At 32.9% G+C, this 144179-nt stretch overlaps 1 protein-coding gene across 2 annotated transcripts; it reads right to left on the bottom strand.

Moving 5' to 3' along the window:
• Positions 1-1440: 1440 nt before the first annotated feature.
• LOC123536855 (uncharacterized) lies at positions 1441-66955 on the bottom strand. Of its 2 annotated transcripts, XM_045320333.2 has the most exons (7): positions 66445-66955; positions 10329-10426; positions 8680-8828; positions 8157-8178; positions 4952-4990; positions 2536-2913; positions 1441-1655 (listed from the first exon to the last, which is right to left on the bottom strand). In XM_045320333.2, the coding sequence occupies exons 3-7, from the start codon at positions 8788-8790 to the stop codon at positions 1609-1611; spliced, it is 597 nt and encodes a 198-aa protein (XP_045176268.1). In that variant the 5' UTR covers positions 8791-8828; positions 10329-10426; positions 66445-66955; the 3' UTR covers positions 1441-1608. The 2 variants fall into 2 exon arrangements, with proteins under 2 accessions (XP_045176268.1, XP_045176267.1); XM_045320332.2 differs by lacking the exon at positions 10329-10426 and having other exon boundaries at positions 66445-66953.
• Positions 66956-144179: the final 77224 nt, after the last annotated feature.

Genomic DNA, 144179 nt, shown 5'->3' on the forward strand with positions numbered 1-144179 from the left:
AACATGGTACTATTTTATATTGATGTGTAGTTCATGGCCACTTGTTTTTTTTCTTTTGTTATAGATAATAAAGCCATTGAACATTGATGGTGATTTGCTTATTAAAAAGTGATCAACAGAAACGGGTATTTTAAAGCAGATATCTTTCGCCATAATACACGCTATCATTCATAAACACAAAGTGGTACACGCTATCATTCATAAACACAAAGTGTTGCACGCTATCATTCATAAACACAAAGTGTTTAATAACAATGAAATGAAAAAAATGATGAAAAAATGTTTAATGAGGCGGAATTGAACAATGTGGCTTCCATTTATGTCATTCATCTCACAAGCACCAAGCAAGCCACAATCTAGCTATTTAAAAAGCTAACATTGCAATGTTTCTCGGTTAAAACAATGCATTTTAATAATAAAATCGATTGTATTTAAGTATTCTCAATATCGCATCACTTGATGGATTCCCGGATTTCTCCGCATATAGAGTTCTACTTACACGAACTTGTTTGCAATGTTCACCGATTAAATTTTTGCCGCCTTTGTTTCAATGTTGAGCTTTACTGCATTCCTTCATTTTGTTACACACAATATAAGCCCGTTCATACAGTATCTGTGGTACTTTGATAGGGTCTTCAATCTTGGAATCTGACTTTTCCTGTTTCATCAAATATTCCGTAGAAGACTTTATTTGGAAATGTGTTTCGGTTTACATTATTATATGATTTATTTAACTATTAAGAGGTATAATTAGGGATCTGAAGTATAAAATATTTTAAGATGATATACGCATTTAAGATGATATACGCAATTAAGATGATATACGCAATATATATATGCTGAAAATTTACCTTCTACATATTTCATTAACAATTAGTAATATAAATACCAGGATAATTATCCTTTATTCTTTATTTTCTGGCAATAGTTAGCTCAGCAACGTAGTCTGTTTCAATCAAAAAGTCCCATTTTCTCGTGGTATGGCGGACCTGACATTATGAATTACAGTTACGTCCTTTAAGAAACAAACTATTTAAAAACATTGGGCGATCTTTGAAGTGCTTTTAACAGAACTTTTTCAAAGAAAGCAAACTGTAACAATTACACCTAAAAGTGATAACTGACAAAACTGCAGTGTAATCTAATGGTAAATCTCAACCTACAGTTGCTTAAGCCATTGACGGAACCTATTTTAATATAACTGAAACATTTGACTGAGAGGTTGAGAAGCCGAAATTCGATCAGGAGGACTTTTTCCAAAAACGCTTTGAAAAGTAATAAGCCGATATTCGATTAGTCTATGTGCATCTTGGTGTTCGGGGCTAAATTTTTGAGTTGGTTTTATTTAGTTCTTCCTCGGATTCTTCTTACTTCATTTCCTCTGTTTGTAAATATTGTAAGACACCGCTTGAAAAAAAAAACAACAAAGCTTGGTGAAATTCTGTAAAAAGTATATTCATATGTAAAGCAGAGCGACAGTTTGAAAAAGCCATTAAATGTATAAACAAAAAGAGTTTTTTTATATCATAAAGAAAACATGATTGTATATCTGTCTTTCGTCCATGGATTTAAATGAAATTACTATAGATGTACTGTACTGTAGAATGTTTATCCCCTCTTTGTGAGTTCTAAGCACTGGTCCAGAATACCCTTTTCTGAAAGAATAAAGAAAAACAGTTTATACAAGACTGTATGTGAATAATTCAAAGGCAAGCCAATTTTGTTCAAATTTTGTATTCCATTTCATAGATCTTATCAAACAATTATTGTAAAATCGGTCAATTAAAGCAAATTTATGGAAAAATAATGAACACGTAATAAATGGCAGCCACATTATTTCCATGGCAATATAATATAAACTTGAGTATTTTTTTTTTATAAAATTGCCGTTTGAACAAAGATTTTTTTTCAAACCTAAGGAATGTTTGTACATGACATATCAACACAATTAAATCATGGTAAACCCTTGAGTTAAAGGGTTTCAAGCGGGTAAATATTTGTAATGGACGTCAAAAAAATTAAAATGGCTGCTGCTACTGTCTGTAACTTCCGACTGTAAATTACTTGTTAGTAACGACCCGATATTTAAAATTCCCCTACTGTTTATATGTTATAGTATGCAAACGAATAAACAAATGTGCACAAATTTTATTTAAATTGCAACTGAAAGGAAAATAAAAAATAAAACAAGGCTTATATGAGCTGTACTTAATTCGACCGTTGTCGTTATAATCTTAAACGGTATCAACATTTGTTTACCTACCCTTTCCCTCCAAAAGTGAAATTAAAATTGCATAAATCAATTTAATCTGAAGAGATACATTTTCAGATTATTACTTTTAGTTTGTATATAATTCCAATGCAAAAAGCTCAACTTGCGATAATAAAACTATTTTAGAATCAAATGATCGTATGTTGGTTATCTTTTTGCTGCAACAAGAATTTCAGTTTTACGCCATTATTGACGAAATGCCACTTTCAAAATGGACTTAATCAATAAGCTCAATAGCTTTAATAAACGAAATGTTTAAATACCTTTCATGGCTATAAATTGCATAAATTCATCCATAAGGGAATCCGCAACATAATGCGCATGCGCATTTTCTTGGAATGCATTGGCGACTGCAGCACTGTCAAAGTTATAGGGATTGTATGTTTCATGACCGTTTTTCATTTGCTGAAAATCAAATGGTCCTTGGGAGCCAGGAATAACATTTGACATTTCGTCTTTCTCAAGGGGAGGTATGTTATTCTCTAGGGGAGGTAACTCTGTGAAATCATGAAAGTTGTTTAAGTCCAATCCATTATAGTCAAATCTGTCAAAGGTATTGTCCGCACCCGTCTCATGAAATACTGGATCGCTAAAAAGTTCATCTAGATCAAGTGCGTCAAAAGCACTTCTTTTGTTAGTATCTAGAAATATAAAATGCATACAATCGAATTGGTAACAAACATAAAACAAGAGGGTCATGATGACCCTGGATCGCTCACCAGAGTAATATGTTTCAAATGTCAAACTGATGATTTTTAGAAATTTTTTGGAAAATTTTCCGATGTACAATAAACTAACCCCTGGGGCGGGGCAAATTTTACCCCTAGGGTCATGATTTGAACAAAGTTTGTAGAAGTCGACTAGGCAACGTTACAATTCGAATATCTAAGATCTAGGCCTTCAAGTTTATTTTAAGCAAATTTATGAAGATTTCCCTATGTACAATAAAGTAACCCCTGGGGCTGGGTCAATTTGACCCTGAGGGGGTCAAGATTTGAGCAAATTTTGTAGAGGTCCACTAGGCAATGCTACATGTCGAATATCTAAGCTCTAGGCCTAGAAAATATTGAAGATTTTTTCTATGTACAATCAAGTAACCCCATGGGGCGGGGCCAATTTGACCCCGGGGGTCATGATTTGAAGAAATTTTGTAGAGGTCTACTAGGCAATGCTACATGTCAAATATCTAAGACCTAGGCCTTCTGGTTTATTTTTAGATTTTTTTTGAAGATTTTCCTATGTAAAATCAAGTGACCCCTGGGGCGGGGTCAATTTTGACCCTGGGGTCATGATTTGAATAGATATTGTAGAGGTCCACTAGGCAATGCTACATGTGAAATATCTAAGCTCTAGGTCTTCTGGTTTATTTTAAGAAAATTTTTGAAGATTTTCATATGTAAAATCAAACGACCCCTAGGGCGGGGTCAATTTTGACCCCGGGGATCAAGACTTGAACAACTTTAGTAGAGGTCCACTAGGCAATGCTACATGTCAAATATCTAAGCTCTAGGGCTTCTGCTTTCTGAGGAGAAAATTTTTTAAGGTTTTCCTATGTAAAATCAAGTGACCCCTGGGACGGGGTCAATTTTGACCCCGGGGTTCTGATTTGAATAGATTTTGTAGAGGTCCACTAGGCAATGCTACGTGTGAAATATCTAAGATCTAGGCCTTCTGCTTTATTTTGAGAATTTTTTTGAAGATTTTCCTATGTAACATCAAGTGACCCCTGGGGCGGTGTCAATTTTGACCCCGAGGTCATGATTTGAACAACTTTAGTAGAGGTCCATTAGGCAATGCTACAGGTCAAATATCTAAGGTCTAGGGCTTCTGGTTTTCGAGAAGAAGATTTTTTAAGATTTTTCTATGTAAAGTCAAGTGGCCCCTAGGGCGGGGTCAATTTTGATCCCGGGGTCATGATTTGAACAAATTTGGTAGAGGTCCACTAGGCAATGCTTCACACCAAATATCTAAGATCTAGGGCTTCTGCTTTTTGAGAAAAAGATTTTTAAAGTTTTTCCTTTCGGTTGCCATGGCAACCAGAGTTCTGCATGAAATTCAATTCTTTGAACAATTTTTAGAGAAGACCATCCAAGAAACATCCCTGTGAAGTTTCATCAAAATTGGCCTGTTGGTTTAGGAGGAGATGTTGTTTAAAGGAAAGTGTGGACGGACGGACAGACGGACGGACGACGTACGGACGGACGGACAGACGCCGGACGGTGAGCGATCACAACACCTCACCCTGAGCACTTTGTGCTCTGGTGAGCTAATAAAAGTGTCAATGCTACATTAAATATAGTTACGAAAATCTAAAATGCCTCTTTAAAATGTAAAACTTTTGTATCAGTCATACTAATAAAACCGAAGAATTATAGACATAGGTACGTTAAAAGACATCTATGATTGTCTTCTCCAGCGGAAGTTTCAAGAACAGTTCCTTTTGGGATCATTTAGAACGTATTTAAAAGTAATTCTCATAGTAAAATCTATTTTCACATTGCACTATATGCACGCTCACATAAACGACATGTTTGTCCTTGTATGATTATTCATTTAAGAAATGCAGACAACTAGATAAAAAAATATGGGGAATAAATAAATTGGCACTTCCCTATAATTATATTACTGCTTACAAAATTTTAAACGTTATTTTGTAAACATTTTTAGACTATAATTTACCTTTATGTGGTTTCATCCCCTGAAATCGATGGTGAAGAACTGTCAAAAGAAAAAAAAAAGGTAATAATACACTGGATGGACATTGTGATATATTCTATATATATTTTTTTATATAATTTCATAATTTTATTGTCAATTTCACATGTGAATATTATTCAGTTAAGATGAAAATATGGGTATATAAAGTGCAGTCACATTTAAAAGCCGTGTAATTATGTTGAGACTGAATTTCCTCAATTTCCTGCAATATCTTTTGTCTGCTATATTATAATCCGAACGCAGGTCTGTTTTAAATTAAAATTTTCTTTAACAAAACATAAACAGGTCTATCTGCTTTACTGTTAAATACAATGCTGAGAAACTGCATTATTCTCAAATAAAAAATATCATCTGTCTGTAAACAGGTGCTCATGCTGCAATTTTTGGTTGATGCCGAAACGATATTTAAGAAACACTTTTATTAGGAAACAAAAGTAAAGTTTAACAGATGGTTGTTGAGGTCTTGCGATAATTTGGACATGCACTCATTTGAAAACGAAACACTGACGACAAGACCTTTCATAAGAATCATTTGACAATAATGCAGTTTCATATATAGATATAATTAAATTAGTTGCGTAGGTTCTAATATAGGTTTCACAGAGAGTAGATAAAAAAACTAGATTAAAACTAAAAGGCAGACGACAATCCTTTTAATTGCCTTTAAGGATCTTGAACAATTCTTATGGAAAGATTTGTCGTAAATTTTCAGAGATAAGTCATTTTCTACATAATAATTATATTATCCGGAAGAGATTGAAATATCATTTCACTGCCGACTTCACTAGGTAGCGGAACGGAAAGCAGGGCAATATTTTTCTGAAATACTATTCAATCAATGACTCCGCTTGTATCATTATACAAACTATCGTAGACGTTTTGGTTTACAATAAGATGACTTAATTTCAATTATTATGGAGCGGAATTCATATAAGTTTTAAATAGCTTGTTTTCCAATCCATTCGATTAAAAATTTCTTTGTTTGTTTGTACTATTTTGATTGATGTATGTCTTTTTATTATCAAGCTTTGTTAATTTAAATATAGTACTCATGTTTGTATATACAATTTGTGGAAATAAATACAGTTTAAACTAATTATAATGAGTGTACACAAAGAATATGATACAGATATGCAGACGAATTTTTATTTAGATAGAGCTGTCACATTATTACAAATGATAAGCTTAGTTTAGATAATGTAAGTTAATATTTTAAGCTCACCCATATACGGAACAATAGTTAGTAATTATATCAAATATTTATCAACTTTATCTACATTTGTCAGGACCAAGGTTGAAAATAAAAGAAACATTTTGTCAGCTTTGAGCCAAATGATTGGATTTAGTCTAAAATGTTTGCACAAAAGATGTTGTTAAGTTGAAATGTACAGCTATGTGCAAGATCATTGTTTTCATGATTTTAATTTGACACAAATTATGCCCCTTCAAAATTCAAGTTATTCGAATAGAGGCAACTTCTATAACAAACTTCAATGAAACATAATCGACGGTAAATTTCATATCGCTTGAAATTTAAGATACTAATAAGAGGCTATGTAATTGCTCGTAGGAAAGACAATGCGCGAAAATATTTTTAAAAAATCTTTCTAAATATATAATAAAAATTACAAAGTTACAGAAAACAGTGGATGTAAAATATATTGTTGAATATTCGGGTCGGTGTGTTTATAATGAGAGATACAAAGAACAAATATAGAAAACCACAATCAACTGAAAATGGAAGGAAATAAATTGTAGAAATGAATTCTTCTCATTTTGCTAGAGTTAGGATGGTAAAGGGGGAGAAGCAGAAGTAGTAAAGGTGTATTTTAGGATAAAAGCAGAAAATATTTAGTTAGTTGAAATTTATTAAGAAGAAGAGTGAAAACAATAACTATTGGGATGTGAGTGATTGATGATAACAAGTTCAAACACTAGATTTTGTAGTGGAAAGGGGCTTGAAAAAAATGCAGAAGAATCACTAGTTTTTTCTTTATGTTTCTTTTTTTCTAGTAAGTTAAACTGTTTTGTCAAGACTGATTAGTGATTTATTGTACAAAAGCGGATTTTTTTTTCATTTGATAAACCATTTATTGCTGTTTAAAGTGAATTTTACCTTTGATACAGAAGATTGCAGGGCTAGACATCTTTGAAAATACTAAGTTACATGTGTTAAAAGTTCTTTATTTTGCCTTTACTCTTTAATTTACCTATTGTGGAAGAAAGGTAGGTTTTACTTCTGCCCCACGTTTTTTAATGTAGAGAGCAAAAGTTAAAACAGTCTTACAGACTCGATCATAATTATTCAGTGTTGGAGCTAAATTTCTGTTCGATTAAGTCCTTTTACTTGAGACTCCCCAGACAAAATGTTATCGACAATTTTATTTTGTGTTTTATAATTGTTAACCAATACTTTGAGGTTACTTTATCAAAATTATTGGTATAATGAATTATCTGCGATCGTTTTGTACAGTGGTTATCACTTTGAAATTTGTCTCTACTCGAGCTTGAGGAAATATCATAATTTATACAAAATTAATAAAAAAACCGACAAGGTAAAAATTGTTTAAAATTGCAACACAGTGCAAAACACCGTGAACTTAAAGACTGTATCAAGTTAATGCATTTTTGTAAATATTACTATTAGGATCTACTATCTTATAGCAGACATTATGCTCCAACGAAGAGCACATGGTAGTAGGTAAGACATAAATGAAACGGTGATAAAGACATCTGGGCGCTTACAATATCCCTCTCTGTTCCTCAGTTGGACCCTCAATTTGATTATCCGTTTGTAAATACCTATCGTAGATCTTGGCATGTACTGTCAATTGATTAAGGCTATAGCGTAAGATTACGGAGACTATTTTAGGGTTTCTCTGCTCCCAAAGGTGAATTAAAAAGTATCATCTAGGCAAAATTCTAACACTGTATTACGATCTTTAAGTCTCTTTTCCTAAGCTTTTATTTCTATATACATCAAGATATATGTATTAAGCTTTAAAACAGAACAAAGAAATTTTTATAACAGTATCATTTTCATAAACTGTCTTGAAATTTTGTCATAAATCAGGTAAGGAAATCCTCTTAAACGCTACAAGGCGGAAAAGTAGAAAATATACAAATATATCAACTGGTATTTACAAGCAATTCAAGAATGACTTACCATTTTCCAAAATTAACGATCTCTGGAAAAGACAATGATAATAGATTGTCACTAACACACCTGGAAATTTTTTGAGTCATTATGCTGAGAATTCTTAAATGTTGTTCCAGATATCATTAGAGAACATCGCTTCTAAACAGAGAAACTAAATTTTACTAACAAAATTATAAAACCCAGAACAAAAAACTGCGCAGTAATATTGTAGTGTCTTTGTTACAGAACTTTGTAAAATATCACATATACTCCAACTAACAATCCGTTTAAATCTCAAAATATTGCAAGAATGTAAAAGCGATTGGACAATTTGCATCATTCTATTTCAAATAATATAAGATATAGCCAATTAATAGACACTTACTGATACAAACAACATGTTTTAAAATCATTAATTACTCCCCATCAAAGTATATTGCCGTAATTTACAGAACGTTGTTAAGTAACCTTATGATAATATATTTAAACGTTTGAGTAATATATTTTGGCTCTAAGAATATTGATTAAAGAAACGTATCTAAAGATTTACCTTATTTCTTGCTTTCTCCAGTGATGATGGAGGTGATATTGAATACACCATGTACACCAAGGACAGCGAAAACAATAATTGTGTCGTGCAATTCTTCATAACTATGATCATCAGATATGTTTTTACCTTCACTTTGAATTTTCTGATTACTGAAAGACATAAAAGAAAACATGTTAGTCGAGAGACAAAACTAAGATGTTAAATGATTTATTCACACTGGCTCCAATCAAAGATAATTATGGTGGCTGATTTCTGCCAACTTCGCCTTTTCGCTTTGTCGCCCGCCAGTACGAGAAAATAGGGCCAATACGGAATTCAAGCATTTTGACTGGTTCAAAAGAGAGGGAAGAAAAGAACTATTATTTTATTAGTCCGATTTCTTTATTTCTAAAGCATCAACTTCAAATACTTATGCGGCATTATTGTTAATTTAACACATTTTAATGCACAGCAACCGAAAATTGCTATTATAGAACACTCACCAAAAACACACTTTGTGCGGTAAGATGCGCATAATGCCACTTTAACGTGCAGAACTGTCATAAAGTAACTCACTGAGTTCTTGTGTTACCCGCAATATTTGAAAGTTGCATAATACTGCCTTCGGCCTTGGGCTAAGACGACAACCCTTGGGCAAATAACAAGACCAACATGAAATCGCTTGATTACTAACATTATAATATAAAGTGTTTTTCCCGTTTCATTTCTGCCTTTAGGGATATGCCTGGCCGAGTGGTAAAGCAGAGTCACCATTTTTGACTCACCTGCTCCTCACTGCTTTTGTCTCGAAACCATGCATGTTGTGTAGACTGATTAAATGTGAGGAAGCTTTCTAGCTTACGTGAGGAATGTCTCTAGTTCTGTTTTGGTGATCAGATTTTACAGTCAATAGGTTAAATTCAGGGTAAGTCAAACATTTAATACTTCCAATTATTGTACGTTGTTACCGCTTTGTAGGGAAATGTGCGACTATTTTCTCAAGAATATGACCGGGCTTACAGTTTAGTTTCTTGTTCATATTTCCGTGATGACTTGTACAGGAAGTAAAAGAAAAAATGAATCTGTTTACGAGGGCAGACGAGACAAATTGAGTTTAGAATTCTTTAGACTACATTTAATTAATTTTATCAGAAACATGATGGATGAGTGTCAAACATTAATGTTTCTGATAGAACATCACGCGTTTGGGAATAAACAAAACGTTTTTCATTACTGCTAAGGGAAATAAAGGCTGTACGTTGAATGTAGACAAAAGGAGTGTAATTTATTTTTTCATACATTTCTTTTCCGGTTAAAATACTTTAGTAGAAACAGAAACATCTCATTATGGTTAATATTGAAGGATTCAAATAGTACCATAAAGATATTGAAAATATAAGCAGAGCTAGCGGCGCTGCCAACAGAGTTGCAGTACGGCTGCATGATTGAGTGAAAAGGAAAAAAGTCTTCCCTTTAGTAATCAGGGGCCTTTATAACATATTGGTAACTGCGTTGGTTTCTCCTTCAAGACTGAATATTTATTCAGACTTATTTTACTATCTCTAATAAACGCTTTAGTTTGTTTGTTATTGTTTTTACATAAACTGTACAAATCTTGTAAAAGAAATTACTGATGAATTGTTCAGTGTAGGATTTTGTGTGTTACTTACACTCTACTAGCAGTTTTTAATTTCAATAACGATTTTGGGTACTAAATTTGGAAGGCGTGCGGAACTCTTCCCCTATCCCCACTATTGTCCTTCACATCCTGTGAAAATAAAATCGTATTTACTTTGAATTCAAAACTGATTTAGGACATCAGTTTGTCACATATAGATTAATAGTTGATGCTACTAAACAAAAATGGGGTACATTATCACTTGTCGTATTCTGTATTGCTGATAGCCAGTCGCATAACAGTAACCTAATTAGTTGTGCAAATATTAGACCAACTGCCTGGGTAACATGAAGGAGCTCTGTATCCATTAGGTCTTGATTTATTTCATATCAAGTCTGAGAAATATCTTATTTTATAATTTTTTGAATTACCGGTATACCATGAGAAGTAATTATGAATCGAGTTTTGCTGATAGGAAATTGCGGAACACAGTTGTGCTTACAAAATTAAGGAACATTTTCCTTCACCAGTATTCACAAATATATAAATTGAATATAGTATTTTACAGAAAACCTGTTCCATATTTTGTTGCTTTTATATATAGCTACCTACTATATTAGGAGTATTTAGCTATTGTGTGAACATGGATTGATTGCCTATATACAACTCTTTCTGAATTTAGAGAACATAATTGAAAATAATCCGTTTGATTGAATTTGTGCTTCGAGAGATAAACCTATTTCTCAATTAACCGTTTCTTTAATCTTTCGGAATTACTTCCCGCTTTTAATTGAATTGATTTGGGTGGAATATTTTTAATCCGCGCAGTCTGGTCAGGATCCATGCTGTTCGCTTTCAAACCCTATTGCAATTAAAGAAACTATTAGCGAGCAGCATGGATCCTGACAAGACTGCGCGGATGTGCAGGCTGGTCTGGATCCATGCTGGTTGCAAACGCACTATGTTGGTTTTCTTATGGCGCGGCTCATTTATGGAAATCCTCCTGTCAATGTAACATAGGTAAGGTTAAGACATTGACATTTTTACTAAAAAGTCTGACTTGCTAGGGTACCGTGCCTAAAACATTATACAAAAGGTAATATATATATGTGGTTAACTACTTTTTCTGAAGACAAACTTCATTTTTCAACTATACATTACTTTATGTAAATGATAATAAGTTAACTGGACACCTTCACATCTAAATGTATTATGTCTATTTTCCAGTTAGCTTCTGGATATACGGGCACTAGTGATTCTTTACTCTTTTACCTTGAAATTGAGAAACATATTTTTCTAAAATGGGTATTACATTTCAGAGGTGAGATGACATTCGGTTAGATATATGGTAAACAGACTCCGAGTTGTCACTAAAACCGACCACAGGTTATTGGTCATTGTACCAGTTTTCGTCTAGTTCAAATTTACGTTTACATATACTAAAGCACTGTGTCTCTAACGCGAACTTATAATAGAGTAACATCAGTTTCTTTTTGAAACATCTTATATTTAGCTGTTTAAACACACTATAAGAGACGAATAGATACACCTGTTCGCTGCAGTGAATAGGATTTGTTTTGAAGATAATCTAGATTCAGTATCCGCTTGTCATTCAACCGAACTAACTGACTGAATTAGTTTTACGGATAAATTAATCTAAGGTTAACTAACTACCCTATTTGCCTGATTTTAGATTGAGATAACTGCAAATGTTTTGAAGTAAACATAGGAATTATTATAGCAATGGTGTCTTATCTGCTATTACGTCACATCAATAGTAATTGTTGATCCGGTTATATGCAAGACATGTAAATACTTTGTCCATAATTTTGATGATATAATATCTTCAATCTAGTGGACTAAACAGCTGTGATATCTGTGCTTATATTTGATCTTAGCACAGGATGCGCTCCAAAGACCCAAGACTGCTCCGCAAAATCATTTGTTACGGAAATTGTCGACTCTATGGCAAGCGAATATTCCATACCAACGAGGTCATATTTGTAATTTACTGCAATATTACAAAAAAAATATATGACTTTCGTCATATTATGGATCCAGTTTTTTTTATCTATTTATCCAGTTTTGAAGGTATGACTTTCATCAGCTGCAAACGTTTACTATTAATTTAATATCTAGTAATGCTTTAAAGTTTTTATATAGTTTGGGCAATAGAAATATTCTTTATATGAGATTTTGATGACAGTTTGACTTCTAACATTTCAAACAAGTTTATTGCTTTCAAATGTCAAATGTTTTTGTTTTGTATCAGATGTTGAAACAGCACGGACAGTATTTCTAACAATGTAAAATTAGATTCTAAATATATATCTAAAAATAAATGCTAATGCGCAGATGTTAATAAAGTAGTTTACATTTTTTGTTTATGTATTTTCAAATGATTTTAAACATAGAAAATCCTTATCAAATGAATTTAACTTAACTAATTAGCAGAGCTATATTCGCAATTAAATATCGTGTATAACAGTCTTTTATGTAAAGAAAAAAGCTTCTAGTGTTTCAGTTGTACTAAATATTGACATTTACTCAACTATACAGGTATAAGGCAACTACAACAATTAAACTCTAAACATTTTCGCACACATGTCAAGTCTTTGTCATTAATAATATTTTCCGATATGGATCTGGTTGTAATATGGCTTCAAAAAAACTAAATGCATAATACATGTCACTTGCTCAAACTATACAAAGTATGATAGACGTAATTGCAATAAAATATTACAGTACATGAATCTTAAATCATTTTATTACCAAATTTACTACAGACGAATGCCATCTCCGTAGAACTTTGAAGTCTGAAATCAGGCGTAAAAATTTAATAGAATTACATGTTGTGTGCTTTCTGAACAAAATAAGACGTTAACACTCTGAACGTATGTCTAGAAAGATCTGCTTCAACAAAAAGGTACATAACCAAGCAAAACTATTTTAACAACTTTGAAAGAGGACCACCCTAGGAACATCCAGGCCAAGTTTAATCAACTTACATCAAACGGTTTCAGAGGAGACGTTGTTTAATGGAAAGTGTGGACGGACGCCAGACGGTGAGCGATTAGAATAGCTCACCCCGAGCACTTCGTGCTCAGGTGAACTAAAAATAGGATAATGCAGCTGACTTCAGTCGATCAAAGTCCCCTGTTTCATGTTTTTTGATGCATTTCAGGTCGTACAGTACTAGTGTATATTTATCATTTAGTAGAGCGTAAATTACCTTATGCAACATTTCTTCACGTCATATGTTGCTTTTTTATCGATTTTGTGTAAAATAAGTGTGACTCCTCCTTCTTTCGATAAAATCAGTATACAATGAAAACTCTACACGACAGTCTGCACACTGTACATGTGTCGTGAGGTGCTGACAGACTACAAGCTTGCTCGGTTCATTCAGCAATGAAGCTGTTTTAAAAGTAAACATAATTATATAATAGATATCGATATACATATACACATATCCTTAAAATATTTACATTGTAACTCAGTTAAAAACATTTTGCTTTGCACATCGCCCCGTCTGAATTTCTATATAACCAGATCAGATCGCAATTTTTAAAACTCAAACATGATTAGTTAGATCATCTCCTAATAATTAAAAATATCAAATTAATACGTCCTGTAGATCAGATGTTTGATAGTGATTAAAATCATTCAAACTCAAAGTTATGTTTATGCTTGACATTACTGTTAGATTAGCTACATACGTATTTGCTTACTCTAATTCAGGACTTAATGCACTACCAATGCACTTTCTCAAAATAAATCATTAGTATTTAGATTGTAAAACAAAACTATTGATTAACAAAGCCAGTACACATGGATATTTGGCAAACCACATTTATTGTCTTTTTCTAAATTCGGTAATATCAATTTAAACACAAGGCTAAAATGACCCCAAGGCGCTCACCTGACCTTGACTAGAGGTTCATGAAAAGAAATATTAAAAGTATTTCTATAAGTAGCTCTAGTTAAAGGGACCAAATGCCCGCTTTAAAAGAAATCTTTTATGCTACAGAGCAAGTTTGTTTGTCAAAGATCCCTCAAGCGGTTCATGAGAAGTTGTTTAAAGTAAGTAATTTTATGTTTAGCTCTAGTGGTCACAAAATTAAAACAAATCCCCTCATTTGATCAAATATTGGTGAGGACCTTAAACTGATACCACAGACCAATTTAGATGGAAATATGTCATGTGGTTCATTGGGAAAAGTCGGTAAAAGTCCCTTTTCAACACTAATCACTAACGGTCCTGTATAGAGATCATGTGTTCATTTTCTAACAAAAAACACCACAACATTTATTTGAGCCTAAGTAAATGATCCTGGGTAAAATATTTGATTAAAACATGGGAAAACTCAGATACAATTTTACTATAGGCTTAGGTGACGAGGTGCTTTTCCTCTCTCGCAAACTGTACACATCATGGAAAAACATTAACATACACGAAATACAATAATATGCTACGGTTTAACTTATTTGAATTTACCCTGGTAACAAGGTAACGTACCTCCTTAACATTTTATTATTTTAGAGAGAATGTTGTAATGTCTGAGATAGTCTTACATGTTCATCGGTATCGTTTCTGTATAAATGCTATTTAACATCCTAATATGCTTTTCTCTGTCGAAACACTCTTTCGCTAGAATGACGTCACGTTAACATGCGGTGACGTCTATGTTTTTGTTGCGACCAAGAAAGAACGCTATTATATTTTATCTACTGTTTTAGATTAAGGGCATGTTAGAATCGAAATAATTTATAGCAAAACCTTGTTTTAACACTATTTATACACTCTGGCGGTAATACGTCGTACAAATAATTTCACTCGGACTGCGCCCTCGTGAATTTATTACGCACGACGTATAACCGCCCATCGTGCATAAATAAGTGTTAAAACACTCTTTTGCTATGAATAATTTCTTAAGTAATGCATTACAAACATTAAAAAGTTACCTGATGACCTATTTTTTGCAGTGATTTATTCTAAATTACAAAACAAATTAATAACTTTCATTCTTTTAAGGCTGGAACTAAGTGTGATTGTTTCAAAACATATATTACTAAGAATATGACGGTCAGTTTATAATTGCTAGTGTTATATAGTTAGGTTGGCAGGTTATTATAGAGTTTATATTGGCTACAAGTTGTTGAATAACACTAATATAAATGTTCTTATGGACAGAATTTCAAACAAATAGATGAAACTTATAACAACACTATCATTTATTAAGACACATTCATTATTTTTGTCATCATAACATCGCTGCATATGACAAGATGATAAAAAGAACAAAAAATGTGATCGGAACAATAAATCTTAGACTATTGATATAAATAGCATATATCAATGTGCGCGGATCGTATAAACTTCAATATTACTACAATGTAATTAGACAGAAATATTAATCTGAAAGTGATACTGTAATCAAAGCAAATCAAATTACTGCGAATTAAAGCGGCTAAGAGACAATGCATTTTTAGTTAAGTTATTACGCTCTCTTTTAGAAAATAGATCGTTTATAACAAATTGGAAAAGCAGATCTATTTTCTTTTTAAAGACCATTATAAAATCGTCTACGAATTATCGTACAGCTTTGTCAACGTAGACGGCCAAGAGGAAATTGCTACTAGAGGTTTTCTGAAAAAAAGTATGACACTAGCCGCACAACATTGTTAGAACTGACAAGAATCATGTGCAAAATAATCATTTGAAATGTCTGTTTCACAGCTTTAACATGATATCAAAGTAAATGCAAGTATATGTATCTACATGTTGGTCAAATTTTCAGCGGGACAATGTGGCTTTTGATTCGATATTATTATGGCTATGAATATAAGGAAAAGGCATTAAATACAAAAGTTTCATCGCGTTAGTCAGAATATCATTGACGTGAAAAAGGCATCGACTGAAAAGACAGTTTCTATCAGTTACACAAATATATTTTATTTGTGAAATAAAACAATTTTAAATGCAATAGCAAGAGATATTCTGCTAAAAGTGCAGATGGTTTTGCCGAGTATATTTAATCCAGAAATCTCTCTTCAACTATTCTAAAAGCATTATCCCTGTGCACTGTATTTGTTCAGTGACACAGCCAGTCATCTATTATCTCATCGTTATATAGTCTTCGTCAAAACAAAGATTCCGACTGTAAATTTAGTCCAATAAAACCATAGGATTCACTTTTTTATAAAATCCCTTAATTATCTATATAGGATACATCCTTTGATCAATTTCAACGGAAATTAAAAGATAACAAAAGTTGATATTTCGCGAGGACCACGTGTTTTCTATCGTGTTTGTTTTTACTTTCACAGCATCCAGTGTAAGCCAATACTGTTAAATTAATGTTAACTACCCTGCACTGAACACAATCGGGGTGAGAGCGGGAATCATAGCCCGGATCGCTAGCGTTGAGGTCCAGCCTGTTAATCACTTTATCCTGGGCTCAGCCGCCAGGAACACGCATAGCTGTACTGTCTAAATTTGAAAAGATGTTACAATTAGAATACGTTCTAATTTGTATGGCAAGTCGCTTCCTATTATCACATTAAGTTATAGCAATTATTTACCTTTACAAAATGTTTCGGTTGCTAGTTATTTCCGGATATTATTCAATTTAAATTCTTGACAAATATAAATAGTTCTCGCATAACAATATAACAAACGGTATTCCAATTTTTGAGAAATCATTCCATTAAACACATGTGCAATGTTCTATAACCGTACAACGCGATTATTGACTGTCCAAGTAGTTAATAATCAGTCAAATATACTAAAATAATGCAAAACAATATTCTTACAAGACATTTGATGGACACTTCCTTGTTCTACAGGCATAAATTAACGAACTATTCAACTAGAAATTTAATTTTCAAAACATAATATTAAAGGCAATGTGTTCACATAAAGCAATGTCCAAAGGTAAACACAGTTTCCAGCATCTTCCGCTCTTACAGACAATACATTGATTGAAAATGAGAATGTCCGTTTAATGTATATCAACTAGGAGAAGGAAGTTTTCTAATCCAATTACTTCAACAAAAGCTTTATCTTGTTAGAGCAATGAAGCTTATCATACTGAAAGCTATATAAGGATATATAAACTAAAAAGGGCATTGGTCTGCTCCTCAATAAAGGTACTTATATCACAAAGAGCATGATTTTATCAGACAAGCGACAGGAAATATAAAGCATATATAAAAGAAATGTAATTCGACTAATTTTCAAGGAAAATTCTATTGGTTGGCTGCTTTAATTGTTAGGTGAAGATGGTATTTCATGGATCAAGAAGTATAAACAAATTGAGGGAAAGAAAATATTAAAGAATAACAAGAAATAGCTTTTGTAATTTCGACAAAATTCCTGCAATATGAATCATTGCACAAACCACGTGCAAACGAGTGTACGTTCGTTAAGTAAGGTATTTTATGCTAATGTGTATGTTCTATATTCGTTTTCATCTATCAGTTACGTATGATATACTTATTACCGTCTCACTTGAAAAAAAAATGTATTGAAAATAAATCAAAGCAGGGAAGATGTGTATCATTATTCTATCAAAAATCAGGATATGTCCAATATCTGTGTAGCTTCATTTCTTATATATCTGTTGAGCATATCAGCCCTTCTTTGTTATGTGGATAAAATATCTTCATCGAAATGTATAGAACATTTACTGCGTTTAGAATAAAAATATGTCGACCCATTTTTTATGCACCTGGTTGCTTAACTCATTAATATCCAACTATCATGTCCATAATCAATGCAATTTCAGTCAAAGGTATGCACGCATTCACTATACACAAAATATGTTAAGATATTAACCTTTCGTCAGCTGTAAAATAGTTTTTAATAAAACAAAATGGTATGTTCTTAATAATTTCTAAAAAAACAATTCCAGGAAAGAAAACGGAAAAGAATGTTGCAGCTCTGAGTTTTCTTAAAGCGTACTTGATTTGTATTGAAGACGCAAGTTTCAATGAAATGTAACAACAATCACTGTAATGACCTATTACCATTTTTATATAGAGATTCATCTCATATTCATAAAAAAGACGTAATAGTGAGCCAGACTCCCTAAAGATGCTTTTTGCTCAGATCCGTAAAATGGATTAAGAGAATGTAAGTGGTTCACAGTGCGGGCAATTTTAACCACTCATAAATGTTATTCAATTAATAATTTCCATTTTCTTTTACAAAAAAAAAAAAAAAAAACATACTGTGGTTAAAGGGAAAGCGGTTAAAATCGCTGACTTCGAATTACTTGCTCCTTGCCATTGTTGTAATGGAAACCATCTATCTTGCTCCAAAGGTCGGTGGTAATACCAAGGCGCCGATCATTGCCTGCATAATGCCATGATGAGCATCTGATGTTTTCTTTACCATAAAAAGCTGAATAATCGATTATGACGTGACGTTATACCCAGCAAAATGTTCTAATACTATCAATGCAGTTTCTTGTTTAACAGTCAGTAAGTTAAGCCATTAGTATCTTCAGAGACAAAGTCATTGCTTAACTATTCGAACGAACATACGATCAAGAGAGGTATTTGACTTGTAATAAAATAATTCATATCGTGGCATCTGATAATCTATGTTTATTTTCTTAAATCCTTTTAACCGCCGTACTTGCCATTGATTAAACTGTGACTTTCCTTACATTAAAACAAAATAAAAATGATATAAAAAACTTGACTTAAATGACCTTTTCACTTAACAAACATAATATGTCTTTTCTTTTTATCATCAGCTAATCAAACAGCAATTCTACGTTTTGATACGAAATGATAAAAAACGTTACATGTAATGAAACCATAAAAATGATTACAATTGTTTGTCGATATCCCTTTTCATTGCGATTTTCATTATTTCGCTTGTATTTAACACCATTAACGGCGTGTGCGTGAGATTCTATACTCGAACGAGGTTAAGAATAATTAACTAATTACTTCTTCTATCTGCAAAGATCTTAATCAGATTCGGATTCATATATCTAAACTATTAGAAAATTCTTACGTAGCTCATAATTTCTTGTCAAATTCATCGAATGAACACGAACATGTAATCTGTCTCTTTGTCGATTTTAAACAGAAGCTATGTTTTACGTGATCCCTGTGAGATTTTCCAAACACGATTAAAATGTCTATCAAATAGTTTATGACAGATGTGGGATAACGTGAACGACTTCGAATTTAATATATTATGGTTTTTGAAGGGCTATGATTATACCATCTGGTACAATAAAGCCCAGAATAAGTTAATTTGATATTTTGCAGAACAGTTACTTATACATACACCAGCTTTTATTTTGTTGAATTTTTGTCCTTGAATTTCTTAGGCATTGACTACAAATTTTATAATTTGTATTTGTTTTTATACTTTCCGTGTGAAATAAACAGGTTCTCACCAAATGAAATTAATGCAAACCTGTAACCATGAAGAATAAATCGTGCTTTTTGAGACCGAGATAGTGACATTATGTAATGTGAGCCGATACACTGGTTAGCACAATAGTAATTGAATAAACTGTAAAAACGAATTCTTTTGTAATTAAATGTATATGGATGCGTATCAATAATTGTTTTACTTATATATTTAATTCTTGTAACTCTATGGATTAAGATGACAACCCAAAAATAAATTGCCCAGATTACATCAATTTTGTATCTTTAATCCTCAAAATGATATACAGAGAGCACAGCCATAATTTTTCATGATTTATGGCGAGTATCTTTGAAAGAACATTATGATAGGAGTGTTTGGTTTTGACCCTGAAAAATAAATGTAAATTTTTATGCATTTCTGTTAGATTTTGATGATAAGGCACAATGACCTGTATGGTATCCTTTATGATGTTGTCTATGTTAATTAAATAGATACAGGCTGTTTTTGAATTATCACTTCTTTATTGAGCAACAACTCCGATATCTAAATCTAGAACACATTAACAGCAAGTAAAACAAATAACTGCTAAACACTATCCTTCAACGCATTAGTAGGTGGTCATTCATTAACGTGTCTTGTTTATTGATAAGAAGAGATGCATTTGCCGGCCGAATCGCAGATAATACTTCGTCATAATGAAGTATATCCTAATATTTTTCCCTTTTTCGTTTTTTTTTAGCCCGTCCGCTTAGCTCAGTAGTGAGAGCGCAGATCTATGGACAGATCGCGGGGTCGTCAGTTCGATCCCAGGGAAGTGTATGTTCTCCGTAATAATTTTATAAAAGACATTGTACCTGAAATCATTCGTCATCCACCTCTGATTCATGTGGGGAAGTTGGCAGTTACTTGCGGAGAACAGGTTTATAATTGTACAGAATCCAGGAACATTGATTAGGTTAACTGCCGGCCGTACTGTTGGAAAATGGCATTAAAACCAAAAACAAAACTTTCCAGTTTGATATACTTATTGTGCATTATCCAAACTTTCATTACTTTAGCTGATAGTTAATTATTTTTTTAATATGTCTGTATTATTGCTAAACACGCATAATTAGTTTCAAACAGAAATTTGTGTAATTCAAGCGTTATAGTGTCCACAGGATGTCATCAAAATACTGAAGTATATGCTACCTTCATGATTACTTTGTAATCTTGTTTCAGCAGCCACTTAAGAAAGACATCTTGAACTATTAAAAATACCTATAAATGTCCAATCGAATTTTTGAAGTACAAATTATACTGATAAATAAACCAAAATATTTTCAAAAGACAATTAATAAACGTCAATAGTACACTATAAAATATGAAGTATTTGAGAGGGAATAACTTGCATTATGTTCACGTTCTCTACCCTTTCGTGCTTATAAATCATCACCTAAATTTTCCTAAAACAGCTGTGATTAGGGGAAACTGTGTGTATGTTCTGCATTTGCCGTGCCTGTTCTGTTCGACCCAGGCTAAATACATGCAAGCTGAATACAAGAATTCAGGTCAAGTAACTTTATAATAATCATATTTGTATTACAAAAGTTTTGTACGTGTTACGTAATAGAAAGAGCATTGAAACTCGAGGGAAAACGATTTGTACGAGGGGACGTAGCCCCCGAGTATAAATCGTTTACCTGAGAGTTTTAATGTTCTTTCTGTTTTGATTCATAGCCATCCATATATGGTAGTTCAGTAGGCGTTCCACATTGCAGTATACAGCAGTTCAGTGAGTACTTAAAATCCTTGCTTTATAAATGTGTAAAGCCCAAGTAAAATAAACCAATGTGAGAGCAGAAAGTCAATAAAATACACTTCGCTGTATACTGTTCCAGACACGCTGGCATACTTTCCTATCCAACAGTGCGGTAACTAGCGTGCGGGTATTAAATACCTGCACACTTTTAGTTACCGCACCCTGCAATCAGTGTATACGATTTACCTGCACCAAATTTGTTAAGAAAAAACACCGAGCTATGATACAATTAGTGTTTAGAAAACCACTGGTTATAATCATATAATCATAATTTAAAGTGACATGCCCAGCATTCATATTAGGTATTTTCATTTTGCATCAATGATTGGGAAAAGCTTTGAAGAGGTAAAAATCAATTGAATAATGTGTTCGTGATTTCGTGATGAAAACAATGGACATGAATTTATGAAATAAACCAAACAGAATAATTAATCTAAAAACTTTTATATAAGAGCGGAGAGACTTGTAAATGCACCAAGAACATAGTGTCATGCAAATACATATTTAGCTGCAAAGAAATATATAGCCAAGAAATTATAACATAAACTACACTGTTATAGATAACATGATAATAAGAGTACAAATATTATATTGTTTATATTGTTTATTAGCTCATTTAGAAAACACTGCAACGAATACATTGAAAAACTTCAAACTGACCATTAGATATAAAATTATTTCGTTCATGACACAACATTTCTTACATTTGAATGTACCGAAAAGAGAACTTTACAAAGCATTAAGTTAAACCTTACGTAGATTTAGGTGATTTCATCATTGTATATTTCAAATCCCGGTATATATTCAATACCTTGTTTTTCATCTTCCAAACATTTACATCAGGCATCATACATCAAAATAAATAAGGTATCCTAAGCTTGTCTTTTCAATGTTTATTGTTATATCTTACGTGCCAGAAAATTATGGTTTATGTGAGCTTTACTTGGCTTAACGTTACACCAACACCAAATATAGGTCATATGGCGATGGGTTGAGGAAGACCCTAGGTGTCCCTTCAGTCATTATTTCAACACAAGCCGTACCTGGGTCGAACCACCGATTTTCATTTAGCCATCTGGACAAAGGTTGTGAGCCCACAGCGATGAGGAACACATTTGTAAGTGATTCCAAGTCATCGGCCTTTACCACTAGACAGAGCCCCTTTATGCCGGTTATATAATGATGACTGATGTATCGGCCTTAACCACTAGGAAGAGCCCCTTTATGCTCGTTATAATGATGACTGACGTATCGCCAGGACATCCTGCAGTACCCGAAATGATATTAAAAATATTATTCCGTTACTGTCAAGTGTCACAGATATATTAATATCTTTGTCGTGTTGAGCGACCTGTGTAGTTTCCACTGATTCTATTTAATGAATAAAATTGAAAACTTAAGGAGTAATAACAAACTTTGGTAGACTCTTCTAACAGAACTTCAAGGGAGACTTATTATGCAAAATTCTCTGAACAAATCCTATAGACTTTTAAAGAAGTGTCTGAGTGAATTCAAAACATTTATAACAAAAGTTTTACGTACAAAAGGTGTTAAGAATGAACACAGAAAAAATGGAATGTGGAAGCTCCACAGGTCGCTCAAAACGACAAAAACATAAATGTTGCAGGCTCGGTTTGATTGAGCCTGTTCATGGACGGTAGTGGAAATGCATGCCACCGTCCACGCCTGTTTTTAAAGAAACCTGGTCTTGAACCCAATAACAATATGCTCTTGTCCCGTCTGAGGCGACTTCAACTCATTTCAAATGTTTTGGAAATGGTAGTTGATATCCATACGAGCATCATCGAAGTAAAAAACTTCTTGCGATACTGAGGACTGCATATAAAAAGTTTCATTCAACAGAGATAGCTGTAATGAAAGTCAAGATTGACTAACGAAATTCCAGAATGACATCATTCAGACTGTAGACCAAACTATAAGTATGTCACTTGAAGCATCAGCGGCTTTTTTATACACACACTGTTAGACTGACTTGAACACCATGTCGAAGTCACAGACAAAGCAGGGATGGTCGGAAGTAATGTATTTATGCACATACTATCAAATGCTTGGAACTTAGAAGGAGTAATCGACGCTTATGCTTATGAAGAATAGTGTAACTAGGGATCAATACTGGGTCTACATTGTTATATAATGTACACTTAACACGTTGGCGAAATATACAGATGCTATGGAATTCTTCATCTTTGCCACATCGACCTATCAGTTCAGTTGTACTTTTCCGTACAGCTGATAAATTCCGTGATTACGAGCATTAAAGAATGTATCGTTGATGGATCGTATTTGTTTAAACTCAACGCTGAGCATAAATCAAGGCAAATTGCTAGTATATCGAGGATGTGATATAAAATCAACAAAGCATGCAAGGAATCTCGGGCAGTATTAGACTTAAATTTGAAAATGTAACAATAGTTCAACTCTTTGTGCAGGTCTGTATATCCACAGCCAAACATAACAGGTCTGATCAGACAGTACCTTACCAGTGATGCAACCAACTGTATAATGAACAGTCTGGTTACCTTGCAATTAGACTACTGTTATTCGTTCTTTAATGGTATTTGTAGTACCATATAGGATAAACTACAATATATATGCATCACGGCAGCTCTCATTATACATTTGTACCTAGGAAATCCGGTCATAGCAGAATTACAACTATACTGAAGGCGCCCCGTGAGATATATAGTACAGTACAAAAAGTGCAAAACATTTAATGATAGAAGTTTCTGTACAGTTGGTACAAAATTGAACCACAGACACTTGGGGTCAGGACCCCCACCCAACCCACTCTAAACCGTCCCTGGTTAAGTTTAGCGAATATTTTTTAACATTTTAACATGTATTGGGCATAGGTGACGATCGTAAAACGTATTTTATAACAATTTCAGCGTGTTTTAAAATGCATTTTTTTACCATCAATGCTCTTAAAATAAGAAGACTTGTAACAGTGAACACTTGCTTGCCGCTTGAACCCCCGCTTCGTACTGTGCGTATCATAATTAATACGCTTACGACTATATTATACTGAATCATCACTTCCTATGATAAAAATCCAAGTTTTGTACCCTCGTACGATATGCGCAGTGCAAAGCAGGGATCAATTCGCAGGGAGGTGTGCCATACAAGAAAGATTGATCGATTTATGATAATTATTGATCTCTCGTCGGAACCTGAACGTCAGTTGTCGAGACAGGTGTCATTTGACAGAATGGTTACAGAATCGTCGTTTGATACCAGGTATTTAAATGTAGGTGTTAATTTGAAAGCTAAATCGACTATCGTTTTCTAGTGTCAATTTTACATCTTATTTTAAGAGCATTTATGGTAAAAAATGGATATTTGAAATTGTAATAAAATGCGTTTTAAGATCGTCACCTATGCTCAATACATGTTAAAATGCTAAAACATAATTCATTAAACTTAACCATGGGCAGAGGAGAGTGGGTGGGTGTTTCCTGACCCCAAGTGTCTGTGAAATGAACTGCCGTTAGCATTACACAAAAGTTAATCACTTGATGCATTCAAAAAAATCTTAAGACACTGTATTTTAGAGACTTCGTGGCATTGTTTTAATTTTTTGATAATTGTTTTATATGCGATAACAGCGAGTGTTAGTTTTTAAATTTTTGTGACTTTTTACATTACATCATTTAAATTGAAGTTTGTTAAATTAAATGTACAACGCCATTGAATATGTCATCGTATAGTAATAGGCGTTTAATCAAATTAATTCGTTTCAGTCTCAGTACAACATTGTTACCCGCACCTGAAAGATTCTATTCTAACCAGCCTACTCCAGCAACATGACTGAAGCCTATATGCACAATAGGACACTAAGATCAAAAGATTTACCGTCACTAAATCTACTTGCCGACAGTTTAGTTGTAATTTTTCAACCTGTTCATTTCCGCCAAGTTTGGCATAGAATGTACATATCTTTTGTTTTGTTGGGTTTACCGCCGAACCGACACAATTATAGGTCATATGGTGACCTTCCAGCAGCTGGATGGCTTCCTCACATGAACAATTCAACGCCCCGAGTGAGGCTCGAACCTACACCAGTGAGAGGCTAGTGGTTCAAAGTCAGCGACCTTAACCATTCGGCCACGAAGAATGTAAATTATGACATTGAAAATATGATAAAGTTGGTGAAAGTAAATGTTGGATATTTGTAAATATCTACGAAGCTTGTAAGTATTCTGCATTATTTCAAAAGCGTTGCAACGGTTTACTATCTTCTGCACAATATCTACGGTTATTTATGAAAATATCTTGCAAAAATCAATAAGTTTGAACCACTAGTTACCTTAGATTACACACTCTTTATGGATTTTTGCGAGAAATTATTTTTCGCCTAAAGTGTGTTGGTTAGTCTCTTTAAAAATTACAAATCAATAAATAGCCATGTTGTTGGAGCTGGGTTACTTAAAAAAATTGGTGATGTGCAAGTGATTTGTTAAGTTTGGCATGTGAATAAGAAACATGTTAGTTTTTCATATTATTATCGCAGTATTTGATATTAACGGTAGCAAATTGTGCAAATGTCATTAATTTTAAACTTGAAAAACCGCAGCTTAGCGTGTTTGTTATTTCGTGCTGTATTAATGCGGACTTGAATTCGTGAAATAAAGCACGTAGTATAACTAACGTAACTATAAGATAATTACGTGATGAAAAAGTCATAATCAGCTGCGAAGACAGTCACAAAAAATGAAAATGCTATTATTCACTCATTTACGAAACTCTGCAATGTAGTTATTGAAAAAAGTAAAAAATGATACATGTATTGTAATTTTGTTCATAATTAGATAAAATTCATTCAAGGAGTCCATCATTTGAACATTGATGCGTGCGTCGTAATGCGGTTTTATTTTGGGAGGCTGCATTCTTGTAACGTGGCTATACCTTCTGGATCCCTAACCTATTTTTTTGTTCTTGATTTTTCGATTACATCTTTAAGGATGCTTGTTGCAGTTGTACAAATTATCTTGACATGTAAAATACCAGAAATAAATTACTTTACAGGGTAAGTTAAATGTTCCATTTTCAGAGTACATAGAGATAACACGTAAAATTTTAGATTATGAAAAACAATTTTAAAGATAAGGCTGGTTGTTGATATGTAACATTTAAGACTGAATATAATACTTAAGTCTTGATTTGACAATTTTGAAGCATATTATTTAAGATTTTCTGAAGCTTCTAGTTTAATTTCCATGTAGCTGCTCTTGCAGATAGTCCTACCTATCAATCCATTGATAAATATTTAATCCCCAATTATAACTGGATTATTGCGGGAAGAACTTATCTCAATGCAAAAATGTTGTCAAATACACGTTTATTGTGTGGCGTCAGAAAATGTTTTTAGTCTTATAAAATAAATTCAGATCCGCTACTAAAACTGAAATTTAGATATAATGTTATTTGTACCATGTTACACATCACATATAAAAACAAGAGGACCATGATGGTCCTAAATAACCAACGTCTTCCCACATGACCCAGTTTTGAGTATGACGTCGTTTTTTCTATTATTTGACATAGTGACCTAGTTTTTGAGCTCATGTGACCCAGTTTTGAACTCGACCTAGATATTATCAAGATAAACATTCTGACCAATATTCATGAAGATCCATTGAAAAATATAGTCTCTAGAGAGGTCACAAGGTTTTTCTATTATTTGACCTATTGACCTAGTTTTCGAAGGTACATGACCCTGTTTCGAATTTTATCTAGATATCATCAAGGTGAACATTCTCACTAATTTTCATGAAGATCTCATGAAAAATATGGCCTCTAGAGAGGTCACAAGGTTTTTCTATTTTTATACCTACTGGCCTAGTTTTTGATTGCACGTAATCCAGTTTCGAAATTGACCTAGATATCATCAAGGTGAAAATTCAGATCAATTTTCATGAAGATCCATTGAAAAATATGGCCTCTAGAGAGGTCAATAGATTTAAATAACTTTAGACCTACTGACCTAGTTTTTGACCGCAGTTGACCCAGTTTCAAACTTGACCTAGATATCATGAAGATGAACATTCAGACCAACTTTCATACAGATCCCATGAAAAGTATGGCCTCAAGAGAGGTCACAAGGTTATTTATTATTTGACCTACTGACCTAGTTTTTTAAAGCACGTGACCCAGTTTCAAACATAACCTAGAAATCATCAAGGTGAACATTCTGACCAATTTTCATGAAGATCCATTCAAGGGTATGGCCTCTAGAGAGGTCACAAGGTTTTTCTATTTCAAGACCTACTGACCTAGTTTTTGATTGCAGTTGACCCAGTTTCAAACTTGACCTATATATCATCAAGATAAACATTCAGACCAACTTTCATACAGATCCCATGAAAAATATGATCTCTAGAGAGGTCACAACGTTTTTTCATTATTTGACCTACTGACCTACTTTTTGAAGGCACGTGACCCACTTTCAAACTTGACCTAGATATCATCAAGATGAATATTCTGACCAATCTTTATGGAGATCCATTCACAAGTATGGCCTCTAGAGAGGTCACAAGGTTTTTCTATTTTTAGACCTACTGACCTAGTTTTTGACCGCACATGACCGTGTTTCGAACTTGACCTAGATATCATTAAGATGAACATTCATATTAACTTTCATACAGATCCCATGAGAAATATGGCCCTTAGAGAGGTCACAAGGTTTTTCTATTATTTGATCTACTGACCTAGTTTTTGATGGCACGTAACTCATTTTCGAATTTTTCCTAGATATCATTAAGATGAACATTCAGACCAACTTTCATACAGATCCCATGAAAAATATGGCCTCTAGAGGGGTCACAAGCTTTTCCTTTTATTTGACCTACTGACCTAGTTTCTGATGGCACATAATCCATTTTCAAACTTGACCTAGATATTATCAAGGTGAACATTTTGACCAATTTTCATGAAGATCTCATAAAAAATATGGCCTCTAGAGAGGTCACAAGGTTTTTCTATTTTTAGACCTACTGACCTAGGTTTTGATCGCACATAACCCAGTTTCGAACTTGACCTAGATATTATCAAGATAAACATGCGAACCAACTTTCATACAGATCCCATGAAAAATATGGCCTTTAGAGAGGTCACAATGTTTTTCTATTATTTGACCTACTGACCTAGTTTTTGACGGCACGTAACCCAGTTTCGAACTTGACCTAGATATCAGCAAGTTGAACATTTGACCAATTTTCATGAAGATCTTTTGAAATATGTGGCCTCTAGAGAGGTCACAAGGTTTTTCTATTTTTAGATCTACTGACCTAGTTTTTGATGGCACGTGACCCAGTTTCGAACTTGACCTAGATATTATCAAGGTAAACATTCTGACCAATTTTCATGAAGATCTTGTGAAATATATGGCCTCTAGAGAAGTCACAAGGTTTTTCTATTTTTAGACCTACTGACCTAGTTTTTGACGGCACGTGACCCAGTTTCGAACTTGACCTAGATATCATCAAGATAAACATTTTGACCAATTTTCATGAAGATTCATTGAAAATTATGGCCTCTAGTGTGGTCACAATGTTTTTCTATTTTTAGACCTACTGACCTACTTTTTGGCCGCACATGATCCAGTTTCGAACTTGATCTAGAAATCAGCAAGTTGAACGTTTTGACCAATTTTCATGAAGATCTTTTGAAATATGTGGCCTCTAGAGAGGTCACAAGGTTTTTCTATTTTTAGATCTACTGACCTAGTTTTTGATGGCACGTGACCCAGTTTCGAACTTGACCTAGATATTATCAAGGTAAACATTCTGACCAATTTTCATGAAGATCTTGTGAAATATATGGCCTCTAGAGAAGTCACAAGGTTTTTCTATTTTTAGACCTACTGACCTAGTTTTTGACGGCACGTGACCCAGTTTCGAACTTGACCTAGATATCATCAAGATAAACATTTTGACCAATTTTCATGAAGATTCATTGAAAATTATGGCCTCTAGTATGGCCACAATGTTTTTCTATTTTTAGACCTACTGACCTACTTTTTGGCCGCACATGACCCAGTTTCGAACTTGATCTAGAAATCATCAAGGTAAACATTCTGACCAATTTTCTTGAAGATCCATTGAAAATTATGGCCTCTAGAATGGTCACAAGGTTTTTCTATTTTTAGACATACTGACCTACTTTTTGGCCGCAAGTGACCCAGTTTCGAACTTGACCTAGAATTTACCAAGATGAACATTCTGACTCATTTTCATAAAGATCCCATGAAAACTGTGACCTCTAGATATGTCACAAGGAAAAGTTTACGCACGGACGGACGCACGGACGCACAGACGATGGACGCTGCGCGATCACAAAAGCTCACCTTGTCACTTCGTGACAGGTGAGCTAACAAGAAAAAACACTCTTCAGTATTTACCATTTACAATGAAATGACTTATCACTAAGTTTCTAACCATGAATATACTTCATTATTCATATTAACATGTGTCATGTAGGTGAACAGGTAAATGCAGGATTAATATTTGTGTCATTGATTGATCTCTAGTACTATGTCTAGTGTACATTTCACAACAATCTGATTAATCTTCACCTGAACAGTTTTTTTGCAAGCTAACAACCTTTTCAAATTTTGTTAAGAAAAGCCTGACAGGATATATCTAATTTTACCGAAGAAACAAATTAGACTATATGAATAGATTTAGCAAATATACTATGATGTTTTTTCTTCATCTCTGACCGTATCAAATTTATAATGTTCAGAACATTCTTTTATGTACATGCCATTCTCAATATAGATGACTCATTTTACTGTAAGGTCTGTCCTAGTTTTGAGACATAATGTATGTCAATAAGTAATTTATATTCTTCTATGTTTTCAGTCTAGAAGGTTCAATCAACAGGGTGTTAACATTATTTTAAAGTCTGGGTTATTTGTTTTCCAGAATCAGATATTTTTATTCTTAGTGATACGTGAAATTGTTGCAATCTTCCATGATGCTTTGCACAGGAAGGTGTTTGAGGACAGGGCAGAACGTAAGCAAGATATTATTTACTGCCTTATTATAGAATATTACCAGTTTGTACAATTAACATTTTATGGAGTTACATTAACATTGTGGATTTAAAAATATATTTAAAATAGGATTTGGCAAGATTTGGACTATTCTTGTATATTAAAATTGAACTTTACGTCTAGTTAACATTTTCAAGGTATTTAAATCAATTTGTTACCTTTAAAATAAACTTTGTTATTGTTAATATTAGATGCTGGTAAGTTTTGCTGCTGCCTTCAGTATTTTAAATAACAAGCAATTGTTATCCTCAGTCTTAACAATCCATTGGAATTGTTTCCTTTTATCATTTTAATGTACATATATCTGACGTTGTGAAACAGACATAATAGCTTTCCTTTTTTCTACTTTCGACACTCCTGTATATCCATTTTAATTGCTTACAAATTTCTACCTTTAACATTCTATCATAATATAGGACTTTTGATCATTATGTTTCCAGTTTGTAAGGCGTTGGATCTCTGGAAATCAATCAAATGAGTATATTATGTATTATATACAGACAAGGATTATTTATTATATGTATAAATGTCATTTTGCTAAGGTGTAAAGTTTGCGAATAAATATTTCGATTTAAATAAAAAAAAAAGAAATTAAAAAGCAGTGATTCTTATAGGAGTATCTATGATACTGGAAAATCTGTCTTGTAATTATTAATGCTTACCTCTAATATGAAATATATCTAATGGATACAAAATCGCATAAAGCGAACGTCATTAAAATTATTGAACGCTTGTATGGGAAGTAACGTCCAAAGCAACCCTCATTTGCAATATGTCACGTAGAAACAGCTACATATTTTTGAGCTGAATAGGCCATGACAGATCAAGTCTTATAATGTCTTTTAATGAAACTAGAGTAGGTCTAATGTTTCCGTCTGTGAATAAGCTGATTAAATGGATTTGGCGGCAAAGGCGTGAATGGAGCACTGCGGATAGATAATAGATTCTGAGATTTTATCTTAAATTGGTTAACTATCATGTGAAAAAGATTGCATAGCGTTTCATCATCATTTGTGTCAGTAACGTCTGGAACAACTTACAAAAACACTCTTCTTAATTGAATATTGTTTTCTTGCTGCCACGGTCTGTTAAAACCAGATATTCTGAGTGTAAAGGGTCTTTTATATCTAAATAGCCAGAAATGTTCATGTAACACAGAAAAAAAAATAGCTTAAATTATTATAATGCAACTTAAATATTAATTACTGGTTACTTAAGACAGTATATATATATATATATATATATATATATATATATATATATATATATATATATATATATATATATATATAAAACATGGATTTGTGACAAAAATATATAAGCCCTATAACCACCATTCCAACCCATGTACAATTATCTGTACAATCGTGGCATTACAAAAATCTTCTGGATTTTACTCGTATTATCCGGTCCAATACAATCCGGTTTTCTCCCGTGGTATTTAATATTTACGGTTCCGCTACAAACTCCAGTTTGGATGCAAACTCTAAGTAGAGATTTTTTCCAGGAAAATCATATTAATTTATTCTCTTAAAGCTACTTCCAACAGAACAATTAATTCTTACAGAAAAATATTCTACTTCTACGTGGTCAAATAATTTTGTATATAATACAGAAGTAGAGAAAATTGTTAAAATCAGCGTACTTTCACAGATTTTGATGGGAAATACCATTAAATTAATAACAATCGTCCACGACACTTTGCAGTTTTAAAAATAGCACAATTAACATGGGCTCAAGGGCAGATTTAAGCAATGTAATGACGTCGGACCGTAAGTAAACGGGACAGAATTGATTATCTGTTATGCGGAAAAAATAATTACTTTTTCATAAACCAAAACATACAAGTTCCTATTTTATAATCTTTGAGCTTGCGGTCGCCATTGGTGATTGTTTACATCCGGGGATTCTTTGCCGTATGGGAAAACGAACGAAAATATTATACTTTCGAGTTCACGTTCTAAAAATAGGTTTCGGTACTCCATGGGAAGTACGTGATTATAAAGTAACAAAACGGAATTAGAAGATAACAAATGCTATTCTCTTAGTCTGAAACCGTAAAAAAGGTATTAATATTAGTAATTCCATGGAAGGTACCTTTAAAATGCAAGGACTTTCAATGTACAGACGTTTTCACAATTGCTCTGTATTTTGTCCTCGATCCGTCGTATTAGCCTCGGGCTTTGGCTTCCGACTAATAGAACATACCTTGGATCTGTTACAGGGCAATTGCGAAAACACATTTGCTAACATCATAAAAATGATACACATACAATAGGGAGCTGTTAATACATACGTAACATGACGTCAATAAAAAAAATTAAAGATTGATTTCTATTGTAGTATGCCATTGTATTGAAATATATGTACATGTATAATAAACTCAAACTAAGTAGTTTTATATGAAATGCCTGCTAGTGTCAAAATATGTCTCATCGTTACTTTCTGTAGAAAAAAACGAAGTAATATTTCATGGTATAACTTCAACGATTTCTTTGAAATATGATAAGTTAAATATATTGATATGTTAATGACATGATGAAGACACATAATCATAACACTGGACGGGTAGGGATATCCGAGAAATAACAAACAATGGTATTAACTCTCTTAATTATTGACGTCTGTTCTTAAAATCTTTCCACAGTAACGGATAAAAGCTATTTTCATAATCAATACATTTCATGACCATATCATATTTAAATGATTGTTTTGAAGATTTTTTAATACAATATATTATCATATATTTGAAAACAAACAATTGCGTAATTCTAATAATGCGCAAATATTTTTTTTTCGTATTACCATTATTCTTCCACCTTACAACTCAGTGGAACATTTAAGTAAAACGGCACAAAAGGAGGAAGAAAGAAACGAACGAAGTACCATTATCTTTTTTAAACTGACTATAGATAATTATTTAGGTTAATGGTACCCATCGGCTTTGTTTCGTTTTCTCTATTATTTTTCATCCATTCCAGGAATATAAATGCCCAACGAAGAAGCATCTTCCCTAAAGCTCGTCTATAACATACGCTATCAACATGACATATTTAAGATGGTAACTGAAAAACGAAAGCCAAGTTCAATTGTTTGCTTAACATGTTGCTATATAAACCTATCAATTCCATAACCCGGCGTTCATGAACATTGTAAACATTCATTCGTTAGATTGAAACATATGTTCAACGATAAAATATATGGCGTGTTCAATCAAGACATTTATTTTCCAAAGTATTTTTCGAGCTCAGTGGTTTATAAAATAAATTGTCATGGAAAAAAATATGGAGACAAATTACATGATGGCGTTTTATCGTCAGATCTTTGCGTGTATGTATTAAGTAAACTAGAAGATGTTTATTCTAGAAGTAGACCCTTTAAACCTTAATAAATTAAAATTTGTTTCAGTGTACTTTATAGAATTGCAGAAAAACATCAGTTGACATGTGTAATGCAGTTCAAAGAACAATATACTCTCAGTCACTTCATACTTAACTCTTCAGACTTCATGCTTCATACTTCATACTTCAGACTTTACACTTCTGAGTTCAAACTTCACATTTCAAACTAAAGAGTTCACACTTCACACTTGAGAGTTCATACTTCATACTTCAAATTTCATGGATAAATGCTTTATTTCAAACTTCAAATATCAAACTTCAGAGTTCACACTTCATACTTCAGACTTCATTCGTAAATTATGAAGTATGAATTGTGAAGTGTGAAATATGAAGTGTGAAGTATGAAGTGTCACCACCGGTCTTTCGTACAAAACAGTAGGGCACTGCTTAGAACTAGACAACAGGGGAGGTTATAGCGCTTAAGTGCATGCAAAATCATCCGTATTCAAGTAAAAGGACAGTGTAAGTAACAGTGACCCCACAAGATGATCCCCTTACTCACACATTAGTGACGAAGGACTCGGTATATGAAATTGAAAAATATTCATTTACAGATAATGTAACGAACATATACACATGTATCTATGCCGTTGCCGTTGCAGAAGATGTACACAAATTACGTTATGCAAAATAATCATGTTCTTTGCTACGATCTTTTCAAGAATAGATAATGTCACAAATTACACTGTAATTTAACCACATTTTTATTTTTACGATTGAAAGTTTAGGTTATGTTCTTACCAGCTGCTCTTTGCCATCTGTCGTAGAAGTTAAGATTAAATAATATCGAAGCAACCCTTAGGAGGTCTGAACCAAATTAATCTTTTCTGATTTTGATAAGATAGGAGGTAATTTGAATAGTTAAGCATATTGAATAACACTAGAACATGTCTCAGTTTCACGACTGTAAACCGGCTTAATAGATAAGTCCAGTAGAATATAAACTGAAGCGTGCAATGGAGTAAACACAAGATATTTTTGTAGTTTCTTGTACTTTAGAATTCAATTAATGAGAATCAACTGGATGACGCCTTGTCAAATTTTGGGGTAATGTTTTATTCAAGAAATCTCAAAATGGTCGCCATTATAAAATTTTAATGCTATTTTCATTTAAGGAAATAGTAATGAACGTTACAGTGGGGTTTATTAAAGTTTTTTTGCTTTATTTTATTTGTTGGATAGAGTAATCTAATGGCTTCTACTCCGTGCCCTTTGGGCATTATTTTATTTAGAGAAATCAAAAATGGTTAGGTCTCTGTCTGAGCACTTACTATAAGAGAGACAATATATAGGCATAGGAAAAAGAGATCAATATAATTCACCTTTACTAATCCTACCAGGTGTTCTGTATTACAAAAGTGCTTCTATTGTGACATTTTGATACAAGCAAAACTGTATTATCTGCACTATAAAATACTGGTATTTCATTTTATTATCCGCTTGTTAAAAGTTAATTTTCACCATAAGTAAGTTGACAAAATCATAGGAACCAGTGTTTCAGGTGTTAATCAAACACATATTAATAAATCCTTAACGATTTTGTTGTGCAAAAATGTATAATATTGTGTTTTTAACCGTTTTCGTCTACTATTCTATTGTGTAATTGTAAGGGAAGTAAACTAATAAATATCTCTGCTTTAGAGTACTAGCCCAAGGCAAGAGTTGACATTCTTTGCAGATAACAACTTTGAATTAAATATTAAAATTTCTGTTATTGATATTAGCAAAACTATCATACCTTGCACATTTGTGAAATCATTTTTGTTAATTTCAAGGACTTGGAAATCAATTTCTAGACTTTATTTAATGTATTTCTATCAATGAAAATGTTAGGGTCTATCTCTACAATATAATATTGCATTTTTTTTTTCAAATTTTTCACATCAAAAGGGATAAACTGTTAAAGTTTGTAAATTTGTGTAACAGATTAAGTATCGCTACCATAGAACAGTGCCGTTTGTTTTACTCACTTGGCCTTTTTATCAGGAAATGCTGACATTTTTCAAACATTTTATGAAGTTCTGCACATTCGAATCAAAGAACTTTTCAACTGCAAGATGACCTTGTTAACACATGGAACACATTGCCACAGAGGTTTCTTCACAACTACATAAATTCTGTGTGCCATCGATAACATTCCGTTATCCGTGCTAGAGGAGAACACTGACTATATTTATTACTGAAATCGTGACTTTTGTTTGTTACCCCAATGAAATAAGATATGTGACTTCTCATCAAAGTCCAAAAATTTTCAAATACGATTATTTTGCTAACTTTTTAAGGAATGAATATATTTATATGCAATAAAATAATAATCCATGTAACCTTTCGCACTTTGGAGAAAACACAAAAAAATGTTAGGTGTGCCCTAAGAAGTTTTGAGTAGTGGATTACGATCAAACAAATTTGCAGGTTTGTTTGTATACAGTTGAAGTATATGCCAATAATAAAAGAAACTCTCGTGATCTGATGTTCCAGCTGTTTTATGACTTTATTTGAAATCTATCGCACATGTTTTGATACGACATTGAAACTACGAAATGCGCATTAATCATGACTTAATTTTCGTTTCCGTATGCCGGATCCGTGTTTTGTTTCTTAAAAGATGAGAAGACGAAAGGACTTAAGGGTTTAAGGACTTCGGATTTCCAAACATGCAGAAGTACATTTGTGACAACGCAGTTGTTCAATCAAAAAACTGAAATGATGTTAGAAAATATCGCTACTTCTCTGTTCAAATGGCACCGATCTATTCATAGGCAGAACATTTGGATCTTAATCTGTATAAACAAGCTGTAGGCATGTGCAAAATATCAGTCGGATGATTGCAAGTCAAAATATATCCCGTTCTATAAGGAAAATGCTAAAGTTTTCTCACGACTCATTTATAAAACGTATGCACAGATATCTGTTCAAGTGGATATTGTCATGTCTCGGTCAATGGCCTTTATCGTTTCACGAACATTGGGATTCGAAACAAATTGTCTGCATCTTCTAGTATGAAATATACTGTTTTAAAATACAGGAACATATTGGAATGTCAAGTGGTACAACTGCAAGACACTGATTGAAGGAAATTCGTTAAAATAAACTGTTTGATATGTCTGATGATAGACGTATAACTAATTAAATCCCTCATTCCAGCGAAACTGCGTTCCTGAAACCTGGCTATTTCTACTTTACCCTCGTCCTTGTTTTTACCGAAGCGCATCCTTTAAAAATACTGCAAATATTTTGCTCACCAGAGCCGAGGAGTTGGTTTTGTCAAATATTTCGTATGATTTCCGTTTGTTGTACGTACGTAAGTACAAAAATGTAGTCAAATGTATAGATAGGAACAAATATTCATACATTAGTTGTTTTGAACAAACAAAATGAAATGGAGAGTCTGCCCTTTTCATATAAGTTGTCTAATGTTTTTTTCCGAAATCGAGAAGTCTTGAAGAAAAAGAATGAATCTACAGTATGTACAACGTTGATTTCTTTCTAAATTCAAATATATTTAACTTCCCTTGTATGATATTTGATTAACATATTTTTAAAAGAATATACTGTCAGTATAACTACATTTCGATTTCCTTGAAGCTAAACGTACATATTTCACGGACTTCATGTGTAAATTGTTCGTTAATCACAAGTCTTCCTTTGAAATGAAACATTTATATAAGACTCTGTACTGTCTCTTGCCACATCATCGGAAATTGATAAATATTTGACGGTATAGAACTAGAAAAAGCTATTTCTAGGATTGACTGCGATCACTGTTGGACTTAGAGAGAAAATACACTGTTTAATCAGTTTGTATATATTTTCGTTTTATTACTGCATTTTTATATATAAAGAACTTGTTTTCTAGATATCCCCGTAATGGTTAGTATGTCAGCAAAATTATGATTTAGAAAGGTTTGTGGAACATTTATAGCACACTCTAGCTTCCAGACAGAATACAGTATAAAGATCCTCATATATTTGTTAGTTTAATGGTATGTAAGCTTCAAATAAACTAACAGCTGTGTTATATAACTGCAGTTTCTGAGAACAACTGGTTGTATCTTACAAACGTGCTTTTCAACCTTTGACATGACAATCGATATGATCGATATAATATTGTTAGCGTACTTCTTGGCATTATTAATGAACAAAATGCGGAAAATATGATAAAAATGAATTTAAAAAATGCTTTACAGATCAGTTCACGCGGAAAACCCATTCTACTTGATCCTCGGAGGATGGCCAAAACGAGTACCAAGGCTCCGACTCGAAGTTTCTTCGAGTCAGCCATTTTCCGACAAGGAATTTCGCTATCTGACTCCGAGGATTTATGCGAAGTCACTCGAAGGAAATCCTCGAAGTGACTCGAGATGAAATCCAATTAGCGGAATACACACCTATATTGGTTTCTTTTGTTTCCGAGTCCCTTGACGGATTCCTTCGAGTGCCTCCGAGACGAATAATTATTTACCTATACAAATTTAAATGAGTCTTCGAGTAACTTCGAGGACAGATTTCATATTACTCGGAGCAGGTTGATTATATTTTACAGTGATACGCGAAATAACACAGTGTTTGTAAATTAAAATAATACTGAAGTATTTTTATCATACTTTAAAATAAACCAAATTTTTCTGTTTACTTATGATATTTTGTCACTTTTTGAGTGGATACGGCAGTAGTATTTTTATCATATTTATAAATCCTTCCAGACGAATAAAAGAAAGACCATTTCATGATGAAAATTAATCATTTCTTCTATAATTTTCTTTAATCAATAAAGATCACTTTTCTTTCACGGCCATTATCTTAACGTTTATCTAGTATTATATAGTTTCTAATTTAGTCTATTTTACATCAGTTTATTTCTAGATTTAATTTACACTGTCAGAAACTATTTCAATGTAATATTTAACAAATCACTATTCTTTAATGGCAGTTATTTGAAATTCAGTTTATTTTATATAATTCTTAATACTTAACAATTTACTTTTCTAGCGGGCGTAATCTTAAAGCTTATCTAGTTATAAAGTATTCATAATTTAGTGCAGTTTTCATGACTTTATTTCTAAATTAAATTCGCAAAGTCAGAAATTATTTCTATATCATAATTTAACAAAGCAGTTTTCTTTAACAGGGCTCATTTTGGGAATTTGTTTAATTATATATGATTAATAATTTATTCCATTCTACATAAATCTACTTCTAAATCTAATTCGCATTTATTTCAATATCATACTAAACAATTTACTTTTAGCGGGTGTTATTTTAAAGTCTATCTAGTTATAAATTATTTTTAATTTAGTGTATAAATTATTACACGACATTTTTTTCTAAACGACGAGATATGATAAGGACCAAAAATGGCCCCCACTAAATATGCATGTAAAACAACACCATTCCATTGGTAATTAACTATATTTTTCAAAATCCATCAAGATATACTCGTAATGACCTGACGTCTATATTACTTCTAAATTTAATTCGCAAAGTCAGAAATTATTTAAATATCAAAATTTAACAAGTAACTTTCCTTCAACGGCGGTGATTTGAAAGTTTGTTTAATTTCGTATGATTAATAATTTAATTTATTATATATAAATATACTTCTTAATCAAATTCACATGGTCAGAAACTATTTCAATATCAAAACTTACGACAGTTTCATACATTCAGTTAAAAGAACAAGCTAATTATATAAAAACAATCCGTCCAAGTAAGGAAATACTGCCTCGAAGTTCCGCGGCATTCGAAATGACCGATTTATTGTTTATTACAGACTTGAAGTCGCGCGGAGTGGCCATAAAATACCGGAAATCATTATAATGTTACCTGTATAAATTCGACTCGGAGTTCCGTCAAGTAATTTCTCGGAGTGACTCGACAAAATTCAGCTAAAGTAATTAAACTATAACAGCCGGTACTCCGAGTCAGAATTAGGCAGTACTCGGAGAAATTCCTTGCTATGCAAGATTTTTCCTTCGAGGAAAAACCGAACGGTTTTCCGTGTGAGCTGATCTGTATATGTTCATAATTTCGTGTGTTCAAAGGCAAATATTATTAAATTAGGACGTGCATTCAGGAACAATACACCGTGAAGTATAACTAATCTAATGACTAGCATAGTAGAGACGACATGACGGTCAATGAATCTAAAGGATTACGTGATGCATATTCATCCGCAGCTGTGAAGCATTTATGGAACAGTAAACATATTATCACAAACAACGCATTAATACAATTACAAACAGAAATACAACTCTCTCGTTTACAACACTCTGTAAATAATTACATACAAAAATGAATTGAAAGACTTAATGAAAAACATTAGATACAACTATTAGAAATGTTACCTTCCAAAGAAGATATAAGGGGAATACCTCTGAACTGACCAATACTCTAAAGGCAACACAAAAAGGTGGTCAAAAGTGAAAGAAAAAACTAAATAGGCCTTTTTCCCAACAACAGGTCAGGCAGACAAAATATGACCTACATTATTTTAAAACTCTTTGCCATCGATATGAAACATGCAAACTTTTCTCATGGCTTACACTTATTAGTTATTTTGTAAGTTCTTTTGAGGTACTGCAAGAAAGTTTAGTTGTGTAATAAATTTAAACTCCTCAACTTTATCCAAGAAATTTTATGACTATAAGAATAATTAATGCAAATATTTAAGTTTTGGCTTTTTAGGTGCTTTCTGTTTCTGTAAAATATTGATGGTAAAATGTTGTACGGGTTTGTTTACAATATAAAATGGAACGATAACTTTTTTTCAGGTTAATTTTTGGTATGGTTTTGGTAAGTTTATAGGAAAGAGTATTTGATTCTCCTTCAATTACAACTTTTTATGAATTTTAGACTCCTGGCTAGTCTTTGATTTTGAATATATTAATAGACAAAAGAATGTTCAGTATAGGCCCTTTCAAAGTGTTAAAGGCATCTAAACTTGCACTACAGTATACCAAATCTATTTACCTGTAGTAGAGACTTTTCATTTAGGCTTTTATTGGGGAAATTCCAAAACCGATGAAAGTCTGTCAGTACATGTGATGTCCATTTTGCTTCAGATACGTTGCGATGGTCATTTTTAGATATCAAGTATTTCTCTTTGTTTACAATGGGAGGAGGAAAAACATGTTTGGTAAATTGGTGCATTTAGCTATCATTTCACACTGACAGAAAAACTGTAAATTTGAATTTGAATTTTTAGGTACAATATCTACAATCATAACTTTTATATTTTGTTTCAACAATTCCATTTTAAACCTTTCCATTGCTAGTAATTCATGGTTTATATTAGGTTGTAAACGTTCAAACCAATAATATACGTATAGTGATTTAAAGGGAACGATTTGTAATTTAATATAACAATATTGATGTAGTTTCCACGGGTATCCTTCTTTCTAACATTCTCGCATATTATTAGGCAAATAAATAAAACATGAAGTGGAAATTCGAAAAGAAGCACGTGGTTTCCGTTAAGAATATACATAATGCAGACAATACCATTACGTTCAAATGCATATGCGTTATTTCTCAACGCAAAATGAACATCGATAATTATTGTCACATCAAATAAACTAAAAAATAAAACAACGACTATTCTAATGTAAACAAGCTCTACAAAAATCTTAAAGAGAAATATTACAACAAATTAATATTTGTATTTCCCATTGACTGACAGATGTATTTAAAAAAAATTATAATTTAAACAGAAAAGATCACTTTTTAGCTCACCTGCTCAGGTGAGTTTTTCTGATCGCTCGATGTCCGGCGTCCGTCATCTGGCGTCTGTCTGTCAACATTTAGCTTGTGTATGCGATAGTTTGAAAATAAGTCATCTCGGGTCAAAAACTAGGTCACTAGGTCAAATCAAAGAAAAACGTTGTGTATGCGATAGAGGCTGTACTTTTCAATTGATCTTCATGATATTTGGTCAGAATAATTGCATTGATGAAATATAGGTCAAGTTTGAATATGGGTCATCTGGGGTCAAAAAATAGGTCACTAGGTCAAATCTAAGAAAAACTTTGTGTATGCGAGAGAGGCTGTATTTTTCAATTGTTCTTCTTGAAATTAAGTCAGAATGATTGCCTTGATAAAATCTAGGTCGAGTTTGAATATGGGTCATCTGAGGTCAAAAACTAGGTCACTAGGTCAAATTAAAGAAAAACCTTGTGTATGCGATAGAGGCTGTATTTTTCAATTGGTTTTCATGAAATTTCCTCAGAATGATTGCCTTGATAAAATCTACGTTGAGTTTGATTATGGGTCATTGGACTCAGAAAGTAGGTCACTAGGTCAAATCAAAGAAAACCTTTCTGTATGCGATAGAGGCTGTATGTTTCAATTAATCTTCATGAAATTTGGTCAGAATGATTGCCTTGATGTAATCTAGGTCAAGTTCAATTATGGGTTATCTGGGTCAAAACGTAGGTCACTAGGTTAAATCAAAGGAAAACTTTGTGTATGCGATAGAGGCTGTATTTTTCAACTGATCTTCATGAAATTTTGTCAGAATGATAGCCTTGATAAGATCTAGGTCAAGTTTGAATATGGGTCATCTGGATTTAAAAACTAGTCACTAAGTCAAATCAAGGAAAAACCTTGTGTATGCAATAGGGACTGCATTTTACACTGGATTTAATATAATTTGGTCAGAATGGTTGGCTTGATGAATACTAGGTCAAGTTCGAATATGGGTAGTCTAGGGTCAAAAACTAGGTCACTAGGTCAAATCAATAAAATACTTATCTATACTCAAGATTTTTTGCTCCAATTTTAATGATAATTAGTCAGAATAGTTTTTTTTCCATGAAATCATTCGGCCAAACATGTTTACACTGTTATGCTGTGTTATGGTGTGTTTCTCAGGTGAGCGACCTAGGGCCATCTTGGCTCTCTTGTTCTTAATTCAAGTGATATATACTGTATAAAAGGTACATAATGAAACATTATATCGAAAGAGTCACAATCTTGCTGCGTTACGTTGTACTTGTTCAATCTTTTTTATTTGAGTTTGTTGTTGGGGATTCAATATAGGAGATGAATATTCTAGTTTCAGTCGAACGACGATATGATAAACTCTTTCTTTGACGACTGATGGGCATGTTTTGAGGTTTCTCTTGATGAATCCAAGCGTTTAGGATGCTTAACCTGTTCTTTGTGTGTGTGTTATTCTTGAGGGTATCACTCAGTTCTACCCCAGATGTGGATGATGTTTTACAGTTTCAAATTTTTCATTATTCATAGTATATTTAAATATTTTCTTATTACATATATGTATATTGGAAAGTAAATATACATCAAAAGAAGGGAACTTAAATTACAATTCCAATTCAGTATCATGTCTAATCCTACCAAAAATTATTTGTTTGGAAAAGAATAAACGAATTCTAATATATTGGTGTGAATTTAATTCAAATTAGGAAAGTAATGAAAAAAAAACGTATCAATATAACATTCTATAATTAAAACAGACGTGTGGTTAAATACGGAAATGGTTGTGCGCAAGAGTTGAATATTTTAAAATATTCCATAAAGAAAGGACTTCGGACACTTTCTATATGAATTTGCCTACTCCAAGAGTGAAAAATAAACCATTAAGAAATAAGTATTTAATTACATACACCATCAAAATACATATTTGAGATTATTTCTTAAAGTCAAATTTTCAATATTTGTTTCATAAAACGGTGGATTTTGCTTTAAATAAAATTACGTATCCTGTTATTATACATATAAAAGCTATTTTGCTTTATACAACATTGTTCCCACCCTTGCATCAAAACCATATTTGGCCAGCATATGTAGATATTAATTATACACATTTTCCCTGACTATTGTGTTGATGCAAGGGGTGGAACAGTACTTTTAAACAAAAAAATATAACTACAGGGTGTTCCTAAATGTAAAGTAACCAAAACGTTTTACATTCATGTTTAATAATTTGATTGACACATATTTTTACATCTGTTTGTAACTTAGATACTATACAAATGTTTGAAAGGGTACACATAGGCATATTATACATATATAGTAGTGAGAGAAGCAAATACTGTGAATATTATTCGTTGGGTTAAATTTTCATTGGCTTATCCTGGTTGTTTGTTGCAGTAGATTGGCAAACGTGTGCTGTAAAATACTAGCAACACACCAGGTAATCTTCTGCATGCCCTCATCGCGACGCGCACTCCGTTAGCGACGAAGATGTTATTTGTTTTCCATTTGGTTTTATTATTTTTGTATTTTTTATATATTTTTCATTTCTTTATTTTTTTCATCTTCTTCTGTGCGTTTACATTTATTTCTTTTAAACACAAACTAAATGTCACACGCATTCATTACTTCATGTTCTTCCTTCTGTGAAAACTGAATTGAATATTGTTCTTTGCGGCGGACTAGGTCTAAACACCAAAAAAAGAGTCAATATGTGCACAGCAGATAATCTGATCCTGACTATAGTCTATCAAACAGAAATAACGCTTGGTATTGATATGCCTGTGATGCATAGGTCCAGAGCAGGTCATGACAGTGACGGTTTCACATTCAGTGTGATGCCACGAAAGTGATGTGCCAAGCCGTTTTCCATGCAGATGACATATACAAATACGGCCAGACGCGAAAACGAACTAAAAAAGGTCCAGTCGAGTTTCAGATGGAATTTTTATGCATCGACCTGCTGTCTACTTTAGCTCTACAAATGACACATTTCGAATGTGTTTTGCTCACAACTTCAACCCTGATGAGGCAACATTATCTTTAAATGGGTTGTTGTCAGACTTATCACGATTTAACTTTTTTCCGATACAGCTTCCTTAGGCAAGCCCCACAAAGAACTGTCATTTCCGATTCATTTTTATTACACGTTTAAGCCAAGTGAGCCGTGTCATGAGAAAACCAACATAGTGTTTTGCGACCAGCATGGATCCAGACCAGCCTGCGCATCTGCGCAGTCTGGTCAGAATCCATGCTGTTCGGTTTCAAAGCCTGTTGGAATTAGAAAAACCGTTAGCAAACAGCATAGATCCGCGACAAGACTGCGCAGATCCATGCTGGTCGTTATTGCACTATGTTGGTTTTCTCATGGCGCGGCTCAAATATTATCTGTGCCACTGGTACTTATCCCAAGCAAGAACCCACCCTACGGCTTGATAAGATGACTGCCTTTTCTTAGTATTAATGTTATACAGCACACAAATACCTGTCATCACTTATAACACAGCTATACAGACATGTACATGTACTTAAATATTTAACTACCTGAACCACTGTAATAAAACTGACCGGTCACTTATACATGTATATCTATTCATTCATGTAATGCATCAATAACTTTACGTTACGAATAGTGTATAGATAAATCAAGTACAGGTTGTTTGCAAAAATATCGCTCTATTTTTTATTTATTTATAGGATTTTAATCTTAAAATGTTATTTTTTCCTTAAATAAACTGATTTTGTCACTTTTTTCGACTGGAATTCATATGTTTAAAACTTCTGTAAAGCGATGACATTATATTTTTACGGAAATTAAACATTTTATTTTTTCAAGAAAATATATCCTGGCCTAGATAAAATGTGAAAAACATCTTTATAGGAACAGAAAAAACCAGTTTCTGCTGTAATAAGTTAACTAACACATTGGTTTATCATTGACTCGAAACGATTTGGGTATTGTTTAAATACTTATGGAGAATTTTGCATTCAAAATATAGGCTAGAAGCATATGATAGTGTCCGAAGTCCTTCATTAAATGGCAACAACAACGTTTAATGTGATGGAGCTGTGTTCACAAACGTATCGATAGACAATACAAAGTTTCCTACAGATTAAGTGGCAATATGCAAACTAGTTGTTTTCTTAAGCTAGATTCTAATACCAAACAGTCAGCTTTATTTTTCACAGTGTACCCGAGTTAAACAAGAAAAATACACCTTAAATTTTATATATTAGTGTTTGTATAAATCAAATACACTTGATGAAGAGATATCTGATTTGGAAATCTCGTCTGGAAAAGATCTATATTTGGTAATTGCTTTCAAATACTAACACCTGCGTTTTAAAGATTATTTTTTTATTTTTGAGGAAACAGAAACGCAAGAATGACATATTTCATCATAAGAAAGAATCGTTTTAACGAATGACTTTGGGAGGCACCAGTTTCATCTAACTCATACAATAATTATGTTTCTAAAACTACACAAGAGTGAAAGAAAATATCATTGTTTTTGAACGTATACATCTGCACTGCATGTCTCAACTGCTCACTCGCATACGTTGAAATTGTAACTTTGATATTTATCAATGCTTATTTCACAATATTAATATGCAATACATATAATATTATCTTATAACGCAGAATGCCTCAGTACACATTCCGGCAATCTACAACTGTTTTTCACCATATTTATCAGTATAAAACATTTTACTTTAATTGCAATTTCACTGTTTAATTAGTAAAATAAATACGTGTTTTGCCCTTTATTATATGAAAAGAAATTAATTACATTACCAACAAGAATAAGAAAGCTTACATAATTATGTCTCTGTTATATTGAGCTATAAGCTAGGGTATAGATCTTACACGTGACAGGTGAATATCTATGACAAGTCACTTGAATATCCATCCATGCATGACCTCGGCATTTGAGTTAGGGTCAGTGGATTGCATGCAACACATTTTGTCTTATGTTTAAAAATGGTATTTGCTAGGTATATTCTTAAAGTTGACTGTGTTCTGCATTGTGTTGCAAATTTTAAACAACTTTTACCGTGCCGTTTTTTTTATATAAATTTATGGTATTTCCTCGAGCTGAAGTAGAGATAAATTGCAAAGTGATGGCCACTGTCCAAAACGTTTGCAGAGAATTCATTATACCATTAATTTTAATAAAAGAAACACCAAATTATCAAATTATTGATAAACAATAATAAAACCAAAAAAAAAAAAAAAAAAAAAAAAAAAAAAAAAAAAAACTGCCAATATCATTTTTTTCTAGGGTGCCTCAAGTAAACGGATTTAATGAGACAGAATTCTAACCCCAACATTGACAAATTATGGTCGAGTCCTGTGGGACTGTTTTAAATTTTGCTCACTTCATTCTTGGGGCAGAAGTAAAACCTTCCTATATTTCTTCCACAATATGTAATCTAAAGAGTAAAGGCACAATAGAGAACTTTTACTGCATGTTACTCAGTATTTGTAAAGATGTCTAACTCTGTAATCTTCTGTTTCAGAGGTAAATTCTCTTTGAACAACAAGAAATTGCTAATCAAATGAAAAATTTCCACTGTTGCACAATAAATTGATAATAAGTCTCGAAAATAGTAAAGACTTACTATGAAAAAAGGAAAATAAGAAGAAAAAAATTTGGTTCCAGTGGGGCTTGAAACTACGCCCCCTTTGAAATTTCTGTCAAAGTAGGTTTATTGTAGGAATTGAATACTCTTCAGAAAGGTGGTACTCTATAACGGATCTAATACCTTAAATATCAATTCATGCATTGCAAAGTTATTGATCAGACAAGACTTACATCTTAAAAAGTTTGACAAGACTAATGATTATTTCAGTTTGACTTTTGAGCAAATGGCCTAAATCTTGTATACTACAAGGCGTGTCATGATAGGAAACTTTTATGTAAAATAATATCGGAGACTGAGTTATGAACATTACACAAAACATACATTAGTAACATTTCATCAATAAGTTGATATAGGTATGTCTTGGTACCATTTCTTCCATATCTGTCTAAAATGGACACAACCTTACACTGGAAAAGCTTATCAAATTTTCTACTTTACATGGTACTGCCTTACATTTCTATCAAAATATTATTAAATCATATACATGTATAATCTTTAAGGATAAAATGCTCGCAGATCTTGATTTTTAAGATAAAGTTATTACCTTATTTATCTGATATGAATAACTGTTGCCATAGAAACTAATACTTTCGTACAGTCGCCTTTCATGTGCACCGTTGATAGTTCTTTCTTTAAATTAAAACAAATATTTCATGCTCAAAGTATCTAGCACGTTCTATCAATCAATTTGTTTCATATTTCTGAATAAGATCAATACGAGGGCTGTTCTTAAATAATGACAACCGTAATGGAATATGATATGCAGTCTGTGTACAGACTTCAAATTTAGTTTATCCCTGTAAGTATTCGCCCTTGACTTCCACGCACTTCCGCAGTCGAGAAATCCAAGAGGCAAACGCTACAGAGTAGTCTCCCCTTGGTATAATCTTAAGAAATTTAAAAATTGCTCCCCAAAGTGCAATATTTAATTAATTTAAAGCCATCATCTTTTTCAGCCTTGGAAAGAGGAAAAGTCACAAGGACTTAGACCTAGCGATTAAGCGGGATGGTTGATTTGTACCACTTTTTCATCTCTCAGAATCTTTTGAACGATGGCACATTTGTGAGCCGCAGTGTTGTCATGGATCACCTTGAGACCGCGAAAACCGGTATTTCACGCATTTATTTTGTATTTTCGTTTAACAGCTTTCAATACTTTGTCTCTATAAAGTTTTCCAGCGAATGTCTTTCCTAACGGTGTAGGACTTTGTATAGCAGTGCTCCTTGAGTTAAGGGAGATGGAATAAAAATTGTTTTTGACACTTGTAGCATTTTTTGCAATTACTGGTCTACGGTCACATTTTCGCAGCCACTGTAAGTTTTCAACGCGATGCTGTGGCTAATAAAATTATATACAGGTCTCATCTCCTGTTAGGAGTTGTGGCTTTGTGCAATCATCTAAATTAGATAACCTTTTCGGCGTTTCATTGACCCTTTTGGCCCTTTGCTCCTCTGTTAACATGTGAGGCACTCATCGGGCACAAACCTTTCTCAGACTTAAGTGCTTGGTCAAAATCTCATGAAAAGACGCTATCCCGGACACCGTGAACCTGGCGTCTGTATCAGTCAGACGTCTTACAGCAGCAACGTCGTCACTGCTTTTTTTGGGCCTGCCTGGCCATTTCAAAATTTACGTGCCTTTTAGATATTTCTAAAGAAAAGCGTACGTAAGATGTTTGTTCGCTTTTAATAGCAACACTTATTTTGCTATGCTTTTATATAATAAAAACGAAATATCTCCGAAACTGTATGATAGTTTTCAATGAAACTTCGCGGGATCACAAAAGAGTCATTGGTGTATCATCCATAAAAGACAATTGTTTCTTGCTTGTCACACTTCTGCGGAAGCGCGCGATTGTCATTATTTTTAAAATGTCCCTTGTATGTTAATAATAGTATAATAACAAACTACAAAATGAACTTACAAAGTATACTTTAAAGGGATATCTTTCTTTGACTTTTATCGTAGGATCTTTCGCATTCAGATTTGTTTGAATTTATCTTTTCATTGAAATTAGATGTTGTTTTATACAGAAAAGTACCTCTTAACATTTAATTAACTAAAATTTGTTACACTGTAGGTTTTAGTAAGTAGGGGACAAAAATACGAATTAGATACAGTCAGTTATAGATGTTTTTTTTCTTTCGAATTTATGATTATGAATTTGTTCTTTGACACAATAAATGTATAATAAATGTATAATTATAAACACAACACTTTACAAATCAAACAATCGTTTAATGTAAAATGATAACTCTTTGTTTTGTTTTGACGTATAATCTATAAGAGGAACCTTCTTAAGTTTAGAACGCAACTTAGCAAAGAATTCATGATCTGTAATGGAATGTACAGCAAACCATCACCCGCTAGCACCACTGGCTTAATGGAATTTGTTTTAGAGACAATATACTGAATAGACTTCATGATCCCAAAGGACAAGAACATTTAATAATACTTAGTACAAGTCTTCTGTCAAGGGATTTACAAATGTTTACTGTACATTGTATCTACAGATGTATGTTATAAATTTGAATAATTAAATCGAGCTTTTGAGTTGATGAATTTCGTTCTGAAAAGGATGAACTTTACGTTCGCAGCGACTAACTTAGTTTTAAGGAGCTGATAGACTTGTACTAAAGTATGAACGGAAATAAAGTGAGGCATTACATTGTGGAAATTCATCACTTTCTGCAAAAAGAGAACGTTTAGAACAGAATTCAGAATTAAGGACTGTTCCTAGATTTTTTTTCTATACGGAAAGATTTGTTTTTTAATTTGACACATGCCTACTTCAATGTTTACTCTATCAATTTAAGCGAGCATAAGGGTATGTCACCATTCTCGTTTCCAAGGCACGGACAGGATAAATGAATGATAAGTAAGAAGTAAACTGAATTAAATTTCATTATATATTGAATTCACTGAAAAATTGTTTCTTATATTTGCTTCTATACATATGATAATACAGTTTTGATACAAATCATTTTATAAATTTCAAACTCTTTATTTAATTTTTTTTCCCGAAAACATAATACGTGTAATATATTAAAAATGTTACAAAATATGGGCATTCTTTTTTTTCCTCCGGACAGCATTTTGTTTTCTTTTTTACTCTATAGCTGGCTTGCATTATAAACAACAGAACGAACACATGAATCCATGTTTTTTTCTGAGTTATGTTGCTGAAATAATCGGATTAGGATTGAATTTACAAAAAATACTCATTTTTAGATAAAAATATTTAAATTTTTATTTTATTTTTTCTCTTCCTTATTTCTGATAGCCTTTATTGTTAAATATGATTTCTGCAGATATAATGACAATACAGACATACACTGTTACCATAACATACATACTTTTTGCAAAAGGTAAACAGTAACATTGTAAACAGAGATCTGTTTTCATTGGATTTGCCTGTTCATCATCATTCAATTAATTAGAATAGTTTGATACCGTCCGCAACTATTCAACGTATTATTTAACCAAAAAGGAGAATCAGAAAGAAACAGATCGGAAACTGCGCTAACGCTTCCGCAGTAACAGCTCACGGAATTTTACTGAACAGAGTTTATAATGAAGACACACTGTCATAAATCGTACGCTAATGAAAATACAACAATTGATACAGGACTTCCCACAAACTATGAACTTGCTGTTTTAAGAGACTCTGTTAGGACACGTCGAAATACAATAGCGTCATTGAAATTATATTGAATTTTGTTTTCCATTCCATTCCATTCCAAACAGCTCACTTAATTAGTTAAAACCTGTTAAGCAACGCTTACCAAACAAATGCATTTATGGTTTATCCTTATAGACAGCGGAAGTTCGATAAAATAATTATCTTATTTCATTTTAGTGGATATCTTAGTGCTTATCAGCTGATAAATGTGAGTGAACATGTTACTTTGCTCTTTGTCAATACTATTGAAGATTATATTGCAGCAGTGTTTGTTTGTATAATTACAGTTTTGGGGATTCATTTAAATTAAAGGTGAGAGTAGGCTCGTTGGAAGATTGAGCACAGCAAACATAACTAGAGTCACAATTCGCAAAGTAGAAAAGTAGACCAACTACAAACAGAAACTTTACTGGACTGTCGCTTCAAATCCCCAGAAGAAGTACATGTTTATTATATTAAGGATATGAACATAGGGATGAGATCAAAGGAGTAAAATGAATGCCCAATTGTTATGTACAGAATCTGACTATTCAAACAGTTCCAACAATTCCACCAACTTGTGTTACCCATTTAGCTGTACATTTGCCTCATTAATAACAGCAATTAAATCAAATGATTGCAGTTTAATGACTACACTGTCGATAAGAAAATCAGTGACATATTTTGGTTTGTTATAAATTGTCATGAAGTTGCTTGATATCATGATTGTATACAATAATCTGTTCTATGACATGCAATAAACACAGCAAAGTTATAAAACAATTGCATACAAAGACACCTGTGTCCTCCTGTCGAAAGAAATACACTTTTTCTCAATATTTATGTTTGAGACGTTGCAAAAAGAAATATATTGGTTGAATATACCAATTAATTAAATGTACAAAAATAACACGTTGGTATAAAGGGCAGAGAGATCGCCTTTTTCATGTGTTTATCTAGTAACCTAAATTGAAAGTTTGAATAACAGACAAAGTCAATGTTGAATTATATTAAAATCTGTCTTTCCTTTTCTCTTGTTATCAAAGATGTTGTAGACTTCCTCATCAACAACATAAATGTTTCGACGATTATTATTCACAAACCACTCCCTGTCAAACTGTGTACTAACGAGACATTTTTATCTCCTGTCACGGCTGAAATATTCTATCAGGAACACAAATTGATGAATGACCACTTACGAGTAATTTACAGAAGAGTTCTTGTGGGGACACACTTGTTATCAATTAACGTGCGAGTGCGTATGTTGTTTAAGTGCTTTATAACGTGTAGATTAATATATCGGAAATCTGAAAATAAATAGACTGATGCTAGAATAGTAGATACTTAAGCATAATGATTATCATTTCAGTCTTAGTAAAGCAACTCGCCCACAGTTAGAGTTTTCAACACATTCATTTCCACCACGTTTGGCATAGAATGTATATATGACATTAAGAGTGTTAAAGCGAATGAAATAAGTGTTTGGGTTTTTTTGTAAAAAACAATGGGACAGTGATGATTTTCTCTATTATCTCTAAAACGTTTTGACGATTCACTCCGTTCTGAACACTCTACGAGTATTTGGTTATTAATAAGAATATCTTACAAAACTCATAAATTATGTCATTTTGTACCACTAGTCATTTTCATAGTACTTACGTTTCATGGATATTTGAGATATATTTTATGTAAAAATGAAAATGATTTAAACATCAAATGTTTTCTTTCTTCATTAATTTTACTTTTTTGAAAGCATTAAAGATCAGAAAACCATTTCTCAGAAAAGCTTTTTTTTCTGATATAACACATTTAACTAAAATATTTTTCTTTAAAAATTGATGAAGACTATTCTATGAACTATTTATCTTTGGTAAATGTTGCATTTTTATATGAAATATTGATCCAAGTAAATATCTTTCACTGTGATTACTGTATTTATTTTCTTCGAGGGCATAAGAATATTCGTCTTTTGGATTCAGTGTTGTTATATTTTCTGGTCCTTTGGGATCATGGAGTCCATTCAGTTGATGTGTAATAGAGTTCCGCTTAAGCCGGTGCTAGGGGCGTGAGAGGTGTTGCATATTTCATTACCTCTCATGAACAGACTCAATAAAAAAAAAAACAAAGACAAATATCAAACAGGGAATGCCACGCACCAAATACGCAGCCTCCCCAAAACGAAACCTACAGCACGCAGACGTGCACACCACCCGCACACACACACACATACACGCGCGCACACACAAAGCCAATACACCACAAACACACACACACACATACACGCGCACACACAAAGCCAACACATTGGACAAAACGAACAAACAAAGGAACACAACCGAGCTGCTATTACTCTGCTTGGTTGCATTATTTTCTTCCAAAGGATCTTTTTACAGATTTTAATCAATACTGTATATTATGTAATATTATGTAATTCATTAATTTTGTTCTATTTTCTGCTACCTTAGTGGTTTGCCATCTACAAAAACGAGCTTCACAAACATGTAATTAACTTATAGTTGGTAATAAAGTGTAACATATTAGTTTCAAAGACATTTCTCGAAAATTAAACTATGAGTGTTTCATGCCAAAGATCGTTTTGTCAAACTGCTTTTCAACTTCCTGTTTAGTTAATTCAGTTATAAATAACAAAAGGAGAATAATAATGCGTTTACGGAAACAGTCAAAGCGAGTCGCAAAATGCTTTAATCGTGAAAGATTCTATTTTAATTAAATGAGAGAAAGGCTAGTAATTCTCTTTCCTAAAGAGTAATGACATTTATAGGTGAGTACTCATTTGAGCGTTTTCCCGATGAACAAAACAACATGGCTATAAACATAAATTCCATTAGCCCTTCAAGTGCTTTGTTGATATGAATTATACGAAGTTCCGTTGATAAAGAGTTTACAATTACTTGAAATGAGGAAATTATCCAAATACCTAAATTTAAATGGTTACATATGAAAGTTAAGAATTGACAAATGACAAAGACAATGGTAAGATGCTTTGGTTTTTTGTAACATGACTAGGAATGCAGAATTAGTAAATCTATTTGTTTTTTTTAATGAATATCTAACAACACAAGTCAAATCTGTGTAAAAGATCACGATCAATATATATATATATATATATATATATATATATATATATATATATATATATATATATATATATATATATATATAATAGAAAATATTAAAAGTTACACCTGGACAAGTATATAATAAATAAACATCCAATGGGTTTCCTCTATCTATATTTGTATTTCTGTCTACCTACCGGTTTCATATCATAATCATCAGGGCAGACATATATATATATATATATATGTATTTATATGTCTGCCCTGATGATTATGATATGAAACCGGTAGGTAGACAGAAAAACAGATAGAGGAAACCCATTGGATGTTTTTCTTTTATATATATATATAATTTAACTGCAAAGGAATTGCTATAAACGTAGATATGCCTTTTAAACAGTGTGCTACAGAACGAAGTCACACTAAGCCTTGCATTCTAGCATGCCAAAGGTGAATGGTTCCCTGGTTTCTCTTGGAATTGACGAACCTCTGATGGACGAAAGGTAAACACGGTGACGCTTAAGACCGACTGTTTTAATTCAAGTAATTTAGGCTGGATATTATCGGATCAGTTCATATAAAGCAAACGAAATAAAGTATTTTGTAAGTTAGACATTTTCTATCATTTGTAGTTAAATCATGTATTAGTTTGTTTCATATCTATAGAATTTCCAAACAAGTTTATAGAATTTTCAAACCAACCAAAATATCGTTATCATCATAAATAATGATTCAAGGGCTCATTGAACAAGTATTAACAATAAGTAAAATCTATGATCATGTATTGTGTAGCTTGTTTAAATATGTACCCATCCGACTCAGTCATACGTTTATCTTTTTGGCTTAATAAGGCGCAAATTTCTGATCAGGAGTAATTTGTGTCAGCTGTCACATGCTTATTTGCGAGATCTGCTGATTTCCCATCTCCGTATTTGTGTGTTCTGTGTTCTATGGTAACAGTTAATATGTCAAATATTCTGTTTTAAAAAAAAGATCCTGTGTAAATATGTGCAATTAAGAATATGGCAAACATCTGCTTTGGTCAGCGAAATCTCGTGGCGATATATAAAACAAAGGACAAAGTGTTTTCAATATGTCCTAGTTTATATTAGTTTACTAGACAGTGCTCTCAGTTAGGACAAGTAAACCCGTTTCTGACGGGTATTTTGGTCAATTCCGCTAAAACTGTGGGAAAAAACTATTGTTCCCATTTTCTTTCAAAAATGTATTTGTAAAACAATTTCATCACTTTTTACCGCTAACTGGAAGCCAATCCCATGTATTTTAGAAGTAATCAGTATCATTTTCATCTCATGGAATCAGTCAAATGATGCATGCACTTCACTGCAAGGCAGTGCCGTTGCCGTTAACAATGTCTAAAATCAACATTCCAAAAATAGCGATGCAGGAAAAACGATTCATACGATGGACGGCTATGAGTATGTAGGTCGACTGCAGTAATTATAGAAAGAAATATGTTACATAAGCTTAAAATTGGTTTTCAGCCCGTTCTATGAATCGTGAATGGTGTGGCACATTCCATCACTTCTTATGTACAGACTGATAAAAAATGACATTGAATCACTTTACTGATGGTTGCTCTTCACTGTGAAGTAGTGCCATGTGCGTCAAAGATGTCACGAACAATAGCACAAAAATAGTGCTACAGGAAAGATTTACAGGTTGAACAGCTATGACTACGTAGAATTTTTGACATATTTGACATACACGCATATATTAACTATAGAAGGAAAGGTTGTTGAAGCTTAAAACTTGGCTTATACCTGTAACGAAGGAACGTAATTAGTGTTAAACAAATTCAGTAAAAGTAACAAGTATAAATGGCCATCTCATGAACAAACTCAATAAAATAACGAGGATAAAGAACCGATAGGCTAGACCATATTCCATGAACGCAGCCCCCAATATGCATTCCAACAGAACTTACAGTTTTTTTGCTTTGACCAAATGATCTTCGTTAAGATTAGCTTAACCTTTACAACATTAGGTAAAATAATCCTTTGTGATCACGGAGTCAATTACGTTTTGTGGTATAACTGATGTCCTATTACGTCAGTGTTGGAAATGGGCAGGGGAGGCCTTAGACATCTAATTACATTTGATGAATAGATTCAACCAAACCGACAGTGCTATCTTAATTGTTGACCTGTGTTTTAGAGTGGATAAGAAATTTTGTCAGGTGGCCTTGGCGAGAAGGTATTACGATAGGACTAGCTTAAACTCTGAACGTTTTCGTAAACAGGAAAAAGAGTATAACTCAAGTTTCTCCTTTCATTGTTAATATGAGGCCGGCAACGAAACACAATGATTGACCAAAAGAAACGGTTTTTTCAAAGAAGTTCTCTTCTCCTATAATCTCCGCCATCATACATAAATAAAACGTGTTTAAAAGTGCAGAAATGAACAGATGAAGAATAGTTCAATGAGGCGGAATGATATGTTGTCCCTATTTCTGTTTCCATCTCATAAGAACCAAGCTTACCATATTCTAGCTTTTAAAAAATTACCCTTGTAAAGTAACTCAGTTAAAAAGAAACTTACAAAGAAGTCCCTGATAAATCAACAAATTATTTTTTTAACTGTAAAGAGGGAATATTTGAAGAAAAAATATATTAAAAAACTGGGCGTTCTTTGAAGTGTCATCGAAACTACTCCTTTAAAAGAAAACAGACTTTAACAAATAATACGTTAGAACAACAGCCGATAATGGGCTTGTCACGATCTCAATTAGGAAAGTCTGAAATGAAACATCGCAACACAATAGTTTCGCGGAAAAGATATTGCATTGGTATTTCATACTGTTAGCCACATTTAATTCAGTAAACCAACACAATTAATGAAAAAACTGACAGTAAAGAATAATACAAGACACGTTCATTGTTTACCATTGTCAAGCAGCGAACGTGTCAGAGGTTATAGACTGTTACAAAGGGATAGTCTAATTCGTTTATCTTTTCCTGTTTTGGAATGGCGTACGGCAGATGAATTCCTTTAAATTTGTAGTCCATCCTTTTTTGTCCTATCTAAAATAGCTGGGGATTTTAACAGCAGAGTTGGTGTTTAATAAGATTTCATTATTTACGATAGCATAAATCAGACATTTGATGATGACTCTTATATTCCCGACAATTACATGAACCAGGCCTCTTTAGATAAGACTTATAATAACTATGGAGTCAATCTGACTAAAGTACATCTCCTATACGCTACGCATAGGATCTGACAACGAGCTATTCATGGCCTCGTTCTGACAACCCTTCTGCTAGCCAATCAAAAGCTACCTTACAACACCCTGCAAGCTTTAAAAAGCCGCAGGTTTCGATATCAACAATTTTTATGTTGATCGATGTCAGATAGCCGGTTAGCTCAGTTGGTAGGGCACTTGCTTTGTAAATGAGAGGTCCCGGGTTCGAGCCCTGGATTAACTGCAAATTTTTCTTACTCTTTGACATTCGAACAAGTTGTCTGATTGGTTCAAACCAAAATTGATTTGCGAAAATAAAAATAGCAATATTGGAAATCCAAAATATACAGAAGACGAATGTGAATGGGTCGTTCTCAGATCTTCGTTTAGAAGATCAAATACTTTAGTCAGATTGCTACGGAGTCAAATTAATTGACCTGTGTCGGTCTAGTAATCTTCGCTTAGTCAACGGGAGATTAGGTACTGATTGTAATGTTGGAATGTATACATATGTTTCTCAAAACGGGCCGTCCGTTATTGACTATGTCATAACAAAAGAAAATAATTTTTCAAGTATAAGCTCGTTTTGTATACAAAGTATAAATGAATTGAGTCATCACGCCCCCGTTACTTTTTCATTGATTACGAATTATAGTGCACCTATGTCAGAAGAAGGTGATAGTACTAGATATAAATGGGAAAATTATCTGCAAAATAGCTTCCGGGGAGGTATGATCGCAAAATTGCCCGATTTTAATCGCCTTACGAGCGATATTGATAAAAATGATCGGGGGTCTATTAATACTATGTTAAATAGTTTTACAGGTTTAATTAGAGAAGTAGCTGACCCACTGTTTTCAAAAACGTTTAGAAGTAAAAAGCATATTACATTTGCAGATAGTTATTCTGTAAGTGATGCGGACTGGTTTGATGCTGATTGTAGGTCTTTGAAAAGAGCATAATTGGACGCATTAAGTGCTTTTAATTGTTGTAAAAATTTAGCCAGTAGGCAATATTTTTGTCGGTGTAAAAAAGAATACTAAGATTTAATTCGTAGAAAAAAGAAAGCTTATATTAAAATGAAACACTCTGAAATTGAACGATTACGGTTTTGTTATCCTAAGCAATTCTGGAAACATTTTAAGAAAAAGAAGTCTGCTGTTACAAAGGACAACATATCCGTAGATGAATTTAGAAAATATTTCGAAAATTTGTCAATATATTTCAGTCATAAATGATGAAAGTGAATCTTTCTGTAATGAACATGATTTTAATTCTACTGACTGTAGTTATGAGGAACTAAATGTCCCCATTACACTTGAAGAAATACAGAAGGCTGTAAAGTCCCTAAAGTCAAACAAAGCTGCAGGTTCAGATTGTCTTTTAAACGAGTATTTTATTTCATCTATAGACGTATTGTGTTCACATCTTTGTGATGTATTTAATGTTATTCTAGAGTCTGGTTTTTTTCCAGACAAATGGACAGAGGGCATTATTGTACCTGTATTTAAAAAAGGTGACCCTAACGTTGTAAATAATTATAGAGGAATAACTCTAGTTAGTTGTATGTCTAAGTTATTAACTACAATATTAATTAATAGAATTGAAACATTTTGTAACAATTATTTAGTCATTTCTGATTGTCAGTTCGGTTTTAGAAAAGGAAAGTCGACTGTTGATGCTGTATTTATTCTGCACTCTGTTATAAAACATTACCTTAATAATAATAAACGCCTTTATGTAGGATTTATTGATCTAAAATCTTGTTTTGATAGCATCTGTAGAAATCCATTATGGCTGAAAATGTATAAGTGTGGCATACAAGGAAAACTTTTGCGTATTATAAAGGATATGTATGATAAAGTAAAATCATGTGTAAAATGCTGTAATTCATATTCTGATTTTTTCCAGTATGCAATAGGCTTACGTCAAGGGGAGGTAATTTCGCCCAAACTCTTTTCTCTCTTTGTAGAAGACCTTGAATTGTATTTACAAGGCAATTTTAATTCGGGTTTATTGATTGATGACATTGTATTAAGTCTATTACTTTTTGCCGATGATATGGCAATTATGGGTAAAACTCCGGAAGATTTGCAGAATAGCCTTGATTTATTACACACATACTGTATACGATGGGGATTAGAAGTTAATGTTATGAAAACTAAAATTGTTGTATTTAGAAAAAGGGGGCCTATTTTTGCTAGAGAAAGATGGTTTTACAATGACCAACCAATAGAAGTTGTAGATTGTTTTAATTATCTTGATACGTTGTTCAACTACACAGGGAGTTTTGTTTTAAACCAAGAACATTTGATTGGTAAAGCATTAAAAGCTTTAAATGTTTTATCATATAACTGTAAAGATTTTGATTTTAAACCAAAGTTATTATGTCAGTTGTTTGATTCTTTTGTAGGCTCTATTTTGTCATACTCTTCTGAAGTTTGGGGCCCCAATAAGTCAAAAGATATTGAGCGTGTACATATGAAATTCTGTAAAAGGATCTTAAACGTTAGAAGTAGCACTTGTAATTCAACTGTTTATGGTGAATTTGGTAGGCACCCTCTATATATTAATAGGTATGTGAGAATAATAAAATATTGGTGCAAATTAATAAATACTGATAATATTATATTAAAGAAAGTCTATGAGCTAGGCGTATCCGACTGTAATATAGGTAAAAATAACTGGGTATCGAATGTTAAAAAAATATTAGATATGTATGGCTTTTCTGAATATTTCAATAATGCTTGTTTGTTAGAATGTAAAACGTTTTCAAAAATTTTTAAACAAAGACTTATTGATAATTACATGCAAGAGTGGCGTGCATCTGTTGAAAATAGTGCCGTGTTAGATCTTTTTAAAAATTGTAAAACAACTCTTGTATATGAATGTTACTTAGATTTATTACCTAAAAGTTATAGATTTTTTGTTACAAGAATAAGAATGTCTGCACATACTCTTAGAATTCAAACTGGTCGATAAAAATAGAATACCACGTAATGAGCGATATTGTCTATGTTGTAACACGATAGATATTGAAGATGAATACCATTTCATTTTAATATGCCCATGTTATGTAGATATTAGAAGAAAATACATAAGGAAGTACTATTATAGCAGACCATACATTTATAAATTTATTGAACTTATTACTACAAATAAAAAGACTACATTATTAAATCTTGCAAAGTATATTAAAGAATCTATTAAAATTAGAAATATGATTATGAATGTTAACAATTAATATTAACATTTCCGCCTTATATTAGCAACTTAAAGGACATATTTATGCCTATTTGTTTATAGAATTATTTTAAATACATTATGACTTTTATAGTATAACTGTTCATCTTCCATTATCAAACATTACTATTTACTGAATAATCATCATTGTTTGTTTAAAAGATCATGATAACGTGACAATGTATTATAATATTGTGCTGTTTATTATGCTTGACGATGTCCTATGTACAAGTCTGTTCTGTTCTTCCTATCTAAAATAACGCAATGAATTTTACTGCAACCTACTAAATAGTATATTTCTCGATAGAAATATTTAGTCCGAGCTGGTCATTGGAAATATTACAGTTACGCTTGATAAACACACTATCAAAATTGTTTTTCACAAAATATGCATACTTAAGTCCAATAAGGGTTTCAATTTTACGTTATAAAAGATAAAGCATCTTGCCAAATTAAAGAGTAAACATAATTACAAGATTAGCAAAACACTACTGCCAATGTTTCGCATGAACTTATACAGCCTGAGCCATATAGGATGGTAATACAAAACAATGGTTTTCACAGTGAGTCAAATATTCAAATCTTTGACGTACATATAATAAAACATTATGAGAAAACAATTATCGAAAATAGGATTTAACAAGAATTTGGTATTTTTTATTTTCCTGGCCAAACATATGGCAGCTACATTATGTACAAAGTCTGTATGAATAAATATTACATTTGTAGACAATTAAGTAAACAATTAGATATTTTGTCTAGCATCTGGGAAAACTGATTTTCATGAAGAGGTAAGACTCTTTTATTAATAAATAAAATATTTTATTGTCTTTCAGTAACATAATTTCACTAAGCTATAAATATGATAATATTTATCACGTTCCTTTCAAATAATGCTTGTCGCACATTCTGCTTTTACTATTTATACATATGCGGACAGTTTTATATTCATGTAGCTACTGAAGCATTCTTAACTTAGAATTTAATATCATTTAATGACAGCGTAGCTCTTAAAACTCCACTCAGACTAAAAATAAGATATACATGTACACTCATTGTCAGATAATTGGTCCGTTACAAGTTCTTGTCACGATTTTACTAGTCAACATCAATATTTTTATAACAAGGAGTGATCTCTAAATGTTTTAGAAATTTCTTAATGTATATAGATATAATAATAAACATAAACAATCAAACATAAGCCTGTAATAAAGACTTTCTCCCAATAGAGGCCTGGTTATAATAGTCACTATAATATTTTCCCGTTAAATCGTTTACTTGGTATTTCAAGTTTATTTATGTTGCGAGATTACTCACTAGTCAAAAAAGACAACACGACGTGCTAGACTGTAAAACGGTATTAGTATTTGAGATAGCTTATAGCTTCAGGTGTATTTAAAACCGGATTTGAAATCATCAGAATGTATTGTTTTACGTCCACATTAAAATTATAGCATGAAGCACAAGGAGTGTACTTTCGCTTTTCAGTTCAATATAAAATTTTAACCTGCATGATATAGAATTCTATCAAAAAAGTACCTCAGCTTTATAATTTTGCAGACGAGTTACAGTTAGTTGTTCATCTTATAATCAAGATGATGCAGATAATGTAATGTATTTTGAGGAATCAAACAGATAAATCTAATCAAATAAGAATAATATATATATATATATATATATATATATATATATATATATATATATATATATATATATATATATATATATATATATGAAATATTTTCTTTTAGATAATTTGTCAGGATAGTAGCCATTTGCCGACACAATATTATGATTGCATTTGAAGAATGTTTGTTCTATTAGGAAAATGCTGCCAACGCTGTACCTGTATGTCATGTCACAAAATAATTGAACTATATAAACGAAGGTATTGTTTTATCTAAATAATATGTACGTTACGTTAGATGTTACCTTTTAATTAGATAGACAAATCTCAGCGCAAGAAGAAACATCAATGTTAATTATTCTTGACTGTTCGGTTTGTTCATGTTTAAGAATTTGAAGCTTGAAGAACAAAAAGTCGGTAAGTCGAACTTTCTTTGTCTTGCCGGCTTTTCTAAAACTAAATCTAACAATCCCTTTCTAAGCGCATGTTCTTTTTCACCACCTCTTAGTGATCAGCTTGTTTACAGACGGAAATATCAGAGATCTTGATTTCATTAACAGATGTTGTCAGACCTGATCCTTCACTCGATTCAATTCTAAGATTAGTTACGGTCATCTTTTGTCTTTAAGTGACACATTCTAATGGATCCTGTTTCCCTCGGCGACATTGATAATTTAAAATACAAAATCTTTATCGCCTTATGTATCATTAAGATATATCTGAGTGAAAACATTTTTGAAAATGCGCAAAATACAAGCGTTACCAGAACGTTCATAAACTGTAATACTTTTCCTCTATATAAGATGTACAAGGATACATGCTGAAACAAAAGGACATGAAGCGTACGAAACTAAATAATTATTCAAATGAACAAATTACAATCAAAAACATAAAAAGCAGAAAATAGAACAATCAATTAATGATAACTTTAATTAATTCACTGAATAATTTCTGGTGCCATATATTTGTAGTGGGTGATGTCATCATTATTTTATTTGGACCTTGAAATTTTGTTGAAAGTTGTTTGTATATCTATATAATCCGTAGGGCAATGTATAACTATCTTTAATGCCGAATTTAACAAAATGTCAATTTAAAACTGGCAACACAAATAGCTATTTCAAATACTTTTGTGTTTCTTTTCTAAACTTCTGCAAAACCAATGTCCTTTTTCAGTTCGCGAAAATAATGTTTTCAATAAATTAACAATAACGTTTGAAATCTACTTGTGGCATAGGCAACTAGGCAGGACAACCAGGAATGACAACTAGATAGGGAAATCGGACTTTAGAAAAACTTTCTCATAAAAATATATTATTATTTTATATTAAAATCAGTTAGATTTCCCTTGTCGTTTTTTTTCAAGGAAGTTGCGTTAAAGATTTGAAAAAAAAAAATTAACAAACTGAAATCGAATATAAATGGTGTTAATGATAAATGTTGGGCTAAACGTATTCATTCTGTTATTATTGATATGGGATTTCCATATGACTTGGAGAAAAAAATCCAATGATAATTATGATGTGTTAGCGACTAAAAGACAATATTTACACAAAAACTTGACTACTTAAAGAAAAACTATGGCCATATTTTAAGATATTAAAACATTTATGTTTCGAAGTATGATAGTTTACATAAATAAATGTCCCGCTTTAGATTATATTTTGTTGGGCTTAATGTCACATCGAATCAGTAATAGTTCGTATTGCGACGTTCAGGTTTTCATGGTGGAGGAAGACCCCGGGTGCCGTGCATTATTTTATTACGACAGGGCACCTGCGTAAAACTTTAAGTAAGCAGGTGGATGGCTTCCTCACGTGAAATATTCTACGGCCGAAGTCAGGCTAGAACTCACATAGGTAAAGGGCAAGTGGCAACCTTAATAACTTGGTTACGGAAGCCCCCTTTACATTATATTCATATTTCATTATTTAGTTATTCAATGTCTAATTTTAAAGACATACCAGTCACATTCATAATTTAATCGACTAAATTTAGATATATGCATTGTGATACCTGGTTTTTCAATGCAGATAATCGGTTACTATAGTAGTTGCTGATCCTCTTATTCCTTCGCAGCTTTTATTTCTGAATTGATATTCCGTTGACAGCTTCCAGTGAGTATATTGTGTATGCAATTTATTGTTTTACATTTCCTGTCACAAAAAGGATACATTTATCTAAAAATTGAGATGACCTAAATTTCTAAATCATAACCTATTGTTCAAATCACGAAAACAAGTAAATTACACAGACGTTTTTCACTTTTTACGTAGCAGTTTTGACCCCGCGACAATGTAGGTAAAATATGTAACCATGGAAAACATAAAAAATACAAATTAAGACATAAAAAGATAAATAAATAAATAGATGCAAGCACCTAATACTGACTCGGTTTGATAAGTAAGATAAAATGCAATGTGCAACACCCCTCGCGCGCGTCTAGTTATGAAAGAAAACATATTTGGGCCGCGCCATGAGAAAACCAACATAGTGGCTTTGCTACCAGCATGGATCCAGAACAGCCTGCGCATCAGCGCAGTCTGGTCAGGATCCATGCTGTTCGCTAACAGTTTCTCTAACTCCAATAGGTTTTGAAAGTGGACAGCATTGATCCTGACCAGACTGCGCGGATGTTGGTTTTCTCATGGCACGGCTCATATCTCTCTTCAGCCAAATGGGCCAGAGATGATAACAACACATTAATTAGCCACCCCTGAAAAACAATTTGACAAGACACTGAATCAAACTAATATTTTCCATATTTCATCTCAAATGTCTAACTCCTGTTATATTAAGACTTTTGAAGAAACAAGTAATATAAGTAAATACATATACAATTTATCATATACAAAGACATCTGACGTTTAGAAAATAAAATATTTTGATATGTCCATTGCATATTAAAGTGTTGTTAATTTATGATATTCGATTATGTAGTTGGTATATTGCATGCGTGAAATAAAACTTCACGCAAACAGAAATTTTATAGATTTATTGAGAAAATTGTCACAGGTAAACTTACTCAAAACATTGCGAAATTACCAACAAAGAATTCTTACTATTCACAAATATGTTAATACAGTGTCCACTACAGATTGTTTAAGATAATACACTTTCTCCTAATAACAATAACACGAGTAATGCAAAGTGATGCAATTTCTCTGGTAACATTATCACGAGTAAATTATTGTTGTTTCGGTTAATCAATGATGATAAATTTGTACATTTTCAAAATCTTTATCACTCTTAAATATGCCATTAAGTCAAAGTATGACATAGCATTCCGTACGGATCTCAGAATAACGTATGCCTTCTTTCTTTTACTAAACCATCTATAAATGCATGAAACGAAACGATTTTTTGTTAACTTTCAGCTCATTTCCATTCCTGAACACCGTACACTGACTGTGTTTCAGACACATGTTAAAATATTACCGAAATAACATATTATGATATTCCTATGATACAAACAAATAGTATGCTCCAGTACATGTTTTTAGTTATTCATTTTGACTGTATGTCTTGACATTACATCTGACCTACAGATTTTGTAAATGTAATCAATGAACAGCATGACTTTTCACTGTATTTCTCCTTCCCCAATTTGGAAAAGTCCTAGAAACTTTCAATTCAAGGAATTGAATAAACGTTTGAAAATTACGTAACTATATAATTAAAATGTTATTAAACACACACATCTTTAAATGATTACAAAGGAAATATTTGTAAAATAAAAATAAAACGGTATATCAAATAAAAATGGGTATGTATCGTCGTCTGTTATTGAAATCGTTAAACGAATTTACAAATAATAAATAAATAATGCATAAAGTAGTCATTTGTTTATATTGAATATCGTTTATACGTTGTTCAGAACACATATACACACATCGTTCTCGCATGTGTAAAATGTGTCCTATTTTTTTAATCTTATTTACAAAAATCGAACGAAAGGTATCATCTTTAAATTCCACGAGCTTTTGTTTTTAATAGTACTTCAATATTATATTTTTGGAAGACTTGTTTAAAATGATATTACTGCATAACGTTATACTAATACTATATTAAATTTACAGTTTTGTAAGATATTAAGAAAAAAAATCAATTTTAAGTCAATTTCAAATGTGAAGCAATGTAATGTTTAAACTTACATACATTTTGTGTATGTTACTAATTATATATTAAATGTAAAGAATGACTTCTAACAATATATTTTTAAATCTACAAATGTATTTGATGTTTACCTAATACTGGTGAATAGAAATATTTTAAATGCAATACATTTTATGTAAAATATCAAATAAAAATTACCTATACTCCTTTGGCTTTTCCCGCTTTCAACCCGATCTCAATAGCTCTTTAAATTGCCGCTTTCAATCTCACCCTTTGTCTAATTCACAAATGAAAACATTCATGAAAAATTGTCAGTTCTTATATACTTGACTTAACTATTCTACGATGAAAGTGTACGACAATATTGAAAATATTTTTATAAGAGTTTCGCAAACTTTCCAATGGACACAATCCTATGAAACAGAAAAAGGAAGATTTAAAGCACAGTTTGTCTAATGCTATCTCTTGTTCCACGCAGTAAACAATAACCAATAAACGAAGAGTTTCTCGCCGTTCAAATCCAGTGTCATCAGCTTTGACAGTAAGTGGGAGACAAAGGTTAAAACAGCGCTTGGTTAGATAGTGAAAGTACGGAAATTGCTAACGGCGATAAATGTTCTAACTCGTAAAAACTTTACAGCATTTTTGAATGCACAAAACATGCCTATTTTTAATTAAGACATCAGTATCTTCTTTTAGATTAATTTATGCCCCGGAAGTATTTTTGTTTATATTTTTTCTTTTCTTGTTCTGTTTTGTTTGTTTTGATTGTTTTTTGTTGTTCTAGTTCTTGTTTTAAGAAGTGTAAAAGGAACTTTTATGACCACAAAAGTATTGTCCAAAGCAACAGTTGGCGAATGAAAAAGTCGAAAGCGTTTACTGGAGAAGGGTTTTGTTTGAAATAAAATACTTAAAATGATTTTGTGATCAATTTAACGGTATTAAAACTATTTAAAAAGATATGTGGGAAAAGCTGTGCCACCACTGTTGACTCTAAGTAAATGAAATAGGCGCTGACCCTTATTTGTTATTACAAAATGACTGGCGGACTGAAAATGGATGCGACACTAATCGGGCTCAAAATAATAAACGTCCTCATGTTATCAGTTATACGCATTTGAACTCCCTAAAACTAAGGTTTTACTTAACGCCAAAATCACTTTTTTAGGACATGACATGAAGGTCCCCGATAACAGAAGAGGGCAGCCGAAAATGTTCTTATAACTCTTGGTCAATATATATATATATTTGCGTTGGTGTATTTCTGTGTGATCGCGATATTTGTGTATAGATATTATATTAAACTAACAACATAATGGAAGCTATTACAATAATTTGTTCGTAGATAAGACACAAAATACTGTAATTTTATTTCGTTTTCGTTGAAAGTGTCAGATATGTTTGCATGTTTATCACGTATGAGTTTTATAAATATGGAGTTATCTTGTTGAGTAACAAGAAGCACAATGGTTGGCATGACATACGCGATTCTTTTTTAATTTACGACTTTATTCAATATTGTTACACTATTTGAGTCACTTAAAGAACAGTGTTTGTGACAGTAATCTTTGTTTAATTTGTAATTTTCGTCAACAATCGCCTTTCCTACATTTGTCAGATGTAACCTGATTTTTCTTTAAATTCTACTTTCAATAACTTGTAACTGTATGTCGACATGGTACTTATCGTAATACTTTCCTGTCGATAATGTATAAGTAATATATGATATGATAATGTCTTTATTTGTAATAAGCCATTTATGGCCCATGCATAAAGCATCAATAATGATATCAAATAAAACACAATGATAATATGACAGGTCACATCATGTAAATCAGACTAACATTACACAAGTAAGCAAACTTGGGAGAGACAAAATTTCAAATATACTTGTACACTAACATATAAGCATAAACAGTAAATATAATCGTCAATGTATCGTTTAATAACTATTGTTTCAGCCTTAGAACAGTTAAATATTCGAAAATAGTTTTCTTCTTTCAAAAGCCTTAAAAACGTATATTGATAATTTTTTAATTTCGCTTTCATTTGTAGAATTCATCAACTCTGTGAATTTAAAATAATTTGGCTTACGCCAGTAATATCTCTTGATATATAGTTTCCTTAAGTCTACATTCTATAACAAAATGGTATTCATCTTCTAATGTATTGCATATTTTGCATTTCCTTTCATCAAACGGTACACTCTGAGGTTTCTTCCATCGGCCACATTCTACTTCGAGTCTATGAGAGGACATTCTTAACATTGATAAGGCAATACGGTATTTCAAAACATTTGCGGCATTTAAATATGACTGAAATCCAAAGGATGCGACAGATCTGTAAAAAGGGCCCTTGAGGTCTCATTTAAACTGGCTTGCCATTCTTGTATAAAATTATCTGTTAAACGTTGCTTTACAATTGAGAGACAAATATTAACATCTCCAACACCTTGATTCAGCCAAACTTCGTAAAAGCCCTTTTTTGACAGTAAAAGTTTAATTTTTGTTACCCAGTTTTTTGTGTTTGGATGAGCATCTGCATCAGCCATTAACATGTTATATGCGACTTTTATATATTTTGTGTCAGGACTAGAGCTAATATATAATGTATAATAATATATAATATTTGTAATAAATAATGTATAAAGTATACACTTTGTGAATGGCTTGCCGGTCAACAATCGAACCTATCGCCAGAGGCCCGAAGGGGCCATTAAATAAGTGTTTTATCACATCAGAAATAAATTCCCACAGTTGTTTTTATAAATTTTGTTTTATAAGCCTAGTAAACATGTGTTGAATACAACCTACGCTTAAATAGTACAAAGTATGGACCGGCAATTTATATAAAAGGTCATGTAATGAAAAATCTTATTTCGCCACTAGTAAAGCAAGTATAACCTAGACTTTATGTATTATACTCTGTAACTCACTTACATTGTTTTATATTGAACGAATAAAATTTCAATTTACAATTCATTTACCGCATTCATTCATAAAGTAAAATGTCATGCAAAAATCATATCGATGAAAATCAGAACAAAAAACGAAACCTAGACATATTCATATGACCGTCGTTTCAATATCATTCATTTGTCATCACGGTTTACAATATCTTGTTCAGTTAATTATTATTCCTTACAACATAAATGAAGTCTAGTCGGTATTAAATATAAAATGAAAATAAGTATATCATAAGCTCGGAAATGAACACGTCAGTCTGAGAAACACTACAGCTTTCAAATCTTGATGGTTTGAAAGTAAGGAAATGATATTCAAGGGCTAGATTAACTCAATCAATCATTTTACATACAAATACCTTTCACGCGATAAGTTTTTGTTTGGAACTAAATCACATCAGCACAATGTAGGTCAAATGTTGACTTTCTCATTCTTACAGGTAAACCTTCCAAACACTAACAGGCACCTGGGTAGAACAGCTAATTTACCGTAAGCTCTCACATGGAAGAACTCGACATCCCTAACTGCGTTCCAAACCCAAAATGTTGAAGTGCAAGTGATTCAAAATCAAGTCATCGATCTACTCTGTAGGAGCTTAAATGCAAAAGACGAGGTTGTCTTTCTAGTTTCGAGTTGTTAATGTTCATTTTGAACAGGCCAAACATATTAAGTTAGTTCGAGGATATCATGCTTTCCACCATTTCTGTTGAGCAGTCTCACTTATTCCTATCAAACAAGCCAGTGTTCTCGACTTGAAATATATGTTTATAAAGTTTGGAGTGTACTTTTTAAACTTGTCTACATTCGTGGTACGATGATATAATATTTAGTCTGCATTACATTTTGCAGAATTGATTCAAACGTTTAGACACTTTATCAGTTAACAAATACGCATAAATCTTGAAACGAAAGTATTTAGCAGACAAAACTTGGAAAATAATGTTAGTGTCATCTCTATGATCATCTTCTTTACTAGTCTTGGTTGCAACTGTATGAAAGAGAATTTGAAATTACAAGACGCGTACGCAGACATGTAGAAAACTTGAGTATGCAGAAATAACATTTTGATCAAAGGATCTGGAAATTGTAACTAAGTTGCCAGCTACACGGCAATCAACTTATCAATTCCCTTGGAAACATGTACGGCCGAAATGATTCAGGCGCTCATTGAAATAAAATGAAATGTTACACAATTACCTGTACGAAAATCTGCTTTTACTTCTTAAGCAAAAATACCAAAACATAGAAAAGTTTGGATAATGAAATTCAAATTTATTGATTACTGTTTTACTGAAATTTCTCAACAGTCGCAATTAGGCATGCATTTGAAAAGTAAACTAATTATTCTGTAGTGAAAACAGTGTTTGTTTTTCAATGCTAATCTCTCTAAGAAAAGCTACTCTCATTAGAGAAATTAACAAGTAAGCCTACTCTCGTGACAAAAAAACAAAACAAAAACAAAAAACAAGAACTCTAATTCCAGTTTATTACTTCCGGATGGAATACAATTTGTAAATTGTAATATGTTTTAAGCGAAGAACGTGAATGCCATTTTCGTAATCAATTATTTTAGGCCATACCAAATTGATTAATAGTTCTTCGGAAAATTTTCAAAAAAAATAGGAGCGGGCGAGCGAAATTTTTATTTTATTTTTTTTTCTCAATTTTGATTTTTTCAGAGGCGGGTAGATTTTACATGGAGCGAGCGGGCTTTTTTTTATTTTTTTTTCCCACTTGAACCCTTGAGGAGGCGGTTATGATTATATATGAAGTTAACATTTCTTTAGAAATAACACAGAAATCAAACATTTACAGTGTGGGTAACACAGTATATAGCTTTTCTATCTGTTTTAAAGACTATATGAATGATTTTGCAAAAAAATTCTTGCCAAAACTCACTGAATCACTTTATTTTTTTTTTTATTTTGTAATTTTAATTATTAAGAAATGAGTGTCTTATTTTTAATTTTGATTTTTCTACATTAATCTGAAGACGTGCCTATTTAATGGCAAAGGATGAGGAATATTTAAGACAAAACAGGCACATGATTGTGTGGAATAACATTTCTTCTGAAACACAGTTAGATGGCTTTCATACATGAATAAATTTGTGCCCCTAGTGGAACCCCAACCCATAGAGGTGACAGGGGAAGTAATAAACCACTTGACAAGTGAGACCAAACGGAGTTGGGCATACAGATGCTTCAACATTGCTCGAATTCCTTTTGGAATAATTTCTTAACAGATCATGATCAGGCTAGCTTAAGCTTTTGTGGTAGAGAGTCATTTCTGGCAAAAATAATAACAGACGGACAAAGAATGATCCCAATATGGCCACCCTTAAAAGTGTTGTTTGTTGTGCTTTGACTGAACTTGAAATTTAGAGTTGGGGAAGTCTGTTTTTTTTCAGTTTCTTTCGTTCAATCAATTTACAGCCAATTTTAAATATATCCTGGCGTCATGTGTACAAACAGGCAAAACTGGGGTTACAAAAGGACAGATTTTGTTTGAAATTATTTTCATATCAACACTACTTTGAAAAGCTAAACAATTTTTAAATTGACTAAATGCGTTTTGATAGAATATCTGACTGCTGTACTAAAGAAGTTACGTTCAAAAAGATTTGGGCCGAGACAATGTGATAGGTCGGTCAGGATCTGTGAACAAATATTTTTTTAAGATAGTAGTTGGCCTCAGCTTTGGGCTCTAGATCTAACATGCTGAATTAAATAACTGATAACAAATGGTTTAAAACTTTATATCTGAACAATATTTCCAGATATTTTAACTGCATCCCCGTGCACGTCTTACAAGTCGGGCTTCGTTCTTTTCACTGTATTGAACAAAAGTAGAATGTGCCTATTTCATTACCTACCGGCACATCGAAGGCCATGTGTAGCACTAACACAGACACTCCAGATTTAAAACAAATAATAAACAACACCATAATTCCTGACTTTTTGAGTTTGGATCATCAGCTACATGCATTACGGACGCATGAAATCCGATCAATATTACTTTGACGCATTAAAACAGCGATAAAACCTGTTTTGCCGTTATAATTCCGGACCGCGTAATCGAAAAAAAAATTTTTTTTTCGGAGATTTTTATGTACGTGCGGGCGGGTAATTTTTATTTTTTTTTCTCGGGAATGAAATTATTGATGCGGTAGTTTCGACGAACGACATATCAATTTGGTATGGCCTTACGGATGTTTATTGCAGAAACGTTATTTCTGGTACTAACCAATGAGAAACAAAAAACAAATATTAGGAAGGTCCACTGGTAACAAATTGAAATCTAAATTACTTATTCGATATCAATAAACGGTATCGTGACAAAAGGAACAAGACATATTTTTAAGTTTACGTGATATATTTGTTTTCTACATTTATTCATTTCGGAGTGCTGGACAAATTGTTCACGTGAAAAGAGTTAAAGAAACGACATTTTTGTTTTTATTGCGTCTTATTTTACATCGAAGCAAGTATTTTTCATATGGCAAAATTTCGGTTTTTCATGACACAAGAATGCCCAGGTGACCCTCCTGGCATTATTTCAGCCACAAACAGGCAACCGGTTAGAATCCCCGACCTTTCTAAGCCAGCTGGATGGCGTCGTCACATGAAAGAATTCTATATCCCGAGCGAAGTTTCGAGCCCACATCTATGAGGGGCAAATGTTTCGGTGTCAGCAACCACTTTGCAACGGAGACGCCTCATCTTTTATATTTAAATTAGACAATATGTTGGCATTTTTTGAATGTAGTGTAATAGCCGTAATTATAACTCATCTTAATGTATACTTACCGAGATATTGGTACATTTTGTAAAGTCTGGGATAATTAATGTTCACGCTTTGTAAAATATGTCAAAATATTTTTCTACTCTCATAAAATTTTGATGCAAACCCTAATCACATTTATATCGCGCATTTAGTCGTACTCTATCCGAAAAGTTGAATTGAAGGAGAAATGAAATTTATTTTTGTCGGAAATTTAGGATTTGAATTCTGAATATTTTTCTCTTCCTGACTGCTCTGTTTACAAACGCAAACCGATAACTTGTAACGGAGGAACATGGTTGTCACGTAGAAAGTGTTTTGTTGAGCATACGGTGAAAATATACTGTAAACCAGATTTAGATGACTGGACATCAAATTATGACATTGTAAACAGTAGACAGAAGCGAAAAAAAAGAACGTTAGATCATTTTATTCAGTACTGTTTGACACTGCAAAAGTGTACAATAAACTTTCAATTAAGTAACGAATCATACAATATATAATCAGAGTAATGATATGCATGGAAGTGGCGTTGACAAAAGTCATTGAAAAGGTTGTACCGGAAAGAAGTGGCAGCTTTGCTGTGAAAACTCGTTTTTGTGATAGATGATTTTAATACACTTAAAATCGGATTGCCATGAAATCTTAAAATGGTTGTGTCAATATATCAGGTTCAGATTCTATTGTTATCCGGACAAATGCGGTACACAATTACAAAACTTGCAGAGCTGCCTTAATTGTCATGGATATATAAGTAATCATAAAAGAAACATTTCACTATGAAGATTTTATAAAACTCGTTCAAAGGAGGAATATAATTACACCTGGATAAGCGATATCTTTAAAACAGAAAATTTCCTGCAACCATATTTTATCTTGACCTTTTAAAAATAAAGCCTAAAATGGAGCAGCAGCGTGCGTTTGGATATCTACATTATTAAATATACATTAAACTTACATAGAAATCATATACTAGTAACATATACAAGCTATGAGGGCAAAACGAGGAAAATTGAACACAACAGGAGCCTGCCTTCCAATGGTCGTTTGCGACACACCACTTCAAGTGTGAGCCGCTTAATGGTGCACACGGAAGCTCACTCAAATTCCCTTTCACGTTTGAAACCTAGACTATCTGGCTTGAATGCAGGTAAATTAATTTTCGGTTCCCAACATAAATAACGATATAACTATTGAAAAAAAATCAAAAACAAAAAAACAATAAAGCAACATACCTTCATGTCGCATGTGCAGATTTAGTTGTGCAGAGAAAGCGTTCAGATACCAATCTCGGGGTTATTGGTTCGAGTCCTCTATTTTACCATATCAGTTTTTACTTCATCTATAAACTAAACAGACGGGAGACTTGACACATTATCATGATTTATCGTTAATCTATTGAAAGAAACACTGTACTCTACGTGCATGTCAGTATACTGTCTTATAAAATGTCGACTTAAATCTTCAGGGCTGGACAAATGTTGAGTTGATTCAATCAACGGAATTTTCAAGGAATTGGTGTCAGTTCACGATGTTTCATAAATATTTTTAGAACAATAACATTGATACAATTACACTGGAGTAAAAAGTATGGTTTGAACTGAATTCGAAACCATGGTAACGTGCATAGAAGTTGGAGAGCTAACCACTACGCCACCATGCCATTAGTTAACGATATCGATTATTTTAATTTATTGAGATATTTACGGATACAAATACCGCGTAAAATAACGAAAAAGCACGAAAATATGGGCGAAGATTAATGAGTGCCAGGTCAATACTTACGGAGAGTACTCCTGTAATTGTTTACATTATAATATATAAACAAGACCGTAAAATAATGAATTGTATGCATATCAGTCAATGCGTTTTATTTCGTAAGTCGGTTAATTCTGTGTACCTAATATGCACATTTACATACACAAAATACATATCATGTAATTTTGAATTGAGCACTTCACTGTCACTGTTACGGATGTTAACAAAATCTTCCAGAGCAGAGAGCATAGTAATCATACTGATTTTTTGTTTTGGGTTTAACGTCGTTTTTCAACAGTATTTCAGTTATGTAACGGCGGGGTGGATCCATGCTGGTCGCAAACCCACTATGTTGGTTTTCTCATGGCACGGCTCAAATTATTTATTATAAGGTTAGAAATTAACTACATGAATGTCAGAGTTATGAGTATGATCACGAGATGATTAATAATGCCGGAATCAGCAATGCTCGGTATTCTTTGTCCTCATACGAATTTTTTTTTCAATATCATCCTCCACAGTTTTGAAGTTAAGCCCCTGCCAAAAGTGTTATGAATAAGTATGGTTCATGTATACAACACTTTTTGAATTGTCTTTGTTATTCTATGAATTTGTTATCAATATTCCTTCAGTAAGACTGAAGTTACACACCAGAGAAAATTATGAGTAAATGATATAAAGGTAGATAGATAAAAAAAGGAGCCAGCTAGAGTTATGGTTTTTGTACACTGCTCTCTTACTTAATGGCCTCAATGCCATGGTTTGAAGTTTAGAAAAATCCATTGAACAGTTTTATGCTTTCAAAGGAACTATTCTTTTGACAAACATATTCTAACCAAACAAAATAATTGGAGATATTTCAAAAACATGCATAGCAGATTTATAGTTCTTTTAAAATGCACTTTCTCACAATGGTCTTTGTCATTGTATTACTATATCAATGAACGATATTCACATAATGGCCTTCAGTGAAATTTCTGTAATTGTCTGTAGAATCATTAATAAATAGTAAATTATATGATATTTTACTTAAATTTAGAATGCTCTTTGCAATACAGAGAATAGAGATGGCAGCTGTGTGCCCTGATCACGACTGTATTGATCAATTTCAAAATTCGCAGCTTTTTGGTCTATCATAGCTACTTTTGGGTCAAAAAGAATGCATCTCAACAACATAGAAATAAGAAAAAAATCAAAATTACTTTTAGAAAAAAAAACCTCAGTAAATAACTAAGGCGAATTGTGAGCTGTTCAGGTTAAATGATTCCAAATTGTTGCCTCATTATGTAAATAAAGAAATAAACTGCTTTATTTAGCCGTAACTGATATTTTATCGCAAAAAAAAAAACAAGCTACTATGCACCCGAATCCTTTACATCTGCTTCGATGTTCTTGCTGTTTCTTGTTGCATCAGTCGCATATACACAAGAAATAATGCAATTAATATTAGATATACGGACCGAAGTAATAATAACTGTTAGAATTACTGAATTTTATTTTAGATTTGAATAACAATATAAGATTAAATTAAGATGAATCGTTTTGTGGATACATTTTTATAGACAGAAGAATTAAGTTTGTATAACATTTTATAAATAGACTGAACCGAGTTTGGTGCATTGAAAAACAAACAGCCAGGGTGACCTCACAACAAACTTAAATAATTTGTGATTAGGATACGATACGATTGTATAGAAAAACAACACATTTATTTTTCCATAACCAATTTCATTGAATTTACTTACATGTATGTATAAACGGTAATTGATTTAAATCTACGAACTAACTTGTTTTCGTTAGAACATCCTGTAAATTGCGTGTTAGAGACACATTGTTCTTCGTTACACTTCAGTGCTAGTGTATCTCATTGTAACATCTGCTGAATTCAAACCGATCCATCATTTTGCTGATCTATTATAAGCGTTAGTACTAAAGCAAAATCACGTATTCTAAATTCCGAAATGATAAGTATTTCTCGAGAAAATAAATGCCACAAATAGCTATTTCATAATATAATAATTAACAGGCCCATTATTTTTAGTCTCTCTTACGGTAATAAATCTCTATTAGATCGATTATATTTGTTTCATGTCAAACTCCTGCGACACACATGACATCCAATTCTCAAGTTTTTTTTTATTTATTAGGATTTCTATTCTAAAAGTTGATATTTTTGCTACTTTTCCAATTAAGTATCGTTTCATCACTTAAAATTAAAAGGCGTAGGTTTCATTTCTCGTGACCTAGTCCTGTCTCTTATGAGAAAGATTTTAATACTTCTTGCTTTAAGGATAACGCATTATAACTGTTTTTAAATATTTTAAATGTAACATTCCATGCCTTTACTTAATGAAAAGAAATGTTTTTAATCTTTTTTATAACTGGGAAACAAATAAACAGCCAACTTAAAATTGAAATTAGTCTAGTGATAGAATGCTTGACAATTCAAGAAAGGGTTTCGAATCAGAGGAAATTTCGGAGACGCTCTACTGTGGCATCAGCCTAAACAAAAAGACAAACTGTGGTGTTTCCCAGGAAAGAGGGATTTGCCTGTACCGATGTTTTACCGTATTAAGAAGGTATATTCGTAAAAAGCTAGATAATTGTGCCTGGTTCCTGACCCTAACACTTATCTGCACATGTCAGAGTTTTGCTAGTAAACGACTCCAGTTCAGTCGTGAATGTTAGTGCGGAAAATTTGACAGGTTAGACCTCAGAACATTATTAAAGAAATGTCCGTTCTCGTTTTATATCTATCAACAATATCGCAGAAAAATGATTGGATAGTCTAAATCGCCTCAATATTTATGTGATAATTATCTCCCATACGCAAATCGAGGGCATTTTGACTACCCCATTAGTTTTGCAAAGGGACTTCTGACCACCCTGTTATTTCTTTTTAGGGTATTTTGACCGCTGTATCATTTTTCAGTCAAGGTAGTTTTTTTGTTTGTTTGTTTTGGGTTTAACGCCGTTTTTCAACAGTATTTCAGTCATGTAACGGCGGACAGTTAACCTAACCAGTGTTCCTGGATTCTGTACCAGTACAAACCTGTTCTCCGCAAGTAACTGCCAACTTCCCCACAGGAATAAGAGGTGGAGGACGAATGATTTCCTGAGGAGACTTTGATATACACTCATGGATTTTAACCCGTTATCTTCCACATACGGACATTATACTCTGTGGGTTAAATACCTATATAACATGAAAGAACACGTTTTATCTAGATGAGGATGTTGCTTAAGATATATGAATATTTGAATGTCAAAAAATATCTTGAAAAGGTACATATGTAAATAATATTTTGAGAAGTAAACCATAAATATATCCAGTTAATGCTCAACTAAAATCTGGACTTTGAAAAAAACTAGACAGTATTTTAAATGAATATTTATTGATTGAAGAAGTTGTCTTGTATCTGTTCTTTATGTGTTATGTAATGAAACAAGGAATTCTGGTTATATTCTCCGCGAAAAAATGAAAAACGCATCAAAGGGAAGCGGTATACATCGGCATAAAGTGGTAGAAACTACCTAAATAACTTCGTTATCCGTTTTGTACTGAAATAATTACATTAAAAACTTGGGTAGATAAATCATGTTTATATTGAGACATGGACTGCGTTTCGATTGCATATGGGTAAAATTATATCATCTCTATACTGAGACACGGGCATGTCAAGATCTCATTTAAGTATAGTTGTATCGTGTTTATATTGAGAAACGCATGTTGGCATAGTTGTATCACATTTATATGGCGATATGGACTGGGTTATAGATACATCATGTTTATATTACGACACTGGCTGGGTTATAGATATATCTCGTTTATATGGCGAAACGGGCTGGGTTTTAGTTGTATCACGTTTATTATGCGACACGGCTTGGTTATACGTAGTGGTATCACGTTTATATTGTGAAATGGGCTTGGTTATAGTATTATCACGTTTATATTATTTTTGTGGCCCAGGTTGGGTTATAGTTGTAAAACGTTCATATTATAACACGGGCTTGCTTGTAGTTGTATCACATTTGTATTGAGACATTGGCTGGGTTATAGTTTTATCATATTTATATTGAGACACTGGCTGGTTATTGTTGTATTGACACGGGCTGGTTATTGTTGTATCACGTTAATATTGAGACACGGACTGGGTTATAGTTTTATCACATTTATATTGAGACACCGGCTGGCTATTGTTGTATCTCGTTAATATTGAGACACGGGCTTGGTTGTAGTTGTAGCGCAGTTATATTGAGACACCGGCTGGCTATTGTTGTATCTCGTTAATAATTTAATGTCTTCGAAAAATGCTAAGCTGCTTGTTAAGCCACGCAATATAGAGTCAATACACTTAAAAATAAAACCACATACAAATGTAATTTCACGAAAATTGTTATAGAGGTTTTGTTTGTTTGGATGTTTCCTAACTTACTTTTGTAACTTATACGTTTGTTTATTGTATGCATACACTTTTATTTTGTTTTTGCACTATATATTTATATCTGTATTGTATTGTTTGTTAATATGCCATGTTCCTTTTATATTTGTTTATGGCCAAAGGCATGTATAATGCCGAATTAGCTAAATAAACCTTGAAAGCTTGTTAAAATTGAGACACGGGCTGGTTTATAGTTTTATCACATTTATATTAAGACACCGGCTGGCTATTGTTGTATCTCGTTAATACTGAGACACGGGCTTGGTTGTAGTTGTATCGCAATTATATTGAGACACGGGCTGGGTTATGGTTGCATCATATTTATACTGAGACACCGGCTGTTTATTGTTGTATAACGGTAATATTGAGACATGGATATAGATCACATATGAGCACAGCTGATGGTATTCCTTATTGTACGGACTTGAAATGCATGTGATTAAGACTTTATAAGACGTTGAAAACAACAGGCAGATATATATTTCGTATGATAAACTGTTTGTTTTTATCTTATTAAGGTACACCATGGAAAAATCCTGACAAGTTTTCTCTGCTTCTTCCATGCTTTAATGGTATTTAAGAAAGTTCCATAAGCTATGGAATCATAGACATTTTCTTTTTTTTTTTGCGTGATAACAATGTTGTTATTTTGTAAGCAATACTTCTTTGTCATTGACCTTTCCAAGGCGCTGACCCGTGGCTCCTTTTCGTCTTTGCTTTGTTCTTATTGTCTTACTTCAGTATTATTTTGGTGTTCTTCGAGCGCGGCTACTTTGTACTTGCTAAGATATTTAATGTTGTGACAGATGAAAAGTAAACGTAAACACTGAAGAAATAACAGCAGTAGTATCTGAAAAAGTAGGGATTCCGCCAAATAATTCAAACTTTACATCAAATAAACAAAACATTGAAATTGTAGGTCATTCTGTTTGGATTAGTATTACACAAGAATTTGTAACAGAGTTGCCAACGTCCCCCACCTAGGGACATTTTTCACAAATTAAACATATTCTAAGTAAAAGGGCAAAATGCTAACAATGTTCATAAATCATAACTATATAATCATATAATTCATGAAAAAATATCAAGTTTGAAAATATATTGAAATCTATAATTGGTGAATGCTTCCAAAGACTAATAGCTTTAATTTGATTTGATTTTGTAATTTGTAAGAAAAAATAAATTAATTTGACAGAAGTTCCATTTTAATTTGATTTCTTTTTATTCAGATATCCAGCTTCATATCTGACCATATGGTAATGTTTGTGCATTCAGCCAAGACGACGTTGGACATACATGATCATATAATATTTTTGATTTATCAGTATTATATCAAACCGAACCTGCAACGTTTTCGTTTTTATTGTGTTGAGCGACCGACCTGTGAAGTTTCCACTTTTTTTGTCATAGAAAATATATTCGAGAACATAAATAGTACATGAAAAGTAAAAATGACAAACCACTTTTCTGTTGAGGTACCACAGAACAGTGAGACCATGTCATCGTTCAGCTTGCAATGTCTTGATAGATTACAAAAAGCCCTCAATATTTAGTCATAGTCTGGTGAAAAACAAAAATCATGTGTAGCTTTCAGCTTTAATAGAATAAACAATATCGAAACCAAACATGAAATAATACATGCAAAAGCGGAAGCAAGACTCTGTACGTTTGAAATTTGAACATTTTCTTTGACAACAAAGGAAAATATAATTGAAAGTATTAGCTCTCAAACTGTATTTAGTCCCACTTCCCGAAGAGAAAATCAGTTTTCAAGTTATTAACAAATGACATTTACACAAATCTCTCAGGAATTGGCTTTGTTGTATTTGCTCCAAATCATATACTAGTAAAATGTTCATCTGTACAAGGGCGATTTTAAAGATTATTTTGAAGATACAAAAAAGAGTATAAAATGTATACACAGAACTCTTTTCACCGTCTTAACCAATGGACCTATAGTCTGTTAAAACGAGACCGCTGCCCAATCAATTGCTCTGCATTAAGTAGAGATTAACAGCATTATTTATTTAGATATACTTATATCTGACAGAAATAGTAAATCTTACTGCTATCAGTTGCTATGATATAAACACATCAGCAGATGAATACAGAGTTCATCATAATGCAAGAAAACCATTGTTACGTGATTGCACGCGTGTAAAAGAGACTTATATAATGCGTACGTAGACATGAGAAAATACATAAGTTCATTTTAGCCAGCCTTTCAGACAGATTTGGAGACATATAATTATTATTATACAGACGTTCCTCTTTACATTCAAGCATCAATTAAGCTTATATATGGCACGAAAATGGCGTTTACAAGGCGGACAAATAGCATAACATGCTAATAGTGACAACAGTTTCGTTGAGGCACACCCTGCGGTTTACTATCATCATACCTACACATGGATAAATATTATATATTTTCAATAATTAACATTAGATCTATTTCTGATACGTTTTAAGCTCATCTGAGCACGAAGTGCTCAAAGGTGAGCTTTTGTGATCGCCCTGTGCCCGTCCGTCCGTCGTCGTCAACAATTTGACTGTTAACTCTCTAGAGGTCACAATTTTGACCCAATCTTAATGAGACTTGGTCAGAATGTTACCCTCAATAAAACCTTGCATAAGTTTGATATTGGGTTATCTGGGGTCAAAAACTAGGTCACCAGGTCAAATCAAAGAGAGGCTTGTAAACACTCTAGAAGTCACAATTTTGGCCGAATCTTAATGAAACTTGGTCAGAATGTTACCCTTAATAAAATCTTAAAGGAGTTTGATATTGGGTCATCTGGGGTTAAAAACTAGGTCACCACGTAAAATCAAAGGAAAAACTTGTTAACATTGTAGAGGCCACATTTATGAATGTATCTTCATGAAACCTAATAAGAATATTAATCTTGAAGATCTCAAGGTCTAGTTTGAATCTGGGTCATGTAGGATCAAAAACTAGGTCACCAGGTCAAATCATAGGAAAAGCTAGTTAACACTGTAGAGGCCACATGTATGACCATATCTTAATGAAACTAAGTCAGAATGTTAATCTTGATGATCTATAGTTCATGTTCAAATATGGGTTAGGTAGACTAAAAAACTAGATCACTAGGTCAAATCAAAGGAAAAGCTTGTTAACACTCTAGAGGCAACATTTACGACTGTATCTTTATGAAACTTCGCTAGAATGTTAATCTTGATGATCTTTAGGTCAAGTTCAAATCTGGGTCATGCGAGGTCAAAATCTAGGTCACCGGATCAAATCAAAGGAAAAGCTTGTTAATAGTCTAGAGGCCACATTTATGACTGTATCTTCATGAATCTTACTCAGAATGTTAATCTTGATGACCTTTAGGTCAAGTTCGAATCTGGGTGATGTGGGGTAAAAAGTAGGTCACCGGGCCAAATCAAAGGAAAAGCTAGTTAACACTTTAGAGGCCACATTTATGACCATATCTTAATGAAACTTTGTCAGAATGTTAATCTTGATAATCTTTAGGTCAATAGGTCAGGTGAGCGATACAGGGCCTTCATGGCCTTCTTGTTCTAAAAAGGAGGCTTAGGGAAGGTAGGTGGTACTACCCAGGTGCCCGCCCGTGACGAAGTAATGCACAGAGGGGCATCTGGGATCTTCCTCCAGCGTAAAAGCTGGAAAGTCTCCATGTCACCTATAATTGTCGATGTGACACAACCAAAAATATGTTCAATCATTTTGTCAGTATAACTCCTAATGAAATGTTTTAAGAAATCAAATTAGTTTATGTACATTGTTGATGTTCAGAAACCACCACCTGAGTAACCTAAAAGTGAAAAACAAAGTTACTCTTCTAAAACACGTATGCCATGTTTGTAAGTACCTATCTAAATCTATCAATCAAAATCATTATAAACAGAACTTTATATAATTTATGGTTTTCCTGCCATTGAAATCCTCTAAATTATCTTATGTTAGTTGATGTTTACGTTTATATGAAATGAAGAAGGAAATTACTCAGTATCAAGAAACCTACTCCCGTCCTCGTTCTGAAACCCTTACTGTTTCATCCAGTAAGTACGTAACAGTTCTTTCTTTTTCATTCTAATATGCTTGTTTCTGTTAAAACAAGCTTACGATAAAATGACGCCACGTTAACGTGCGGATGACGTCAATGTTTTTGTTGCGCCTAAGAAAGAGTGCTACTATATTTTATCTACTGTTTTAGATTAAGGGCATATTAGAATCGAAATAATGTATAGCGAAATCGTGTTTTACCTAAATTAATACACTCCAAATTGGTTATACGTCGCCAGAATAATTCCGCGGACTTATAACCTCTTTCCGTGTATTAATAACGTTAAAACAAGATATACAGGTGATAGTAGAAAGTTTGGGATGTTTAAGAATATCTTTAATTTTTGCAGGAAATCAATATGAATGAGAAAACAAAGAACAAGATTATGAAAGAGATGGATGGAACAGTATTTCAAGCCTTTGGACAGAAACTTTGTATTTTCTGTGGTGTTTTAACACAGGCCTCGCTTTATATACATTTTACATAAAACTTTTAGAGTCTATCAAATATAGTCTACCAGTAGACGACTAATAAATACATATGCAATATACGTATTGCATTTCCTTGAATTCAAGTACCAATAATTAAAGAGGTACAAGACAGGCCATCTGAACTGAATCGAACACTAATGTGAATAGATCCAACTTTATAACACAGCTCACCTGAATAAATTGCTATACTGAAATGAGTAGGTTGACCGCTGGAAGATAAATGTTTTGATATGAATTGATTAAACACTAGAAGACAGACCAACTAAATTGTTTGAAATACTGACATAGTAGGCTAAGCACTAGAAGACTAGAACTATCAAATGAACCGGCACCAATACTTGAATGTACAGACAGATTAAACCGCAGAAAACAAAACATTTGAATACATTGCAATACTGATATAAGTAGGTTAATAAGTAAAAGACAGACTTTCAAAATTGTTGCAATACTGATGAAATAGTTTCCCCGTGCTAGGAAACAGATCATCAGAAATGTCGCAATACTGATATGAATAGGTACAGTACTAAAACAGAACATCTAAAATGCTGCAATCCTGTTACGAATAAAAAAAGCACTAGAATACTGATCATCTGAATCGACTATAATACTTATATAAGAAGACCAGGCACAAAAGGACAATCATCGGAATTAAATGAAATATGGAGAATAATATACTATGTACTAGAAACGGACGATCTGAATTGACTGTAACACTGATTTAAGTAGATAAATTTCATCTAAATTGACTGCAAAGGTATACTACTTATATAAAAACACTAAACACTAGAATTGAAAAGCGGAATTGAATGCAATATTGTTATAAATAGAATCACTAGAAGACAGACCATCTGAAATGAGTGTAATACTGATATACGTACTTAAGAACTAGAAAATATATCCTCTGAAACGACACCAATGCATAAATAGATTAATCACTAAACACCAGACCATTTGACTTGACAACCACAGTAAAATTTGTATCTGACATTCTAATCCCACACCGTGAAACGTTATTTCTCCTGTGGTCATATTATGGCTCTGAACCTCCGAATAGCATTGTCTGCATACATTTCCTTTGTAAAAACTGACACGTGATGAAGAAGATGTCGTCCACTCGGGGTCGGTTGTCTTGTGATAGAAATAAATCGTGCGCTCAAGATTAGATATCATGCGATCAGAATCAGACGTCATGCGATCAAAATAAGGTGTCGTAGGCTCAAAACGAAGTGCAAAGCTCGAATCGATCACCTGTGATCAAACAACTATAAAAACACGTACTGATGAAAGTCACGACTACTAAATGCCATGTATTTCACAGATCCAATTGTGTGAACAGTCTTAGTATTAAGGTCATAGGGAATCATTTTAACATATTGTTTTGACAAGAAATATGGAGAAAATAGGCTACATTCATGGTGAAAATATCAACATACCGTTAAAGATTTTGTACAGGATCATCCAATGAACAGAGTAGTGGAATTGTTCTTAAATTGAACAAGTTCATCAAAACAAAGAGATCAACAATAAACATATGAAAAAGTTGCAAGCATTTGAATAATTTTGGTAGAGAGACATCAAAGTCGCACAAACTTTCTAAGGGTTTCTCGCTGCTAAAATAGTTAATGTAGCTCATTCCCACATATGTATAAACTCTATAAAGTTTTGAATATTTCACTTCCTCGAGTTTTCAACAGATCTTCAAAAAACTTGAGCATTATGACTGCTTTGTATCACATGGTTCTTCACAGGACATTTATTCTAAAATTGTTGACTTTTTTGTTTGTAAAATACTTGACGTCTGTATGGCAGGACTTGTTTTATATTTTTATACTGAGGTCATCATAAAGCATACGTTTAATGAAACAAATGTATCGAATGCTCGACATGTTTTATCTCGAGCACGCGGCATTTTCCTCGAGCGTAAGACATCTTTGCCAAGATAGCACGCTTGTCACGATATCTAGATCGCTTGATATTTTACTAAAGAGGTTGACATCTTAATTTGATGGCTCGACATCTTATCCTGAACACCAGACACCCAATTTCGACCGCTTCATATATTCTTTTCATAACTCGACAATTTATCTTAAGCGCATGACATCCTATATCGATAGCACAGCATCTTATCTCGAGCGCATAACATAATATTTCAATCGCTCCAGAATATTTAAGGAACCTCCGTTGGCGAGCGGTTAAGGTCTCTGACTTCAAATCACTTGTCCCTCATCAATGTTGGCTCGAGCCTCATTTTGGGAGTAGAATTCTTCATGTAAAGAAGCCATCCAGCTGACTTACAGACGGTCGGTGGTCTACCCAAGATTCCGTGACGAAATAATGCCCGAAGAAGCACCTGGGATCTTCCTCTACCAAGAAAAAAGTCGCCATATGACGTATAATTGTATCATTGGGACGTTAAGGTATTAGGCCCCTAATAATGATGTTTAAAAAATGGCATTTGCTTGGTATATTCTTACAGTTGACCGTGCTTCGCACTATGTTGCAAATTTTTAAAAACTTTTACCGTGGCGTTTATTATAAATTTTGTGTAATTTATTGTTTTTCCTCAAGCTCAAGTAGAGACAAATTTTAAAGCCTTCATCCAAAACGTTTGCAGAGAATTCATTATACCATTATTTTTTATGAAAGAAACATCCAACTATTGGTAAACAATTATACAACTTAAAATAAAACAGTCAATATCATTTTTTTTTCTGGGGTGCCTCAAATAAAGGGATTTAATGAGACAGAATTCTAATTTCAACACTGAAAAATTAAGGTCAAATCCTGCGGGTCTGTTTTGAATTTTGCTCACTTCATTAAAAAATACCCTTGGGGCAGAAGTAAAACCTACCTACATTTCTTCCACAATATGTAATCAAAAGAATGAAGGCAAAATAGAGAACTTTTACCGCATGTAACTCAATATTTTTAAAGATGTCTAACTCTTCCCCTTCTGTTTCAGAGGTAAATTCACTTTGAATAGCAAGAAATCACTTATCAAAAGAATTTTTTGCATTTTGCACTTTTGTACAATGAGTCAATAACAAGTATTGAAAGAAGCAGAAAAAAAGAAAAATAAGGGAAAAAAAATTGGTCCCAGTGGGGCTTGAGTTTACGCCCCCCTGAAAATTGCAGTCAAAGTAGGTTTATGGTAGGAATTGAATACTCTTCAAAAAGGAGGTACTCTGTTATGGGCCTAATACCTTAAACCAAACCAACCAAAAACAACAACAAAACCCAACAAGACAAGCCAATTTACACATAAATCATACCACTGTAATATCAATGAAAATGGTTTTGTTTATGTGCACTTAGTGCTTTGAAATGTTAGTGAAATAATGTGTTAATCTTACATGAAGCTATAGTTTAACCTCTAGCTTGCTGGCGGCAAGTGATTCTGCCTTTGCGACCAGTGCAGACCAAGATCATGGTCTGCACTGTTTGCTTTTTAGTCAGTAAATTTTCGTTGAACACCCCTTCGAATAATAAATTGTACTACAAATTGAATGCTGGACCATTCCATTTTAGAAATTTTGCAGAGCTAAAGGGAAAGGCAATGTTGTTCTCATGTTAAATCGATCTGCTAGGATTTCTTAAATCATTTAAAGGGAAAGGCAATGTTGTTCTCATGTTAATTCTGTTGTATAGGATTTTCTAAATCATATATGAAGTGAAAGAATTTTCAAAATCGGCTTAAAATGATAAAGTTATGAGCCTTTGAATATTTGATAAATATAGCGGCCATTTTGTTTCCATGGAAACACAAACAAGATGGCTGATTTATTAAATTTCTAGATACATATTTAAACTGAATTTACTTATTTATGTAAAATAATTTCTCTACTTTTTCTAGCTATAATTAAAGAAATTATCATGTTTTACATCTTACACTAAAAAAAAAACAAAAACAAAAAAACAACAAATGAAATTAATGTATTTAAAAGGTTATTTGCTAAATAAAGAATTCAGCTGTGTATAAATGACGTCATAAACACACTAAAATGGCTGCCTCAATGATCAGCCATTTTCTTAAATTTCGAAACTGTCATTTCTTTTTCAAAAGTGGTCCGATTTTAAAAATTCTTTTAGCGTTAAGAAAGGCTTGAGGATGCTTTCAAATCAAATTAACTTATATTCAGATATTCCTTGCCCTTTAAGGTTAAAAAAGAAGCTGAATACGACGACGATATCGTGTTTCATCCCAAACCAAATTGTGTTTATTTTTTTTTTTGTAGTAGAAAAATACTGATTTAAATATTATATACATAGAGGGCAATCGACCTATCAGAACAACTTCATTTCAGCGATTTTTTAAACGTCCTCCAAAAAGTGAAGTTCTTGATATTCGTTATAAATAAACAAAGAAGAGAATTGTTCTTTGAAGCAACAATTTGTTATTTATTACAAACATACATTTTTTACTTCAATTATTACATGTTTTAGTGAATTGTCGAAATATCAGAATGTACTTTATCTGGTATTTTCACAGTGAAAAATTTTAAATATAGTTTTTACTGGCAAAAAAGTATAAAATAAAACAGGTAAATTTAGACAAAACATGACATAAAAAGAAAATTTATTGTTTTACGTGTAAGGTCAAACTATCTTTCACCCATGAACATTGTTTCTTACCTTTTCATTCGTGGCTATGTCACTCGTGATAATATTGCGGCTGTTGTGAACGATATTTCAAACTTACAGCGAAACAAACAAATATTCTCTATTAAATTCTAGATTCATCATAACAAGCTGTTTTGTCTACTATAATATATATATACCTTTACCTAGACAATCCATTCCATTATATAGTTATAATACAGCTATACTTTAAAATGACAGGTGCACAGGTTAAAGCCTTTTTAATAAGTTTCTCTTATTAATTCTGTTCAACTAACTTGTTTATCATTGATATTTATAAGTATCTTTACAAGTTTTAAAAATACAAATAAATATCTTGCATTTGTTAGTTCGTCATCGACCTCTGAGCCTTACATTTACACGAGTTTATGTCAAACGTGTAGTCAGATAATAAGATTGTCTGTGTCACACAACTTTATGAAAATATCCTTTTTATTGAATTAGTCCACTTTAATGTAAAATTACTGAATGACTCGAGTCCTGCTTTGAAGTGTTTCTTTGTTATTTTCCTTTTTATTTTACAAGGGTTCTTATCTTCATCTTTTAACGAAATGCCAAGCTAATGTCACTTAAATCTGCCCTTCTCTTCTGTGCAAATTACATTTACATATTGTATTGTTGTTTTCTTTTAATTGCCACTACTCATTTACATCATCAAACACAGACTATTGCTGAGCTGACTTCGACTTTTTGGCCTGGAGCTACGGATCCAAGCCTATATATTGTTTTCGGTAATTCTTCCTCCCCAAATGTAGTCGTATCTAATACAAGGAGCCAGGAAGCAGAATATATCCAAAGGAAACCCCTCATTTGGACTATAAACAGAACAAGTGGACGGTAGATACGGATGCGCTTACACAATGTTTTCGATGTTATGTGAACTGTTTTTGTTCTAATCATATGCTTTTGTACTTGCAGTCTTTGATATAGTTCATAGATTGCAAAACCAGGCAAGCCTTTCCGTTTAAACGGAATCTTTATTTTAGTATTTCTTTCTGCAAAAGGTTAACATTGAACAGTTTTACAAATAAAAAAGCCCCTATTATTAAGCACAAAAATCTAAATGATGAACTATCATTATGTAGCGCCCTAGCTCCTCCTGAGATACGCTAAAACGAGCAATTGCAAGAACCTTTCCCACTAAATCACCATGACGGCAGTACAGATAATAACACATAGCGATTGAACACGAGAAGTGTCAAAACTATTAAATACTTTTGTAACAGATAGGCTGAGATTGGAGAGGTATAATAGAATGATTAAATGCGCAAAACATTTAACAAACATTTGTTTGAAATAAGAAAATAGATTAAAGATGCATCAACGTTCAGAATCATCTGTAAAAGAAAAGTTTGTCAAAATTATTTTGAAAGTCATGTATAATTATCGTCATGGAATACTGTGGTGGTTCCCAAAGAAAACAAACGAAAGCAGCTGAAAGAAATATTAGAACATAATCCTTTAGGAGTGATATTTTACCATTTTGGAATCTTAAGTAGAAACAAATGACACGACAAACAGGAAAAGACTGAGAACACGTACTAGAATCTTTTACCTAATTAGTTCCATCTCCGTGGGGATGTCAAAATAGATTCCAATCAAGTACTTAAAACATACAAAACAGACAAAAGCCAATATGTGGTTTATATTAGGTGAAATGAAAGTATGATCAATAAGCCGGCAAACATGTAATAACTTTAGATTAGAGTTACCAATAGGTATCATGTTCCAACTACACTTAAGGTAGTGCTGCACGTCCGGATCAAAATATTTTCTACAATTTAGAATTTGATTAACCCTTAATTTACAAAACAACAGAATATACTTAGAGAATTTGGCAAATAGAAATAGATAGGATCGTGTGCTCGATTAAGTGCTAGACTAGTTGGAAAAATTTAAACCCCAAAAAAGTTTTCTAATGGATCTATATGGGAAAATAACAATTTTGATAACAGTTTCGTGAATAGAATTTTTTCTACATAATAGATTTTACTGAAATGTCGTAATAATCATATGGTTTATTTTATGGTGAAATAAAATGTATCTGTTCAAGTTTTTGTTTGTGAAATATTTGCCCATTTTTAAAGAGATTCGCATATTTCAAGACACAAGTTGAACTTATTCAAAGCGAGCCTGCAGCATTTTCTTTTATGTCGTGTTTGGCGACCTTTGGTTTTCCACTTTTTTATTATACATATATTTAATTTATCAAACTTTTTTCTTAAACAAGAGGGTCATGATGGCTCTGGGTCGTTCACATGAGTAATATGAGCTACATGTTTCAAATGTCAAACTGACGATAAAATATAAAGAAAGTAGGTCAGTAGGTCACATTCATGGTCACTGAAAGTCAGTGTTAAAATCGGTGTGCAAAACTGTATATGTCATCCAATTTAAAGGCTGTATCTTCAAAAACAAGAAAGTAGGTCAATAGGTCAAGGTCAAAGTCAAGTGATCCCTAATTCCTTGGGGTCGTCAGGCAATTATAATTAAACAGTCTAGGAAATATGATCTGGTAGTTTTCGAAGTATTTTTTCCTATAAAACTCATATACAAGTGACCCCGGCGTTGGGGTCTCTTTTTTCCCCAGGGGCATAATTTGAACTAACTAATTTGAAAACCACTAGGCAATTCTACATACCAAATATCAAAGGTCTAGGCCTTGAACTTAAAGACAAGAAGATTAAAAAAAAAAAAAATTCCTATACAATTCTATGTAAAACTTGGGACCCTTTCACCCCAGGGGCATAATAATTTGAACAATCTTGGTAGAGGAAGTCTAGGCAATGCATCATACCAAATATCAAAAGCCTAGGCATTGCAGTTTCAGCAAGGTTTTTATTTCTTTCCTATATAAGTCAATGTAAAACTTGGGCCCCCGGGGCGGGGCCTCTTTTCACCCCAGGGACATAATTTGAATAATCTTCATAGAGGACCATTAGATAATGTCTCATGCCAAATATCAAGGCTCTACGCCTTGCAGTTTTGGACAAGAAGATTTTCAAATTTATAAGTCATTGTAAATCACGTGATTCCCATAGCCGGGCCATGTTTGACCCTAGGGTGATAATTTGAACAGTCTTGGTAGAGGACCACTAGATGATGCTACTAACCAAATATAAAAGCCCTAGGACCAGTAGTTTTGGACAAGAAGATTTTTAAAAAAAAATTCGGTTGCCATGACAGCCAGAGATCTGTATGGAATTCAATTCATTAAACAATTTTTAAAGAAGACCATCCCTGTGAAGTTTCATCAAAATTGACCTGGTGGTTAATGAGGAGATGTTGTTATAGGAAAGTGTGAACGGACGACGGATGGACGCCGGACGACAGACGGACGCCGGACGACGGGCGGACGTCAGACGCCGGAGGGACTCCGGGCGGTGAGCGATCACAATAGCTCACCCTGAGCACTTTGTGCTCAGATGAGCTAAAAAGAGTAGCTTTGCCATTTTGATCAATTCATGTGGATTGCCATAAATTTCGTAAAATGATTTTCATTTCCGTATGCTGGGTTCAGACTTTATTCTATGTTATCCAGATAAATGACGTTACGCTATCGAACGTGCAGAACTACCTTACACACTACAAGTATATTTCAACAAACAAGTAATGGCTGTCTAAATGTCAAACAATTGCAGTAAAATTTATGTTCTTTGTAAACCAAAAAATGAATTTGTTAAAACTGTACATTGGTATCATTTAAGTTATACTTTATTAATCTACTTGTAATCAGAATGGCACATAGCCCTTGACTTTTAATCTAGTTAAACAACGTATGACAGCTTACTATGAGGACATTTACAATATGACAGAAAATTTAAAGTAGATTTTATTGCTTTTCGCAAAAGAAGCGGATGTGCCCGTTTTACGGCTAGGAAACTTTAATGCTGTGGTATGTGATAATACATGTAATGTCTGACAATATAGTAGTACATGCATGTACTGACAATATGTTTTGCTTGTTTTTTTTTTCAAAAAGGAGGGAATGCGTTCTTTTTTTACTTGTTTTTGCAAAAGAGGTGCTGCATTTATTAGAAAGGTGAGTGTTTAAACTTGGACATATGGTTATAGCTAATATATATTAGTTTTGGCCCAGGGTCTTGCCTCATAATTGTGACAAGGCAATATCTGAAACTAAATCATTTTAATCTTGAATTGACATTATAACCCCTTTAGTTTAAACAATATTATCAATCGATTTCCAATTAGACTGTGGCAACATTATTTTCTTTCATCATTTGATGTTTTACTCTTTTCATTATGCTATTAGGAAAACATTTATTAGGAAACAATTGTTATTTTTCCTTACCTCTCCATTGTATTAGCATATTCATATTCAGTAGAAGTCAACATTGAAGGTAGTACTAGCTGTACCAGTTTGCTGTTTTCAATAAGTAAGTTATTGAATAATATTTTTTCTTCTGAGAAAGTCAATTCATAATGCTGTAAAATTGTATCTGCCCAATCATTTGTTGCAATTTTGTATGGTTGATTATGTTTGTAGTTACATTTTGTTTTATGTTATGATATATACTTAAACCAAAACAAGCAGTAACTGAACAACATGGAATGTATCATCATTACTAGCCACTAGGTCCAACGTTCATAAAGTAAAACTAAATGGACTTCGGTCAAATGCCAACCAGATAACAGTGAATTAAAGTACGGGGCGACGTTTTATATCCACGAGACTGTTGCTCGAGATTAACTAACGTTATATGTCATTAATCAAATAGATTAAGTCAGCATGTGTGAAGACAAAACTTATTGACAGACAATAAACGATATAAAACAGCATGCAACCAGCAAGTATCACTACATTAAATATTATATGGAGCTTTAACTGCAAGCAGTGTCTAGTTTAATCTTGTACTAGCTAACTATGAGTGAACATTAATTCCAGCTATAGCCGTAAAGAAAGTCGTACATTTATCATCATGATATGCTATTAAATAGCAAATTAAATCCTTAAAAGGCATGCAAGAATAACCTAAATATTAGCATCTATATTTTTATATACATTATATGGCCATTTTTAGGTCTCCATTCGTACGATACGATCTTACTGCAGGTCTATGTGTACCCTGAAAATATCGTATTATATTTTACTAGAAGGAAGATTCCATAAGTACTTGGTCTAAAGTCGTGTCTCTTTACTTCTAATACGGCAGACGATAACATGCAGTTTTATATTTAAAATAAAAAACCGTTACAATAAAATATTTCAGACAAAATTAATTTGAACTTAGAACTTTTGTATATTGAATGCCTTCATTTCCAATTTAGTGAAATAAATTGAGCTCTGGCTGCATTACTGTTTCTGAAATTAAATAAAAAACCTTTCCGTTATTGTTCTATGCGTTGGCTGTTCTAGCGTTATTAACCCTAGCGGCATTTATTAGCTACAAAAATATTTCAGTTGATGCAACGGGAACGAGAGTATGTGTATAGCTAATATAATTTAATTAATGTGCATGTATTTGCAAAGTAAGATAACATAGCAAAGTGGAAACTCCACATGTCGCTCAACACGACAAAAATGAAAATGTTGTAGGCTCGTTTTGATTAAGCCTGTTCGTGGTTGGTAGTGTAAATGTATGCTACCGTCCACGCCCTCAAATCCCGGGTTGAGCAGAATGATACACGTGTGTGTAATTCCATGAAAAGCGGCGTATGGTTCCAAGTTAAAATAATGGGTTTGCGCTAAATGAGAAGAAATGGGAGGAACTAAAGCAAAGGAATGTCTAAACAAACAAGCAGCCAATACAAGTACAAGTTTAAACATTTATAAACAAAGCTAATACAATTTATAAGAAGAACCACTTGATGCATTAAACGCATAGCCGAGCCTGTGCATCAGTGGTAAGGTAATGAGATGTGCAAGACCTTTCACGTCCCCTATCACCGGCTTAAACGGATCGCCATAACACATGCATGAACAAAGCTTAGTATACTAGTAAATGCTTAACATAAATTTTCTTTCGCCAGTAAGAGAATTTTTGCAGTTCTGTGTTGTCATGTTGATTTTTCAACACATGTATTTTGTTGACATTATTTGCAGCTCTTTGCTGTCATGTTGAACTTTTAACCATTACATTCTGTTGAAAATGTATGCATTTACTTCAAACGGTCGTACATTGCCATTCTATTAATATCTTTTCAACTGTAATATCTAAATTACTTTAATTATCAGTAATTGCTACAGGACATCATTGCACGACGTGCTTAAAACATGCTTAATAACTACATCAATTACTGAGATAATAAATGTCATATATAGAGAGCTAGTTGCGGTTGGTGTTGTCCTTTGGGTGATTTTGTTTTGTAATTAAAGAGAGATCACAGCTGGAATTTCACATACGATTTTATGATCTCATTTTACTGGTAAACAGATGAATGGTATTTAAGCGGCTCCTTCAGTCATTTTAGGAAAAGATGAAGAAGATGTTTCTTTTAAAAGTCGTACTGTGAAAATGACCAATAGTACAAACTTACTGACACGTATCTTTGTAGTATATCCTAATAATTAACCATATATAGTGTGCTGAACGGACGGTGTGATTTTAAATAATGGGGTAAATTAACATTCTCCTTTTCAATGTCTGTTTACAAGTACGAAGACTGAAAAGTAACGAAAATGCGGTATATGGTTGCAACAGTTACTGTTTAGTTTTTGCAAGATGTTACTGTTTAGTGTTTGCAAGATATATGCATGTTATAGTTTATGTTTATATCATTATTGTTAATACATGTACAGGAAATCACATTTAACAACATAGCCTATTTTTAGTTCTGTTGTATATGATGTAAGCCAGTTAAACAGTAAAACACGAAACAAAAGTTATCCGTAGGAAACAAAGTTATGATAAAGAACGTGCATATTTTGTTACACTTTTGATTATATATACATGTATGTATCATGAAGATTTGTTTTCGGAAATGAAATTAATGAAATTATTTGTATCAAATATTTATTATCATATATCCTTCCCGCGCCTGTAAGGCAATAAATGTGTAAAAGCTGTGGTCGAACAGGGTGAAAGATATAGCCAGTGTTACTGGCATATCAGAAGGCAGAGTGCAAACAATTTTCAAACAATATTCTCCTTTTCAACACTAACAATTATTTTCATTCAATATACATGTAACACTTTTTATGTCATATAGACATTCTATGCCAATCTTGACGGAAAGGAATATGTTAAAAAATTACATTCTAACTCCAAGCAAGTAGTTTAATCATAAATTGGTTGAACACATCTCAAGAACAGAAATAGTAATACTTATTGGTGAGATATGTGCTGAAAATATTGTTATCTACTATCCTAGTATCAGTCGATTTATACTCGGATTTCCAATGTAATAATCTACACGTTATAAAGCACTTAAATATCAAACGATGTCACACGCCAATTGATTACAATTGTGTCCGCATAAGAACTGTCTTGTAAATTACTCGTAAGCGGTCATCAATTTGTGTTCGTAATAGCAAATATCAGCCGGAAAAGGGATAAAACTGTCTCATAAGTATGTGGTTTGATTGAGGGTAATTTGTGAAAGACGACAATATCATTAGGAGGAGGATTGTTATCACCCAAAGACAAATCTTTGATACGTCAAATATCAATATCTTACATTGACGATATCTGTTATTCAAACTTTCAATTAAGGTCACCGGATTACCAGAGGGTGATTTCTCTGCTGCTCTTTGTACAAACCGTGCTGTTTTGTACATTTAATCAATTCACATATTCACCCAGTATTGTTCTTTTCACAACGTCTCAAACAAACATATTTGTTACTAGAGAGAGAGAGAGAACACGTGTTCTTTCCTCAGGGGGAGACACAGGTGTCTTTTCATGCTATCATTGTACAACATTGTTGTGTTGATTGCAGGAAATAGGACACATTACTGGATGCAACCATGATATCAAGCAATTACATGACAATATGTGACAACCAAAAACTATGTGATTAGTTATTATATGGAAAGTGTAGTCATTAAACTGCAATTATTTCAGCTGATTGGTGTTATTAATGAGGCAGGTAAAAGGGTAACACCAGTTGATGAAATTGTTGGCACGGCTGAAATGGTCATATTCTGAATATGGCAAATTGGACATCCATTTCCTTCCCTTCCACATCCCACATTTTACCTCATCCCAATGTATATATCCTTCATAGCTGGATTTAAAGCAACCCATCCGCTATATCTTTCCAATAAAGATTTTTTTTTGTAGTTGGTCTACTTCGCGAATCGTGTTTGCTTTGCTCAGTGCTTCCTACGAGTCTACCATTACCTTTAATTCTAATGAATACCTAAAATAGTAAGTATATAAACAGACACTGCTGCAATATTATCTTCAAAAGTATAGATACAGAGCAGCGGATAATGCTCATTCGCACTTGACCAGCTTATTTGCACATAGATATCCACAGAAATAAAATATTTATTCTATCGTCAAATAGCTGTATATGTCATATCAAACTTCCGTTAACCATAAATGCATTCGTTTTGTCAGCGTTGCTGTACAAGTTTTAACTAATTGAATTAGCTGTGTCTAATGGAACGAAATACAAAATTCAATATCATTTCAATAGAACTATTGTGTTTCGGCGTGTCCTAGCAGAGTCTCTTAAAACAGAAAATTTCATAGATTGTGGGAAGTCTTGTATCAATTGTTGTAGTTTCATTAGCGTATGATTTATGATAGTGTGTCTTCATTAAAAACTCTGTTCATAAAAACTTGACACATAATTCTTACTTAAGGACATTGCCGAGAGTTCTTACTGCGCAATCTTTAACGCCGTTGCCGTTATGTTACTTGTTGATTCTCCTTTAGAAGCTGAAAAGTTGCCGACGTCATCAGATCATTCTGAATAACTGAATGAAATATCTTAGCAGGTAAAAACTACAAAAAATGGAAAGGTAATTGTAATGAAAACAGATGTCTGTTTACAAGTACGAAGACTGAAAAGTAACGAAAATGCGGTATATGGTTGCAACAGTTACTGTTTAGTTTTTGCAAGATGTTACTGTTTAGTGTTTGCAAGATATATGCATGTTATAGTTTATGTTTATATCATTATTGTTAATACATGTACAGGAAATCACATTTAACAACATAGCCTATTTTTAGTTCTGTTGTATATGATGTAAGCCAGTTAAACAGTAAAACACGAAACAAAAGTTATCCGTAGGAAACAAAGTTATGATAAAGAATGTGCATATTTTGTTACACTTTTGATTATATATACATGTATGTATCATGAAGATTTGTTTTCGGAAATGAAATTAATGAAATTATTTGTATCAAATATTTATTATCATATATCTTTCCCGCGCCTGTAAGGCAATAAATGTGTAAAAGCTGTGGTCGAACAGGGTGAAAGATATAGCCAGTGTTACTGGCATATCAGAAGGCAGAGTGCAAACAATTTTGAAAGAGCGTTTAGACCTGAGAAAGGTTTGCGCTAGGTTGGTACCTCATTTGCTCATTGAGGAGCAAAAGAAACAACGCCTTAAATGTGCTCGGAAACCTTTGAAAACATACAAAGGATGTGATCGGGTTATTTCTAACTCGCTAAAAGGTGACAAAACCTACCTAGGTACACATGTTTGAGCCACAGAGAAGGGCTGATAAGAAGCAATAGAAGCGAAAATATAAAAAAAACGCCCCTGTATTGCCAACAGAAACATAAGTTCGAAAAAAAAGTTATACGCAATTTTCTTCAATTCTAGTATATGAAGAAAGTGAAAGAATTTTACAATAAGAAAGGTCCAAGCAAAGGATGGCCAGGAGTCCATCTTATACACGAAAACGTCTCCTCTCACAAGTGTGAGGTTGTTAAGACTTTTTTGGCTTTTGAAAAGATGGAAGTTGTGAACCATTCGCCTTGTTCACCTGACCTGAGTTCAAAAATATAACTCCAGAAGTTTTCTTGGCGGTGCCATTTAGCAGTCTCTCCAACAGATACCAGAAAGAAGATTATTTATCTGCTTTCCGCGACTGGGTAAAAGGTTACAAAAATGTGTTTCGGTAAAGGGGGAATACTTTGAAGGTTTGTATTTAAACATTTTTTGATAAAACGTAGCACTTAAGAAATTAAAGCCCAATGACAGAACTTTTCGCAGGACCCTCGTATCAAACCCATATCTAAAATTTAAAAACACATACGATTATCATCTATACCTGACTATATCTAATTCGTTTACGGTACGTTTCTAGATAGAATATGTTTACATGAAAAAACAAATTCAAACAAATCTGAATGCGAAACGTGATAAAACAAATAAAGATATCGCGTTAAAGTATAATTTATAAGTTCCTTTGTAGCTTGTTATCTAATTAAGAAATATGATACATGAATTGTTTCGTAGAATGTGCTAGTGAGGTTTCTAATAAAGTATTTGTTCTAGTTTGAAGAAATAACTATGAACGTTGCACATGATGGACGGGGGCATGGCAGTGATTAGTTTCTACGGCAACCCGTTAGAGTAAACAGTCGGACTTCGCTTCATTTATTTATAATAACATATATTAAGATAAATAAGGTTATAACTTTTTATTGAAGATGAAGATTTGGGATCATGTTATTATTCTTGAAGTTCATATATGATAATTATGAAAAATAATAAATTTATTAGACATGTCCGCGGAAACCATGTGAAGCAGAAAATATGACCAGACGTTTTGTTGTAAGGTTTAAATTTGGAAGTAATGATACTATGGCATACCTACATTGTATATTGCACCTGGTGTATATATTTCCATTAAATACGAGGAACACCATATATATTCACATGCATTTGTCATAGTTTTGACTATAGGTTGAACACAATACAAAGTACTATGAAATGCACTGTTTTGATTATCTCCCTTTATGACATTGACTTCATAATTTCATCTGCGTTTTTCTAACTATTCACTTATGGGGACGCATATAGCTAAATTCACAGTTCATACAGCAATGCGGAAGGGGTGCATATTCAAGAAATCGATGGTGGGAAAATAAAAAACATATTCCTAAAGTGATATAATACTGATGGACACCTGTAATATTCAGTATTTTGTGGATAAGGATGTGGTACTATGAATGTAATAGGAAAACAGAGGTCTTTGTTAAAGTACATTCAACACAAAATATTAAGCTTTTGTATAAGGAAAAAACAGGTTTTTTACAATAACAGTGTTCCAAATAATGTTGAAGGGATGAGATTTTCTTTCTAACACACCAGGTTTGCTTAAACATGTAAAAATTTAACGCCACGTCAGTTCATCTCGGGATGGACGCCATATTTCTCATTGATAAAAAATGGAAACAAAAAAATCAGAGTGGGATTAGCATTGCAAGGGCATAACATGACATTCTACACAATGAATACCTTAGAACAGATATCTAAGATGCTACACAGGTCAGGCAGGTTAAATGCATAATGTCGATCACTTGAAATTCATCTTGAAAAGGTGGTTAATTTTAGTTTGTTTACATGGTTTTTAATTTTCCCACGACTTCTCGGCGATTCACTGCAAATGTTTTACTGCGCCGGACGAAAGGTAACTCTAATAAACAACGGGAGACAACTTAAGTGTCAGCACGTGTACGATTTTTGAAAAAACATGTCGATGATTATAATTTCTTATCAAATAATGAATCCTATTCAGATATTCGTCTTTAATATTAGAAAATTATTAATTTCTGTGGACATTTGTCAAAAAATATTACTTACAGTGGACTACTTTGCGCATCAAACTGGTTTCCGCTTCAGTTGTGAGGCACTTCCGTTATACTTTTTGACAACAATAACAAAACACAAAATGAATCAATAAAGTCACTTATAAACCGACTGCTACTTAGTTCAGTGTAAGTTAAGTTGTTGTTACAACATTATACATGTTCGTTACGTTATGAGATAAAGTTTATCTTGAACTGCATAATCCATTAATTACGTTTAGATGATATTGCATTTACAACTTATTTGACCCCGTTTTTTTACGTGAATGACAGCATTCTCGTGCAACTCGTGCAAACAGAGTTATGAAAAGTATGGTGGAGAATTCAAGGACAAATTATAAATGACATTAAAGTGAGGATAACTGTATATTCGTCCAGTTTTGATCATTGACATTCCTGCTGTGTATTAGTAAATTTTGTGAACAAGATTAGAATGTTGCTGCACATATACTGTACACATTGATTGGACCTCTCAACCAAATTTCATACCTTATTTTAGGGATTTTTAAGACAATACATTTTCAAAAGCTTGTTGAATCTGTTTTGATATTTAAGTGCATTGTAGTTCATAATACCAAGTTAAAAATTAATAATGGCAACATTTCTAGGCCTTTATTGTAAGCCACTAGACTTCTGTAACGATAAATGTTTAATGTATTAAGGGGAATATACTCTTTTAGTTTTGGAATGTGGCATTCCTTGACCACCGTATCTTTTCTTATGCACTACTTTGTAAACAAACTAAATAATGTGTTTTAGCTCACATATGGGAAATGAAAAGCAAGACAGTGAACTTATTTCACATTCTTTCTTTAAATTAGAATCTGTAGGACATTGATAAATGTTTGGACAAAGTGAAGCACTATTATTTCGCACCAAAATGTCTTGATTGTTGACTTTGAATGTACACAAGAAGTCTTATGTAATTCAAATATAACTTTCTTGTTTCAGTTTTTCTCATTTTTATTTTAGTGAGCAATCCTTTGTGTACTTATAACAGTTGAAACAGTATTCATTTCATTTACCAAAACCTTGTACTTTTTTGCAGGTAAATTTTATAATACCCCACCCACTTTTTTCTAATTTTAAAGTATACGCCCCCTTATGTACAGTGACTGTCTCTATTTGGACAGCAGCATTATCTGTTTTTAACATAAAATTAAAAGCCTTATGGAACTTTAAAGAACACACGATATAAAAAATTATACATGTATCTAATGTTTATTACTAAGTAGTTCAATTCATTTTGCATATAATTATTCACAGAGTATTGTAACGAAAGAGGTGGTATAACTGGCATTTTTATTTGTAATTGTTCTAGCAGAACCTTTGTGGTACATGTAGTATGTTTTCTGTTCCACAACTGCTTGGTAGATCTTCCATTGCAGCTGAGGATTAATATGCATCACGTAATCCTCTTGACTCATCGTCCGTCATGTCCTCCCTGGTATGCTGTTTACTAGATTAATCATACTTCCTGGTGTATTTTCATGAATAGTTGACAATGTTCATGTAGTATATTATCATTAAATAAATATTTATAGTCCTTTCCATTGGTCTACATGTAGTCACATGATCAATGATAAAAAGTCGTATTGACTCAAAGGCGGAGCCAATACACGTACTGACCTCCAGCTGGGACGTCATTATGGTTTGACGTCAAAAATGCGACTTCGTACACAATTTCCTACGAACAAAATGACCAAAGGCTGCAGATATTGTATTTATTTTCTATACTTATAAGTAGGCCGGATTTAATAATAAAACAATTGTTGCAGTTTAGGTTCGGTCGATATGTGGATTTATCGACCTGATAAAAGTGATATCAACCTCGGACTGCGCCCTCGGTCGATATCGCTTTTATCAAGTCGATAATATTAGTTACACTGCTTGTTGGTGACAGGATACGGGATATACGCTGTCGAGGAAATCCGTATCAGGCGAAAGCGTAACTCGAGCCTGATATGGATTTTCGAGACAGCGTAAATCCCGTATCCTGTCACCAGCAAGCAGTGTAACGATTTTATCTTGCCGACTACCTTTTACATCCTCGCTGTACTGATTGACACAAATTTTATATTATAATAAAGCTACTTACAGTGCAGACTGGAATCCTGAAATCTTCCCTGGTTTTCATGCTTTGATTATAGTTGATTAACACCAGCCATAAAATGAAAAATGAACTGTATTTTGACAGAATCACAAAACACAGAAGCTCATTTATACAGGTTATGAACTGGTTTTGAAAAACTTTTACGTTCCATCCTTTCGAAAAATCATCAGTTAATTTAGACGATGTCAGAAATGTATTTTAAAACTTCCGCTTTAGTCCCGTTTCCTGTTAATTCCTTTATCTTGCAGGTAGATTAAATGATCCTACAACAAACTGCTGTCTTACAAATGCGTTAATTCCTTTGCTTTTCGATGATTTTACTAAAACAACATTTCAACTTGTCAACGGTCAAGGTCAATCGCGGCCAGGCCATACAGAGTTACTGTTCTTCTATATAAGTTCTACTCACTTCACGAACCTAAATTAGATAGGAAAAATAAGAGCGGCAAGAAAACACTGATTTTTTTATCTCGGAAATGATATCTATAGCTTGGGCTTATAATCTGACTTGTTTTAATTACCCTAGCGATGCGGCAGCCATTTTTTTTATTTCATATCTGTAATTTACTAGCAGGATATGGAATATATCCTGTCTCCACGTGACGTCTGTTGACCAATAGAAATGCAAGAAACTTGTAGGAGGCGAGATAAATCCACATATCGACCTCACAATAAGGCAATAATTGTATAATATTTGCCTTCGATAACACGAATTAAAGAACATGTGAAATATTTCTTCAATTCACGTTTATCACATTTTACGCATTTTGTTGATTACTAACGCCAAGTAATACATGAACAATATCAAATAATTTTATTCAATAGATTACAAATAATTTACTCGCGAGATACAACCAGATGATCTCAGAAACTTAGGTTATAAATCACAGCTGTTAGTCTATAAATGCCTGTATACAATAAATCTTTTATAAATATAATTGAGTTGACATACTAACCTTTACGCGGGAGATCTAGAAAAGACATAGTTCTATTTAGATATAAGATGCAGAAATAAAATGAAAATATATATTTACTGATCAAATAGTGTATGTTCTCTCATAAGTTCAACAGTGATAGCAACCTCTTTCATAAGCATAGCTCTGTATAATAGTTCTATTGGAAATATTAGCTCATTGTCCAATAATTATCTGTCGGTGATGTGACAAGGTACAGTACAGTTTTACGAAAACCTTCATTTCCAAGAATCTTACATATTGTTCCTGCATAAGGAAGTTATGTCATTCACGAACATTTTTCACATGAAGTCCTGGGAATATGTCCGTTTAGCTTCAAGGAAATATAAAAAAAATAATTAAAGTTAAATTTTGTAAAATTGTTTTCTTTTGAAAATGTGTTAATCACATACCGTGCGAGGAAAGTTAAATATATTTGAATATTAAGATAAGAAGTCAACGTTATACATACTCTTTACCTAAAGACTTCGATATTGCAAAAACGCAATTTTAAGGAAACTTATTTGGAAAGCAGAGACTCTCCGTTTATTTATAACTGTTTAAACAACTACGTTATGTATATTTGTCCCTATCTATACATTTAGTTACTTACTTACGTGTCATAAAAATGTTTTCAAATACCTACTCATTAGATCTGGTGAGCAAAGTATTGCAGTATTTCAAGAACTTTCAAATCTTGCAGGAATACGGGGGTTGGTATCAAATCATACCTGTTAGCTATTTGTACGATAGTGTCACTTTGTGCTTATGAGTTATAAGTCATATAAAAACGAAATTTAAACGAATTATTCCATATCAATTTTGTCTCCCTATCAATCATTTGTACTACCTGACCGTCTAATATGTTTCGTTTTTTTTTATTGAAGAAACTTTGGTGCAAACCTCTTGGTTCAGTGAACGATAAAGCCCATTGATTTATTCAAGACAATAACCGCTTGAGCACATGTCTATGCATATGTTTTATAGATGAATAGTGATAAAAAATACAGCATTTTCTTTATAATACGGGATATATTTTGAATTGCAATTATCCAAAAATTATATTGGACATGCCTATGGCTTGTTTGTAGAGATTAAGATATAAATGTCCTGCCTATGAAGGGATCTGTGCCATTTGAACAGAGAATCAGTGATATTTTCTAAAATGACTGCGTTGTCAAAAAATAGACTTCTGCAATTTTGGTTAACCCGGAGTCATTTCGTCTTATCATTTTTCAAAAGATAAAAGATAAAGATAACTTTCCCGGAAGCATAGAGCACCCCAAACACAACCATAGAGCCATGCATCGGAAAGTAGGCAAACAACAAAAAGAAGCTGTAACGGAAAAATATTGTACACGGGTAATTGTGGGGTGGGTGTGTGTGGGGGGGGGGGGGGGGGGGGGGGGTAGTGGTAAGGGGCAGATAAAAGGGTCGGATGTAGGGGGAGGTAAAGCAAGGATGAATATTCAACAGGGAAATCCACGTTCCCTAAACGCAGTACTCCTACAACTTCGCAGAAATACACGTACAAAAGATAAACAAACAAACACACACACACACACACACACACACACACACACACAACTATCATGCACAGATAAACAGACAAGTAAGAAAAAACAACACTGTGGGGTACCGCCCATGACAAACACGCACAGACACGCACGCAAGCAAAAAAAAAAACAACAGTCGGGCAACACCTACGGGCGGCCGGCGGACAAAATCGTGGTGGGCACGATAATTTACTCAGGGTAAAGGAGAGAGGCAGCAAATGCTGGAAGCGTAAATGCAAGGGAAATTGCTGGAATGGGGCGATGGGGGTAATAAGGGTAGCGACCGGCGTATGGAAACAAAAATATCGAGTCATGATTAATGCGCATTTCATGGTTCAGTGTCATATCAAGAACCTGTGCAACAGATTAATAAATGTCAAAAACAGATCGAAAAAAATCCTTTATCATTGGCAATATTTCAAATATAGGCGCGCGAAACTATACAGGTATTTGAAAGTAATGTTATGAAACAGAAAAACTTTAAACTGTGATCTACTATGGAAAATATCTGCACACCAAAAACCTTAGGACGGCCAGCACATATTTATGCAACCTCGCCAAGTATATGTGTTTTTGACAACACAGAAAATGACGTCACTCGGCCTTCAGCTGTTAATAAAATGAAAGTACAAATGCTAAACTTGAAAACGAAAGCCGCATTTTGATTCGTAGATAGTCAGGGGTCACGCACAGGGGTCACCCCGTCTAAATGTATGCGCGTGGACTTCTTATTTTTTCTATTGGGGAGCCAATTTTCAGCACTTTATTACGAATTGAAATTACCTGGGCTTTAGTACAGCATCTCAGCTTTTAATCTATGAAAAAGTATTTGAGCTCTGGATAAACACAAATCCCATAGGGGTCCGTAACGGACCAAGGGTATATTGATAATTTTGGAACTTCATCAAATCGCTCAAAATGTCATTTTTGATGTTGTCTGAGAGTGTCAGTGTATGCCTCAGATGCAAGATATAACTGTATTTGAGAGCTGCAGCCCTAGACATTTCAGAAATATTTTCAAAATAAGTTTTGTATAATAAATGTTGTTTCTACGGTAGCGTGAAAGGGCCATCAGACGCTAATACGTTTTAGTACGTTCAGGTTGCGGAAATGATATGCCCTGAAAGTGTGATTTTTCAGTACATTGTAATCATTGAAAACAAGGATAAGGACCCATAAAAACCCACACTTTTTCAAATGCAAAAGACAAGTAGAACGAGACGTGTTTTTGGTACGCAGGATTTAGGCTAAATGAGCGCACTCAAACTCTTCATGACAAAACTTCTTTGATCCGAATGTGCAAAACTTCATAAAATGTTTGAAAAATATCAGCATCTCCCGATAAAAAGGCCAAGTAAATAAAACAAACGGTCCTGTCCTATGGTAGCGAGTATTTAGTCTTAATAAATATTTACAAAGTTTGACAGTTTATCCCTATTAATGTGATAGAAAATGCCTTATATGCCTTATGCTATTATCTCTTAAATTAAGGCTCTCTGAGAGGAAAGTGAGACATGTTCTAGTGTTGATTTAATGCTGAACTATTGAAATAACCTGCTACCGGTATCTTATCAAAATCAGAATAGACTTTATATGTTTAAATATCATAAGAATTACTTCGATATTATTCAGCCCGTAGCAAAGAACATGATGTAAGAAAATAGCCTAAACTTCCCATCTTAATAATCAAAATGTGATTATCCTAAAATATAATTTGTGACGTTATCTGTTCTACACAAATATCTTTTCGATGATTTTACATTAACGTACTTTTGTTCGTCTTCTGCAACGGCATTAGATACACGTGTGTATGGTTCGTAGCGTTTCTATGTACGTGGACATTTTTCAGTTAAACATACCAAATCCTTCATTACCATTGCTTAAGTAAAGGGATCACCCGTGTGGGGACTACTTTTACTTACACTATCCTTCTACTTTAATAAGCTTGAGTGTGTGTGTGTACTTCAGCTGTATAAACTCCCCTGTTGTCTTTTTTTCATGGACCATTCCAAGCCAATACCCTATATATTTCTTCCATTTGTCCGTTTCGTCCTCATTGTCTCTTTCATTTTGACTATATATTTGTGTGTATGTATGAATTGTGTATATACGTATATTTATTGATAGAACGTGTCCGATATAAGCAAACAATTGACATTCACTTTTGTGTTAAAATACCATTTGAGATATTATTGTTAACGTATGTTATAGATGATTTTTAGGAAAAATGTTTCAACTTTATTCATCATTTACGTTCCTGGAATGAATGAATGATAACAGAGAAAACAAACAAAGCTGATGACTACCATACATAATTATCTACAATACATGTTGACCTGCCAGGAATTATTATATATTAAATGACCAGCACTTTGATGTCAAGTATATTATAGACAGATTTATAAATAATTATACTTTGTTCATATCTTTTCTTTCACTTTTTATATCTTTCTAGTATGTTAATCGAGATATGAGATGAGTTGTACGGTAGAAATAAATATGGTAATACATAATTAGAAGTTCCTTTCATGCCAACCTGTTTAAAGCCCAGTCTATTTTCGTCCAACTTCTCGTTGTTAAAATTTAATGTCTTTGGAGTTTAAGGTAAAGACAATGTCAAATTGGTATCAGAAAAAATAAAAAAATTCAAAATAATCATTTGAATTCAATATGAACATGAAATGTGTTGATTATGAGAAGACGTTTACCCTGCATTGCGGAAAATTTTTTGGAACAGGCGTAAAACTATTTAAGGTATAAGTGTCTTCGTAGTTGCATTAACATGTAAATACATTTAACTTGTCATATTTAAATATATCGTTTATGTTATACTGAGAAATATGCTTTATTCTACGTTTTTATTGCGGAAAGTTACTCTCACGATGAGACATATTTTGACACTAGCAGGAATTCCCTTGTTTGAGTTAATTATTAATATTGTTCAATGTATATTATATAACCGGGATACTACTTTTCTTAATGGATTTATTGTTTTATAATTATTCAAAGTCAAACTTGATTCAATCTTCTACTTATTTTATTCAATATATTCAAATACTACGTCCACATTGCTAGCCTCAAACAATTCCAAAATATATGTTCTAACATCAGGTCTAACTTGCTACCTTCTACGTGCACACTGTATTTGAATTTATTGACGTCATTGTAGCTATGAATTATCAGTATGAGTACCATTTTTATAAACAGATGTTTACAAGCATTTGTTTTAGTTATTGTCCTGCAATAGATCTAAGGTATTATTTATTAGCCCTAAGCCAAAGCCCGAGGCTAATACGACAGATCGAGAAAAATTACAGGGCCATTGTGACAACCAATGTTCATTGAAAATTCTACCACGTGACCATTTTAAGAAGTTTTAGATGAATTACATACCAGTAAATTAATATCACCTGCCTAAACATATCCCTACTAGGAGTTCGAATTCATTCTGACGTTTGTAGCAGGACAGTGGAAATAAAAGGTTGCGATGATAACGGATTTTATTATACCGTACAATACGAGTAAAGCAAGAAGATTCTCGTAATGCTCGGTCATTACAGACCCGTATCGGTATAACAGTGCATTAGCTGGAATGATGGTGATAGGGCTTATCTATTGTAATCACATAATAATGTTTTTACTATCATCAGTAATTAGAATTTTAAATTGTACGATATCTTTCATATTGATAACTGAATCATTTTTGGACTTCAGATAAAAATCACCCGATATACAAAACATCTGGTTTTAACAGAGCGTAGCCGCAGGAAGAAATTTTCAATTAAGAAGAGTGTTTGTAAGTTGTTCCAGACATAAGTGACACAAATGATGATGAAACGCTATGCAATCTTTTTCTGATGATAGTTTACCAATTTAAGACAAAATCTCAGAATCTATTATCTATAATCAATCCGTAGTACTCCATTCACGCCTTTAGCCGCCAATTTCATTTAATCAGCTTATCCACAGACGGAAACATTAAACCTACTCTGGTTTAATTAAAAGGCTTTTTTACAGACTTGATCTGTCATGGCGTATACCGATGTTCCTACATGACATATTGCAAATGAGCACTGTTATTGGCTTAATTTGCCTCAAAAGCTTTCAGTTATTTTAATGGTGTTCGCTTTATGCGCTTTTGCATTCACTAGATATATTTCATATTAGAGGAAAACATTAACAATATCAAGTGACTACCAGAGGAAAATAACAATATTACACGCACTGTTATAAGAATCACTCTGTTTATTTTTGGGTTTATTTGATTTTAATCAAAAATTTTACATATGTAATACATACATCACCTCATTTTAGCATTTGCACAGAATTCAGTTTTTGATTTGACATTTATGATTTATCATTCTTGTCTGAAAATATACCATGCTTCTTTTGTGGTTTTCGAGAAATTCAATATTTTGCAAACCGGAATTAGTTTGCTAAAATGTCCTTTAGGCCATACCAAATTGATATGTCGTTCGTCGGAACTACCGCATCAATAATTTCATTCCCGAGAAAAAAAAATAAAAATTACACGCCCGCACGTACATAAAAATCTCCGAAAAAAAAATTTTACGCGGTCCGGAATTATAACGGCAAAACAGGTTTTATCGCTGTTTTAATGCGTCAAAGTAATATTGATCGGATTTCATGCGTCCGTAATGCATGTAGCTGATGATCCAAACTCAAAAAGTCAGGAATTATGGTGTTGTTTATTATTTGTTTTAAATCTGGAGTGTCTGTGTTAGTGCTACACATGGCCTTCGATGTGCCGGTAGGTAATGAAATAGGCACATTCTACTTTTGTTCAATACAGTGAAAAGAACGAAGCCCGACTTGTAAGACGTGCACGGGGATGCAGTTAAAATATCTGGAAATATTGTTCAGATATAAAGTTTTAAACCATTTGTTATCAGTTATTTAATTCAGCATGTTAGATCTAGAGCCCAAAGCTGAGGCCAACTACTATCTTAAAAAAATATTTGTTCACAGATCCTGACCGACCTATCACATTGTCTCGGCCCAAATCTTTTTGAACGTAACTTCTTTAGTACAGCAGTCAGATATTCTATCAAAACGCATTTAGTCAATTTAAAAATTGTTTAGCTTTTCAAAGTAGTGTTGATATGAAAATAATTTCAAACAAAATCTGTCCTTTTGTAACCCCAGTTTTGCCTGTTTGTACACATGACGCCAGGATATATTTAAAATTGGCTGTAAATTGATTGAACGAAAGAAACTGAAAAAAAAAACAGACTTCCCCAACTCTAAATTTCAAGTTCAGTCAAAGCACAACAAACAACACTTTTAAGGGTGGCCATATTGGGATCATTCTTTGTCCGTCTGTTATTATTTTTGCCAGAAATGACTCTCTACCACAAAAGCTTAAGCTAGCCTGATCATGATCTGTTAAGAAATTATTCCAAAGGAATTCGAGCAATGTTGAAGCATCTGTATGCCCAACTCCGTTTGGTCTCACTTGTCAAGTGGTTTATTACTTCCCCTGTCACCTCTATGGGTTGGGGTTCCACTAGGGGCACAAATTTATTCATGTATGAAAGCCATCTAACTGTGTTTCAGAAGAAATGTTATTCCACACAATCATGTGCCTGTTTTGTCTTAAATATTCCTCATCCTTTGCCATTAAATAGGCACGTCTTCAGATTAATGTAGAAAAATCAAAATTAAAAATAAGACACTCATTTCTTAATAATTAAAATTACAAAATAAAAAAAAAATAAAGTGTTTCAGTGAGTTTTGGCAAGAATTTATTTGCAAAATCATTCATATAGTCTTTAAAACAGATAGAAAAGCTATATACTGTGTTACCCACACTGTAAATGTTTGATTTCTGTGTTATTTCTAAAGAAATGTTAACTTCATATATAATCATAACCGCCTCCTCAAGGGTTCAAGTGGGAAAAAAAAATAAAAAAAAAAGCCCGCTCGCTCCATTTAAAATCTACCCGCCTCTGAAAAAATCAAAATTGAGAAAAAAAAATAAAATAAAAATTTCGCTCGCCCGCTCCTATTTTTTTTGAAAATTTTCCGAAGAACTATTAATCAATTTGGTATGGCCTTATTGTGTACCCTTTATTATTTTTCAATCAAATATGGAATATAAAAAAGTAGAAATGTGGGAATATTTATAATGGATACGCAGGTGTGTCAAAACTAAAGCTATTACCTTTGTTTCATAACGCCATGATATAAAAAGATAACCGGGAAACAATAAATTCTAGCTGAGGTCTTCAACTTAAAATAAAAACGGTCTGAGATACAAAAAGTATCTTAGTAAATTCGATATATCTATAGATATAATATTATTTGTTTCTTCGATAAAAGTAAATATATTTTATCATGTTTTTCGTATTTTTAACGTATCAAAATTTGAAAGGTTGTGCACATCCGTCGGAATTATCATCTTATAAACGTGTTTGTTAGCTTACATAAAACAATGTTTGGGTAAACTGACAAAACAGTGATCAGTTAACTGATCTTGTAAAGTACTTCATTTATGAGTTCATATATGGGTATTTTACATGTCAAAATAAATTGTAATAAACTGCCTTAAAGATGCAATCGGCAAATCAAGGACAAAAACTTCGTCAGAGATCCAAAAGGATTAGCTACGTAGCCTCACAATATAATATATCCCCACTTCGGCGCACACATGAATGGGAAAACGATAGACTCCTTGAACGAAATTTATCTATGAAAAAGTACAATATCATTTTTTTACTTTTTTCAATAAATTCATTGCAGTTTTTCGTAAATGATCGAATAGTTGCATTTCGATTTTGTGTGACTCTGTCTTCGCAGCTGAGGATGAATCTGCATCACGCAATCCTCTTATAATTAGATTAGTTATGTTGCGTGCTTTATTTCACGAATCCATGTCCTTATTTAATACAACACGGAATAACACACACGCTAAGCTGTTTTTTCAAGTTTATAATTACCGTCATTTGCACATTCTGCAACCGTTAATATCAAATAATGTGATAATAATAAGAAAACCTGGCATTATTCTACGCCACTTGCACATCATCAGTTATCTTAAGAAACCCCTAGCTCCAATAACGTGGCTATTTATTAATTTGTAATTCTTACTGTAATTTAAGAAAAATAGTGATCATACAGTTAAAACTAGAAACAAACACGACACATAAGTACGACGGATCTTTGTTATATAATGCAGATGACTTGCTTTTCAATGAAATAAACAGCGGAGGCAAAGCACCAAACTCCCAGAAATATCTGAAATACTACGTGATTATGAATATCGAATATACAATTTTGAAAATTGTTTTCTTTTTTTTATTAAAATTAAACCTTTTTAGTTTTTATTTGATCACCTTAATTAGCATTGAATCCCTGAAATATAATCAAAACAGGCGTGAGAGGCCTCCATAATTAGTGTTTTTCTTACTCCGTTAAGTATCCAAACCACGTGTGTGTTACATATATTGTAATGAATACTACAAACTCACTTCCTTCATGTTTACATGTCTACACTATTCTCGTTTGAAGAGAGCTTTTTTCTTTTGCACGGGATGTGTAAATATATACAAATTATACAATATTAAGTCAATACATGAAAACAATCAAAGACAAACAGGAACTAAAACACGTTCAAAGAACGCAGCCGTCCTTACAAAGAAAGAATGGGGTATGTGTACGTAAGAAATCGACAAAAAAATATCAAATACACATGTACTGGCTTTATTTTGGTATAATCAAAATCCTTCAAAAAACCATAAAACACTAAACTCGGAAGCCGTTCACTTTATCCCGATTCTGTCATAAACTGTTTGAATGACATTTTAATCTTGCAAAGTCACTCGGTTATCGTGTAAAACATAACTTCTGTGTAAAACCAACGAAGAGGCAGATTCTGTTTTCTTGTTCATTCGATGTATTATAAGAAACTTCTTATAGATTGCAGACATTTTAAAATGAATCCTGATCTGGTTAACATATTAACAGACAGAAGTGCACTGATTTAGATATAATTAATTAATTGATCTTAACCTCGTGCAAGGATGAAATAAAAGCAAGATAATAGAAAACGCTGTTAAAAATTATTACGACATTGGAATTCATTTGATGTTACGTTTACCTATAATTTCGTATCCAAACCAAAGACATAGCCGATCATAGCACAGTATTGACTATTGCACTTGTTAAGTACTTTTGCAATCATTTTGTCTTACAAGAAATGTAAGATTGCTGTTGGTCATACAGTTTTTTCAGGACATAGGTAAATTACATATATAGGTCATTCCAGTCAAGGTTTGTATATTTCTTTTTTACTTTTTTTTACCATAACGGTAGTAATATTTTTGTTAGTGATTAGAATGACATAATCATACATCATCAGACGTCCGGATATCAGTTTACTTTTTACACATTTTGAAAATCTAATACCTATCTTAATATGACATATGTTCGAATATTAAAGCACTGACGTTCTCTGGTATTATTTTTTACTGACGATACAAGTTGTTTTAATTACTGCTTGTTATACACCGACGATATTAGTACATTTCCTTACGTCACACCCATAATTATAGGTCATACCCTGCGTTTATGACCATTGCCATATCATTGATGACCATGGCCATGGCCGACAATGAAATGGATATGTTTTGTCATTCATAAAAATCAATGGTAAGGAAATGTTCATGTTGCAACTATGATTCGACCATGTCCACATCAATGATAAACGTAGTCAGGGTAATAGACCTGTTTTGACAAACTTTAAATTATTGTCATATTAATACCATGAAAGTATTTCACTTCCTGATCATGGTGAAATCATGTTTGTTGAAGTAGGAATGTTTTGACTTTGGTTGAATTCCATGGTCATATTATGGTCACTTCATGTTCTTGGAAAGACTTACCTTTACTGGACCTGTTTTGACCATTATCATATTATAGTCAAATCAAAGTCATTAAATATTCCATTTCCATACCAATGTTGAAATAGAGTTTCCTGAAGTGGCAATGTTCTGACAATGTCTGAATTTCATGGTCATATTATGGCCAACTCATATTCTTTTCAAATTGACTTGTTTTGTCCCAGTGAAAATTAATGCAATTTCAGGCAAATGGTAAAAGGCCTGAAATGGCTTCAATTTGACCATAATCTGACCATGTCTAAAACATGGTTTAACCAGGTATCGCAAATGGAACATTGTAACATCATGGCTATAACAGACATGTCATACCCGTGATATGACTATGAATGGTCCATGATATTGCTGAAATGATCTGGAACTGATTTTGAACATGTCCAAATCATTGCCGGATCGCTCTCAGACGACACGTTCATATCATTATCAGTTCACAATTTCTTGTGACCATGTTCCAACTTCGATGTGGTAATGTTCCATTTACGATACCTGGTCAAACCATGTTTCAACCATGGTCATGGGCGCATGGGTAGGACAACCGACCTTCACAAGTCGGGTATATGGCTTCCTCACGTGAAAGAGTTCTACAACAATAGCGATGTTTCAAACTCATAGCAGTGAAGGGTAAGTAACTGGAAGTCAGCGACTTTAACCACTCGACCACACCACTGAAACCCCAAACATTATTACAAGAAAATATTGCAGCTGCAACATTACAGGTTTAATCTGTCGTGAAAGAAAAATGGAAATAATAAAATGAATAGAGTTGTGCGGGATTGTTTGCACTGTGAGCCATTTACATTCTCTTAATCCGTTTTACGGTTCTGAGCGTAAAGCATCTTCAGGGAGTCTGGCCAACTATTACATATTTTGTTATGTATATGAGATAAATCTCTATATCAAAATGGTAATAATTCGCTACAGTGATCGTGGTAACATTTAACTGAAACTTAAACTTGGGTCTTCCTTTCTGAAAAAAAAATTTTTTTGACTGGTTTATTGTTTTCATCAGAAACAAATTATTACGAACACGGCTTTTTTGTTTTATTACAGAATTATTTACAGCTGAAAAAAGTTAATATATTACCATATATTGTATACACTGTATGCATGCGTACATTTTTATTGAAATTACAAAATTGAATATTAATGGGTTAAATAACACCAAATGTCGTTTTTCAGTGTAAACATTGGCTGATAAGCAGATTTATTTCGCTTGGTGCATTAGCAATGAGTCGACATAATTATTTCATACTAATGCGGTAAGTGTTTTATACATTTCAATGAAGAGATTTCATCCCGACGACTCCACCCCCCTCCCCCCCCCACACACACACCCCAACACACACACCTCCAAATAACTATCAAGAAGAGTTGCTATGTTCGACAACTGTATAACATATAGGACATATGAAATAATGATACACATTTGGCCTGCTTTTGTTTATTTTCGATTTATTTTTTCAAGTGAAACGGTAATATCTAGATTATACGCAACTGACAGATATAAATGAAAGTAGAACATATACATAACATTTGCAGGGATTTTGTCAAAAAAAGAAACAAAAGCAATATTTGTTATTATTCTTTATGTATTTTCTTTATTTGCAATACCGCACGATCTTACAAAATGCTTATACGAAATACCATCTCTATGCAACGATAACTGCAGCCACCTCAAGAAATTAGTCGAATTATATGTTATATATAATATTGATAGAACCATGCCCGTGTGAGTACCGTAAGTACCATTATGGAAGAACAGTCCAATGCCCTATCTTGTTTATATATACTTCTTTAGCTTACAGTATAATACTTTACATTGTTCCAACAAGATAGGGCTATGGATAGGAAAATTCCTTCTCGTTGTTAAGACATTTAACGGACATTCCCATTTTCAATCATTGTATTGCCTTTATACATCGATTTATGCTAACATATTGCATTGAAGTCTATTATTCCACTTGATGCTTGATGATCTGCCGTAGTATATTTAAAAAAGTAAATTCTTTGTAATTTATGTCTGAAAGACAATGGAAGTTGTCATCTAATGTGTCGTAAGAACATTTCTTTGCATTATTTCTCAATATTTGACTGATTATTTTAACTTCTTTGAGCGACAGTACTTCCGTTGTATGGTTATCAAACTTTGCCTATGTGTTTAATGGAAACTCAGATAAAATTATTACGTTTTAATAGTACAGGAGTACACGGACCAAAAACGTCTACCATGCCCACATGACTTTTTCCATACGTACTAAATTGTTCGACATGGCTAACTCTTTCAAAATAAAGAGTCTAGTGGTTGTGGATAGTGGGCGGGGATGCACGGAAGACGTTTCTGCCCACCTCCTCCCACACACATACATATAATGATTTCTAAAACATTAAAAAACTGATTGTTATATTGTTATGCAAAGAAGATGTTTTTCAAGACCTAAAATTGAATATTATCCGGAAATATCTAGCATCCGAAAGTTATGTTACTGCTCAAATAGTTATTACTTATTTGATTGAAAGGAAGTACATTGCCGAACAAATTTAAACATATTCTAATTGTTAAAACCTGTTCAAATTAAGACAGTACAGCTATACATGTTCCTATCGAGCACATGTCACAGTGATTAACAGGTTAGACTTCAAAGCTAGTGATCCGGGGCTATGATTCCTGCTCGCAGCAAACACTGCGACTAGTTTTCAGTTCAGGGTAATTAACATTAATCTGATTCAAACAGTATCGGCTCACACTGGATGCTTCAGAAGATATAAAACACAACTGGACATATATTGATTTATGTTCTCTTCTAATTTCTGATAATGTATAATAATGAAATCTGTAAAAAGATCCTTTGGAAGCAAAGAATGCCAAAAAAAAAAGCAGAATAATAGCAGACTCGGTTTGATTCACTGGCACTAGAACCACAAATTTAGCTTTGACTGGCCCATTTTCATAAATATGTGCATTAGTTTTCAATTTATAAAGAAATATAAAAGAAATGGTGCCTTCTTATATATTACGTCCCATCCTCTGTTCTTATATTAAAACATGGTAATGAACGGAATCCGACATCGCTCCGTTTCGCCGGTCATAACTTTCCATAGAAATAGGCTATCGCTGATACTCATGTACTGATCGGAAGGTCTTACATTTATTTAACAATGACAACAAGAAATCCCCACCAAAGAACGCTATTTTCGAAGAAATCAAGCGAATTTTATCGCTTTCGGAATTATTTACATCTCGATCACCCATCAACTTCCGCTTTTACCAAGTGCTAGCGATCTCATTGGACGGAACAAAAAGAGTCAAATGGCGCGATATTTGAATGTAAAAATCCAAACAAACCAGAACAGTATATTTTTCTGTATAACTTCTTCTGGAAAAAGTCATGAATGAGAAAATATCTAGAACGATTTGTCCAACAGAAATAGTATAGTGGTATCCTGCTTTTATGAATAAAATAAGATAATTTTTCAATTTGATTTGCCCAATCAATTACATCTTAGTACCATGGCAAATCAAACTGAAAAATTATTTTATTCATAAAAGCCTTCATGACTTTTTCCAGAAGAAGTTATACAGAAAAATATACTGTTCTGGTTTGTTTTGATTTTTACATTCAAATATCGCGCCATTTGACTCTTTTTGTTCCGTCCAATGAGATCGCTCGCACTTGGTAAAAGCGGAAGTTGATGGGTGATCGAGATGTAAATAATTCCGAAAGCGATAAAATTCGCTTGATTTCTTCAAAAATAGCGTTCTTTGGTGGGGATTTCTTGTTGTCATTGTTAAATAAATGTAAGACCTTCCGATCAGTACATGAGTATCAGCGATAGCCTATTTCTATGGAAAGTTATTACCGGCGAAACGGAGTGATGTCGGATTCCGTTCGTTACCATGTTTTAATATAAGAACAGAGGATGGGACGTAATATATAAGAAGGCACCATTTCTTTTATATTTCTTTATAAATTGAAAACTAATGCACATATTTATGAAAATAAGCCACTCAAAGCTAAATTTGCGGTTCTAGTGACAGTGGTTTGATTGACTATGTTCATGTGAGGTAACACCTCTCACGCACCCTAGAACCGGCCTCAGCGGAATTCTATTACACATCAATTGAATGGACTCCGTGATCTCAAAGGACCAGAAAATATAACAACACTAAATAAAAGTATGGGGAGACTTTTTACAGCCGCCACACGGCACTTAAAGATTGCTGTTGTGATCTGTAAAAAGATCCTTTGGAAGCAAAGAATGCAATCAAGCAGAATAAAACATGCATTCTTTTATAGAATAGGAAATAAATCTTATTAAAAGCGTGAATCCTGTGATTTTATTGCATTAAATCTACAGTTCGAATATTTGTTTTGACGACGAACATATAGGTGAGATAATAGATGATATCACTACACAAAGAGTGTACAGGAATAATGCTTTCAAATCAGTTTTACAGAGATTTCCAATTACTATCTTCTAAATGAAATGAACTCGGCAAAACCATCCGCACTATTGGCATAATATCGTGTGCATTCAATATGATTTGAATTCACAAATAGTATATATTTTTATTACTGATTAAGCATGCCGTTTTCACGCCCAGCGATGATACTTCTGTATCAACTGCTTTTTTCCCCTTATATTCATAGCCATAATAGTTTCGTATCAAAAAATGAAAGCCACATTGTCCCCACGTACAATAGAGTTTGCTTTCAGAAAAAAAAAACTGAGAAAACCCTGATTTGCAACAAAGAAATTTTTATTTTCCAAGTATCTTTAACACCTGTTATTTATTGTTGGAAAGGCGTTTTAATATAGAATAGATAATATATTAGCAGTTTCATATGAGAGCTGAAACTGTCTTAAAGATAACTTTCATTTTAATTGAAACTTCTTATGTAAAGTCTTTCATAATACTTACAGTACATTTATAACTATCTCTGAAATTTACAAAACTAATTATGTTGTTACTAAAAACAACTTAAATTTCAACAAAATTGTAAAATATAATCCTCTATAAAAAGTATATTGAATAGTCTAGATCAGCAAGGTTAGTCGGTCGTTGAAATATGTAGTTTTGTAATAAGGCTAAAAACACGTGTGGTTCAGGTGACATTGGTAAAATAGGTATAGGATAGGTAGGTAGGCATTTTTTCCCCAGACGCAAGTGGTTACAGACATAAGTGGTCACACTTATGTAATATATGCACTTTGAAAACATATCACCAATATATGCAATTCTCAGTGTCATACTGTTATTACATACACCATATTGCACCAGGATGGTCTAGTGGTCAAGACATAATCCCTTCTTTGGATTGAAACCAAGGTTCGAATCCTTGTCCTGGTAAAAAAATTGAACAAAAGTTCTCCGTGGAATTCAATTTTTGAGCAATTCTGAAAGGGGACTATTCAAGGAAAGGTTCTGTTAAGTTTGATCAAAATTGGCCAAGTTGTTTAAGAGATGTCATTTGAAGCCTCTTCTAGCTCTTTCACACTTATAGCCATGACTTTAGCCAATTGCAAAAACTTGAAGCCATTTTAAAGCCAAAAGTGCCAGAATAGTAGCCATCTCTATTTCATTTGATACTTTAACCATGCAATTTGCTCTTAAATCAGTACACCCTAATATCACATTGAATCAAAAACAGTTTTTAATCTTCTCAATAAAATGTTTTAACCATTTTTCAAGAACATTTTCAAAGCAAACTTAATTGCTCAATCTATAAAATTACCCCTTTATATAGTTTTTAAAGTATTATTAACTTTTCTGTTTGAACAGTATTGCTACAATTGTGGGGCTACTCTGCTAAAGTTGCCGGACATTTTCACCTTTTTATACAGGATTATACATCGCGGTACCTACTGTTTTGTGATAGTAAATATAAATTACATGTTTCGATGTGTTTTGCTTTTGCTGTTACAACCAAACAACTGAGTTGCTCGTTTGTAACATAACTCGTCGAAAGCATAATAAAAATAGAAGACCAGTTTAAGTTTATATCTATATTATGTTTGATTAATTTGTTTGGATAAATTCGGCCAGTGTTTACTAAAATTTGCAGTGAAAGAAAACCTAAGATCCGGTATGAATAGCCATGTTTCAAAGCTGCAGCCTGACCGGACCGGGATCATACATCGTTGTGTGTATTGATATGTGTATGTTTGACATTTGTACAAAAAGACTGACAAAATAAAGGCACCACACAATAAAGACAAAACAAACAAAAAGCGATCTAATTGCATATGAACGATTTGTGGAAAATCAAAGAAAAGTATATTACCAGTTTATATACTTCACACTTTACCACCATGAAGTCATAGGACAATGTAGGAGTTCACCCTAAGCTCTTAGTGCACAGTCAGTGCGATTTAAAAGAAGTGTGTGTTTTTTTCAACAGAGGAACAATTTTTATATTTAATTTTCCAATAAGGCAAAATGAGTTGATTCCGTATTAATAACTTTTGAGAACTATATGAGTATTTGGTTTGTAGACTGTTCTAACGGATAGACTTCAGTGGACTTAAATGTTATCAATTTAAACAAAAGCATAATCACATTGCAGTGCCTGTTAAACTCAAAAGAAAATAATAAGATCCTATTTTTATAAATGTACATATATGTGATTTTCACAGCTGTGCAGAGTCAAAACAAAGACCGCTGCATTTTGAAACTGACTCGCTTGCACCGCTGTAAATGTGTACAACATAGAGGTACATACTCGCATTAACTTGCATGTCATGTTAAAGGTTTCTTATGGTTATCCTGCGCTTAATTCTAATGGACTTCAAATAATAAAACCATGAGGCTAGTGTCATAATTTTCAGAACACCCATCGTTTCGTTTTGCAATTGACCGTATTAGTTTCTAAAACCTTCTGAAAGAAAATTTCTGTTTTATATTGTTCATTAAGTGCAGTTGAATAAGCTGTACATTTTATAACGGCCTTTAGAAAATCGAAAATATCTGCTTCACAAACTTGTTATGTAACGATTTATGCATTTTCTAAAATAGAGCTGAATTCAAATCGTTTGTTTTTTCTTCTAGCAGCTTTTATTCGCAGTAACTTTATTTGCTTTAATTACAGTATCACTTTCGGATTAATATCACATTCTAATTACAGTGTAGTAATACTGAGGCTTATACGATCAGCGCACGCAGTAAAATGCTATTTATATCAATAGCCTAAGATTATTATTCCGCTCAAATTGTTCTTATTGCTATTATCTTGTCATGGGCAGCAATATTGCGATGACATAAAAATAATGAATGTGTCAGTGCTCATATAAGTTTCAACTACTTTTATGAACATCTGTCTATAAGAACATTTATATTTAGTGTAATTCAATATCATATAGCCAATGTAAACACCATTAAATTTAGCAACCTGCAAATCTAAATCAGATTCTATACTATAATAATTACTAGTAATCTAGCAATTAAAAATAGTACCTGATTGACCGTTTTATTTTAAGTAATATATGTTTTGAAATAATCACACTTTGAAATATCTATCATTGCTAAAGATATCAGGTAACTTTTTAGGATGTGTAAATGTGTTACTGTTAAAATAAAATTTAAACAGAAATGATACCGATGAACATGTTATATAATCTCTTTAAATACAATATTTCTTCCGAAAAAAGAAATATTTTAAGATAACAGTGACTCAATGTGTAGTGTCATCTTTTGAAATAAGCACTATTAAGCACTATTTGCCTTTGGACACTGTGGGCCCCTACTGCAGAAATTCTAAAAACTTATCATTAACTCTCCTAACTCGAGCGAAAAAATGTCGCGTCCACTTATCCATGTGTTATTCAAGTTCAATGGAAAAATACTAGAAGTCTATATATGTTATCTACAATACGGGATTACACAGTCAGGCTTCAAACAGCCCTAATTTTCTTTTTTGATTTTCCTTTATTTCCAGATATTTTCCTCATACTTTGACGCATAGACATAGTCAGCAGAGATTGTTCTCTTTCCGTCAGTAGCTTTGTCAACATATTTCACCTTGTTGATAAATTCAATTATTTCAGAATATGTGATAATATTTTGTTCAAACTTTCACAGATGGACAAGCTTGATGTGCAGATGACTATAAAGGAAGGAACTTTTGCTGTGACTATTTTACCGCAGTTATAGACCTTTGATAGTTTTATCTAGTGTGCCCAACCCCTTAAACATTATTGAAAAGATATGCTTGAATGCTTCAAAGATGAAGGACCTTGATCTGAAAATGACCATAAAAATGGACTTTTTTCTGTGGCTATTTTTTCTAAAGTTATTTCCCTTTCTTAAATTGACAAAATAGGTCATAGTGAAGAACTTTGGTGTGTTCAACTCCTCATACACTTTTTAAAGAAATGGATTGAAAGTTATTCAGATGCACAACGTTATCTGAATATAATCATAAAGGTAGGCGCAGTATGTGAGGACATCCGTTTCCCATGGACACAGTTCCAGTTTTTAAATATTTTACCCATAATAATTTCTACAGGGCTTGAAAACTCTTTACATAAAATGATCCTTCCCTTTTTTTTCAGACTGTGCATTTTAATTTAAACTATGGTCAGAATTACACCAAACTCTGTAGCATCCTGGCAATTCCTCTCTCTATTTTATTCCAAGGAGGTACTTCGCTCTCTAGGTGCCGGTAAAGCAAAAACAGAATATCTTCAAACGTCTTCTTTTCATGATCTGTTGAATGGATTTGTGGAGTTTGGGATGAGGCTGGGTGCAATTCTGGGGGCTAAATTGTTCAAATGAGGGCATTTGTGCCTATTTTGGAACCTCTAGAACTAAATGTAAAACTACCTCTTTTAATGAACTTCAACAGTTTTGCTCTGCAGCATTCTTATAAAGTAGTCTCTTAGATTTATTCACATGTGGATATTTTATCCCTCCAAGGGGCCAAAAGAGCTGAAAATACAAATGTTTTAAATTATTGTTTTCATAAACCTCTTGTCTAAGTCAGGTGAGCAACTTGGGACATTACAACCCTTTTGTTTAAACTGATTTCGGAAAGACAGAATAAATGTGGTTCGCCAGATATCAGTCTACATGACTTTATGCTTTACAACTTCAATACAAATGATATTTGTTGTAAGATTGCATTGGCAGTGAATTAAAGGACATAGCTAGGATCAGAGTAGGCACATATTTCATTTCATATGACACAAAATAAAGTTCTAATTATCTTTACAAAAATATACTGGATCCGTTTTTAGTATTAACTGATATAAGACTAATACAAATATATGACAAAACTGTCTTACCACCGAATAAAACCGGAAATAGTTATGTTGATAAATACTAAATGATATTTACTTGAGAACAAGATGTTTCATTATGTTCTTGACATAGCGATTTTGCATTAAATGGAAAGTCAATTTTGTTCTAATGTTAATGCTGTCTGCTATGATTTCTAAAATCGTTCAAAGAAGTGAAAGAATTTTCAAAAGTCGGCTTAAAGATGAGAAACTTATTAGCATTTAAATATTTGATCAAAATGACATTTTACACACAGGAAACATATGAAAGTAATATATTTAAAGATGATTTGCTAAATAAAGAATTTAGCAGTATGTAAATGACGTCATAACGACACTAAAATGGCTGCCTCTATCATCAGCCATTTTCTCACATTTCAAACTACCATATCTTTTTCAATAGTGGTCCGATTTTAAAAATTCTTTCAGAAATGAAAGATTTGAGGATGGTTTTCATATTGAATTAACTTATTGTCAGGCATTCCATGTCCTGACTACAAATGATATATATGTAAACGGGGTAGTACAGTTAAGGATGTAGTAGGAATCGTTGTAGGCAGTAATTTATTTTATAGGACGGGTTTTCAAAAACAACACGCAGTTAAAGTAAAGGTAGTTTTATTAAGAAGAAGTTTAACAGAAGAGTCATTGAATTAAAACCAATATTATCCACTGAATTCAGTGTTGTTATATTTTATGGTCTTCGGGATTCAGTATTTCTGGAAAAAGGTTTTTTGTTGAAGTAAAGTGGGGGGGGGGGGGGTGCGAGGTGGGGGTGATGTGGGAAATCTTCGCATCGAGCTAAATGAGTAATTATGTTGTTTTTTCTGGGGTTTAACGCCGTTTTTCAACAGTATTTCAGTAATGTAACGGCGGGCAGTTAACCTAACCAGTGTTCCTGGATTCTGTACCAGTACAAACCTGTTCTCCGCAAGTAACTGCCAACTTCTCCACACGAATCAGAGGTGGAGGACTAATGATTTCAGACACAATGTTGTTTATCAAACAGTCACGGAGAACATACGCCCAGCCCGAGAGTAATTAGAAATAGTAATTAGAAATATCAATGTTTTACTAGATATATCTAGTATAGGATGGTGTTTTTACATGTTATTTAAATTGCTCTTGTGATATTTTCACAATATTATATCGTAAATGCAGCAATTGCGTGCTATTGAATAATGTGAAATGGTGTTGTACCTGGATTTTAATTTGACAAATGATACTTATAATAATGTAAGAAAAGAAGGTACAACTGGATTTAGATATAGAGGTAATTGACAAAGATATACATATCTAGTTTGTTTGTAGAACTTCCTTGAACTTTCTTTTTATATACTAGTACAGAGAAATGATTATTCCGGAAGAAGAATAAGCTGGCTAATCATATATTATCTGTAGCCCAAGGCAGGACATTTCTTTCGCAACCACAAAATAATAAACGTCACTCTCCCGTAAAATACCTGATATTTATCTAATAATGAGCTAGATCATATTAAGACGTATTTTCATCATTTCCAGTCACGTGCTGACAAATATGCATTCGTTGAGACCTGGGTCCTGTCACTTACCACTGACTGCTTTGTATTTGAAACGAAACACGGCTTGAGAAATATGGTTCTTTTTAACGAAAAAATCTGGTAAGTTTGTGGAAGTTTAGTGGTAACATTTTTTGCCAGGCCCTAGCCTGAAATAATGCCCTATTGATCACCTGGGGGGTTCCACAATTTAAAGCAAGAAAGTTGCCAAAAGATCTAAATTATTTCAGCGAACACATAAAAATATATGAAATGTGTTAACGCACATATAAATGCAGGCGCTGTCACAACCGACAGGTTAATGTGAGACATAGTTATTATTACAGAGCTGATTCGAAGGGGTCGCTGGATTTACCCAGATACCCGTTAAATGTCAGTCCATGTGCCTGGACAAATGCCCTCAGGAGCACCTTCTCCCTATTATCTTTGTAGATTCACTACATTTATGTGACTTTTGAATTTAAAACAAAATGCCCTAAAAGCAGCGTAAGCAGATCAAGCTGCTTAAAGATTTAAACGGAGGCCGAAATGTATTGGTTGCATCTAGTATGCATGTGAACTGGATAACTGAACATTAAGTGGCTGAATACAAATTTGCAAAATCAAAAGTCTAAATGGGTTACATGCGGTTGATGGGGGATATGTTTGTGAATAATGGTTAGCACTTCTTACTACTACAAGTTCGACTCAAATAGTTTAGGGAAAACCATATGACATTTTTAGAATGATTTGAACTATGAGCGTAAGTTAACAGATATAAGATAATTACACACTAGATCTAATATGACCAATTTGAAGCAACACGACTTACTCCCCATTAGCTCCTGTGATGCATTGAAATAAAAGGACATATTTTATAGTAAAAACATTTCTGGAGCGACAATCCCGTACATTTGACATGTTAATCGGTCATTCGTTTCAAAACCTGTTCAAAGCACTTTGTAACTTATCTTAGAACACCCATGGGGAAAATTATTTTCCAGCGTTTCTAGATATAGGTCAGGCTATTCGTCTGCAATATTTATGATCTTCGATATATATAGGTCGCCAAATTGTTCATACTTACGCTAGTTATAGAGTTATACCATGGTGAGCAAAATAAAAAAACAGTCGTTTTATTAAAGAAAACAAACGTAATTGTATATTGCAAATGTATTTCGTACATTTTATACACTTCGGTTCGGCTAAGTGTTTAGTCAAAAAAAATTGTTTCTACAACCTAATTGTTAAAGTTTACATATTTTGAAAATGCATAAAGCTTTTGTGGTCTGCAAAATATAAAGAACTAAATGTATTCAGAACACATCATGTTCCTTCCATAATGCTATTTTAGCTAAACTGGAATTCCTGCTCTTCGGATATAATTTATCATATAACCATCGTGTTATAATCAGCAGAATATTTACTTTAGTATAAAACAGTTCAGATATTGTCAGTGAATAAGTCGCAAATTATTGTTAAGAGGTTTATATTCGGATCGGTAATATTCTAGTCAGTGCCTACCATATACCTTCACATCTTTTTGTTTTGTTTTTCATTTTTTACGAACTTATGTTAACTAATTCTGTCACTTTTTCATCTTTAGTGCCATCTTATCATAGTATATTATTTAGTGCCATCTTCTAAACATATAGCAAAAACCAAAACCCCAAATTATGACGTCGCTATTAACGTTAACGTCAGAATGTGCGACGTTCTTGTTACAAGTAATAACATTTGTAAGAAGATCCCTTGAAAACATACATGTAGAGTGCAACCAACAAAACAAAACGCGGAATTCTATTACACATTAAATAAATGGCATCCGTCCCGAAGGACCAGAAAATATCACAACAGTGGAGATCTTTTACGACAGTCATAGGTGATTTAAAGATTGCTGTTGTGATAGTTAATAAAATCTGTAAGGAGATCCTTTTGTAGAAAAGAATGCAACCATGCAAAATAATAGCACACTCAGTTTGACTGAGTCTGTTCATGAGAGGTTATGTGTTAGGCAAAGCCCCTTCCATCCCCTGGTCCCACTACATGTATGACGAAATAGGCATACTGCATGGCGCGTGTAAAAGTCCATTTGAAGGGTTTATGCTAGTATTCATGGTAAGGCATATTTCAAAAGACGTTTAAGATCGAAGCTTTATCATATAAATACCATTTGTAAAATAACTACTATCAATATGTCTGTTGTTGTTGTTGTTGTAGAAGTACATTTCCAGTTATATTTGTTTAACATATTTGATAGAATGTAGTTTCGATTTTACATAGTTGATGACAGTATTGAAGTTAGAAGGTAAAAGTCATTGTAGTCGGAGCTGAAACTTCTATAATTTAACATTTGTAAAGATTTTTAGAATTCTACGTTAAATTCCGTTAAGGTGGAACTAGTTTTTGTAAGTTGTAACCTTGCGGGTGACTAATTAAACTGCGGTTGCGATGACAGTTATATTACTTTAAACTTTCGGAATTTCTAAGTTTGTTCCCACTAATCACACAAATTTAAAATTTATAAATGATAAAAAAGTAAAACGTAGACTTTTGTCAACATTTTCAGAGGTATGAATCAAACGCAGGAATCTTTTTTATAATACATAGTGTCTCAGTCTTTTTTTCTGCTCACCAGGTAAGTCATGCAGGGGGAAAACACAAAATCTGGTCAATATGTTATTTTACAAAGCATTTCGTTTACCTTCATTGAGATATTCTAATAACTTGTATATCTCACGTTGGGAAATAACAACTGAGTTTAAATCGCTATTTATCGGCAAAACTATCTTCTCTGTTTCCAAAGAGACCAAGACGGTTTATTCGCTTTGATGAAGTGTGATTCTTAATGTACTGTGACATCTTTATATATCCATATGACCGTCAATAATCATGTTACAATGGCTATTTTAATAACATCTATTTTAGAACATTTATGTAATCTACCAATTCTAGAAGATGGAGTTGCTTGTCAAACTTCGGAACCTCGCTCTCTCATCCTCCATAAACAGTTTGAAATCATTGTAATCCATTCATCAGAGGTTCAACAAAGTCACGGATGCAACCAAGGAACCTTGGTAGAACTCTACAATTGGATTCTGGACTACGGTCTCACTTACAGATATCAATACCTTACTGATAATGTATTTGAATCAATGAACTTTATTAGATGAACGCGAAAATTCCCTGTTTCCGAACTTACACAGCTGGAGTTAGGCCATCCTGTTTCATCAACGGAGAATATCACAATATCCCCTTTTGTCTTCTGTTAATTAAAACATGAAATATCAATTTTCTTCATCTCTCCTAATTCCTGTCCGAAAATATTTGCCGATCAAAAAAGCTGGATACCTTTATACAATATAGAATAAATCTCATAAAGTGAATCCCACTGTGATGTATATATATCGTTTTACGTTCTTATTCACTTTTGCTGCGCGATAGTGTTCTAACCTTCGTTTTAATGGATAAAACATAGTGTGAGTGAGTGAGTTAGATTTTACAGCGAATCGACACAAAAAGGCCATATATCGCCAAAAACATAATATGAGACGCAGTGAATAAAGTATATGCGGGGCACTGAATAAGGTCTTTTAGTTTTGATTACGAAACATAATTGTTATGCACACGCAAAAGAAACCGTTTTCTAAACTTCATCTCAGTATCTGTCTAGTTGACCCATTGTCTAAGTTAATAAGCTTTACCTTTTAAAGCGATATTCAAGTACTGTTTCAATAAAATCTACTTTATTGTTTTGTAGCATAGAATGCAACCAAGCAGCAATAACAACAGACTTATTTTGATTGAGTCTATTCATGAAAGGTAATGAAATGTGCAACACTCCTCGCGCCCACCAACAGACCTACTATTCCTTTAGTTATGATATCAGCAAACACGTTTTACATAAACGTGCATGATGAGGAAAACGAATATTTGAAAGGTCTTGAATATTTGCACTAATTGCATAGTTAAGCGTGTAACCACACACTTTCTGCCTGACGTAAGAAAAATAATGTAAACAAATATAATTAAATTGCGCATTGACGACTCTATGTAGCAACACCCTACTCTTCATTAAGTACTATATTTGGAAGGAACATTTTCATAGATGTGTGTTCAAAGTATGTTTGATTTTATTTACTGTAAATATTTTGCGAAGACAGATGTAAATATCAGTGCTTCATAGAAAGTAACAATTGCAAAAGGTTATTGTTTTTCAGTTAATTTTATGTTATGACCCTTTTTCGTGTAACAATATCTGCCAGAAGATTCTACTGATAATGTTATACCACAAAAAAACGTTAGTCATCACTATTTATGTGTAAAGCACAGCAAAAAGTCGTGGAAATATCGAAGATAACTCAGCTGACTCTTGAGGGCGTGGACGGTAGCATGCATTTCAACTACCGTGCATGAACAGGCTCAATCAAACCGAATCTGCAACATTTTCGTTTTTGTCGTGTTGAGCGGCCTGTGGAGTTTCCACTTTTTTCTATTTTAGTACATCGACATCGCCTGATTTACGTTTTAAGGACGTTATTTTACAAGCGTGACTTCGCCTTGTTTCGATAAATCGATATACAATGACAACATTAATTTGCACGACAACCTGCCTTTACACAACGTACATGTGTGTCGTGCGGTGCTGACAGACCACAATTCTGCCCGGTGCTTTCAGTTTTTAGTTATTTTAAATGTAAACAGTATCATGAAATAGGCATCGAAACACAGTCCTCATTTCCTTAAAAATGTTATATACATAGTATCTCAATTTAGAACGATGCTTTGCACTCCGCCATCGATGTAATTAATTCCGATTGCGATTTATCAACTCAAACTGGGTTGGTATGATAATAAATCAGTGGATACGTCATGTGTTTCAAATGTTAGCTATTAGAACTCCTAACTAAAAGTTATGTTTATTTTTGACATTACAATTAAGTAGGCTGTATACATAAATTTACAAGTAGACAAAAACATATTATTGTAAGGTTGTCAACTGTCTTTGCGACGTATATTTGAGCCAAACACGCGTAATAGTATGGAACGTAAATCAAGGCGCGTAACAAAAAAGTAAGCGTTAATAACAAATTTAGATATATTGAAAAATGGATATTTTTAATGTAACGTGACCTTTCGCTGAAAATTTGCTTTCCAGCTGATAACAGAAAAACACGACTTGGCTTGCAGTCGTCAACCTTCATTTGATAGTTGTTTGTGGTCAGTATTATCCCTTGTATTTTGGGGGTCAATAGGTACCTCCTCTGTAAATTTCTACCACGTAGAGATGCATACATGCTTGAACTTCAGTGGCATGTTAAAGGTTAGAAATTTCTACTAGTGTGTCTAGTTTATGACTTTGATAAGTACAGTAAAGTCATGCGTCTCGTAGCATCATTTTCAGTACACCCCTGGTGTGTTTTTACTCTCATTCCTTCTAAATCCTTCTGACAGAGAAACTGTTTATTTTTTTGTACTTGTAACAGTCATGTGTAAATGTTGAGTTCTGCTCAGCCCGGGGCTAGAGGGCCTGGACGGTAGCATGCATTTCTACTACCGCCCATGAACAGGCTAAATCAAACCGAGCCTGCAATATTTTCATTTTTGTCGTGTTGAGCGACCTGTGGAGTTTCCACTTTTTCTATTTTATAGTTTTCATCAAATGCAACTGATTGTTCCTAGACCATTTCATAACAGCCTCTATCAAGTTATATAGATCTCCTTTGTTTTGAAACAATTTATACATTTTCTGAAACAGAGCTGAATTCAACTGAAACCTATTTCATTGTCCGTTATGCGCTTTCATATGCGGTAATTTTCTCACTTGTAATTACAGTACTATAGCACTTTCGGAATAAAACCAAGCAGTAAGACTGAAGATGAGCGCTTTGTAAGATGCCATTTAAATCAGTAGTCTAAATCTATTATTATGCTCAAAATTATTGTACTTCTCGTCATTATCTTGTCATAGGAAAAATATCGTGATGACATAAAATCACGAAAATTTATAATGAACATAATATAGTGCTAAAATAAATTCCACCAACTTGTTTGAAACTCTGTCCATAAGAACATTTAAATTATAGTTATTCAATCCCTTTTTGAGAAATTACAAGTACCATTAAATGTAACACTGAAGAACAATTCATTGTCAACAGTAAATATATGAAAACGTTATTTTCGTGACACTACGCCTACAGCTATTGAACAAGTCGATTAAGATCTTTAAACAAAACATATTGAGTGTATATATAAGCAAAGTAAGCAAAGAATTAACATGTCCGCGAAAAGTTTTTAGATTTATAATTATAGTACACGCCGTATATAGGTAACGCTAAGCGCATGTAATTGCGTCCTACAACTGAAACACAGGACGTTTTTTTTTTTTTTTTGACAAAAAGACTGTTATACACTTTATTCAATTAGAAATATAGCTGTAAAAGCTGTTGAATATGACCTACTGACCAACTTCCTTAATATTCTAGCATCAGTTTGACATTTGAAACATGTAGCCCATATAAATCAGATGAGCGATCCATGGTCATCATGACCGTCTTGTTTAGATTAGTGTACTGGGTGCACCTGAATCAGACAGTGTATACACAGGATTATATATATGTTTGTATTTATACCAGGGTGTAGGAATTTTTTAAAGTTTGGGAGCTAGGGTGTTGGGGACTATAGAGGATGAACCCTATCCTGCAAAACTTTGATATTTGAACTCTGGATTCCTGCATTCCGCTGAGTTTTAAGATGACATAAGTGTTGTCATAAACTGAATTGTCATAAGTGTTCGGTTTTTATCTGAAGAAAAATTAAAGTTTGCATCTAACCAAATATCATCCCACCCCTGAGTTATAATACCCATATGGAAAACAAACGTATCCGGGTTCAACGTAAAATAATCCACTAATATCCTGTATATCCAGAATCTAATTGGAAAACAGGCATACTACATTACGATGTGAAGGTGTATACTTAACTTATTAAATATTATCAACATAAATGTTGGAATTCAGAAAAGGTAGTTAGCCTTATACATCTTTCCTTTTGTATAATATTTCAGGCACGGTACTTATAGTTATTAGCTTTGTATCGGGAAATATGCACGAGTTCTTCAGCGAAAATATTGCGCGACTTTAATATTCTTCCGCTGAAGAACGAGTGCATAAAACCCGATGCAAAGATAATAACATTTTTATTACATACGCATCTACACGTATAAATATTATGTAAATATCATAAATATGTTCAATAGCCTGAAAAATAGTGCAACAACACACACTGAATTACGTCACGCACCCGATATGAAATTCAAGCGTCAGTGTATGGGAAAATATTGACGTTTCCGGTACCAGTGTAACTTAACGGGGAATAGAAACGAGTATGTAATAATATAGCATGTTATACTTTTAGGTAAACTGTCAATGTCATAACCGTACCTATGTTAGATTGACAGGATGATTTTCCATAAATTGTCTATTTTGTAGATATGTATGTCTGTTTGTCATAAAATGCAATGTATACTACTGCAATTTGGAAGCTGAACAAATACGATTAGTATTTTACAGAAAAACTGTTCCATATTTTGTTGATTTTATATATACCTATGTATCGATATGACATTAAGGGTATTTAGCTATCGTTTACATCACGCTTTCTAAACATCGATTGATCAGCAAGACACAACTCTGGGGATTTAGGGAACTCAATTAAAAGAATATCATTTGTTCCCCGTATCTATGTTTATCTGGTTGCCTGTTTTATCTGGTATGTGAATAACCATACAGGATCAAATATGTCGTATATAACGCAAGTATTTTTTAATTATCTGAAAATTGATTAAACTCGTAGAATTACTTTTTTTTAAATATCTTCTAAATGGTCCAAAAGGAACTTTTGTTGTAACATTCGCTGAAGAAGACAAAGATAGATGTTTTTAACGTAACTTTATCTACAATTGTTCGGTTTTGTTAGTATGCAAGGTCCGATAAAAAATAACACTTTTCATGTTACTGCAAATAAATGTATTTAAAGAGGCATTATACACTTTCAAAAATACATATATTGTAGCATAGGCACTTGTTTTTTAATTACCAATTCTGTTGTAAGCATTTTATATTTCCAGTTACTAACAATGGAAGTGGTTTTGTTTAATTATTTATCAATTTATTTGGGTTTTACGGCGCACCAACACAGTATAAGGAAGTGGTTTTGATGCAATTGATCTTGATGACCTGTTTAGCGATCCAGTATTTCATGAGACGGATGTAGACGATAACGTTTTGACAGATGACAGATTTGCCTACAATGAAATGAACTGAAACAACCTTCATGGTTTCACATAATTACCTCCCATAGAGAATAACAGAGAAAGACAAAATGTCAAATGTTATTCCTGGTTCCCAAGGACCATTTCAATTAAAGCCAATGAAAAATGGTCAGGGATCATACAATCTCTACAATTTTGACAATGCTGCAGACGCCCCTGCTTTCATAGCAAAATGCACATGCGCATTATGTAGCGGAATCCCTTTTGGATGAATTTTTGCAATTTTAATCATGAAGGGTATTTACCAATTTCTTTTATTAAAACTATTGAAAAAAGTTGAAAAATGCTGATTGATTATATACATTTTACAAATGCAATTTCGTAACTATGTGCCACAAAAAGTTGTAAAAATTTAAAGCCAATTTTCGACCCATGGCCAATTGATTTTGAATGCATTAAACTTATTATACAGACTAAAAGCAATAATCTGAAAATGTAAATTGACTGATACAATTAATTAAGAAATAATATATCTCTTTAAAGATTTGTCGCTGAATAAATCATTGTTTGGAGTTCAGATGCGAAGGAATTATATCATGAGGGCGCAGCTGAATAATACGCATCTGAACGACAAACAATGATTTTATTCAAGAGCAAATCACTAAATGAGATATATTATTTCGATTCTAACACGTTACCAAGGATTTTAAAGTACATCCTTGCCGACACCCATTAAATGTTTGCCTGTTATCTGTTGGTTTCTTTTCCAGCGCGCCGCTATGCCGTTTGACGCTTTGACGTAATAATTGTGACGTTAGAAAAATGAATTGTTGTAGGGATAATACACGTTTTTTTGTGTATTAACGTCTGCAGAAGCCCGCGGGATTGTTTGTGACCGAGACCGAAGGTCGAGGTCACAAACATATCCCAAGGGCTTCTGCAGGCATTAATAAACAAAACAAACGTGTATTGTCGCTATTCTTGCATAAAAAAACATTACACGACGACTAAATGCATTGCTTTCATATGTGATGACTTGACGATTCCGGTACATTTTTTATTTACCATTCTTGTTGTTCTTGGAAACGGTAAACATGTTTTAAATATCCATAACCGGGGCACACATAACAACAACACTACTAAAAGCGTGATTTGAAGGTTTTTTAGCATCTTAATCTTATTTTTAGATATTACAAACGTTACATTACACATAATTTTGCAAATAACTAAAAAATTTGATAAACAGGAACACAATTATTTTAAGAATAACAACTTTACATTCGAATTATTTTGAGTACGAACAAAAGGAGTACGGATGAGTACGAAGCTAGTGACTAGCTTTCGAGGTTTAATATATGAATTCTGCGAAAAACCAGGTAAAAACAAACCGACTGATACTAACAAAAACCATTAATATAATACCTAAAAACGGGCAATAGCACAAGTTACACGCGATACTTATTTATTCACAGTTATTTACAATAACTGAACAGACGCTTTGCAAAGGGAGTAAACTCTAAGAGAAGCTAGTGCGTACATTGATAGGGGCAGTACGTTTGGGGTTGGAAACGGATACAGCTAAACATACTATGGATTACATTTTATCTATAATGCTACAAGAAGATGTTATTATGGAAGAAACAAGATGCAGATGCCAAATATCAGTCTGCGCGGAAATACATACATACGTCCCTGGCAAAAGCATTGCAAAAATAAAAATCATGTATTAACAGCACGTGAATTGCCTTGTTTGCACACGATTTTTCTCCCGTTTATACATGGGCGGATCCAGTGAAAAAAGTAGTTTTTATGCAAGAATGTATAATAACACACAATTTTCAGCCTTCTTTGTTTAATAAAAAAATGAATCGTGTCAAGTTAGAATATATCACATTCTGAGGTAAAGTACACGTAATCAGACTTTAATATTGTTTAAAAACAAGTATGAATATCCAACAGGGAAAGCCACGTTCTAAAAACGCAGCCTCCCCAAACGTAAACTCAGCACGCGGACGCACACAGGACCAAGACACAAACTCATACAAAGCAAACACACAAGGAGAAAACGAACAAATAAAGGAACACAGTGGGCACCGCCTTGGAACGGCCAGTGGCAAAACCACCATTAGGGAGCTTAAACCTGTTTATGGTGCACCTAACCTCACTCTTACCCCCACCATGTTCCAAAGTCACAGGACAGTGTAAATAAAAGTTATCCCCGCCATGACGAAAGCCGGCAGAATTAAGTAGTTTTTTTTTCAATATTATTATAGAAAAAAAATATGTATACAATAGTCTATCCTTTGCATTGTATATACACCCTTTTACGTTTAATCTAAATTACGGAAAGAATAGGGTAGACCGACATTCTTTTAAGTCTAGCTTTTTATCGTTAAATATTTGAACAAAATTGCTATCAAAGAAGACAAACTTTAAGGAGTCTTATATTAAATTTAAGAAATGATATATCCCAAATGAATAAAATCATTGTTTGGGGTTTAGATGTGAAGGATATTGACTTGTATAAACGTCTTCTTTACTTCTTTCAGAAAATGGCATTCTGGACCAGTGCTTAGAAATCACAAAGAGGTGACGAACAGTCTACAGTACATTACCTCTATAGAAATTACATTGAATTCCATAGATGAAAGCCTGAGATATAATTGTGTTTTATTTGTCAATACATTGTATGGCTTTTTCAAAATTATCGCTCTGTATCTCTGAATCGGTACAAATAAAATAGTGTATGAATTTCAGCTTTAAAAGCGAATCTTATATTATTTTATTACACTTCAAACATTTTCTGATGTCATACAGTATGCATATATTTAATAACTATTTGAAAGTTAGATAAAGTTATTCCTGCAACAATCCAGTTATAACTGGGGATTAACACTTTATCAATGGTTTGATAGGTAGGACTATCTGCGTGATATAATAATACACATCTAAATGGCAAACAATGATTTTATTAATGAGCAAATCACTGTATCAAAGATTATTATGTACCCCTTGACGATATCATCAAATATATGCCTGATTTCTGCAGATTTCTTTTCCAGCGCACCGCTATGCCGTCTAACGCTATGACGTAATAATTGTGACGTCAGAAAAATGAATGGTTTAATAATAAAACAGTTTTTAGCCTTCTTTGTTTAATAGGAGAACCAATCGGGTCATGTTAGAATAAACAGCAATGTTTGCTGCTTAGTAAAAGACAAAGAACCATTATTTTCAGAACAACCAATCCTCACTCAACAGAAAGAAATGCATAGTTATTTATTTAGACCCTATTATTCTTTGGGGGAATTTTAAACATCGAGTCGTTACTATAAAGGAATTTACAGCTGGAAATTTCAGAAAACAGCAGCTTGGGGAAACAAATGTGAATTTTATGACGTCTATTAGACAATTTTGACATATTCATCTGCTAGAAAAAAGTTTGCCTGATTATATGTAGATCTAATGTGCAATAATTCTTTATTTCGCCACTGAAAATGATTGTTAATTATTTATTAGATCTATTATGAGGTAAATGAAAGTTATGTTGAACATTACTTAAGTCTGCCAGTTTGATTTTAATTGCCACGGAAACAAGTTGGGTACCTTTTCTTTACGTTGTTTTTTCAGAAACTTTGCAAATATTTAGTGCATTATTTAATAGGATCTATTAAATAGAAAATAGCTAGCTTGCTTATGGAAGGTCGGTGGTTCTACCTAGATGCTCACCCGTGATAAAATAATGCATACAGGGCGCTGGGGTCTTCGTCCACCATCAAAAGCTAGAAAGACGCCATATGACCTATACTTGTGTTGGTTTAACGATAACCCCCAGCCCTTTACCAATAAAAATGTTGAACAAATTAGTTTGCCTTTTAATTATTAAGATATTGACTTGGCTAATATAAACGTTTTCTTTCAGAAAATGGCCTTCTGGACCAGTGCTTAGAACTCACAAAGAGGTGACAAACAGTCTACAGTATATTACCTCTATAGAAATTACATTTAATTCCATAGATGAAAGCCTGAGATATAATTGTGTTTTATTTGTCACATCTCTATTTGTCAAATTATCGCTCTGTATCTCTGAATCAGTAATAAAATAATGTAGGAATTTCAGCTTAAAAAGCGAATCTTATATTATTTTATTACACTTTAAACATTTTCTGATGTCATACAGTGTGCATATATTTGAAAACTATTTCAAAGGTAGATAAAGTTATTCCTGCAACAATCCAATTATAATTGGGGATTAACTATTTATCAATGGTTTGATAGGTAGGATTATCTGCAGGAGAGGCTACTTTGACATTTAATAAAAAGTTTTAGAAAAGCTTAAACAACATGCTTATAAATTCTCAAATTAAGGCTTTAGATTTATATTTATTTAAATTATATATATATATATATATATATATATATATATATATATATATATATATATATATATATATATATATATATATATATATATATATCATTATGCACCCGATGTCAGTGCTTTAATCGTATTTCGTAATTGAAATTTTAGGTACTAAATATACAATCGCTTTCACTGTTCGATTGTGTGTTACCGCCAGATTCATACTTACAATAAAAGATAAAACTAGAAGGAATGCGCTCTGGTTTTACAAACATTCAGATGTTTTACATGTTTTCTTAGTAAAATATTATTGTAATACCTATTCCCTGAGACGACCTGGAAATTGTAACCTATTAAAATGCGGTAGCACTGTCTGTTTGATTGACTCTTGTCATGCGATATAGCCTCTCCTACCCATTTCCGATGTGCCACAGAATAACAGTATTCTTTTATGCTTTCATAATTTTAATTATACACAACTTGCATAAAAGATTGAAAAATGGAAGTATCTAGTGATAAATTGACCGTGACTTATATCAGGTCAAGAAAATTTGTTAAATTTATCGATATTTTATTAAATTCATGCAGTAGTATGCATATTATTTGACGTATTTAGTTAAGTTTAGATCACATTTCGTTTCTATAGTGTAAACTAGTTATTTATGAAACTTTTTAATTCATATATATGTGCGGGCAAAAACTAGGTCACTAAATTGTGGTTGGTCTTTCAGAATTATTTTTATTATACAACAAAACTTAATTGACCCGCTGGTCCGAAATGAACAGAAATAATTAAAGCTTTAAATCAAAATACGGGAGATCTTAAAAGACTGCTCTTGTAAATGTTGACCAATTTTTAAAGAAGATCACGATAGAACACATCAAAATATAATAATAGTAGATTCTGTTGGATTGTGGATTAGGAGGTCTGCCATCATGGAATATGACCTTTCCTGCTGGTTATCTATCGTTATCTTTTATTGAGTCTGTTCATGAAAAGAAATGAAACACAATCCTTCGCACAGGCTTAAAACCAAATTTTAAAGTTACTAAAACATTTTCCTTCTAATAGCCAATTATGCCAGAAATTCTACATGCTCAAAGCCGTTAAAGGTATGAATTTTTTCTCCTACACTAATGTATTTGTCTTGTTGTTTGTTTACCACTCACAATTCCTAGCAGGAGCTTAAAACCAAAGTTTAAGCTTCTTCTTTTTCATTCAGTATTTAATGAATGTGACCTGCATACTCATAGCTGAATGCTAAACTGGGAGATCGATTGATTTCATTATAATTAGTTGTAAATTCATCTAAAATATTGCCCGAGATTTTACTGAATAAAGTTGGTGTACACAGAGTTTCTTGTTCTTAACTGGATATATTTTTGCGGGAACTTTTACAGAAAGACAGTAAGGTATATTTCAAGTATACAAACAAAGAACTGACAAATACGAAGAAATGAAATCAGCCGATCTCACAATTTAGCAAGCGACAGCTGACACATAACTCCTGATCAGGAATTATTAGGCGCTTATAAAACAAAAAAGAGGAACGCAGAACAAATGAGAATGGGTACATATTTTAAACAAGCTACGAAATAGATATATTTTATTTATTGATATACTATGTTTAATAAACCACTGAATCATGTAATATGATAATAACATTACACTGTGTCTGAAACTCCTACAAATATATTTTTCCAATTTTTTTATATAAACGTGCGGTAGTCGAATGAAGTTGATATTGAATTTCGTTTATTTCACAATGAGTTCTACTAATAAACTTTGATAATGTGGCAGTTGAGTCCAATAAGTCCAGGGGTGTTCAAAGATAATCCGTCATGGATCTATTGCAAAGAAATTATTGGATTTACCTGTTTTGGACAATAAACAGTGTCGATTGTATTCAGATCAACTGCCACATTATCAAAGTTTATTAGTAAGTCATGCATGCTTACACTCTAACTAATATACAGTATCTGTCAGGTTAACAAAATTGTTGTCTTTTTAAGTTTGCTGTAGGTGTGCTGATTTGATAATATCCAGTCTCATTAGCCGAAATTACTCAAATTTAAAACTTGCGGTTATCGGCGTCGATGTTATAATCTCTCGTCGTCACAGCACAAACCAGGGAGCTTATAACCTCTGGCATGTTAGAACGCGAGGCTAACTGTGACTTCGCTCTGCAGCATGCTATTTTTACGAGGCACATCTATGTAGTTATGAACTCTTTGCCAATAACAAAGACCATATATTTTGATTTTGCAAGGTGATCATTTAGATGGATTTGACTATTGTTTCTGAAAACTCATTTTCGAAAAATTTTCGAAAAAGAATATAGATTTACATTTTATCTTTCAGAAACCTCTAAAAAGGGAATAATGGAAACTAACCCCTAAGGGACAAGTAAACACATTAGTGCAACAGCCCTTCTGTGATATACAAGGGATATATAAAAATGTGCTGCAAAAAATATATATCTCTTGGCGATGAGCTCAAGCTGTTGTTACATTCCGGCAAAATAGAATTAAAAATATTTGGTTTTGATTCACGTAGACAAATTTGGACATCAGGTAACACAGTTTTATATTTGATCTAGAGTTATACTGGCAACCGTTTTGCAAAGTTTTAAGAAGATAAAGTAGAAACTGTGGCCTCTACTGTGTTTACAAAATTTTATAGGATTTAACCTAGTAACGTAGTTTTAATTGTCAGGTAAAATACGTTTAAAATTTACCTTGATGTCTTAAAGACATACATTCTTTAAAAGATTTATGGTGATCAAGAAGAAAAAGTACAGTCTAGAGTGCTAACAATATTTCTATATAAACAAGTGACCTAGTTTTTGACCTCAAATAACCCTCTTTCAAGTTTTGTTTTTAAGTTTGAGAGTTTTATGAATATGAAATGGAAATTGTAGCCTCCAGAATGTTAACAATGTTTTCCAATGAATTTACCTAGTAACCTATTTCTTGACCCTAAATGACCCAATAACGAACTCACTCGTGAGCAAATTTCATTATGACTGGGTCAGAATTGTTGCCACTAGAGTGATATCAGTCACATTGTCGGCGACGGATGACGATGACAATGGACGACTGAGTACGGACACAGGTTGTTCATTATAGCAAAACTAGTGCTCATGTAAATTGAAAATGAGTCCAAAGATGTTTTTTTTTTATTTTTCAAAAACTTATCTATGATCAATAATTTAGTTAATATAAAGAAAACGAAAAATACGGGAATTTCCCATTTCGATTTCGTTTTAAAATCATAGATCCTCAGAAGTCCGGTTTCTCGTGCATTGTTTGATTGTCAAAACTTTATAAAAATCATTTAATCACTTTTACCAAAACACATCAACAAACCATGACACGTATTTGTGTTTTGACATAAATTTTTGAAAATATTTGCGGAAAAGATTTTTTTGCGACCTTGTTTTCCGGTCCTTAGATTTTCTTTAAATACAAACATATATCTAAGATACATTTCTATATGAAATGTAAAAAAATTATTTGGCTACCCAATTTATTTTTGTGCTAAAAAGTTGCATAAAATAATAACCGCTCAAAAGAAGTTAAAAGGCGGCGCTTGACGTTGACTACTTTCCTGGTTTTAAATTGACACTGTATATTGGTTTGTAAACGCCAGTATTAACTTAGTAACATTAAACCGATTCATCTTGAATAATCTCATATATTAAAATAATCTATATTTAATTCTATTTTATTAATATGCAGTGAACATGAATACTGGACTTTGTTAGTTAACCAGTGAGGTTCTCAAGTTCTCAAGTCCTTAATATTCGTAATATCCTGAACCCGACGAAATTGGAGTGAACCACACCACCACAATTTTAATTAGACTACTATATTTTTTGGGATCGCATTAAAGAGTATATATACTGCTTATTGGAAGTTGGTGAGGAACAGCAGATAAAGTGGTCCAGTCACAACACTGTCTTACAACTGAACTGAACCAGTGGATTTCGAGCCCCTGCACTCTAACGGAAATTATCAACATAAGGATAAGAGTCCTGTATGTTTTGTATATGACATACTAAAGAACCAGAGACTATTATAAATACATATATTTTCAACTACTACGCATCTGTACACAATGTTTACTACACACATCTGGTTCTGAGTTCGTATCTGTCTAAAACGAGAAGCTTATGCGCATAGAATAATGATTTTTAGGTACATAATGAATTTAATAAATCACACATATACTACATATTATGATGATTCGGATTTGTATTTCATATTTGTACCTACGTAAAACAGTCATAATTAGATTCATTCATATCATCATATTGATATGAATGAACACCGATTGCTTAACATGCTAAATTCAGAAGGTAGAATATGGTAAAAACTATGGATCTAAAGGTCCGAAACTCAATTTCAATTTCTGGATGGGGCAATTATTTTCCATATCGACTAACAGAGGTCATTGTGTCTAAAATGTTTCGTTTATGCGAGGAAGTTTTTCAATTAGTTCTGGAGAACTAGAAAGTGTTTTCTAAAAAGAAATAGTGTTCCCGGAATGGCGTTTGAACTGGTCAAAGACTTTTGATAATTTAGAGTGGTGTATAAAAGATGAATTGGACACATAAAAACATGAGCACATGTGAACAGAATAACCCACAGACCATGACATGTGAGTAACTGATTTAATCGGTCGTCATTGTCCATTAAAGGAGCAGAATATATTAACTTGATTTGGGACTAATAAATATTTAGTTTATATAATTCTAATGGATATGTTACTGTAAAAAAAGCAAGGTCATGTCTAAACAAAGCAATGAGCTGTGGAATGTTCAAACAAAGTTTAGACACATATAAAAAATGAGATACGTACATATAAAAGTTTAAAAAAATACTTAAGATTTGCTGGAGATAAACGCAACCAAGCTTAACAATAACTAAGCCTATTTAGGAGAGATAAGGCAATGAAATGGACAAGACCCCTATAACCATTATTAATGACTTTAACCAATCTCTTTAAAGCAAAGCTAAGTACAAAATAAGTTTTAGTTCAACAAATCTTTTCTAACATTTTCAATTGCTTTTTAATAATGTACTTTTTTATCAAGTGCTATGGAATATTATGATTCGACCTTATTTTAAATTGTTAAATAACTACTTCAATTATTGAGTTGATAAAAGAAACACATAGAGAAATTATTTTGTTTTGTGTTGCAGTTTGAACGTGATATCAGCTGTGATTTATCTTTTTAGTTATGAAAGGTTGTTCAATCATTTAGACGAAAAATCGTTAATCATAAAAATCGATAAAATGTAGGTACATGTACTGTAAAAATGGTCTGTGGTACAAAGTTACTGACATGTAAGTTTTTTAAGATTTCCAATAGATAACCAAATATAGAGTGCAGAATAGAGGAAACCGTTGATACACATTTTACATAACGGATAAAAAATCAATATTTTCCCTTCTTTTATAGAAATACTTAACACGTTTTGACTTACTTTACCATTTTATGATGTAATATGCACATTCGTAAACTTGGCAGAAATGAATGTGTTGAAAAATTTAACGTAGCTTAAGTTATGAATTGATTTAACACATATCAAGAAGAACAGAAACAGTAATCATTATTGCTTAAGAGTAGTGTTATAGTGGTACATGTATCTATAACGGATGCATCATTCGATTTATTCTCAGATCTTCGATAAAAAAAGTATTTAAACATCACACGCAGTCACCCGTTAATTGATAACAAGTTTGTCCCTACAAGAACTCTCTGTAAATAACTTGTACGTGGTCATTCATTAATGTTTCCTGATAGGGTATATCAGCCGTAAAAGGAGATAAAACTGTTTCATAAGTACGTGGTTTGGTTGGGAATGGACTGTGAATAATAATTGTTGACACATTTATCGTGTTGATGAGGGCGTCGGTAACATCCATCATTAGGAGATGGGTGATACCACTAAAGACCAATCTTTAATAACAATAAAAAATGAAAGTCAAATTTTAATATTTTAATTGACTTTGTCTGCTATTCAAACATCGATAACTCATGGTGTTATTATACAACTTCGCTGTTTTGGTTGCAGGTTACCGAATAGATTATTGGATATCAAGCAATTACACGACAATTTCTGGCAACCGAAAAACATATAATTATTTTCCCTGCCCTCAAAGTCTAGCCATTTAATTTCAATGGTATCGCTATTTGATGGCGTTGGTGAATAGTTTGAATGGTCTGTACATGACATATTTAACATCCTTCTCTTACCATTTCACATTCCATTATTTACTTCATCTTCACAGGTTGTAACAGGTTGAGTGAGCTGTGTGTAATCAAATGGCATGCAAAATTCAAAATCGTTCCAATGAAACTATTCTGTTTCGAAGCGTCCTTGCAGAGTATCCTGAAAGAGCAAAGTCTATTAGTTGTTGGAAGTCAAGTATCATTGTTGTAGTTTCAATAGCGTAAGGAGTATTGTAAAGTATATTCATAAAGAAATCCTTTGTTTTGAAACCTTCACACTTATTTCTTACTTAATTCTGAAAGATCCTCTTTTGCAGAGCTTAATGATATTTGTCCATGTAATGCATCATGATATGTCTTCGCGTCTTTAAGTACAAGAGTAACAACTCCTTGGTAATTAATATCTACTTGTTGCAGGTTTTCAAACTCAGCTTTTCAACAATGAAATTCACCGATTTAAAAGATATTTCCACTATTCAAATTATGGACATACTACAGTGTCACGAACTGTATATACAATTTATGGATGAACATTTGTTGTGCCCATGACACAAGACATTTTGAAAAACCAAAACACTCGTGTGCCTTGCGGCAGCAGTTATCTTGCACTACGTATTATTATATTTCCTGGTCATTTGGGGTCATTGAGTATCGTCTGTATAACAATAATTCATTAAGTCAGTGCTAGGGGGCGTGGAGTTTTTCCATATTCCAATACCCATCATGAACTTTTTGCTTGGTTGCTTTCTAAAATTCGAAGGAATTTAGAACTAATGTTTGTCCCCGAATAACTAAAAACTACATTTTACTAAATATAAGTTAATTGTTAAGGGGTATTTTTCTAGATGATACATCTTCTA

This window comes from Mercenaria mercenaria, chromosome 17 (genome assembly GCF_021730395.1).
Source record: "Mercenaria mercenaria strain notata chromosome 17, MADL_Memer_1, whole genome shotgun sequence".
In the NCBI taxonomy this organism is placed as follows: domain Eukaryota; kingdom Metazoa; phylum Mollusca; class Bivalvia; order Venerida; family Veneridae; genus Mercenaria; species Mercenaria mercenaria.

What these genes read in the sequence shown, in the direction of transcription:
- LOC123536855 (XM_045320333.2), bottom strand. Translation starts at nt 8,790, where the DNA reads ATGATCATAGTTATGAAGAATTGCACGACACAATTATTGTTTTCGCTG. An exon ending in ATCGTTAATTTTGGAAAATG is followed by an intron (nt 4,991 to 8,156) that starts GTAAGTCATTCT and finishes TTCTTTTGACAG; the next exon opens with TTCTTCACCATCGATTTCAG. An exon ending in GCAATTTATAGCCATGAAAG is followed by an intron (nt 1,656 to 2,535) that starts GTATTTAAACAT and finishes TTATTCTTTCAG; the next exon opens with AAAAGGGTATTCTGGACCAG.